This window comes from Aspergillus brunneoviolaceus (genome assembly GCF_003184695.1).
Source record: "Aspergillus brunneoviolaceus CBS 621.78 unplaced genomic scaffold BO95scaffold_8, whole genome shotgun sequence".
NCBI lineage: Eukaryota > Fungi > Ascomycota > Eurotiomycetes > Eurotiales > Aspergillaceae > Aspergillus > Aspergillus brunneoviolaceus.
Genome location: NW_020290738.1, coordinates 310,413 through 441,802, shown reverse-complemented (window position 1 = coordinate 441,802; position 131,390 = coordinate 310,413). Strand labels below are relative to the sequence as shown.

The window sequence follows — 131,390 nt, the reverse complement described above, 5'->3', positions numbered from 1 at the left end:
TTCCTAGCATCGGCATTGCTGAGTTGTATCATACTTCCGTCTCTCTCGGGTTGAGCCAATGCTGCTCGATGGTCGTTATCTAATGGAATTGGTATGCGTTCATCTCTCCTCGGACCATTTTTCTATTTTAGTAACATGTAAGTGTGGGTAATTCTTCAACAGCCCAAGTCACGCTTCTGGTCTGAAGCTTTACATGATATCGTCGATTTCTGCTCCGTAGTTCAGGTACTGTTCTATACTTTCCCATCGAGCGACAGCACGAGGCAGGATTGGAATACAGAGAATAGCCCAACTTTCGAATTGTAGTTCTTAGAGAATGCCCTTCCAGCGAGAATCTACTTACGGCAGAAGCCCGGCGAGGCCAATCCGCCGACGCTAAATCCCACTGAACCTTTCAGAGAACCTTTCAGAGGACCTCCCACTGCTATCCCTCTTCCACCCTGCTGCGCCAGCACCCCCAATCCTCCCAGCAAGGTGATTCGGACGAGCATGTCCACCCTCACCCGCCAGATTGTACGAGTCACTCCCACTGCCGCGTGACTCGCCCCTCCTAGTATCATCCCCCTCATCCTGATCGTCAACCCTCCGCTCCTCCAACTCAATGACCACCTCACTCGTCACCTCAATCTGCACGTCCTTCCGAATCCCCATCCCCGTCACCCCCAGCTGCTGCTGACCGCCCCAGGCATGGCGCCCCAGGATCGGCTCCTCCTCGATGGTATCACCACCACCACCACCACCACCAGTGCCATCAGTACTGTAACCCCGACCCTCTTGCAGACCGCTGCGGGGTATTTTAGTGGTATAGTGCTTCGACGAGCGGAAACCGCCACCGTCCCGCGTCTTCCTGGTCGTGTTCTGGTGCCGGGATTTGCTGTTGTGGGCGCCGCCGTCACTGGTGTAATAGGCGAGGCCGTCGTCGTCCTCGTAGACGGCGATCAACATCTTGAAGGAGGAGAGGGTGAGAAGGAGGATGCTGGTGGCGAGGTAGAGTTCTTTTAGGATGGTCGGGGTGGAGGCTTGGAGGGTTGGGTTCGGGGAGTGGAGTTGGGTGAGGAGGGTGCGGTAGTGGATGGTTGTTAGGGGGATGAGGAGGCTACATTGTTTTCACTTGTCAGTGCTGCTTTTGCGAGAAAGGGGGGTTATGGGGGTTGTTTTGGAGTGGAGGATGGATGGATGGGGTGTGGATATGGGCATCGAGTCAGGTTGTGGAGAGAACGTACATTCCCCGGCTGCCAAGGAGGGAGAGAACGGTTAGTTTGCGGGATCGGCGGAGTCGGAGGCTGTAGATTAGTTTGATGGGGTAGATGAATAGGAGGATTTCGAGGAGGATGTCCAGGGCGGTGGTTGCTGTCCAGTGGGGTTGCTGTGGGATATAGGGAGGGTTAGGCTTGGGGAGGTTCGGATTTGAGGGATTTTGGGGTGGGGGATGGGATGAGATGGGATGGGATGATAAAAGCACTGACTAGACTGCGGCATTTGTCGTTGATGTCGGTCCATGGTTGGGTCCTGCTGCAGCGGATCCCGATGAGGATGATTGATACTATTGTCCAGATGATGGACACACCCAAGAGACTGCGTGGGATCCAGCGAGCTGCGTGAGTGGTCAGGTGTTGGTATAGAAGACTGGTGCAGCATTTGGAGAGGCCGAGGACAATGAGGTAGAGCAGGTCGGAGGCGTATGCGCTCTGGCAACCACTCGGGTTCAGTGATGGACCGCATTTTTAAGGGAAATGACAACATGCTATACCTTGTCCATTCTCTCTGTGCTGGATTGGTCGAGGAGTTCGGAGCTCTTTCCCCAGCCTAGGTGCGTTTGGTAGAGAACGACACTTATTTGCGCGATGGCGACTGCCTGTCTTGACGTGTGCTGGCATTAGAGGTGGATCAAAGAATGAACAAACAGAGACACATTCCGTACCACTGCAACCCCCAGAAGATAGTCATCGCTCAATGCCATCGACCGCTGCGTCGTTGCGTAGACGCGCATGGCCAGTGAGCTGAGGACCAGGAAAAGACACACGCTTGCGAAGATGATGATCAGCCCGGTATGGTTGTGGGCATTGTTCTCCGCCAAAGGCGGGGAGATGCCCGGAGGCAAGCTGGTATAGGTCATGAGAATATTACAACCTTAGAAAGAGGAACGCATGAGTAGACGAAGAGGAGGATGCCACGCTGGGGTGGATTCTAGGAAGTCGAGCAAGCATCCTCGTGGGAGCCGACCTCAGGGCAAAATGCCGATACAAATCATGGTAGGTCAAACCTACGACTCCCCCTGGTTAGGCCTGCTGGTCCCCTCAAGCGTTCGAAATTCAGGATGCAGCGTGGCTGAACTGTGGCATAGGCTCGAAGTACTCAGACGATGCATGGATTAGTCTTGGCGGCATCAAAAAGGCAGTTGGCCGAACCCTAAGAAACTAGCACCGGACCGCGATTTTGTGCCGAGGTGGAAAAAGAGCGGTGGTAGTAGATAAGGGAAGGTCGAGACTAATCTTCAGGTGGAGACTGAGAGACAAGTAGGCTAAGCCTATCCCAATCAAGATAAGCATGTTAATCTAGTAGTTTATTGTTGATTAGCGAGTGCAGGGATCAGAAATTGCTCCGCCGGACGGACCGTTGCTAGTTGATATCGAGGCGTGCGCAGGCGAGGTTTTAGTGCCACTAAACTCGTTAGTCCTGCAACACAGTCCTTTGTCTACCTTAACTTGCGTAACCCCGGTACGGAGAACGGTCTCAGGCAAATTTGCATGGCGCTGGCGTGATTTGCCCCTTTCCCTGATTCCTTGTCCGAATTTCTCCCCCGCAGTCTCCGGTCGTCACTGATATGAAATTTCTTTGGGTCGTGACCCCCTCCTTCTGCTCCCTCCATGCCCTCTCCATCCTGAGCTTTCAAGCAACCTGATCCTATGGCCAATCAACAAGATCTGCAACAATACAGCATGAAGGAGCCTGTGGTGACCGGCTTCCAGAGCATGGAGGTCAATGAAGTCAACGATGAGGATGAAGTCAAGGGAACACGTTATGATATGACGGAGATGGATCGCATGGGCAAGGCCCAGCAGTTCAAGGTGAGTGCCATCAGCATCACTTGCAAATTGTCTATTCTTTGCTAAAGAATGCAACTCATAGAGAAACATCCGTCCGCTGGCAGCGCTCAGTTTCTCTGCTGTTTTGCAAGCCACCTGGGAATATATCTTGCTGTAAGAAATCCACGGCCTCAGCTTTGGGCTTCGTTCGAATTCGTGTTCACAGAAAGACAGGTCCAACTATCAAGGTTTGCAGGATGGCGGGCTGGCAGGGATGCTATGGTCATACGTCTGGAGTACCGTGGGTTTCGGCTTCATCATCGTTTCCCTGGCTGAGATGGCATCGATGTAAGGAATCGGAAACCCCGAGCTAATAACCCTTCATGATGAGCTAAATATGTGGTCTTTTAGGGCTCCCACGTCTGGCGGCCAGTACCATTGGGTTTCGGAATTCGCACCGGCCAGGTATCAGAAGTTTCTGAGTTATGTGACCGGTTGGATGTCGGTCCTTGCCTGGCAAGCAGGCACGGCCTCCGGTTCCTACTTGACAGGGTCCATCATACAAGGGTTGATCAGTGTCAGAGACCCTAGCTATGACGCCACGGGTTGGCAGGGCACCCTGTTTGTCTTTGCCATGATCTTGATTGCGTATTACTTCAACGTGTACGCCTCGGGCCTCATGGCCCGCATGCAGAATGTCCTGCTCGCTACACATGTGCTCTGCTGGGTTGTGATCGTGGTATCGCTTTGGGTCCTGGCTCCCCTGCAGTCGGCTGAAGCGGTCTTCACCAAATTCGAGAACTTTGGTGGATTCTCTTCGATGGGGTTGACGGTGATGGTGGGCCAACTCTCCGCGATCTATGGCTGTCTGAGTAAGTGAATATCGCCTGGAAAGGAAGAAGACTGGAGACTGATCCTCTTCACTAGGTTCGGATGCAACGGCCCACATGTCGGAGGAAATCAAGGACGCTGGTCGTTATGTGCCCATTGCAATCACATGGTCATACTTCGCCAATGCAATCCTGGCGTTGATTGTGCTGATTACTATGCTTTTCGCGACTCCTTCCGTCGAGGATGCCCTGAACGACGAGTCAGGCTATCCTCTGATCTATGTCTTCAAGCAGGCAACTGATACGTCTGGAGTCAATGGCTTGATGGCGATTATCTTGATCCCTGTGATTCTCAGCAACATTCTGTTCAACGCCTCCACCGCTCGGCAAACATTCTCTTTTGCTCGTGATCTTGGACTGCCGTTCTCAAAATGGACTGCTAAGGTGGACGAGAAGCGTAAGCTTCCGGTCAATTCGGTGATCCTGACCTGCGTTTTCAGTGCTCTCTTGGCTTTGATCAACATTGGCTCTGAGACCGCTTTCAATGCCGTGGTATCTCTCAATGTAGCCGCGCTCATGTTCTCCTATTCCATCTCGATGAGCTGTCTGATTTGGCGAAAGCTCTACCACCCGGAGAGCCTGCCGCCTGCTCGCTGGGGGCTTGGCCGCTATGGTTTGGCTGTGAATATCATTGGATTGATATATGTTCTCTTCGCGCTGTTCTGGTCATTCTGGCCAAGTGAGCTTCCTGTTGCGGCTGACAACTTCAACTGGAGTGTGGTGATCTTCGCGGCCATTTTCATCCTGAGTTTGGTCATGTATGTGGTCAAGGGAAGAGGGGAGTATGAGGGACCAGTGACGTTGGTCAAGAATGGGGGTCATGACCTGTAGGCTATGAAGACGGATTGGATATAGTTCTTGAAGCCATCTGGGATAAAAATAAAGGAGGCGTGAGAGTTTGTACTGTAGTGTTTAGAGAGTTGTTTGTGAGGTTTGTGAGGTGCACAATGATGATGACTCAGCACGTGCGTGCATGCTCTGTGCGGGTCGGACAACCGACTGCCCCGCTGCGCCGTGGTCTAATCATTCGCTTCTGCGCCTCTCTGATCTCCAATAATACTTCAAGGTTCTTATTGCCTGGACTCTTATCGTTGTTAGGTAGATACAGGTCGATGTCGACTGTGCCTACACAATCTCGACGCGTCTCACAACGCCAGCCTCTAGCATGTCGAGGTGAGTAGAAGTGGCTCTCTCTTGCCGTGGGCCAGTTCATTGGACCTCGCGAATAACTCGTGTCTTTAGAATGTACCAAAAGCAAGCGAAAATGCAGCAAGACCATCCCCTGTACCCGATGCAGTCGACTGAGGCTCAGCTGCTCTCGTGAGATTGTGCAGTTGCAGCGAAGCGCAGCGCGACATGGAGCTGAAGTAGACTTCCTCGACTCACTGGTCGGGGATTTGAACTTGCTTCTTGAATCTACATCCGCTACAGCAAAGCTAGAGCTACCACAGATCATATCAAACGTTCGGAATAGAATTTTTCAGCTTCAAACGGGACTGGAACCTTCACTTGACCCCCAGCCACCTGTGCCCGAACCTCCGCTACCACCCGGACCCAATGAAGCACAGTACCATGCTGAGCCGGTGGAGCCAGCTGGTTCATCATTAGTGACTGCCATCGAGCATTTGGCATGGGGCAGAGACTCTGCCGGATGCTTTCCACATCTGAAATGTGGATGTCAGTATAGCCGACCCGTAGTCCCCAGAGCAATTCCGCGCTCTTCTCAACGTTCATTCGACCTCGGTATGGATGCTTCCAGTGCAGAGAAGCTTATCCGTTTCCACTTATGCCATATGGCTTGGCACCATGACTGCATTCATGCACCCACATTTCTCGAACAGTGTGAGAAGTTTTGGCGTACTGGAGAAACGGATCACGCATTGTGGATGGCTCTTTACCTTTCGGTTCTTGGAGCGACTGTGTTTGCTATGCGCATTAGCAGCCGAGCCAAGGCTGCTGTCGCTATCGACTTAGACATGATGCCTCCAGCGGATCATTTTCTGACGGCTATGCTAGAAGCTCTCTATGCCGGTCACTTTCTCGAGGACATGTCGATATATGCGCTGCAGGCGATTGTCATCTCCACTGAAATTGCCCATAACCTGGGCCGGAGTCAGCTGAACGCCACCCTATTCAAGGCAGCCGTACGTATTGCAGAATGCCTGGGAGTGCATCGAATACGAGAGGCGCGCGGAGCATCTCTGGACACCGAGGAGGCGTGGCTCGAGACCGTACAGCGTGAAGTGGGAAAGCGCGTGTGGTGTCAGATGCTGATTCAAGATCACTTCGCCATCCCCTTCACCAATACCTATAGCATCTCGCCCTCGCAATACTCTACGGGATCTCCGTTGAACGCGGACGACTACGACCTGACCGACATGCCGCAAACAGTCCCAACGGTGAGTAGCTATGTGCGGGCGCTACGGAAGATTGCAGATCTGATGCCATCACTGATCGATGGGCTGGGGTCGATGGGCCAGCCAAAGCCTCTCCGAGAGCAGTATGCTCATGTCCTACTGCTGGACAAACGAATGCGCTCCGTTGTCAAGGGCTTCCCCCACTTCCTGTTACAACCCGATGCTGAGAAAGAACTCGAAATCCCTTGGCTAGGGATCGCACGACGCAGTCTCGCGATCACGGCCGCGGAAAAGATCATCATGATCCACCGCCCATTTTTGTTCCTGTCATTCCACTCTTCTTCGTATCAGCACACCCGACGAACATGTGTTGCCGCTGCACTGACCATTTTACGCGAGCATGAGACCATCATCAACGAGGGCGACTTCTTCGTCTGGACGCACTCCGCTTTCTGCATCACGGCCGCGATCATCCTCTGCTTCGAGGTCAGCGTCGCCTCAAATGATAGCACCGGAGGTCCTGAGACCGATAAATTCCGGCTGGCGATTCTGGCCGCACGTAACCGCCTCGCAGACCAGAAGAGCGATATTCTCGCGCAGAGAGGCGTTGCCCTCATCGATGCAATTTTTGCCTCGGAGGGGAACCTGGACTTGGATTTCTATCGCGCGGTGGCTGATGTGCTCCGATTTGGCCAGACCACACAAGGGAACTCCAGCATTAGCAGCAGCACCACCGCCACCACTACATTACCCATGCCCCCCGACCTTTCCGAACCTTATCGCAGTCCAAGTAACACGGCTACTCCCGACTCTCAGTCCACCTTTGATCCGCACCCGGACAACATGGATTTCGAGACTTGGTTCAACCATATCTTCTACCATCTCAACAGCTCGGCCACATGATTGAATCGCGTGCTTTTCTTTCTGGTGATACACACTCTCCTCACGGACTCGCTACCGCTGACCATGGCCCGACTTGGTTCTCTGAACGTGCTGAGGTGGATTTGCTTGCTTTTCATGCTGAAATCCACGTGCTGGGTTGTCTGGGTAAAGTGAGGCTTGTTGATCTGGCAGGATTGGCTCTAAAAACGGGACGGGGCTGTGTGCCGGTGAAATCTCGCCTTGGGCGCTGCTTCTCGAAAGGCTGTCGGCCCTATATATCTGGTTCAGCCTCTTCCAAGAGACGGAGGGCCTCAGCGGAGCCTGTTACGGTGTCTTGTCTGGACTGTATCGGCACAAGGACTTTGTTCGATGGTGGGTGCCATTTACCCAATCAATGTACTTGACTGCCCCAGTGCTTGGAAATAGACTGTGTCTTTACATTTTACCTGAAATAATAAGACACGAATGAATGCTTGGAAAGGGGGGCGGAGGAGGGTTCAATGCCGCGAAGAGAGGCGGGTCATATCTGGCATCCGACGTTGGAAGAACCATTGCGTGCATGTGCTTATGATATCTTCGAGCTCATATCGAAAACGAAAACTTAATTGATATTGGGTATCGACTGGGAGAAATCTATATACTGGAAGTAGGTGAATAGCCAATGCAGCCAACTACGTCCAAGAAAAGTATTCCCTGGTCAGATCTGCTACAGTACCAGGGGGGGTGAAGCTACGGCATCTCTATGATAACCTCATCACCTCCGTCGCGCCACTGCGCCCCCATGCGCCGGATCCGTCGCTCACTAGCTAGAAACAAGAGCAGGTATATATGCGAGGCAATCTCCCCCCACGCGTAGATTTTGAGCGTCAAGCGCTGCGTTTCTACCGCCGCTGCACCTGGCAGGGAAATGGGGGGTTCGGGGCTCGATCTTTTGGGTTCATGCAGGGATGTTGGCGGCTGCGCATCCTCGAGAATGCACCATACGCCCCAGCCTGCACGACCCTCCTTGTTGATGAAATCGGACAAAAAAGTCCAGAAGCGGGTGAAGAAGGAGACATCCCAGGTTGTACTGGTCTTGGTGCTGACGGAATTGTCATGGGGTACAGTAGGTGACGGCGAGGATGCGGATGGAACGAGAGTCAAGTGGAGGAACCAGTAGCCTCGTTCGAGGGGGTCCAGATCTCGCGTTTGTTTGACGGGGTCATACGTTCGTCCTGAGCGGAGACGCGTGGCTAGCATCGCGAGGGTTGGAGTGATGTGGGTTTTGAAGGGTAATCTGGAGACTGGGGGTAATGGCGGGTGGATCTTGAGGGGCGTCGTTACTAGGGCATTTTTCGTAGAGGGCGTGTCGTGGCAAGGGGCATCAAGTGCTGAAGAGAGATTAGAGACGGATGGGGTGGATTGTGCGTGCTCATGCCACGGCTGATAATAACTTGGTTCGTTTTGAGTTCCGGGCAGAGGCTCGTCATCTCCCTGTTTTTCGGGTATACCAGGCGGACTGACCCGATTCCGCTTCGCTGGAGGAACGTCTGTTACAGGTGGCAGATTATATTTGCGACGCGATACAGATACAGGAGGCGTTGTCTCCTGCGGGGCGTGATCGGGCTGTGGTCGCACGGGCGGAGCGTCATGTCGGACGCGGTCCGGAGAGCTGGTATACTCTTTTCTCTCCGGTATTGGAGGTTTTACCCCGCTTCGCTTCGCTGTATGTACATCGGTTGTAGGTGGCGATGATCTGTGAGCGCGTACGGTGGCAGTGACAGGAGAATTGATCTCTTGCGAGGCGAGGATATCCTGCTGAGTTTGTTCGGGTTGCGAGTCTGGAACCACACTAATGGGGGTTCCGAGAGAGTCGGCGACGTGCTGAGTTTGCTGGCCAGGTGAAAAGACCCCGGCCAAGACTGGTATTGTTTCTGGTTGCCGATGAGGTATATGCAAAGAGCCAGTGTTAAGCTCTCGATCATCATCGTCAGCCTCAACACTATTGGTGTTCGCGGTCGATCTTACTGCCGCCGATGAGGCGGCCAGTTGTGCGCTGTCGGCAGTGTTCACTTCATCGGTATGGTCATTGTCCGATCGCAAGGTGATCACTTGGCGGGTGGAGGCCTGGAATGCGAGGATGGCCTCGACTTGAGCCCGATAGCGTGCATCGTCACGGACGGTCCCGGGCGCGGAGATGTGAATGAGGATTTCGGAGTCGGGCATGGCATCGGGGAGGTAATGGACAAAATCCCTGCGCGCACATGGTGGATCTCGCTTTGACTTTCAATCCCTAAACCTTCTTGTCTGGTCAAGGTGAAGGGGCTGTGGATGGGAACGAAGCTGAAAGAGAAGGAGGGGAGGGGCAAAGGTCAAAGGTCCAAGGCCGAGCGGAGAAAGAGCTGAGTCTCGCCGCCTGCCCGTCTGGGCCAGATTGTTAGCCTTAGGCCGCTGATCACCTTTCAATAGTTCCGCCGCATGCGCATCTCCAAGTTTCCTTCAAGTTCTCAAAATCCACTCAACTACACTTGGGTAAGATAGACAATCCCGGGATCCAGGACAGCTTGGGCGGTATTGTCTCGGCTTTTGCTTTCGGTCCGGCAGACCACTCAACTAACTCCATTGAGTGACCATCTACCGACGATCGTCATTGTTGTTTGCCGATTGTTCAGCCTTGAGCTTTGGAGACTGCCTCAAGGCCACTTCTACGCTCACAAATCCTATTCAGTGATTTCGTCACCCTCGCTGACTGTCATAGAAGGTTTACCTGCCACACATAGTCCACAACTAGTCTATGAATGCGATCTGCGACCGGAACGTGTTGCTGAATGGTTGCTGGAACAATTACATTCGTTGCTACTTGCACTACTCAGTAATCTTCTGATGAGATTGTGCAGAAGCGATGCCGCCCTAAATGCAATTTCGAATCAAAAGTGATTCGAACTATCTGGCTTTCGCAAGGCGCCTTGACGATTAGCTTCGATCACCGCACGGTCCGGGATCATTCAGGCTTCAGAATGCGAGCATACGTGAACACAACCGGCGCTAATAGAAGGCGCTCATCTCCTGATCTACCGAATCAATCAAATTGGACGAAGTTAGCAAGTGACAGATGTGAATGCACCAGTATTGCGGCAGCCACAGATACGTGACACAACAGCTGCCCCCATTGGTCCGTACGGACAAACCATCCATGAACCGCGATGTACCTGAAAAGGCCGGTAGAGGAGAGTTTTCGGTGGATATGGGCTTGACTCGGATCCAATAATGGCGCAGCTCTGCCGGAGCGTTGGGAATCGTACCATAACAATCAAACAAAGGGTGCGGTTCCTGCCACTAATGGAGCGCAACGGATACTAGCACGGTAGCACCACTTTGGACCGGGGCCACTAGATTGATTAGACTGAGGGCTTTCTTTTTGCACGGTGGAGCTGATGGGTCTGAACTGATAAAGGTAAACAATTCGGAGTGGAGAGAGACAATGGAAGAGTGGGAATATGGAACAGAGTCAAGAGTAGTATGAGAATTACCGGTCAGTCTAAGGAAAGAGAAAGAGGAAAAGAGGGCGTGGCAGAGACTGCGCTCAACAAAAGGTCCTAGGCAATAAATTATTGGCGACGCGTTGATGTTGCACAGGCGTCCCGGAATTTCAGAGATGTCAAGCCGGCTGCGTCCCCGAGTGACAAGCGAGGCAGGCAGACAGGCAGGCAGGCGTTCCACAGCAGACGACAGGTGGGCTGTAGCACCGGCTCAGGGACGATCGATCCAACCAACAAACCCGACTGCGACGCTGGAAAGAAGAAGATCAATCCAATTGTTACGTGTTGACATGAGCTAGAAGAGTATCTTTGCAAGTTGCAACCGTACTCCGTACCTACAGGTACTGTACTCCTAGAGCTATTGCCGCCTTTCATCTTGAAAGCTGAACAATTGCTGGGCCGTTGCGGTCGGTTAGAGATGGTGGTGGTGGCAGCCTCGGCGGGTGGTGTCTGTCTAGCCGCCTATCGACGATGACCAGTTGCCCGTTTTTTTCCCTCTCCCCTTGGCCGATCGAATCCACTTTCCTGCTCCACTTGGCGTCTTGCTTTTCGTACGATGTACAGTACGAATACTGAGCTGCAGGAGAGTTGAAGGAAAGAGTGAATAAAGGCTCTAACCAGATTTAGCAGTCGAATCACAACGCCCGCGGGCTGGCACTGGGCACTCACAGACCTTGACGGGTGGAAATGCCGAGACAAGATCGGATCTGGTGTGCTGCGGAGGATTCCTTCAAGTAGACCTATAATGTCAATTGCTATTGCCCGCTGGATTGATCAGATCGAAGGGCAGAAAGTGATGCACAGTTATGTACGGAGTACGAAGTACGAGTATGTATGTACAAAATCAGTTGGCCTGAGCTCCTTAGGCTATAAGTTGGCAGCTAGGTAGTAACTACGGAGTACCTAGTCCGGTATTATCCTCCATCTTTCCAATGGTCCCCGGCACTTCCCCGACAGAACATGCATGGATTTGAAGGCGGCGTGGGGGACAGCCTAGGTAAGAAGAAGAAGAAGAGCTTATGAGTGAGACCTTTCATATCCCGAGTCCACCTTTTATCATCAGCAGTGATTCCTTGTTCCTTCTCTAAGTCTTGATTGTAGTGAGAACCAATCACTCTGCTTGAGATTCATGTCCGTCCAGTCCAGGCCAGGTCAATTCCAGTCTGGAGCTCTGTCACTCTTGCCACTGCTAACTAACTACCTAGTAACTTAGTAGTTATCCATTATCCGATCCCTCCCCTCCCCCTCCTCTCACTCTTTCTCACACACACTCTCTCTCCCTCACTCTCTCCTCCCATCCTCTAATTCTTCACATTCATTCCTCCTTTACCGGTCTTACAGACAAAAATTGTTTTCCTCACCTCATCTGCCCTTTAGCCATACTGATTGGGTGCTCGTGGTGATTGCTCATCCATACTTCGCAATCCCGGGGATTCACCCAACGGGAAAACACAGCCGACTGTCCATCCATCGGTAGGTACAATGGATCCAATTCCATGCGTGGTAGAATCGGAGCTTTAAACGCTTGGACGACGGCCAGCATCCACCCGCTTCTCAAACCCAGCGCCGCGATTTTTTAAGGCTGACAACGGTCCAGATGGGCCAGCTTGGAGTTGTTTGAGATTCACACTCGATCTATTCTATCTTCTTCTCTACTTCTCTGCGTCTCTTCTTCCCACCACCGCCCACCCACCTCTATCGACGGTCATTTCCTCGTCCACCGCACACGCACTCTGTCACCCTTCTATTCTGACTGCGCCGGTCGCATTTACGCTTCCTCCATTCTTCTTTGCGACAACCACCATGGCCTCGATGAATGGTGGCCCCATGCCATTGGACCTCACGAACGCAAATCGTCAGACACTTCCGCCAGATGGCTCACAGAGTAAGTTCACTCTCCTCCTCTTTCTCTGAGATCATTATTCCAAGATTTGCCTCTTCTTCGGCCTTTTCTGGGTCCAGATGCTTGATGGTCCGTGACCCGTCTTTCCATGGTTCGCGCTGTGGAAGTCAGTGTGGCATTGGCTTTGACTCAAAAAGTCTCGACTGTCTTGCACTCATTCCGCTTTCCGTATTGTATCCCGACTGTGTCGCGTATCTCCAGCTAACTTGCGACTCAACAGGCCAACCCGGATCTCGACCTTCTACCATAGGCGCCGATTTCCTCAAATTCTTTGGTGGTACGCAGAAGAAAGTCACGCGAGGTGTGTGAGCCCACGGTCCGATCCGTTTACCTTTTCAGCTCTAATTCCCTTCCCCGCGCTAGATGGGCAACCGGCAAAACGACGAGGTCCGAAGCCGGATAGCAAACCGGCCATGACCCGACGACAGGAACTGAATCGCCAGGCCCAGAGGTACGTAACCCGTCCACCTGGGGTAATAATAGTTTGTATACAAACGGTTGGCGCAGAACCCATCGGGAACGTAAGGAACAGTATATCCGATCGCTGGAGACGGAAGTGTCCCGGTTGCGAGAGGCCTACACGCAGGAGATCTCGGCCGCCAATTTAACGGTCGTGCAACATCGAGACATGGTGCAAACGCTCTCCGACGAGAATAATATTCTGAAAGAGATTCTTGTGGCCCATGGTATCAACTTCGAGCCGGAACTCGAACGTCGCAAGGCGGAACGCGGGAGCATGGGCTATCATTCGAGTCCTTTTGCCAGTAGCAGTGTCGCCTCGCAGCCGAGCAACGTCGCCCCTAACGGAGGTCCCGTCTACACCACGCCGCCCACGACGGTCTCTGCTAGCCTGAGTCCGAGTACGCATGGCGTTGAGCAGATCGATGTGTCGCCCACTCAGGAGCTGGCGCCGCCTCAATCAGCCTATCAGGCTGCTCCCTGTGACGCCTTGGCCACTCTCGATCAGATCGCTCCCGCCAGCCGCGCCCCGATCCAGCTACCCGGCATCTTCGAGGCGGATCCTCAGCTCCAAATCGATTTCATCTTGACGTAAGTGTGTTTTCTTGGTGACCAATCCCATGCAACTGACGTTGATCCAGACTGGAATCGCCCTGTCGAGAACACACCGACTACCTCTGCCGCCGATCGATCACCGAGGCGGACGATGAAGACATGCCGTTCTCAGGGCATGCGCTGATGGCCACCTGTCCACCCCCCAGCTACATCGCCACGACGACGAACGAGCAAACCTACCCACACAAGACGTACGACCTGCCGCACGTCAATTTGACCACGCTCCTCAATCTCAGCCGACAATTGGTGACGGAGGGGCAGATCACGCCGATCATGGCGCTGCAATGCCTCAAAAATCACCAACTCTATGGTCGGCTGACTCGGGAAGATGTCAAAATCATCGTCGAAACCCTCAATACCAAGGTCCGCTGCTATGGTTTTGGGGCCGTTGTGGAAGACTTTGAGCTTATGGATTGCCTTACCAGTGTGCTGGATACGAAAGCCGAGCAGCATGTTTGCAATCCGGGCGACGATCTATCCTAGTCATGGTTGGCACTGATGAACAAAAGTACTAGCGGAACCCCAGGTTTTCTCTTTCCCGCCTCTCTTGTTTTCCCTTTCCCCTTTACCTTCCTTCCAACGACATTGTACATAATCCGTGGTGATCCGTCAGGATTTCTGTTTCTGTTCCGTTTGACGCCAGCCTGACTTGCGCCAGGCCTCGCCATCCCGTGGTTTCGTCCCACCTCTCTGTTTCTGTCGGCGGGTGGCTGCGTAATGGGAGCTGCTGTGTTCGAACTCAGCTCGCACCACCACGCCCTGTACAACCAACTGTGTAATACTGACGATGTCCTGTAACGCAATGCGCTGATGACTACTAGATATATGTAATATCTTCTATTTTCTCTGGGCAGACTGACCACCGCTTCTATCAATCCAGGACCACCACACCGTCCTCTAATCCCGGTCCCATCCCCAACTCCACTCCTTGAGCAATGTCCCCCAAGGGCTCCCCTCTCCGAATCCTTCGGATGACTTCCTCTACTGTCGCACCCGTTCCCCATCTCAACGCCGCATACACCACCTCCAGCTCGGCCAACTGATCCTCCTTCTTCCGTGACGGGGCCCCCGTTCCGATCTCGTTTTCGATCGAGGCATGCTGCTCTTCCTGCTCGCTGTCTGACTCTGGGGATGGCTGCTGATCCTCAATCTCCAAGATCTCGAGCCCCCGCGCCATGCCCAGCTGATCGCGCAATTGGTTCGCCCGGCTTCGGAGCCCCGCGATCAGCTCGGCTTGAGCAATGGCTTGACGATCGGTATCCGGAGCGGCGTACTTGCATTCTTGCGGGGTGTTGCGTGCCACGCATGTGGCGCAGGGGGTGAGGCGGTTGCACTGGGGTTGTTAATGTTAGGCTTATAAGGTGCGATTTTCTTTGGGAGAGTGGTTCCCGATGGTGAAGCTGGAAGACAGTTTTGGGGATTCTATGTTGTTTGATGAAGCTACAGGGGCATGCATGTACTAATAGGTTGAATGAAGACTGATAGACTCATAGACTGATAGACCTGGGGTCTTGAAAGGTAGGTGGGCAGATTTGGTTTCTCTTTGGGGAGGGGAAGGAATTAAGTTGGATAAAAAAGGTAATGATACTTATATATCTGATAAACCAAATAGGGGAAAGGGGGAAGGAACGGGAAAGAGAGAGAGACATACTTTCACTTTACGGGCACGACAGGGAAGACAGGAGGCTGTGGGACGAGGCTTGGACCGATGGGAGATTTGTTCAGGCATTGTGTTTGAGTGTTTGAGGATGACTAGGTGATATCACTGGAGGGAGGGGAAGAAAAGAAGTGAATTGACTTTAAATTGAGGAATTAGAGTAAGAAGGAGAAGAGAGTTCAAGCTGGCTGTACTCCGTAGATCTTTTAGAGAGATGATTATTCTGGCTGGACTGGAGGCGGGGAAAGAGAAAGAAAGCATTAGTTGACTAGTTAGTTAGTTAGTTAGTTAGTTAGCGCGATGACTAACGGGGCTAGACTCTCTTACACTCCCACATCCTCTTATCTCTCATCTGGCAGCTTCATACTCCTTCTTTCTAATTTTTGGAATCCCCCTTTCCCCTTGGCAAAACTCTCGAGCTACACACACGTTCCCATTGCGGTTTCAAATCTTTTATACTCCGGTTTTGGCCCAGGGCTGAATGGGAAAAGCTGCATTCCCTCTTTCTGGGGAAGATCTCCCCAACATCCAGCGGTCTCGGGTAGATCTACCAGGGGTCCGGAGATTACTACCACTACTCTACTACTAACTACTCTGGCAATCTAAACTATCTATCCTCCTATACTTTCTTCACTCAATTCATCTCAGCTTCACACCTCCTTTGCTTATTTTCTTGCTCAAATTTAAGCTCACATCATGCGAATGCTACCCCTCCTTTCCCCTGCACCATGGCATTCCCTCCACTATCCCTTGAAACAAGAGAGCATTCCTCCCTGTTGTCAACCTTGCGTCCAAGCCAGGCACCTCCTTGATTGACAGTCCCCATTTATATCCCCCCATGTGCTCTGACTTCTACCAGAACGTGCCGTCTGTTCTACATGCAGCACATGCAGTGAGGCCGCACGCACGTACACTCGCCCACCATGAAGAAGTCCCGGTCCTCTAGAAAGCAAGCGCCTGTCTTGCGGCGTCGCAGTACTCGCAAGAAGACTCCATCCCCACCGCAATCACCGCTACCAACACAGAGGCCCCGCGTGCTATTTCTTGCCAACAGTGAACATGGGCAGACGAACCTGATTCTCGCATTATCTCATGAATTGCTGGTGCGAGGTGACACCGACGTGCACATCGCCTCGTTTCCGACCTTGAAACCACGCATCGAGAAGCTGCTTGTAGATAACAACCTCGACAGCGACGGAGTTCGCTCGCGCATTCATTTTCACCCTCTCAACGGCCCCTCGAATAGTGAGGCTTTTGCACGCACAGGAAAACGTACGATCTGCCATCCTCCCGGTTATCAAGGCGCATTGAAGGGGTTCAAATCGCTTTTTGAGGAAATCTGGGCCTGGAATGAGGAAGAGTATCTGCAGGTGTATGACAGCTGTCTTGAGACAGTCCAGGCTATCGAACCGAGCGTTGTCCTCGTCGACTGCTTTTTCCCTCAGGGACGAGACGCAGCGTATAATGCGGGCCACCAGGCTATTGTTCTTTACACGACCTCCTTGTCCCATGTGGTGTATGGGCTCCAGCCTTTTGCTGGATGGGCGTGGAAATTTCCCTTGTAATTCGCTATGCATTCCCAATGAACCAATGCATGTGGCTGACTGTGCACTAGGCCAGGGACTGACTTTCCCTATCCACTTCCTTGGAGCCTTGTGCCTTCCAACACCAGGGCCGCCATGGATGTCGCCAAGCTTTACCGCCGTAGCGGCCGTCAACGACAGATTCGTGAATGGCGGAAGCGACATGGTATCCAGGGCCGATTCCCTTTTGCGGATTCGTGGCGACCCGACCGATTTCATCTGGCTCCAGGTCTGAAAGAGCTGGATTGGCCGATGGAAGTCCCCGGGAATGTCCTCCCCTGTGGTCCCATTCTATTACCCGTTGCGCCTGTCAAGACGCAGGATCCGGAGCTGCATCGGTGGCTCCACCGGGCACCTACAATCTTGATTAACCTGGGGACCTTGTATGCGCCAGATCCAGTGATGGCTAGAAATATTGCTTCAGGGGTGAGGAGTTTTCTGGACTCACGGACGGATAAGTTTCAAGTGCTGTGGAAGCTTCCAAAACATACGCAGGATTGCGCGCATGTTTTTGAAGAGGCGGAAGAAATACTGGCTGCTGAGATCAAAGATGACCGGGTGCGCATTCAACCATGGTTTCAGGTCGAGCCATTGGCGATGTTGCAGACAGGGCAGATTGTCTGTTCCGTGCATCATGGTGGTGCGAACTCATGGTACGAGGCTATTCAGTAAGTTTCACTCTTCGACTCAGCGGAGTAGAGATAGTAATACGTTCCAGGTCTGGCATACCTCACGTCGTTCTTCCAGGTTGGCAAGACTGCTATGAAAATGCTGTGCGTACAGAGTGGCTCGGAATCGGCGTGTACGCAAACAAAACAGCTGCTCCAGCAGTGGATGCAGATGAGTTCGGCAGGGCTCTAATCAGGGTCGTCGGCAATGTCACAATGCAGGCCAAGGCAAAGGAATTATCTGCACTGTGCTGCAAAAGAGAAGGACGAGTCGTAGGTGCCGAGAAGATCGCTGAGTTGGCATACCACCCGGAGAGAATGGCCTTGCCGATCCCAGAAGTCAATCAGTATCCGAAGGACAAGCTGCGCACAATCAGGAATAAGTTCGGAGGTATTCTAGAGACCGTCAATCGTCCTCATTTGGACAAATATGCAACCTCAAAGTGAGTATTCCCTCCCTGCATTTGTTTCAAATGCATATCAAGTGTTCATGATTTTTAACCACAAGAACCAGACTTTATACTGCTGCCAGCACACTCTTCGTCGCTCTTACAACCAACACGTCCCTCCTCCTTCCTATCCTGGGCTACGCTCTTCTAATCCTCGTCCTTATCCCATCTCTTCCCATTCCGCTTCTCATCCGCACTTTGTATCCAGTCTATGTCCTCATGATAACCTACTTCCCTCCCACCTCTCTCCCCTCTTTCCCTTCCCCGTCCTCCGCCGTTCGAAACTCTCCTCTCTGGTCACTCTATGCCAACTACTTCCCTCTCAAGCTTTATCGCAGCACTCCCTTGGCTCCTTATCAAAAGTACATATTCGGATACCACCCACACGGCATTTCCATCCGCGGTGCCATCGGCGCCCTCGCCACCCAAAGCGCCGGCTTTGACACGCTGTTTCCTGGTCTCAATCACACTCTCTTGGTGTCGGACAAGGTCCTTCGCGCCCCCCTGCTGCGCGAGTACGCCCTGTGTTTGGGCATCGGCAGCGTCAGTCGCGCGTCATGCATTAAGCTCCTGTCGTCCGGCGGCCACGACGGCAACGGACTTGGGCAGGCGATCACCATCTGCGTGGGTGGCGATCGCGAGGCGCGCATCGCCCGTCCTGGCCGCATGGATTTGGTGTTGGGGGTGCGCAGGGGGTTCATTCGCATTGCGATCGAGATGGGCGCGAGCCTAGTGCCGGTGGTGGCGTTTGGAGAAAACGAGGTCTTTGACGTCGCGTATCCCGAAGAGCATGATGCAAACAGCAGTGAGGCAGCTTCGAGCCACTGGGAGAGTGAAGGTCAGAAGCAGCAGGACGGTGACCGGGGAGGCCTGTTCACGGCAGGTGCGAAAGCCTGGAAGGCTATCACCGGCAAGTCGACTCGGGTGATCAGCGGACGGTGGGGAGTGACGGTGCCGTTCCGCAAGCCGATCCATGTGGTCGTCGGGAAACCGATCCCGGTCAAGGAGCAGCGGTATGTGCAGGACGAGGCTTATGTGGAGGAAGTGCATCGGATGTACGTGGAAGAGTTGCGGCGGTTGTGGGAGGAGTGGAGGGATGTTTTTGGGGTGAAGAAGGAGGTGCGGTTTGAGATTGTGCAGTAAGATTCGTTAACTGGTGCTTGGGCGTCTTCTCTTTGGCGTATTATCCTAAGTACGGTTCGGGGAAATGAAGGACGAAAGGTTACATAGTTGTGATGTGCTTGATGTCGTCGAATACTACCATGCATCCTTATCTTGTACTTTTGTACGTAAGACAAATGCAACAATGGAGTGAGCCGATGTACGAGACAAGGTTAGTCTACAGGGTGAAATTACCAAGTCAGAAAATGAGTTTGGAAAACATAGATAGTCGTTCATAAACCTAAGAACTTTTGACATGAACAGGACGGAAAAAGAAACACAGCGAGCCAAATTCGTGACTAGGATATAATGATGGAGGTAGAAAGCGGCCCAAAAATCTACTCCTCATCCTCCTCGGCGGCCTCCTGCTCCTCGGCGGCGACCTCCTCATCCTCCTCGAAGGTGGTGGGGGGCACGCTGTAGAGGCGGAGGACGGGGCGGTTGGGGTCCTTGATGAGGACGTACTTCTTGACCTTGTCGTCGTCCTCGTCGGCGTCGAGGGCGCGGATGCGGTCGACGATGGTGCGGACGATGCCCCAGCCGTTGCCGAGGTTGAGGTTCATCTGGGTGGCGAGGTCGCGGGGCTTGTAGCCGACGACTCCGAGCACGACGTGGGCGGCGGCGGAGCGGGGGTTGGCGCGGGAGACGAAGCCGAGCTTCATGGCGTCGGCCTTGGCGAGGATGGCCTGGGTGGTCCAGCGGGCGAGCTTGGAGGAGTTGTTCTTCATCTCGGTGGCGACGACGGCACCGCGCTGGGACCAGAGCTTGGAGCGCCAGTCGAGGGCGCCGCCGGAGCCCTGGGCCTTGCTGTCGAACTCGTTCAGGGCCTTGACGACCAGCTGCTGGTCCTCACCGCCGGTGGGGTTCTTCATGATGGCGTCGATCTCCGTGCGCACGATCATGTGCACGGGCTCCTGGCCCTCGTCGCGCTCCAGCGACAGGTCGAAGCGCCGGTACTTGTAGCCCTTGGAGGCCAGGGGCTCGGTCTCCTCGGCGGCGTTGTAGAAGGGGTTGGGGTGGGCCAGCTCGATCTTGCTCTCCTCGGACTCGACCACGGTCTGCAGGGCGAAGTTGTGGTTGATGAAGGTGGCCTCGAGCGCCAGGGCGCTGGGCGTGTTAATCGCGGCGCCCTCCTGCTTGCTGGCGGCGGCGGCGGTGGCGGCGGACGAGTCGGCCAGCTCCAGCGGGGCGTCGGCGGCGTTCTCGTTGACCGTCACCAGGTCCAGGGAGGCGCCGTCGCGCTTGTCGAAGTAGATCTTGCCGCCCTGGTGGACGATGACCAGGTCCCACGAGTAGACGCTGCGGGGCGCGCACATCAGCGTGGACAGGATGTCGGCGGACGCGAACACCGTCGCCTCGTTCTTCTCGGCCAGCTCCTGGATGACGGGGTCCTGCGAGGTCGTGACGTTGTACGCGGCGCGGTCCAGCGCCTGCAGCCGGCGCTCCGCGTTCTTGACCGGCGCCTTGTCGTACGACCGGTCGTAGTAGTACATGAACCCGTACGAGTCGACCTCCTCGCCCTCCGGTGCCTCCATGTTCAGCTTCGACAGCCGGCTGAAGTCCACCTCCTCCAGCATCGTCCAGTCGGGCCGCACGGCCACCGACGCCTCGCGCGTGCGCTGCGGCTTGTCGTAGTCCTTCCACCCGAACCGACGGCCCCGGTTGCCCCGGCCGCCGCTGCGGTTGTCGTAGTACCGGTCCCCGCCGGCGCCCCCACGGCCGCCGGCACCACCGCCGCCCACGCGCTGGAAGCCTGCGCGTCCGCCACGCTGGGCGCCGCCGCGCTGGGCCCGGCCGCGGAACACCGTGCCGCCGCCGCGGCCGAAGGTGCGCTTCGTCGAGCTGCGGGTGTTGTCGACCACGGAGAAGGAGGATTCGTCTTCGGCGACCGCCACGGAGAACAGGCTGGAGGATCCGGCGCCGTAGACTTGCTGGTCTGGAGGGTTGGATGGGGTTGTTAGTTTGGTGGTCCACACACGATACTCCCTTCCCCTTTTCTTTTGTCTTCGTTTTTCGCCATTCCGCCGTGAAACACAAGAAAGAAGGAAGCGTGCAACGTACCTCGGAAGTTACGGTTGTAAGCCTGACGACCGGCCCGGTTGGGGTCCTTGGACTCGGCCGTCCAGTCGGCCATGCGGCCCAGCTTGTCACCCTTGGAGAAAGGAGCATAGGGGACGCCGTCGAGCATGTTGTCGGCGGCGGAGGCGGGGCCCCAGGTGTCGTCGGCCGGCAGGGCGGCGACGATGTCGGCGATGGAAATGGGAGCCATGATTATGTGTATAGCTCTGTGTGTGGGGAGAGGTTAAAGGGAAAGATGACGGGGGAAAAAAAAAGACGACCCAGCGAGATAGGAGAGGTGGTCTGGGGGAGGGGCTGGTCGGTCAACGGATATTGAAATGAGATCGACTTTGCCAATTCGAGGGAATTTTTGTGTCGCGAGTTTGTGGCTGGTGGAGGCTTGGCATGTGGCTGGTGCGGATCACACCGCCACTATAAATTTGTGTACATTGTGGGTGTGTGTTGCTGAGTCAATGATGCACGCATAACTTATCGGGCTGCTATCGCTATCAGTGTTGTGTCCACAATGTTTGGCGGGTTTGCACATTCTGTTAATGCTTCGATGCTGTCTCTCAAAATAGACTGCACTGCTATTTGTCATGGTCTAACAGCTCCATACTTTATCTTTATGAATATGACTAATTATCACCTCAAGCATTTGAGATGAGTTGGAAGCTGATAGCAATGCAGATCATTCTCCTGGGATCGTCGCGGAGTCGAGATGCGTCCGCCGAACTTAGCGGAGTTGGGAATGATGCGTGATAATGTCCAAAATGCTCAATGATCGACTATCGAGTTTATTGCATTGACAAAATAGCTGCCTGTTGACCTCAGGATCCCTGCGATAAGCGAGGCTGCTCGATACTTTCTGGAGCTGCGGCTAAGTCAACTATGGTATGGGCGCATCCGAAATCGGTGCCACACCATTAAACAAGGTCGATCTTTTGTCCAGCGAAGATCATCAATACTTATCAATTCGATTCTGCCACGGACACCTCACAAGTATCACAGATCCAGGTCCACAGCAGCGCCCACACGCATCGTTATCATGCTCCCCGATGTTCAGCTACTGTGGGTACGCCCGCTGATTTGGTACCGGAAAAGCATCCAGACCGGGTGGCTGATAAGACAGGGACGGATGACAGGCCCGAGACCACTCGCCTCAATTCTGAGATTGCCTTTTACCTGTTCCTCGGTACCTGCAGCATGGCCATCTCTGCCAGGTCTCGCCGTCCATCCTGAATCGACTGTGAATATCGCGTTGCCACCACTGTAATGGCCGGCATCCGTTCCAGCCGGTTGTTCTCTGCATGGAGAATTGGCTGAGGACTGGATTTTGAGACTCCTTCAATCCGGATGTCCGACTGCGATAACGGAGGATATTGTCTAGTAGTTCTTGGAAATGCTGTATACTTGGATGGTTATTCCTTCGAGTCGCAGTCTCCTCTGAAGATAAATAGCACATTCCACCCCAGCTCAACAACACTACAACACAATCAAATCACAAACCTCTCTTACAGCAAGCCATACCTCTCATAACCACACAATCCCAACCCAACCACGACCATGAAGCTCTCCCTCACCGTCTCTATCCTGACCATCGCCGGCCTCGTCGCCGCCGTGCCCGCCCCTCAATCCGACTCGCAGACCCTTGAGAACCAAGTCAAGGGCGTCGCCGCTCAGACCACCTCTACCACGAGCGAGAGCACGGTCGACCAGTCGCAGTGCATCGCCCCGGTGCTGTGCTGCGGCACCTTGACCACTCCCTTGGACCCGCTCCTGGACCCCATCCTTGCGGATCTGGACATCAACGCTGGCAGTATTGTCGGCTCCGTTGGTCTTCTCTGTACGTCCGTTTCCTAGGTGGTTTGTCATTGTTGATGCTAACGCTATGGTTATAGGCAAGCCTTACGACACCACCTGCACAACGAAGCCGCAGTGCTGCTCCGAAGTGAACCTCTTGGTGAGTCTCCGCTAAACATCACGCCTCAGTGGAAAGGTATACTAATAAAAAATAGAACGGGGTTCTGGCACTGGGCTGCTCTGCTCTGGAGCAATAGTTTCCATTCCAACCAGGAGTCCGCAGGATGCATGTTGTATCTAATAACACCGGGGGATGCATACCCCCAACATCTGTTCTTTAGTTTCATAGCCAATACTATATACCTAATCAACCCTCATGTGTACCTCTTCAACCACCCCCTATAGAACTAATAAGACAACCCCACCAACTCCTCCGAATGACTCTTCTCAAAAGGATACGTCCTCTCCACCTCCCTCACCAACGCTGCATGGGCCTCACTCCTCGCCTCGATCCTCAACCCCGCCGGCACGACAGGATGACTGATTACCCCCGGCAGGAACTCAGGCTTCCACTCGGGGTTTCCTTCGGGCCCCTGGATCCGAAATACCGTTAGCGCCTGGGCAATCGTCAGGTAGACGTTCGCATCCGCCAGGGTCCGTCCGGGGCAGACTCTACGCCCGAACCCAAAGACCAGGAGGTGGGGGTCTCGTTGAACGCCACCCTCGCCACCACCGCCCTCACCACCAACACCAGCACCGGGTGCAGCAGTAGTAGCAGCAGCAGCAGCATCAGGCAGGAACCGCTCGGGTCTAAACGCCTCCGGATCAGGATACACATCCGGGTCGTGGGTGAATGCCCTGCCCGACGAAAAGTTAGCATACCAATTTTTAACAAGGCCACAAAACCACCACCCCTCTCCGCGGCGCGAGAAAAACCAAGCAACTGGGACAAAGAAATAAGGGGGAAAAGGCAAAACAAACCAAATATTCGCCAAAACCGAGGCCCCCTTCGGAATCCAGTACCCCTCATACTCATCCTCCTGGGTCACGACATGCGGAAGATCCATCGGCACGACGGGATGCCACCGGAAGACCTCCTTGATGAGGGCGTTCAGGTAGGGCAGGTTCTCGCGGTCCGCGAAGGTGGGCAGCCGCAGCCGATCCGCTGCCCCGAGGACCGAGTCGAGTTCGGCTTGGGCTTTGCGCTGCACGTCCGGGAAGAGGGCCATGGCGAGGAAGAAGGTGGCGATTGAGGAGACGGTCTATCCCACCCACCGTTTCGTCAGTTTCTGGATCGGTCAGTTTGGAGAAAGGGGGGGGGGGGGGCTATACCGTATCCGCTCCACCAGCATATAACGACGCCGCCGACCATTTCACGGTGACCTCGGCCTCGGAGCCGGGTGGCAGTGCGGGCTGATGCTCCAGCAGATTGGACAGGAAGGACGGCGTGAAATGGCCGTGGGCGTGGTGCATCTGGTGCCGCACGAAGGCGTAGGGGAGGTCGCTGAAGGCCGTGACGGTTTGCTTGTACCCGCGCGCCGTGCGGATGAAGCTGCCGCCGGGGAGCCAGGGGGGGAGATGTCTCACTACCCCACAGTTGATGTTGATTAGAACACACACACACACACACACATCAAGCCATAGCTTCCAGGGGAAAGACAGGACATACAGAACGGAATGTAATCCACCAAATACGTCGCCGGCAACATCGCCACCGAGAAATCCTCCATCGCTCGATCGGCCAACTCGACCAGCGGATCCCGGCCGTGCGGCTCAACCGTATACCCGTATCCGATCTTGAGGATGATGGCGCCGGCTTCTCTGAGGCTTGGGCATTAGCTTTGCCTCTCTTTTGTTCTGTTGCCACCGACAACGGCCCACGATAGAGAAGGACAAGGGGGGGGGGTCCGAACTTGCGAATATGCTCCATCAACCGCCCCGGCGCCTCCAGCACGCGCATCAGAAACCGGCCCACCTCCGCAGTCTGCACCGCATCGAACCGGCCCACCGACTTGTTCGACCCGATCTCGCGGTGGAGGTTCTTGCGGGTGGCGCGCAGGCGGTCGGTGCTTTTCACGGAGCCGAGCACGTTGTGCCATCCGGACCTGGGGTTGTTGCTTGTCAGTCTTCGGGTATATTGGGCATGGAGTTGGGTAAGATTAGAAGCGCGAGGGAGGATGCTCACATCTCGGCGAAATTCTGCTGTGGGCGGGAGGAGTAGATCGCCGAGCGCTTTTCCAGTAGCTCGACTGCATGGCGGGCCTCGTTGACGATGATGATGGTTTGGCCGAGGACGCTGAGGGAGCTGATGGAGCCTTTTTCCTTTCTCTCTCTTGTGAGCGGGGCAGATTTTGTAATGTGAACACGAGGTGAACATAAACATACCGTAGAGCTCCTTATGCTTTAGCCAATGTTTCCAGTCCTGTTGGCCAGGGCGAGGGAGGTCATTGAGATTGCCGATGATGGGTCGGCGGGGAGGGCCTGGGGGCAGAGGTGGGTGCTTTTGGCGCGAAATTAGGGTTGTCGTCAGGTAGTAGCCCGCTACGAGGAGGAGGGCGGCGAGGAGAGCGGAGATCATGCTGTGGGTTGGGTCAGATTGAGGGGTGTTTGACTGAGTTCATGGTTGTGCTAGGGGAAGGGTTTCTTATATCATGTCATTCATGTGAAATCATCGAAAGAGGGGGTTCTGCAGCTGAGAACTTATTGCAGACTGAATCCTCCGACCGGTGGGAGTGATTGGTGTGCAGAGCGTAATCGTGCATGAGGGTTACCGGGGGGTGTGGGCCGGATGAGGATATCATCGACGGCTGCATAGATTAAGACCGCTGCTGCGCAATGTGATTGGCTTTGGGGGGGGGGGGGGGGTATGCTGCTGTATACGTAGTAGACGTAGCAAATGGACTGAGTAATGGAGAAGCATCGATGGTGGAGGATCAATCTCTCGTTCCACTACTTGCTGACTTGAAGGGAACATAAGAGAAAGGCCTCATTCTCGGAAGATACTTCCAGTCCAGCCTTGGCATTCATCTACTACCCACTCTCCCCATCTTCCTGAATTCAACCACCAAATCCCAATCACAAATACTCCCCAAACCACGCCACCGCCTGCTGAAACGCCTGCTCCTTCGCGAATCTCACCCGCCGCGCCGCGGGATCCCCGCGCACCGCAAACCCATGCTCCACATCGGAGTACACACTAATCTGCCAGGGCTGATCCTTCTTACCCAGGATCTCCTCGCTCTCGCGTCGCTTCTCCGCGGAGAAGATCGGATCATGTTCTATCCCGGAAAAAAACACCATTAGCAAAATCCCTCCCTACCCCCAATCCAACTCCAAAAAAATCCCAGAAAAAAAAACTCACGCGCAGCAGCAACACAAAACGGCCCCTCCACCGCCGCCAACTCTTCGGCCGTCATCATCGTCGGATGCGCCGTAAACCCCACATCCAAGCCCCCATCCACCTTCAAAAACCGGGCCACATACTTCCCCCCAAAACAATACCCGACGCCGCCGACCCGCTCACACCCCAGCGTGGACCGGATGTGGTTCAGGGCCGTCTGGATGATGGGGTCGGTGTGCGCCGGCTGGTGGCCCTTGGCCCACTCCATGATCTGGAAGCCCTCGGGCCGGTTGAGGGGCACGCTGTCGCCGGTGAAGAGGTCGGGCATGAGGACGAGATACCCGGCGGCGGCGAATTGGTCGGCGAGGAGTTGGGCGTTGAGGAAGCGGTGGCCGATTACGTCGGTGAGGAGGAGGATGGCTTTTTTGGTTGCGGTGGGGGGGTGGGTGATGTAGGTTGAGACTGTTGGGGGTGAGTATTCTGGTTTGGACGGGGGGGTTGGGGAAGGGGGTGGGTGGTTTTACTGTTCTCAATGTCTTGGATTGTGCCCTTGGGTTCGCCTTCGTGGAGGGTACCCGTTATGCAGCACGTTGAGAGGTTGTTGGAGGTCATTTTGGGGGGCTTGGGAGGAAGAGGGGGGGGGGGGGGGGAAGAGTAAGTTGGTGTTGAGGTTGAGGCTTAGGGAGGAATTGAGGAGGAGATGGAGATATAAGTACTAGGTACTCCGTACTGTACGACAGAAAGATCGAAGAGGGGCAGATGGCAGATGAATCCCTGTTCCCTGTTACCTCCGAAGCAACAAAATCCTATGTCCGAATTTGGAGGTTAGCGGCGTGGTTTAGCGCCCGGCAGGACGGACATAACAGCTCCCAGCGCCCCAATAGCATGGAGATAAGAAGCTTTGCTTGGAAAATCTTACTCTATTTCTAGTAGAGTATATGAAGCCGTCAGCGCTAGGCTGGGAGTCTGACATCTGTACGTTTGCGGTTAGTCCCGCGATGGCCGGCTGCTCGCCGTGGTTGCGGTGGGGCGGTGGCTCGTATTTCTTCGAGCTGTATACGCGACATCTTGTGCACCCAACTTACGTGGAGAGTCAGGGGATTAGAGGTTCGTTTCTCCAACCTCAGGAAGCAAGAAACAATATGTTCAATGACATATGATAGGGATTAGAACATGCTATATACTATGAGATCGAAAGCCACCAACATGTACACATTATCATTCATCAAGAAAAGGCGCAATCGGCGGCCCCACCAACCGCCATCACCTCACTGGTAGAGATCCGGATACGCAGCCTTGACCATGTCCGCACCCTAAAGCAATCAGCATCAATTCACGACTTTCGAAACGATCTGCTACTCACCTTCTCTCCAATCATATACACCGCATTCTGGATGCGACAATCCGGAATGATCGGGATGATAGATGCATCGATCACGCGAAGCCGTTTGACGCCATGCACGCGCAATTCCGAGTCCACCACACCCTGCTCAATGGACTGAGAAAGCCGGGCTGTACCACAAGGGTCTGTCAACGTATTAGCCAGGGGCTTGCTCATCCACAGGAAGGGAGACTCACGATATCCAGTCTGCGAGTGCTCGAGAATCATCTTATTCATCGCCTCGTCCGAGTGTCGCGGCATGGGCCAGGGGTAGTCCTCCCGGATCACGTCCTTCATGCCCTCGCCGTGCATCAGGATCTCGTCCACGAACCGGACGCCTTCTCGCAGCGCGATGATGTCGAGGTCGTTCGAGAAGAAGTTCAGGTTGATGTTCGGCTGGTCGCGAGGGTCGGTGGAGTTCAGCTTCACCTCGCCGTTGCGGGAGAGTGGGCGGAGAAGGTCGACGATGACCGTCAACCAGTCACCCTCCGTGGGCACGGGGAAGTGCCACTGAAAGGCATCGGAGAACATGGGCTTTGTCATGGTTAGTATATTGGCTTCCACGAGGTTGACTTCGGGTAAATACGGACCACAAAGTCGATCTCGAAATGCGGCTGTCCCTCCGGACCGAACGGATCCTTGCCCCCGTTCTGCGCCTTCGCCTCCCGGTACTCCTTGTATCTCTCCAGACGGTCATCAATGCGAGGCAGTCCCACCAGCTCCAGCAGTCCGCTGCTGTAGGGCCCCTGCCTGCTCTCCCGGTACTTCTGCACGGCGGCGGTGTGCGCGGGCCCGGCCCGGAGCAGGTGGCTATCCAGCCCCATGCCCTCCTTCAGCCGGAACACATGCGGCATGATGGGGTGGTCGAGGAGGTTCTGGCCCACGTGCTCCGAGTGGACCACGGGCTCGATGCCGTGACGCACGAGCTCCTTCTTGGGCCCAATGCCCGACAGCATCAGCAGCTTGGGGGTCTCGAAGACGCCGCACGCGACGATGACTTCCCGCTTGGCCTCGATGATCACCTCTTCCGACCCGTCCGGCCCCAGCACGGTGACGCTGACGGCGGTGTCGCCGTCGAAGTTGATCTTCTTGGCGATGCACGAGGGCATGATCACCACGTTCGTCTTGCCGGTCAGGTACGCGCCGCTGGACGATCGCTCGCCCCGGTAGATGCTGGTGACGCAGTGCGTGAGCCCCTCCATCTTGCCGGAGTAGATGTCCTCGCTGACGGGGTGGCCCGCGCCCGTCCAGGCCACGGTGAGTGCGTCGCGGAAGGGCCGCAGCTCGGGGACGAGGTCCGCGTGCGAGACGTGCACCGGTCCGTCGCGACCGATCTTGGCCAGCTCGTTGGGATACAGGTTGTCGTCGTCGTGGTATGTTGCTGGCTGTTTGACATTGCTCACGTTAGTAGGCGATTCTTGCTCGTGACCGTCATTATAGATGCTGATGCTGAGGATGAAGTCCGCACCTTGCTGAAATACTCCTGGCACCCATCCCACGTCCAAGACGGACCTCCGTACTCGGACCACGCGTCAAAGGTGCCCTTACTACCCGGGATCCAGGTGTAGTAGTTCAAGCAGCTACTACCCCCGAGGACTTTTCCACGGGTGTTGGGCTTCTCGGCGCGCTCGTAGGAGGGCCTGTTGATCATGGTCGTTTTGTAGGCCCAGTCATGCTTGCTGCCGCGCAGGTCAAAGGCGGTAGCCGGGGTGGTGATCTTCTCGATGTCTTGAGGGTTTCTATCGTCTCGGTCGTTTGCTTTAGTCGGGTGTCCTAGTCATACTGTGCTTGGAGGGTCGGTCACATACGCGATACCCGCTTCGATGACCAGCACGCGGACCTCGGGGTTCTCGGCCAGTCGCCCGGCCACCACATTACCAGCAGTACCTCCTGGTGGGATGTTAGAGAGACACTTGTCAACAAAGGAAGAAACGAGTGAGACGTACCGCCGACAACCACAAAGTCGAAGCTATCCGCGCTGGGAACCGTCATTATGCTCGATGCAGGGGAATTGAGATGCGATTAGTTATTAAGGGATGAGAAGAGAGCTGATCTATTACTCCTTTGCAAAGCTCAACAGCCAAAGCTGTCTCTATATAGCGACCGTCCATCAAGCCCACGAAGCCCATCGCAAACACCAGAATGCTGCATCGCCATGACGTATGGGAAGATGATCCACCTGCCAGCCGTTTCACCCGCCCCACTCGGGAGGTGCCAAGATTTTTCTTACTCGTGTCCTGACGAACAGGGCTGGAGCTTTTCAGGGGATGGAGTCAAATGCCGACTTATCTCCAAGAAATAAGTCTCCGAAGTTGGCTGCAACGCGCCGTTGACGGGCTGCGAAGTTGCGCCCCACGAGTGGAGGCACGGGGCAGAATAAGGCCGCGCTATCAGGAGGGTTTGGATCGTCGGAAGGGTCGGAAACACAATTGCTTGTTTTTGCACCGTTGCGGCGGGCTATTTATAATCAATCAAGAATAACTAGACGCCATCAAGACTTTATACATCATCATCATCTTCCCTCCTACTCTGTAATGTTCTGACGTTGCTGCTGCGGGGCTCGATCGACACGAGCAATCGCCGAGGCTCAGCCGGGTGAAACTGGGAAAATCAAGCTTTATCATTGCAGGGGTCAGGATCAGAATTGTGAAGGACCCAGGGTTGGGGTCTAGAACAGGGTTCGTACCTTGTCGGGTCCTCCTCGCTGGAGCGGGACAATCCCATCGCTCGTCGGGCATAGGTAAACCCGATAGGTTGAGTATCGCAAGAGCTGGTGGTGGCACGCTTAAGGAAAGCCGGGGCGGGGCCACCAGCGTAGGCGAGGGTTGTATTCTGTCCACCGTCACATGACAGGCCATTTATACATACACATAACAACCACGCAACAAATTAGGTAGATAAGTGGTGTATTAGATGTAAGGGTAGTGTAGAGGAAGAGATTGCTCTTATTATTGAGATACCAACGGGTCCTCCTAAATACAGGTGCCTGAGTGATACTGTTCACGTGACAGTAGACAATTCTGAGCATCAAGTTCCTTAACCAACTTGTTGTTTTCTCACTAATAGTAATTCGAGTTACTCCTCCATATCATTCAAACCCTGTGAGGACTGTTTCGCCCCAATTGCCGCCATCCAGTAAAGTGCATTCCATATCCAGGGCCTTTTGGCCAGAATTCCAGCGATAGGTAATGGCAGAATACTAGAGACCGCTTCTTAGTAAATAGTGCAACTGCGGTTATTGTTTGTGAGTGGCACGATACCTTGCGTAGTCGATCAAGAATAACGAAGTCCCATTGATTGCCGTCTGTTATCGCACCAGAACAACCAACTTTTGACTGACCCTCTCTCTTGGCTTCCACGATGACCACTTGTGTAGGAGATTTAAGGAGTCTTCATACCATATCGAACAATCGGACGACCCGGCACTCTTGCCTATAGCAAGACCGTCGAGAATCGTCTCGACGCCGAGTCTCATCTCATGGGCACGATTGCCTCTAGTGGCCCGCTATTGATGCATAACAGCACTCAGGATTCGATCGATCCTCATTCTCGCAGCTTCGATGTCTACGACCCCACTTAGTTTCTGCACGGTATGCTTGGGAGGAGTACCGTTTACCGAGACTCTGAGGTAATCGGACGCAGCCTTCCACTTACTCAGAAATGGAAGGATCTTCGGTTATACCGAAGTAAAAATGGATGTCTGTCAGTTCGAGGCTCCTGAAAGGAACCGAGTAATACTCGTCTCCGGCCCACGCGAGGGGTTTCTTGCAGAGGGCATTCATCTCCCTCATTTCTTTCATCGTCGGCGAGCACGACTTTGACGAGAATGCCTCTTTGATTGGGTTCATAGGCGACTGGATTGCTTTTCACGGGGATCGAGGTTTTATTCCATCGGGGTTGATACGAGGCTCACGAATGGCGCCCGCACAGGCGAGGTCACCAGTGGAACGTCTGGCTGTGCCGCTTGCCATGGTATTGTCTTGGGACTTTGAGAACAAATGCGTCGGAAAGGAACACACCGAAAGGTGGCCAGTCTTTCTCGTTAGTAGCGTCGGCCACATAGCTATGTCAGAATTTCTGTCACACTTGGCCTGTGATGCTGAGTTTTCTTGTTTCCATTCGGGGCCAGATAAGTGCGATTCGGTGTGTCTTCGGACTCGTACAATTTGGGCTTCATGGGGAGTTTCGATGGATTGTAAAGGAAAGTTGTGTAAAGGAAAGTTGTGTAAAGGAAAGTTGTACAATGGTTGGTTGGTTAATATGAGTAAGGAGCTAAAGACGTTGGCTTGGCGGTTGTTGTTCTACTTAACTGTCTATATCTCTGAGACAGAAGAATTCGGAGGTGAATGTCTTTACTGGATTCAATGAAGAAGTGATCGCTACGCAGCGAGGACTATGCGAATGCTGGTGAAGTCAGTGAATACATGTTCATTGAGAAGCTCAACCTATCCCTATGAAGGTACTATGCCTGGATGAATCACGAGGCATGAGGAAAGTGAATGTCTGCAACGATGTATACAGTTAATCTTGCTTCAGGGCGAAGGCAAACAAGCGAGAAAGCTCTCTACATTTATACTAGTGAACGCAGTACTAACTTCGCAATTGGAAGGGGGGCATTATCCCGGGGTCAGAGGGGTTTATACTCCGAGACGGTGTATGATTGAGCGAGTGGAAGAGGGAGCTGCGTAGAGACTCTTGCAGTGGAACGCAGCTAACGAATGCCACTATTTACCCCTAAAGTCCGGCAGAGCGGATTTCATGTTAGTTGTGATTAGAGGAATACAGACAGACTAAATATGAGGTTTAAGCCATATCCAGGTATTGTACTATTCGATAGTCGGAAAAGTTTTATTGTATGGAACAGACATCTAATGCTTATGGTAGATGTCCAGTCATCTCCCAGTACTATCTTAAGATTGGTATTAACGAGGCTGAATGTTATATGGAAGTACTGTACGAACTGGCAGAAATCACAGCTTGTCATAGGATAACCGATTTCACTTCCACCCCACCATGAGAACTGTGCATCAATCATTCACCTACAGCCGACCTTAGGGCAACCTCAAATTGCTCCATAAACCCCAGCACAATCCCCCTCGTAACCGTCCGATGCCGCCACACCAAACGCCCCAATACTGCAACCGCCCCGAACCATCCCGCCAAGCCCACCCCCGCCAACGCCATCAGATCCCAGTTCCGCACCTTATACATCGGCATCCTCATATCCGCCGTCTGCAGATGCATCGGGCGGACCTCCTTTCCGTCCACGACCCGCAGCTCGGTGTCATACAGCACCTCCTCCACCAGATCCGCCGCGTAGTGCTTCCGGCGCGACGCCACCCTAGCAATCCGCTGCAGCCGCAGCGACTCGCGCGCGTGCCTGCCGTCGACATCTTCGAGGATGCGGCGTGCCTTCTCGAAGACCTCCTCCGCGGTGAAGGAGAATTTGTTCAGCGACTCCGCGACGCCGCCGTGCACCAGCCGCGCCGTGTTGGCGATCTGGTCCGAGAAGATCCCCATCGCCAGCATGGGCTTGCCGTGGTAGAGACCCTCATTGGCGCTTGAGCCGCCGCCGTGGGTGAAGTAGAGGCGCACGGCCGGGTGGTCGAGAAGGGCGCGCTGGGGGGCGAAGTGGGGGAAGAGGAAGGCCGGGTGGTGGCCGGCTAGGAGGTCGGCTAGAGTGATCGTTCCCTCTCTGGACTCTTTATTGCTGTCGACAGTATTTGATAGCATCGGAGTAGAAGAAGGAGTTACGAACGTGAATGTGGCGGATGGGTCGAGGTCTTGTCGGCCGCTTTGGCCGACCGCCCAGATGACGCCGTCAATGACGGAGATATCCAAAAGCCGGAACAGCGCGGTGAGAATCTTGGACGCGTCCGCCATAGAAAGGATGACATGCGTGCCGAGGGCAATGTAGATGACCTTCTTGCGATCGGAGAGGAACTTGGTGTAATGCTTGTCGCACGGCGGGTATGTGTCGCTGAGTATCGGGCCTACGACGGCCGCGAGCGGCGGCAGGTCGCGCGGGACCTCGAGTCCAAAGAATGAGTTAATGAAGACAAGGTAGTCGGGTTTGCGGGGGTTGGGAATAGAGTAGTACACGCCGTGAGCGCGACGCATTTGTTTCGTCCAGCGGAAGAAGCGGATGATCTCTCTCACGCCCTTGACGACCACGAGCTCGTTCTTCAGACGGAGCCATATGGAGGCGTGCTCGGAGGTGAGGGTTCCGTCTAGCTGAAAGCCCGGCTGTCCGGGGATGTAGCTGCACGGGAGCATCAAGGCTGGCATTTGTGGGTGCACGATGGCCACGGGCACTTGGTATTGGAAATGCATGTCTTTGACGGCATCGACGAAGAAGTCCGCGATGATGAAGTCGGGACGGCGGGCAGGATCATCCATGATATTCTTGAGGTGGTCGTAGGTCACAGGCCAGAAGGAGTCGAACATGTACTTCGAGGGCATGGCGCCTGCTAGGCCGACAGACATGTCCCATTTACGCATGCGCAGGTAATGCTCGCTTAGTTGCTGCTCAGTTGGACCGGCTCCGAGTATATGCAGCTGAGATACGAATGGGTAGTCTTTTGTCCAGTGCTCCTGGCCCTCCATGGTTGCGAAGTCGATTGTGTGGCCTCGCTCAGAGAGAACCTTGCCCAGTTCGAGGACCGGAGCTGGACCTGGGTTAGTAGGTGTACTCAATCTGAAGATGTGAGCGTACCGGCATGGGTAAAGCCACCCGTCGTTGCGACCAGGAGGATCTTGCGGAATGGATATGCGTTATCGCTCATGGTTCCTTGAGGGCCTAGAGATGTAGTTCCATTGTACGTGATATGAGCCGGCATTTTACACGGTATAAGTAGACAGAGGTGAGTCTCCGCTCAAAAGCAGGAGACGATCCGATCATCCCGAGGGCTTTAGTCAGATCGGGGATATGGTTCCATTGTCAGGCCATGGAGTGGATCTGCCTTAGTTCGGCGGGGTTAGCTTGTAGATGAAGCTTAAATTCGGAGCTTTATCTTGTCTTCATCTCACCCTCACCCAGACATGAACCCAGGCAGCAATAGCAGCAATAACAACGATAACAATTTCTCCCTGCAGGGCTTTGGCCTTGTTGTGCTCATGATGCGACCAGTTTGACAGCAGAATAATAGGAAGACGAGAAAAGTTGCCATCCGGCAGGCAGTGCTCGTATAATCCTTCCTCCCCGCCACGCATGCGAGTCTATTCCAGATCGGGAAGCTGTTGCGAAGCACTGCGCCTCTGGGCACCGCCCATTGACCGCATGAATAAAGGACTGTCTTACCTATATCGACCATTCGTATAGGATCCCTTGAAGTTGAAAATCTGGTAGCCTGATACTGGCGATTATTGCAACCAATGCGAGGCACAACCGTCGACATCCTAGATTAAGGTAGTATATATACCACCTCTGAATCGTCTCGTCGCATCAGCGCCCATTGCCGAGACCCATCCATAATTAATCGCCGTGCATAAATCTCGGCGACTTTCCATCCTTCCTCGCAAGATAACGACGTCCATCTCACTACACATCTCAATTTAAGAGTTTTACCATAATGGGAAAATCAAAATCAGCAACCACCAACACCACAACACTGACCAATGCCTCGCCCACCATCCGCCGCTCCGCACTGACCGAGTGCTCTCTGTCCCACCTCACTCCCTCGGACTATATCGCCCGGAGCGTCCTCACGGCTGTCACCATCACCGGCGTGGGTGGCATCGACAGAACCACAGCCTCAACCTCGGCGTCAACTTCCGCCCCAGCCTGTTCATCCAATCCATCAGCAACGATCAGCCGCTCCACCTGCACCAGCTGCACCATCGCACACTCCCACCTGCATCACTGCATCTTCGCCAACTGCACCCTCACCAACGTCTCCTCCAGCAAATTCGTGCAAGCCGACCACTGCACTCTAGAGAATGTCATCTCGCTCCGGAGATGCACCCTCAGCGACTCGATCATCGGCGAGTGGTCGTGGATGACGCGCTGCGAGGTGAGAGCCTCGAAGATCGGAGGCGGGAGTGCTCTGCGGCGGAGTACCATCGGCGACTGTCGCGTGACGGGCAGCCGGTTGAAGAAGGCAAGGCTCGTGAACTGCGAGGTGAAAGGGTGTGTGATTGACAATACTGATCTGAAGGGGCTGGTGGTCAAGAATGGGGTGTGGAAGAATGGAAGCTTGGTGGGCAGGGTCGACCAGAGTAAGGATGTAGTGGTTGTGAGCAGGGATGGGAAGGATAAGGTATGTCGGGTCCCGTCTGCGATCCTGCATAGAATTCCTAAGCATGGGCTATGCTAACGAAGACTTTATGGCAGAAGATCGATAACGCGGTCGGAACGAAGGGAATCGTAGCTGAGAAAAGGAGCATGGAAAGGGACCTGGTTGAAAGTAGTGATGACGATGCTGAAATTGAAGGTTGGGAAAGAAATGGCCAACGACAAATCTGTGAACTTCAAGGGACGGAGCCGCCACCCCCTTATACAGCTTGACGAGGCTATTGAAATCGTTGGACCACGCTGGACGGGCTATAAGCGACTTGGTATGGCAACATGAGCAGTTTCGCTCCTGTGCAACTTTGGGTTCGTGACTTGCTGATCGTGGTCTGAGGCAGCCACTGGCTCGGAGCAGGGCTTCTTTCTAGCAGAGTAATGACTACCAACTTGGGTATTGTTCGGTCTTCAAAAGCACGATTCTTGGATTTCATTGCCAGGAACTACTCATTCAACGCCCCGATACCTCGTTTCATCACCTCAGGTAGTCCACGGTGACCGCCTCATTCAAATGGCCCAGAGCAGTATGTCTTCCGGAGTCTAATCCTTTGTTCGAGGAGCTGAATCAATACCAACCACTTCTAGACAACACAGACACTTCTATGGCGGGTCGAGTGGTGAATCATACCAGTCCCATCAATCTTACACTCAGGGCTACTCATCAGTAGGAGTGAGGATTAGCCGAGGCTGTCGGGTCCTACACAGAGCTTCCGTTACCGCAGAAGCACCTCAGGCGATCGAAGAGAGAGCGTCTGTCGATATAGGCGTACAGACGAGACACTCGATCAGAGATTGTATCCTCCTTCATGATCCACAGGTCAACTAGTGACCGGGTCTGTAGTCGACTTCGTCCAAGCAGTTGACTGTGTCGCATACATAATCATGACAAAGAATCCTTTAAAGAGCCTGGCCAAGATTTTTTCCGAGCTGTTGTGTTGCTCGAACAGCCGCTGCCGAGAAACAAACACCACACACTGTGATTCGAAAAGACAGTGCGATATTGAGGTCGGAAGAGTATAACTTCCGGTGGTGGTGGAGGTAGACCCTCTTCTTAGAAACATAAGTCCCTTCATTGGCCTATTCTCGCAAAGCTCAAATTGTTTCCAAATAGCTTCAGAGTAGTGGAGGTACTAGTACTAGTCTTATGTTATTGTTCGCTTAGTTCGTCGTCTTGCATTGAGGCCAACCGCCAAAGTGCCGGCTGGGCGTAGTCTACCAGTCTAGCTAGCTCTGGGCTAGTTTCCCGAGCTAGCGCACAGACGGCGCCTTGACCGTTCCAGGCTGTAGGCAGCCGCGCCCCTTAAAGTCTTTTCGGATCTTGCGTCATGATGTGGCATGCTGCATGATATGTGACAGGTCTACTCCTTGCAATTTTGTGAATGTTGCTTCACTTGATGCTCTTGACGAAGCAATTTTAGTCGGATAAGTTCGGGGGATGGATCAGGAGAAGAGAAAGGAGAAAACTTGGCGTGGAGAAGGGGCCACAACCAATTTCATTTGGCGTCAAACGGTGGAGAGAACTGGCTCTGCCCTGTAAGTCAGGGAGTGGGTCGCAAAACAGCCTAGATTGCGAAGTATGGGTGGAACCGGCACGAGGTCAGCAGCAGTCAGTCCAGCAGGTAAGTTAATACGTGGCTGGGAGAAACCTGTAGTACAGAAGACTTGGAGTGCATTGATCATATTATAAAGTGGTGCAAACATAAGAGAGAGGAAAGAGGGGAAGAATGTTGTAATACGGAGTAAGTTAGTTAGTACTCAGTGTAGTTACTCACGCACTGCAGTAATTTAGTCATGCTTCATGGACAGCCTTGAAAGGATAACCCGCAAGGCGGTGGGGAACGGCAGAGGCTAACGCCACTTCGCTCCGATCGGCCGGCACCCTTCCGCCTTCCTGAACTAGTCCTTGGTCTGCGACCAGGAATCCTTGGGACTCCAGTCTCTCCTATCACTAACTACTTATCTCTTGTGAGATTTATTTTTCTTGCTCTTCTGCTCTTCTCCAATCTTCCCTATTCTCCTTGATCCTGCTACTGCGAAACTCTTCAGGGACACTCGCTTGGTGCGCCTGGATATCGATCTTCGCCACCTAATTAGGGGTCGCTGTCGTCATCTTTTTCCCATCTTACGCGCGCCACGGAGCGCAAGGCCACACACGATGGGCCTCTCCAAGACCAACAGGATTCTGATCCTGTTGGCTATTGACTCGGCTTTCTTCTTGTTAGAATTGATTGCTGGTTTGTCTCTTCAAACATGAATCTTTGACTGCCGCTTTTCTAACCTGTTGGACTTGAATAGGTTACAGCGTCCACTCGCTTGCCCTTGTTGCCGACTCCTTTCATATGGTACGCCTCGGCCCACACTCTGCAGCCCTCCGACCGCGTTGTTGACCTGTTTGCCATAGCTCAATGATGTTCTGTCTCTATTGGTCGGATTATGGGCCGTCAAAGTCGCCAACCGCGAAACCAACTCGAAGATGTACACATATGGGGTGAGCTGTCCCCTTTCCTGCACACCGCTTGGAACTCGTCCTAACCATCATCGTCCGGTTTGCAGTGGCAACGCGCAGAAACACTAGGTGCCTTGGTCAACGGAGTATTTCTGGTCGCCTTGTGTTTGTCTATCTTCTTGGAGGCCATACAGAGACTGGTGGAGCCTCAGGAGGTCAAGAACCCCAAATTTGTCTGCATTGTCGGTTGCTTAGGTCTGCTATCAAACCTCATTGGCTTAGTCCTTTTCCATGACCATTCTCATGGACACGGCCACAGCCATGGTCACGCAGACATCGAAGAAGGTGACTTTGCGGAGGAAGGCCATGGTCATGAGCATAGTCATGACCCTGTTCCAGTCTTGGAGCAAGGAAACACAACTAGCGTGAGTAGGCCGGTCCCATCTTTCAAGGACACATGTTGACTTCTGATTGCAGCGTACTGCTGGCGCGGACGCCTCTTCCCCGTATTCAAACCGTCGTCGGACCTTGGACAGTCAGCACCGCAGTTCTCGTCGCTACAGCGGCGCAACCGGCCGTGGGTTCCTTGATGTCGAAGAGATCCAAGTCCATCCCGCCACTTTGCGGCAGGAAATCATTGCAGCCAGTCGCTCTCGCTATGATGACCCATCAGGATCCGACACCGACGTGCTTGAGGGTGGGGATTCCGAGGACGTCCGTCCATCCGAACGCTCTGCGCTATTGGGCCACAAGGATCGTGCTGGCAACTATACTGACGCCGGAAATGCGCCTAAGACGGCTCATCGTACTCCCGTGGACGACGACATTCACAGGCATCACAACCATGCCCAGCCTAAACAGAAGGACGAAAAGCATGGCCATGGCCATAGCCATGATCTGAACATGCGAGGTGTTTTCCTTCATGTGATGGGTGATGCGCTCGGCAACATCGGCGTCATCGCCTCCGCCCTGATCATCTGGCTCACTGATTACTCCTGGCGCTTCTATGTGGATCCTGGCATTTCATTGGTGATCACCGTGATTATTCTCTGTTCTGCCATCCCTCTTTGCAAAGCGGCCTCGCGGATTCTGCTTCAGGCTGTGCCCCACGGCCTCAGCATTGATCATATCAAGGAAGACATTGAAGGATTGCCGGGAGTAATGGGCTCCCACCACTTACATGTCTGGCAGTTGAGTGACACCAAGCTTGTGGCCTCGATTCACATCCAGGTCGATACGGAGATTAAGGGCGAGGGCTCGGAGCGGTACATGCGTCTAGCCAGGCAGGTGCGCAAGTGCTTGCATGCCTATGGCATTCATTCGTCCACCATTCAACCCGAATTTGCGCCGGACAGTGATGCTGAAGACACCATTCAATCCCCTTCTCACCCCGATGGTGAAGCCTCTACTTCGACGACGCTCCCAAGCCGTACACCTAGCGTTCCTGAAGGGGATCCTCAGGCTTGTCTTCTTGAATGTGGCGAAGAATGCGCTCAAAACGGCCAGTGCTGTCCGAAGAGGTCGCCGTGACTGCGTTAGGGAGGGGTCGCGATACTCTTCCGTCTAATTACCTCACCTTTACACTTCCTTATAAGACGACTCGCCCTAAAAATACTGTTTCCTATCCGTACTAATCATACCCAATTGTTTCTGGTGACTGAAATGTCATTTGTTGAGTTTGTCCCTGTTAAGAATCTGTTTGGACTCGGCGCATGTTCGGCGGGCACTTTGACATAAATGCATCCAGACGTGCGCATCTCGCGCTTGTTTTCAAGTATCTCTACCAAAATTACACCGTACTATATGTTGGTCATATGTTGGAATTATCAAGCCACCTGTGCTTGTAGGATGCCTATGTAGTAGCAAGATGTAGTAGCAATTCCCAGAGACGGCACATGCTGACGGGCGGTGACCAAAGACGAGGCTTGGAGTGAGACAGGGATGGGTTAGTTCGCCCGCGGTCGGAGGCTGTCAGTTCCCAAAATTGCCAAAATTGGAACAAGACCCCCAAACTAAACTAAACCCAGCTGGAGAAGCCGCGGCGGCCACCTCACACGTGACGTGATCCCGCGCCTGTTTGGCGGCGAAACACACCCCTGGGCTGGCATCTTCACTTGATATTCTCTCATTCTCTCACTTTGACACTTATTCTTCTCTGGATCAAACTATTTTCGCTCGCTTCTTACATCTCTTTTCTTGATCATACTGCATCTCGAGGCATGCCGTCGCGACTCGTTCTTTAATAACTGCTTCAAACTCGTTTCAGCATCGGAGCGGCAATGCCGCATGACGGTAGCTGCATCTCCACTGTGCACCAGCAACCATGAGTTACGCCTACCCTCACTCACACGGCGCCAGCTCTGGCAGCTATCGGCCGGCCAGTCGCGAACCTGATATGGAACCAGCGACATTTTCACGGCAGATGCGAGATTACCTGCCATCATGGACACAACAATGGGCGATGGAACTGACAAATGGAATTCAAAGCTGGGATGGGATGCTGTCATTGCTACGGAGGACATTCCGGTGGATCTTTACCATCACAAATGCGCTGGTAGTCCTGTGGGCTTGCACGCTTTGGTGGGGAGAGCGGACCATTTTCCAGGACAGCGTCAAGGCATGTGCGTGGGGAAACTGGGAGAAATGGGTATGTGACATCGTTGCTTTACGGCCCTTCGCCGACTGTCTCTATCTTTGGATCCATCTAACAGTGGTGCTCTGTAGCCTCAAGACGCCGTGCCGCACCATGTCGCGTTCATCGCCGATCCCCAACTAGTCGATCCTCATACCTACCCCGGCCGGCCGTGGCCCCTGTCGACCTTGACCGTCAAGTTCACCGACCAATACATGCGGCGTTCGTTTTCTACATTGCAGAAAGAGCTGGGTCCCGACTCGGTACTATTCCTGGGCGACTTGTTCGATGGCGGCAGGGAATGGGCGACAGCAACTAGCTCCAGTCCGGAGAAGCGGTACCAAAAATACAAGGATCGGTTTTGGAAGAAGGAGTTCCATCGATTCACTAAAATATTCATGGATACCTGGAATCAGGGCGATGGACACGCGAGCGATCCTCGTGGGCGAAGAATGATCACGAGCTTGCCGGGCAACCACGACTTGGGCTTTGGGTCGGGTGTCCAGATCCCTGTTCGGGAACGATTCCAGAGCTTCTTTGGGAAAGGTAATCGCGTGGACGTGATCGGCAACCATACCTTTGTCTCGGTTGACACCGTCTCGCTGAGCGCCATGGATCAGCCTGATCCGGAGACTGGCAGCTCGGGTGCCGGCACAGGGGAGGGGGTCCTGCCAAACCAGCGCATCTGGGCGGAGACGGAGCAATTTCTCAACAATATGAACGTGCACCGGGGCCGGGCGGAGATGGAATCGTTGCGCATGATGAGAAATGAGAGCGAGGGGCATCTTTATGTGCATCGGGCTGTGGACATTTTGGAGCCCTCCTTCTATCACCGACCGCAGCCAGAGATTGCAGGCCTCCCCGCGATTCTCTTAACACACGTCCCGTTGTATCGCAAACCGGCCACGCCATGCGGGCCTTACCGAGAGCGGTATCCCCCAACGGATGACAACCTGGAAGAGGATGAGCGCAACTCCATACCTATGGGGCGGGGATACCAGTACCAGAATGTGTTGACGCCCACCATCTCGCGGGACATCGTGTCCAAGGTTGGGCCTAACCTCGTTCACGTCTACTCCGGGGATGATCATGACTACTGCGAAATTGCTCATCACGAATTCAGTGGGTCCCCCCGGGAAATCACGGTGAAGAGCCTGTCTTGGGCGATGGGGATTCGACGGCCCGGCTTCGTGATGACCAGCCTGTGGAACCCTGTCGACAAGGCGACCGGGCAGTCGCTGCAGTCGTCCGGATCTGGTCGGACTGTGCAGAATCACTTGTGCCTTCTTCCCGACCAGCTCTCCATTTTCATCAACTACGGGCTTGTCTTGGCTTTCACCCTGATTGTTCTCCTTCTCCGGGCGGTGTTTGTGGTGAAACATCCCTCACAAGCTAGCGCGGCGGACCCCATCCTCCCTCTGTCGGAGAATCGCAGTCGCCCTCCACAGCGCCCCGCCCGATACAAGAGCCCGTCTTCTAGTACGTCCAGCTCCACGCTTCCATCCCCGCACGGCTTGGCTAGTCGCGCGACCAACAATCCTCCTTTGCACGCCACTTACGCAAGTGCAGATGAGGATGAGCTGAGTAGCGCGAAATGGAAACCGACGCGGGATGGCTCTGGGCGCCGAGCCGGCCGGACTACGACCACGGCCGGGAAGATTAAGGGGGAGTTTGTAGATTCCGTGAAGTACGTAGCGGGGATTGTGTTTGCGTGGTATTTCTTTCTCATTTGGCGTTGGTAGAGGAAATAAAAGACATGGAATGGTGGGGCGGAGTTTGTAGACATGGCGGGTTTTTGTCCTGAATATATACATTTGCGAGATTTAGCACTCGGGACAGAATTTCACTGTAACCTCGCTGGTCCAGGTTTCGGAGTTTCAGTTCTGTATGTGGGCAATAGCATACTCATCAATCATACCACCGATGAGCGAGAATCTCAAGCCAGTTTCGATTCGAATTGCCTCCATTTCGTAGAGTACAGCATCGTTGTACCTGCTATAGACAATCCGTTAGGGTGATACATGAAAGCGAGGGCCTTGCGCGCGGGACGCAGGTAGCCTGTCGGAGCAGCCCACACACGTGATTAGAGCAGGCGGGTACCCTTAACCCTATCTAGCCTTCGCCCTAGCATATCTTGTGTAACCATCAAACTACCACCAAAGGATTTGAGATATCATCGACGTTTCTGGCCCAAACGGCCTCATTTATTCGTTCAAACGTCATGTACTACTGCCAGAAGTTCCTAGCATACACTGTCCGATGTAGTGTAACGGCTATCATACCTGTCTTTCACACAGGAGATCGGGGTTCGATTCCCCGCATCGGAGAGCTTCAATTCCTTTTTTTGTGGCTGGATCTCGTCTTTTTTTCAAGAGCTACAGACGACAATCTACTTTTTTGTTGGGGTGTAATGGGTGGTCCACGCGGGTGACACGTTCCTGCACTTCTTGGCCAGCAAACCACAACTTCCCAAGGGCTGAATAAAGCCATTGGAGGCCAAAAGATGGAAGATGTGTTTTAGGTGGCTAACTCTAAAGAAAGTCTCTCCAAGCTAGATTATCTTACATGAGCTTGTTGATTGGATGTTTATCGAACTCCAGAAGTCTATGAAGGCATTGTCTAGTCAAATGAGCTGGGCAGGGCTGGTCAGAGAAGAAAAGGGATGGATTGATCCCGTCCCATGTAGGTGACTATCGTACGGCAGATGTGAGAGACAGAGCCATTGCGATCCTGCCTTCTGCACAGAGAGCCTCAATTGCCTTCCCCATACGGAGTACATTTCTACTTGCTCTGTCTCACCTCCATCGCTGGTGTCTGACCCAGAAACCCAAACCCGGGGGGACGCAACATCTAGGTAGGGATGTATGGACCATGCACAGCAACCCCGCATTCTGACACTGGCCTTAAGACCACCGCCACCAATGGCATCCAACACGGCAACCTCTGAAGCGGGAAAGAAACAGGCTCCCTCACCTAAGGATGACGTTGAACCGTCCCCAGATCCTCGTGTTTTGGTGAAGTTGACTTTGATCCCGCGGGGGAGGGGTAGATCACCTCCTTTTCGATTTGGAGTGCCGTGCCCAGTGGCTGCCTAAACAGATTTCATTTGCCAACTCTATTTCTGCCCGGGAAGAGAGGGGATCTGGTGCAATCAGAGCGGCACCACCGTCACAGATGGTGCCCGCGCCGTCTTTTTTGGCGGGGTCGGGAAATGATCGCACACAGCAAGCCTCCGTCCTCCGCTCCGGCAATAATCTATCGGCTCGGGGGAGGGGGCATCCAGGAAAGTTTCTTGATTGTGTTACTTGGTTATTCTTGTCCTCCATCGCATTAGTCAAGAATTCGGTAGACTAGGTCGTTAGTCATGGGTGGGATCTGAAAATAGCATCATTTCGCCCTCGTGGGAGTTCGGCATTTTGGAGACTCAGAGTCAAGCATCTAGATGGGCTCCAGATGACAGACACAAGTGTGAAAAAAAAAGTCCGGGGATGTTGATCATGTGGCAAAGCAAGGATGAGAAAAAATTTTCCGCAAGGTGCAAAGCCACGACTCTGGACCTGGATCGAGGGGAAATCGCCGACGCTCGCCAGGGACCGATAGAGAACAAACCTGGCTCTAAGCCGAGTTCGGGTTCCCGGTGAGAATGTTGGTTGGTGAAGGATGGACCGATGGGGTGAAACTTGGGGAGGCCCTGGAGGGTTTGCTTGTTGCTTTTCGGCTCTGGCCGTGCTGGAAAGCTCCTGAACCATCGGGTGAGCCGTGGTTCGGGGTTGAGTACTGAGGACTGTGGCTGAGGCAATTGGAGGCTAAGGAAGTTGGGCTAGTTTAGCGTTGGATTTAGCGTGGGAAAATAGAACGCTTTTCACGGTTCACCCCACGCCGGGCTGGTCTGGGGAAGAAAGTTCCAAAAGTTTCTGATCTTGTGATCATCTTGATAGACTGACAGTTCGGGCAAAATCGCCGTCAAGATTTCCGAATTGGCTCTAGTTCAGTTATGTAGAGAGTGCTTCTGTTTATTGTGGCTGATTTGGCTGATTTGGCTGATTTGGCTGATTCGGGATGGGGAGAAATGTCAAGACCGGCTACCCGAATGCGGTCTGGAGTTTGTTGTAACTTGTCAGTGTGGCCGTTCCCGGTGCTGGGCCGGCTTCTCTTGTTCACCTCCCGTCTGTTCTCTAACTTAGCGGGGAATACTGTACACTGCCTTTGTTCGGCACATCAGGTGCTAAATCTATTCACTTTCCACCTTAGATTCGAAATCCACGGCAGGGTCTTAGAGATACCTCGGAGATGGGTTGGCAACAAACCTCCTCGGGCACCGGCGAGAGCCAGTGTTGTCCCCACCGGTCGGCTTTGCGCACCAGAAACCCTCCCGGCTAACGCACTCTCTCGGGACTAGTCCCGACACTGGACAATGGCGATCGTCGGCCTGGCCTCGTGTCTTGTCGTCTCAACTTCTCAACACTCCAGTCTCCACACTCCAGACTCGGGAAGGCCCTGACAAACGACGCGGGGGAAAAGAATGTTCGGTCTCGTGGCCTGGCCGGCCTGGCCCCTACTCTATTCCGGGCTGTGCCATTCACTCGTTCACCCATTCACTCATTCGCTTCGATTCCGGTCCGTCAGCAGTCCCCGGCCGGCCGGATCTGGGGTTGACCAGACTCTCTCGGCCTTGTCCCCCGTGCACTACAAAAGCGTCGTGATATCCCCAGCTCAGATTGACTTTCTCATCTTCATCTCCATCATCTTCTCCATCATCATCATCATCATCATCATCTCCATCTCCATCATCAACTGCCCTACAGCTCTCATCAACACCCCATCCACGTGATCTCATTCTATTTACTCTTGACTGTCTACCATCGTTCGCACTGAAGAACTCTCTGCCATTGACTGTTGACAAACACACCCCCTCCACCACTACCCCTGCTGATCCTACTTGTGATCAATCTACCATGGGTTTCATGCTGAAGAAGCCTGATCAGGCAGCGGGCTCGGCCGCCCCTGCCATCATTGTTGGCCTGTTTGCCGCCTTTGGAGGTATTCTCTACGGATATGACACCGGTACTATCAGCGGTATCATTGCCATGAAGAAGTGGCGCGAGATGTTCTCCACTGGCTACGTGAACCCCAAGGATGGACTTCCCGATATCACCTCCTCCCAATCTTCCATGATTGTCTCTCTGTTGTCTGCTGGTACTTTCTTCGGTGCTCTCTGTGCCGCCCCCGTGGCCGACCGCTTTGGTCGTCGCCTGGCGATGATCCTCGACTCCTTCGTTTTCTGCTTCGGTGTCATTCTGCAGACTGCCGCCACCCGCATCCCTCTATTCGTGGCTGGTAGATTCTTCGCCGGCTTTGGTGTTGGTCTCCTCTCGGCAACCGGTATGTGCTCCCTTGGAGTGGATGATCTAAGGCGATAGATGCTAACAGCGATCCAGTTCCCCTTTACCAGTCGGAGACTGCCCCCAAGTGGATCCGTGGTACTGTCGTCGGCGCCTACCAGCTGGCCATCACCATCGGTCTTCTGCTCGCCTCCATCGTCAACAATTCCACCAAGGACCGCATGGACACTGGCTGCTACCGCATCCCTATTGCTATCCAGTTCGCCTGGGCTATCATCCTGGTGACGGGTATGCTCATCCTGCCCGAGACTCCCCGTTTCCTGGTCAAGCACGACCGTCACGAGGCTGCGGCTCAAGCGCTCGCCCGTCTGCGCCGTCTCGATGTCAACCACCCCTCCATCGTTGAGGAGCTCTCCGAGATCCAGGCCAACCACGAGTACGAGCTCAGCGTTGGCAAGGCCAGCTTCGGCGACATCTTCCGTGGCACTCTGGGCAAGCGTCTGCTCACAGGCTGCTTGGTCCAGGCCCTGCAGCAACTGTCTGGTGTCAACTTCATCTGTAAGCTTCCCTCCTTTTCCACATTCTCATCGATCCGTGTCTAACCTTCGCTGCAGTCTACTACGGAACCACCTTCTTCCAGAATTCTGGCATCAAGAACAGCTTCACCATCACCTTGATCACGAACATCGTCAACGTGTGCTCCACTTTCCCCGGTCTCTGGCTCGTTGAGAAGTGGGGTCGTCGTCCTCTCCTTTTGTTCGGAGCCGTTGGCATGTGTGTCTGCCAGTTCATTGTCGCTATTGTCGGCACAGCTACCGACTCGGAAGTCGCCAACAAGGTGCTGATCGCCTTCGTCTGCGTCTACATTTTCTTCTTCGCTTCCACCTGGGGTCCCACTGCCTGGACGGTGACCGGTGAGCTGTTCCCCTTGAAGGCTCGCGCCAAGTGCCTGTCAATCACGACTGCCTCCAACTGGCTCCTGAACTGGGCTATTGCCTACGCCACCCCCTACATGGTGGACTCCGGCCCGGGCAACGCCAACCTCCAGTCCAAGGTGTTCTTCATCTGGGGTGGGTTCTGCGCTATTGCCGGTGTCTTCGTGTACATGTGCATCTACGAGACCAAGGGGCTTTCTTTGGAGCAGGTTGATGAGCTCTACGCCAAGGTGTCTTCTGCCTGGCGCTCGCCCGGCTTTGTTCCCTCGGTGCACTTCACCGATGTTCGGGATGTGGCCGAGGGCAAGGCTCGTGGCACTCTCGGGGAGTTGGAGCACGATGCTCAGATGAAGCGTGAGCACGAGCACATTGAGTCTGCCTAAGGCTATGGATCTGGTCTTCTGTTTTGTTTTTGGAGTACGGGTTGGACATTGGGATTAATAATTGGGAACGACATTTATCATGTATAGTATGAGCATTTTGCTTGAGAAGCGCAGCGATTGAGTCATGTTATGTGTTATGAGAATTACAGTTCAACTGTCATATGTGTCAACTGTCAGTGTCGTCTTTAAGAATGCGAATGATGCATACCTATTGAAGCTTGAGTGATAATTCTTAGTATGGGTTGAACCTTGGATGAACCAATAAGTGGCAGTGTAAGCAGAACTCCGACGTCACCAGCTTCGACATAGTAAGTATGATGACGCCTGAGGCCCCAAGGGGGGTGTGATTGGGTGCCACCGCCCCACGGGATTACGCGCAATGGCCCCTCTCACGTGATCGCAACCAGGAGTTCCTCTCCCAAAACGGCAATCACGGGGGCTGTTCCCGCTCCACCGAACACCCTCCACCATCATCATCCCTCATCATCACCTGCTTCTCTACTGCCGATCGATCCCTCTCCTTATTTCGTCCCCTTTCCCCTCCAACCCCCCCGACCCCCTCCAAATTCCTTTTTCTTTTGGTCTCCTGACAATGTGGTCCCTTGTACTCTACTACATCCCCTGATCGCATCATGTTTCTTTCGTCCGACCCGGACGGTGAGACCCTGGGTCCATCCGTCAGTATCAGCCGTGGGCCGGACCCTGGCCTAGGCTCCCAGGACAATAAAGCGCACTACTTTAGCACCGCCATCGAAGTCGGAACCATCGAACAGCAACACCATGAATTGGGCTCGCGAGGGGATCGATCATCACCAAAGGGATTTGAATTGCAGGACTTAGGCCCCAAATTGAACAGTGACGACAAGAACTCCGCCACAGTGACCGACAGACTGCTCGGAGACGACGAGATGAGCACTACGATCTCGACGCTGGCCTCGCATCCGCTGTTCCCACCACTCCCCACTTACGGACCGCCCTCCTTGGTCCTCTCGCTGAAATGCCTTCTGATCCGCTGCGTCTCCTTCGTCCTGTCGCTCCTGTTTCTGGGTACGGTCATGGTGGCAGCCGTCGTTCACACCGTGGTCAATGCCGTCATCTCACCCTCTCACCGCAGTCGACGTGGCCAGGATCCCGGCGAGGGGCGCAAATTCTCCGCAGAAGAGCGGTCACGGCGCACGGAGCGGATCAAGGCGCTGCGGCGCTGGAGCTCTCGACAGGAGAAGGAGGTCAACGAGGAAGGGCTGGATGAGTGTCCACCATTAGAGGGTGGCAAGGATCCCATCGTCTGTGACGTGGCGTACTATGCCCGTCGGGTTGGGTTAGATGTTGAGACCTTCAAAGTACAGACGGAGGACGGGTTCATTCTCACGCTATGGCACGTCTACAATCCACAAGAGTACACTCCTTCGCCGGCTAAGGATCGTCGCCATCGCGGACCAGAAGTGTTCACGGGCGAGACAAACCCCGAGGTCTCAAAGCGTTCCACGCCTCGCAAGTATCCCGTCCTGCTGATGCACGGGCTGCTCCAAAGCGCCGGAGCTTTTTGCGCCAATGACGACGACAGTCTTGCGTTCTTTCTTTGCAAATCTGGCTACGACGTCTGGCTGGGCAACAACCGATGCGGTATGACGCCTGAGCACACCACTCTCCTTGAGACGGACCCGCGGATGTGGTCGTGGAACATCCAGCAGATGGGCGTGCTGGACCTGCCGGCGCTCATCTCGCGCGTCCTGTACGAGACCGGCTTTGAGAAGCTGGGCCTGGCGTGCCACTCGCAGGGCACTGCGGAGACCTTCATTGCCCTTGCGAAAGACCAGCGGCCCGAGCTGGGAGAGCGCATTTCAGTCTTCTGCGCTCTGGCCCCGGCCGTATACGCGGGTCCACTGATCAATAAAGTGTGTCTGAGGTTCATGCGTATCATTCCGCCACTCATCTTTCGCGCCTTCTTCGGCATCCACTCGTTCATTCCGTTCATGATGACCGTCCATCGCCGTCTCCACCCACGCATCTACGGCGCCCTCGGCTACTATGTTTTTTCGTTCCTGTTCGGCTGGAACGACGCCCGGTGGGACCGCGCTCTTCGCGACCGGATGTTCCAGTTCGCGCCAGTCTATGTCAGCGCGGAGACGATGCGGTGGTGGCTCGGACACGGATGTTTCGCCAACCATAAATGCATTCTCGCGACAGAGGAGTCGACGTTGACTGAGATGGAAGAGGATCTTCGCCACAGCAACGAGTCGTCCCCGCCTCGCCGCGACACCGCATGGTATGGACCCCAAGTTCCCCCGATGGCCTTGTGGATCGCCGGCTCGGATAACCTCGTCGACGGACAGCAGTTCCTGCAGCGGCTGCAGAAGGGCCGTGAACCGCACGTCCGCCTGGTGCACGCCAAGGTCATCGAGGAGTACGAGCATTTGGATGTCCTATGGGCTATGGATGCCGTCGACCAGGTGGGGCAGGAGGTGCGGCAGGTGTTGTGGCAGACGATGCCGGAGGAGGCACGGGCGGTGTGTCGTGTGCCTCGAGGGGTGGAGTAATGTGGTTAACCTTGGGTTGTATATAAACGAAGCGAACCCTGTACATATGTCGATTCTTCTGTATTTTTAGACATGAGACACGACCATAGACATATTTATCAAGCCTTGTGACTTGTATTTCCCTTCCTCTATCGCCACCGCCCGAGTCAAGGAGATGAGAAACTGCCTCCATACCAAACTCCAGCAACCAGACGACTGCTCAATGCCAATGCTCCCCCAAAAACCGCAACACCGTCCGATACCCGCGGAGATACTCCTCCCGCACGTGGGGATCACTCAAATCCGCCCGCGCCGCCATCCACCCATGCACCTGGTCGCCGAACGTCTCGACATGATGCGGCACGCTCAGCTTCGCCTCAAACGCCTGCACGGTCTCCGGCGCCTCCTCCTGCGACGCGAGCAGGATGTAGGGCACGGCGATCTTCTCCGCGCCCGCCGGGTCGATCATGGCCGGGTGGGCGGCCGCCGCCACGGCGAAGGGGTTGGTGGACGGGTTGGACGTCACCAGCTCGGTGACCTTTCCGCCCCAGCAGAACTACATTCCTAAGGTATTAACGAAGAAGATCCTTTTGGGTGGGGGAAGAGAAGGGGAAGGGGAACGGGAACGGGAAGGGGGTTATGTATATACGTACCCCGATCAACGCCCACGATGTTATGGTGGGGTTGGCAGCTTGCACGGCCTCGACGTAGGCGGGGAGGGCCTCGGCCACGGCCACGGGGTTGTTTTGGCCGAACCATTCGCCTAGCTTGCTTTGTTTCTCCGGGGTGTCCGGGGGATACCTACCATGTATCAGATTAGTTTGGTTGAGTGTGGGTTTTGGTGCGAGGGGGGGTTAAAGGGTAAGGGTGGGTAGGGGGTTGTATCTAGGTGGATAATGTAGATGATGTGTACGGTACAAGGGCTGGCAAGGCAAAACCCACCATTCAACCGGGCACGGCTTCCCCTTGAACCAATCCGGCATGAAGAGGCGGTACTGCTGGCTTGCCCCGCCGCCGGTGGCCAGGATATCGGCGCCCTGCAGTGTCTGGTCGAAGTAGCCGAAGATGTCGAAGATGGAGATTATGCCTTTTGTGGTGGTGGCGGGACCGGTCACATCTATTTCTCTTTGTTAGTCTGTCGTGTTGGAGGGGGTGGGAAGCGAGGGGGGGATGAGAGGGGGCCAGGGGCATCATACAGGTCTTCATCCCCCCGAGCTGCTCGTAGGATCCCTTGGGGATGTAGCCGTCGGCGACCACGGGGGGGATGTTGCAGCAGGCTTCGTTGTGGCCGTGCGTGGCTGGCATGGCGGTCGACATGGTGGCTGTTGGGTGGTATCGGGTTGCGCGGGAGAAAAGGTTGGGCGGGGGGATTGTTGGTCTGTTGGTATTGGGAGGCGAGAGGGTTGTCAGAGATCTGCTGCCTGTGGTGATGGCTGTAGTGGTGGTGGTGGTGGTGCTGCTGCTGCTGCAGTGCGGACGAAGGAGCGCTGGGGACGGGGAGGAGGATCTTTTAGTAGCTGGTGTGGTAGTCGGAGCGGGGCGGGGCGTCGCGCGACTGAGATTCAGGTTGAGCGGGGGAACGCGCAGGGGAGGGACCATTGTGAGTGGGCTGATTTTCTTTTCTAGCTTCGATGCTTGTAAGGATTCCTTTCAAGATCTTGGAAGGTACACTGCACGCTTCCATACTTCAATCAGCGGACTCGGAGAGAGAGAAGGCAAGAGGGGGGTTTTGTACCGAAGAATTCCGAGCCGGGGCTATCGGAGGCAGGCCTCGCATATACGGCCGGCGGGAGGATGGAATTAGGGCTAGCCTGGGTTGGAGGTCGTCGAGTCCGTACACTCCGAATATTATCATCCCATCCGACGATATAATGAGCACAAGTGGCAGCTAATGCATCTTGACCCCCTGGTGAGAGAAAATAAGAAAACATTAAATTACGAATCTGGGTTCCAAGCCTGTCGCTGGAGCTGACACCCAACCAATCAATCCACATAACCCACCCACCCACACCCATACAATCCTCCAGAACGGAAGATGGCCACTCCCACCCCCACAACCCTAACCTCAACCTACCTCTTCAGCGCCACCGTCAACCTCAGCCCGCCCCTCAGCCCCATCTCTCTGCTGGAAGGCGGCGTCCGCATCGTCGAGCCCATCACCGGCGGCACCATCTACGGCCCGGGCTTCAACGCGACCATCGAGGGCGGCCTGGCGGCGCCCATCATCGTCTCCAGCAACGACACCGGAAAGGCGCAGATGGCCTTCATCTGGGCCTACGGGCATGCCGACGACGGCGAGCCGTTCTTCATCGAGGAGTCCGGCATCGGCACCGGCGGCACCCAGAACACGCGCCTGATCATCCAGGTCGGCGGCAAGTACCGCAACCTCCAGACCATGTATGTGCTGGGCCAGCCGACGGTCAACGAGGCGCGGACGGTCGCGTTGGTGGAGTGTTTCGGGGTGCCGTTGCCGTGATGCCTTCCAGAGATGTGTGGGGAATGGCAGGGTTGGTGGGGTGTAGATAGTGGTTTAGCACGAGAATAGATTTCTACTGGCCATTTACCTGAATGGTCTTATGATACTTGTCTCTTCTCTTCACTCAAGTTAGAACTGCTGAAAGAATATAGAAAGAAACGGTCCGTTGCAGGTCAAAGAACTTCCCAACCCATGCCATGCAAATTTGATTTTGGAACATTACAAACGATGTGGCTCAGTACAACGAACAAGCAAAACGAGATTCTTATGTATCTAAGACAAAGAAAGGCTAAATCCCCGAATCATCCTGCGGATACGGCGCCGTCGCCCACCAGTAATCCCACTTGTCGCACGTCTCGTCAAACCCACCCCTCTCCGCGGCCTGCAGCGTGATATCCCGCTGGTTCTCCACGAACTGCAACGCCAGCCCCTGGCCTGCATGCCACGCGATGTGGCAGTGGACCAGCCAGGCGCCCGGGTTGTCCAGCTGGAACGCGATGACCAGGTGGCCCCGGGCCGGCAGGATGGCCGTGTCGCGCCGCGGCGGGTTGACCGTCTCCCACGAGGTGGTCGTCCCGTCCCAGGTGGCACCCTCTTGGGCGAGGATCCAGAAGTCGTGGCCGTGGAGGTGGATCGGGTGGGCGATGGCGCCCAGCAGGGCGACGGCCTTGTTCTCGATGACGAGGACAGCCCATTCGTTGCTTTCGGTGGGCGATTTCTTCTGTTGCGTGTTAGTGTTGGCTATGATTATCTGGGAAAGGGGGATGGAATTGGTGGGTAGGTCGAGGAAAGAGGGGCTACATACATCGACTTTGATCACGTTGGACTGCGACGGGAAGGTAGTCTCGCCGTCGAAGATCTGCATGAGCGTCGGGCGGTTCCAGTCCAGCATGAAGGAGCTGCTGTTGATCGTCCACTGGAAGAACGAGGCCCCCGTCAGCCGGACATTGATGTCTTCGACCGTCGTGCCGGTGATGTTGGTCACGTCCAGCTGCAGGTGCGGCACCAGTCGGTCGAGAGGCTCATCCAGACAGACAGCGGGTGGCTGGACGTGGCTGACACTCGTCGGAAGCGACTGAATCTGGCTTCTGCGACTCCCCGTGCTATAGCGAACAATACCAGTAGAATCATCAGGATGGTCGTTGGCCACACCGGCACAGGACTTGACCCAGCCGGCGCGGAGCCAGTAGTCACCGGGCGGGGCATTGGCCTCGACAATGACATCGTACCGCTGCGCCACGTTGATCAGCACATTGTCCGTGGAGTAGGGCTCGATCGGCACGAAGTCCGTCGAAATGACCGTCAGGGTATGGCCGTCGATGCTGAACTGGAACTGACTGTCCACGGCGACGTTGATCAACCGCAGACGGTATTTCTTGCCGGGCTCGAACACGGCCTCGAACTTACGGCCACCGCCCACGCAGTTAGCATCAGCACTGTCACCCGAGAGGCAGTCGAAGGTGTTGGTCCCGTTGATCAGCAGGTTATTCTGGGATTTGGTCATGCCGTATTTCTCCTTGGCGGTCCAGTCGATGTAAGACGGAGTGTGCGACCAGTCCTGCAGGAACAGCGTCCCCAGGTCCTCGTCGTAGTTGGCCGTCGCTGGCCCCTGGATCACCAAGGGTCCGAAGAGCCCCTCCGCGTATTGCAGCGAGAAGTGGCTGTGGTACCAGGTGGTTCCGTACTGGGTCGCCTGGAATCGGTAGGTGAAGGTCTCCCCCGGGGTGATCGGACATTGGGTGACTCCCGGAACGCCGTCGTTGTGGACATTATTGTGCTGTCGGACTCCGTGCCAGTGGATTGATGTGCCGTTGGACTTCAGGTTGTTGGTGACGTGGATGACCAGCTCGTCGCCCCAGTTGGCTGTGATCAGTGGGCCGGGCATCGTTCCGTTGAAGGTCATGCAGGGTCGGTTGTAGCCATCCTGATTGCAGATGCCTTCCTGCACCGAGAGCCACACCTCGACGGTGTGTCCTGTGGTGGGGACTGTGGTGTAGTAGTTGGTGTCGATGCTGTACTCGCCCCAGCAGTGCCGCGAGGTGGGTGTGTTTTCGCACGTCTGGCTGCTGGCACCGGTGATGACTGGATTGACAGGTACGGACAACACAGCTTGGTCGCTGGTTTCCCAGAACCCTTGCATTCCGGTCCAGCCGGTGACATAGGCGAGAAAGGTGTACAGCACTGCCTTCATTTTGACCCCGAAGAATTGACCAAGGCCACCAGATCTGAGTCGCTCTTTCCCAAAGCTCAGTATGCAGAGTGACAGGGCTGTAAAGAGAATTGAGATGAGGAAAACTTATTTTATTTTCTGATCTTCAGCCGCCGGTCATTGTGCAGCGGAGTGACTAGACTTTAGCTGCATGGATGGTGTGCCGGGGTCGATCGGAGCCCAAAGGGGGATTCGGAGAAATCAGCCTGCTGCGCTCCGCCCGCAATTTTCGGGGGAAATCCCCCAAAACCGGCAGTTCGGAGCCTCACCACCCTCCCAGTTAGGGCTGACTTCATATATCGGATTCCAGACATTTCCATCTTTCGACTCTGTCCAATGCTGTTTTTTTTTGTGAGATGAGTTAAGTCAAGGGTCGCTTCAAACCCTCCCTCTCAGAAAAAAAAAACACACCACCCAAAATGTGGCTCCTACCACAGACATTGGTAGCTCTCCTGGGCGTGGCGACCGTCTCCGCGCTCCCCAAGACCTGCCACGCCCCGGAGCTCCCTCTCCCCCTGCGACAAATCTACCAATTTCCATCCTTCCCCACATACCTGGAAAGCATCTACGTGCGCTCCAACGGCGACCTCCTGGCCGTGACCGCCTTCCCCGACGCCTCGCTCTACTACCTCACTGGGGTGACCAACGCAAATGACCCGGACGACCCGCCCACAGTAACCCTAATCCGCGCCTTCGACGAGGTGAACACCCTAACCAGCATCATCGAAACCCAGCCGGACATCTTCACCATCGTAGCCGGCAACACCTCGACCTACGCAACCGTCATCCCGGGGACCTTTGGCGTGTGGGAGCTCGATCTCCGTCCCACCAAAAACAACAGCAAGCAGCCCCCACAGGCCCGGGAGATCGTCCGCATCGCCGGCGGCGGCTTCATGACGGGGATGGACACGATCTCGCCCACCACCGTGTTGGTGTCGGACGCCTCCAACGGCCTCGTCTGGCGCGTCGACCTCACCACCGGCGCCTACGACCTCGCCATCCAGGTCCCCGACATGCACTACCCGCCCTGGGCCTCTGCACCCGTCGGCATCGACGACATCAACATCCACAACGGCTATCTGTACTGGAGCAATGCCTTCGCGGCGACGCTCTCGCGCATCCGCCTCACCGACGACGGGTACGCGGCGGCCGGGGCGGAGAGTGAGCTGGTGGCCGAGGTGCGGTCCATCTTCCTGGATAAATTCACGTTCGGGGGTGGGAATGCGGACGGGAGATACGACCGCGAGACGATCTGGGCGATGACCAATGCTGATAGTCGCGTGTTGGCGATCACCCCTGAGGGGGAGATTCTCACCGTCGCCGGGCAGTCGGATCAGATGACCGTCGCGGGGTCGACGACGGGGGCGTTTGGGAAGGTGAAGGGCGATACGAAAACGTTGTATGTTCTTACTGGTGGGGGGTTCAATTTTCCGATCAATGGGTCGATGGTGGAGCCGGGGAAGATTGTGGCCATTGATACGGAGGCGTTTTGGTAGGGGTTTCAGGCAGAGTCGTTAGGGTAGGGGGAGTCATCATGGTATTACTGTTCTTAGGATGCTTTTATTGCTCGCATGAAAATGATTTCAGGGTCACCTGGCCTTTTAGGAAAGATCTGAGATAGAAGCAGGGGTTGAAGTCAGACGATATGCATACGGGGTTAATGATAGGGCTGTTGTGCCCTTCGCAACTATGTTCGATGAGAATAATATTTGTGAGACTGCGCAGTACAGTACATACACCAATCATGAGTAGTACAGAAACGATTGATTATGAGAGTATAATTTCAACTATACACAGGATGCGGAAGATAGGGCTTCTTATTAGACACAGGCAACTGGAATACAAGCCATACAAGAGGATCATCGATAACAAATGTGGTCTTCAGCAAGGCGTCGCTTCCGAGAAATGCCCACAAACCCTTTCTATCCTTCAATCCTTTCGAAGCTCTTTGACAAGTCCTGAACTATGATTACAGGGAAAAGCTATCTTACAAGATAATACATCTATTCACGCCGATGCCTGTTCAGGATTCCGCCGCAACAGTGGACGGCCCCACGGGAGTAACTGCAAGACTGGAGCTGTTGGCGCCTGCCATATCCGAACTCAACTGATCACTGTAAGCAGAGTCCACTTCGCTGGAGGCAATCAAGTGAACTCTCGCTAGTGTGGCCTTCTGACTCTTTCCACACGTGCCGTTAGCGCAACAGGCCGGGCTGTCATCCGTGCATCCGTTCTCATTACAGCTGCATTCGCCATGGACCTTCTGGCCATAGAGCAGCCACTGTATGCAGCCCTCGGAAGTTCGTACGACCATACCGCCGCCATACTTCTCCGTGCTACCTTCTCCGCAATTGGTGCTTATTCTCTGGAAGGCTACTATACACTATAATTTTCGCCTGCGTCAGTATTTCTCTGTGTGTTTGGCAGGGGGAGGCGATTGGCACGTACGGAATCTTTCCCCAACGCGAATTCCTTCTCGACATTACAGCCGGACTGATTGTCAGCCCACTGGACAGAGGCAATGACGTTCGTGCCGTAGGGATCGGAATAGACGTAGGTGAGTGGCGGACCGCCTGGGCCCAGGGAATTCCCGGAGCCACACAGCGAGCCGGCTGCTGAATCGAGGCCGTCCAAGTCGAAGAATGCGTATGAGCTATCGTGGTGGTCTTTGAAGCAGTAGTAGCTTGGTACACCTGACTCATCTATGGTAGGCAAAGGAAGAGATGTTGTATGAGAAGGGTTCGAAGTGGTTGTGGAGGGGGCGGTGGTGGTCGTGGGCACCGGTTCTGTTGTTGGTCCCCGGCCGCTAGCGGTGGATTTGTTGTCAGATCCCAGTGTCGGGAGAGGGCCGTTGGGATCCCAGTTGGTCGTCGGGCCCACGTCGATCGTCGCGGGGCATACATTTGTGGTGGTGTCAGTAGTCGTAGTCGTTCCATGGGTCTCGCACCCTACAACCGTGGAACAGCGAGTTGTGAAACAAGTTGTCGCGCGGGAGGTATCGCCGTAGTTGATGATGGAGCATCCCACTGCGCAGTCAGTGACAGTCATGCTGGTTGCACAGCTGGTGGGACTTGAGGTGATGGTCGATGGGCTGGTATCTGTGCCTCCAACACATCCTTCCGAGTCGAAGCACTCACAGCCAGTGCCAGTGCAACTGTTGCAGTCATCACCCTTACAGCTGCAACTAGCTCCCACACAACTGCATCCACTGCCGACACAGCTACTACAGCTGCCTGAAGCACAGGAACAGAAGGCAGCCAATAGACCCGAGCAACGGCATCCCAGGCCATGACATGCAGTGCAGCTTTTGTCTTTGCAACCGCAGTGCCCTTTCGAACAGACGCAGTCTGTTCCCACACAGGCGCTGCAATTCGATCCTGTGCAACGGCCGGAACTCGGATCGCAGTCTTGACCAGTGCAACTCTGACAGTTATCTCCCACGCACCGTCCATCATGACAGTCCTGACCCTTGCATCCATTGCAGTCGTCACCCGTGCACTTGCCACTGTTGCAGTCCGCACCCGCACAGCTGCTGCAATCATTGCCCTTGCAGTTGCCACCTTTTCCAGCCGAACAGTCACTCCCGGTGCATCCATCGTAGCTTGTACAGGAGTCGCCTGAACAGATCCCAGAGCTACAGCCCAGGCCGCTGCAAGTGGCCTCCCAGCAGTCTGAACCGGTACAGACGCCATCATTGCCGCATTGCGGGCCAAAGCAACCAAGCGCAATGCAACGAGTCCCTGTGCACTTTCCGTTGCTTCCGCAGTCAGGGCCAATGCAGCCGGATGTAATGCAGTAGGATGAGGAAATGCAATCCCCATCTTTACACCCAGAGCCGGTACACCCCTGAGTAATGCAATCAGTTGGACCCGTGCACAGCCCGCCAAGACAACCAGTTCCGGTGCAGCCAAACGAGACACAAAGCGGGCCTATACAGAGGCCAGATTGGCAATCAGGACCCTTGCAATGCCCGTTCGTGACGACGGGCCACGACTGGTTTCCAGTAGGGATTGGAGATGCGGGGCTCGTAGTCGCCCCAGTTCCGCTGCCACCTCCGCTGCCACCTCCGCTCCCACCGCCACTGCTGCTGCCGCTACCGTTGGGGCACCATGCGGGCGGAGACGGGCAAGTCAATGCAGTAGAACCTCCGGCAGCTGGAGAAGGTGCTACAACACATGTACCTGTAGGGGACTCCAACTCTCCATTGTACGCACTTACGCATCACTCATAATTCCAGGTGCCCGGAAAAAGGAAATACTGGTCACTGCAAGTGGTTTCCACCGTCGCATTCAGCGCCGTGAGCGCACTGCCCGATTCGTGCACATTTCGATTCCACAACCTATACCCCGCCGCGTTTGCGGACTTGGCCCAGGTCATATGAATGGTCGTCGGGTCATTGGCCACAATCACCAAATCCGTGGGCGGCGGCGGAGTCCCAGCGCCGGGTACCACTCCTGCTACCAACGCTGGGAAGCCCTCGCCCGCTGCGTTCCATGTCACAATGGCCACAAAATGGTAGTGGCCCGGTGTGAGGTCGTCGATGTGTCCGGAGGTGCCCGTAAAAGCGCCGCCCATTATGAAGGTGCAATCTTCGGACTTGTCCCAGTAAAGCACGTTGTACTCGCGGATCGAGTCGGTGTAGGCACCTGTCGGAGGGTCCCAGGAGATATCGAATCCGGTGGCCGTTGCTTTGACTAACACGTTATGCGGAGCTGCTGCCGTCTGCGGATGGGCGGTGGCGGACAACACCGTCGTCCAGTCACCTTTGATGTCGTCGCCAGCACTGGCACGCACTTTGACTTCGTAGACCCAGCCGTCGATGGGCCATGTCGAGTCCCAGCGGGCTGACGTGACACTTCCCGCAGAGAAGTCAGTAATTCCTCCTTGAATTCGAGAGGAGACGTCGTAGCTATATGCTCCATACACTAATGTCTACATTAGTGATTGTTCGGCAGAGCTGCCAGGAGTAGAGAGGAGAGGAGGGGGCGCTTACCCGGATCCCATGTTGCGGTGACTCCTGTAGCGCTGCTGAACACTTTGAAGTTAGTCGGCACTGGAAGTGATCTTCCTGGAATGCTACCGGGAATAGACAACGGCGAGCTTCCAATCTTAAAGTCGTTTACCAGTGTAAGACTGAATGCGCGAGCTATCTGAAATTCGCCCGTCGCAGTGGGATGGAGGCCATCGTAGCCTGCGGGACATCCGCTTGGCTCGCAGTCGTAATTCTCCTGTAGCTCAATAAGGTGAATGGGTGAGTCCGCGGTGCTCCAAGTCGGAATCGCGTTCCGCAGCAGGGCGTTGTAGATATTGGTGCTGATCGGAAGATCATCGCGACCTCCGATGAAGCTTCGCTGCGGTACATTGGCGATGGCGAACTTCAGGTTCGGATTGACGGCACGGGCGTTGGTGACCAGAGTGTGAATACTGTCCAGGGTACCAGCCGCGTCACTGTAGAACCAACCCATGTCGTTGAATCCCAGCATCAGCAACATGAGCTCAGCGGAGTGTGCGCTGAGCACATCGTAGATCAATCCCTTATCCACCGCCGCCGCACGGCCCCAGACCGCGAAATGGTCCCGATCAAAGCTGGAGGGAACCCCCGCGGCATATCCACCGCTCGTCTTGGGCTGTCCGGGCACCGCCTTCGATCCGTAGAGGGGGGGCAGAGCCGGTGCGCTCGGGGAGTCGGGCTGAACAGTCCCGGTGTACGGCCCGACAAAGTCAACCGCCACGCCTTGGGACGCGAATCACTCCCAAATTCGATAGCGCCAGGTGTAGTCCCCTTCTTGGCCTTGGGTCATTGAATCCCCGACAATCATGACCCTCAGCGCGGCGTCACGCCCGGCAAGACTCTGGATCGTGGCCCCGGAGTCGGACTCTGTCTTGATGGCATCCCTCACTGCGGCCACCATCTCCATGGTGTCTGCCTTGACATTTTTGGTTTGCAAGGGAGGCATCAGACTCGCAACCTGTGTCCAAGTCTTGTAGTTGTCGATGGTGGTGGGAAGAGGAATTGGGGGCACACTTGCAAGCTGGGACAGCTGAGCTGATACATGAGATTCGACCGCGAGGGCGGAGGAGAATGCTATCGTGCTCGTAGAGGTGAATGCGACAATGCTTGCGGTAGGATCGATGGAGCCAGTGGCACGCTGCGCCACCCTCCAAGGGAATGAGATTGCATGACTGGTGGATATAAAGGAGAAAAGAATCGCGATATACACGAAAAGCACATGAAGTGCTCGATGCCCGGGCAGCACAGGGCGCAGCTGCGGTTTTGTCCGGTTAATCCTTCTGAGCATCTCTGTCGATCCCTTTGATTTTTCGGATATCCCCTCAGATGGTGCTGGTACTCGATCGAATTTATGTTCAATTCGATTGAACGCGAATTGTCGATTCAGAATGTCTATCGACCTTATCGGCCATGTGCACGTCAGCACGCGCCAAGCTGTGAAGTATATTTGATGGCAGATAATAGCGTCGCAAGAACAGAAGCAGCGCTACCAGAACGATCTCTTCATCTCCGCTAAACGTGACATCGTGGCAAACTAGGCGAGTGACTTGGTTCAGGGGTTCTCCCAGAACGAAGTGAGCGGAAGTGGAATGAGGCTTGGATAGTGTTGTTCGGAAAAGGGTCAGGTTGGGTCGCTTGATACTAGTCAAAATGCCTCACATGCATACTAGGTACCCTGTAAGATATAGTATCGACCCACTACTGAGTATCGTGTGTACTAGTCTCAACAATCCGACCAATGCACGTTGATCAAAAGCTTGATAACCTAGGCCCGAGCGTCCGAGACCCTGCCGGCTAGGGCTTCTGGGAAACAACGCGATGTGACCGCCAAGAACCGCTAAAGATGATCTCATATTAAATAGGACTCCAGGGTCTACTTGTTTTCTCCTTCCCCCTTTACTCCTCCTCTGGCAGACTTCACTCAATCTTATTCTATCGATATGGAGACCCTTCCGACCGAGTTAGTCGACACTATCGTGACCTGGCTCGATTTCCGGGATTTCTGCGCGCTTCGTCTGACTGGACGTACTATCTTATCCCACATATCTACTGCCGCTATTTCTCGGAGATTTTACTCTTCTAAGAGAGTGAAAATGATAGAGGCTGCGCTAGAACAGCTGGTTCGCTTCACCCAGCCAGGACAGGTAGGCCTCTGGCTCCAACGGCTCACGCTGTATGACTGTGTCGAGCGCACGGAGCAGTCTGATGCTGGTTTCGACGCAACCGAGCTACTGGCCCAAGCATTCGCGAACATACACGACCGGCCAGCATCCCACCGGGGCAATCAGCCGTCGCTGTCTATCTCCCTGGAGGTCGACAACTTCTCTACTTGGGACAGGGATGTCACAGCTCGGGTGTTCCACGCGACCCTCTCTGCCATCGCGAGGACGGAAATCCCAATCCAGGAACTCGATATTTTCGGCGACGCTTATTTGCATGATCACCATTTCAAAAACGGCCAATGTAGCTTAGCTTTTAGCGATATCACGCTTGCTCTATCACGCCACCGGACCCCCTTGGCAACATCCTTGCGAAATTGCACCAAGTTCTGCCTGAGTCTAGGCCATTCAACCCGGGGATTCAATTTCGAGTGCAGCGGCCGGGACTTGCGTCTACCGCTGACCGCGAACGAAGCCCGACAGAACATTCAGTCGCTTTGTGATCTCCTCACCATGTGCCCTTTCCTCGAAGAACTACACCTCGTGTGGGAGGATGACGACTTCGAAGAAACGGATGCGTGCAGAGAAGAACGGCAATTCTTCAACCAGATAGGTATTTCCTGTGCATTTGCAAACTTGAAGCGATGTAAACTTCAGGATCTCGACACGTCCGAGAACCCGATCATGACCTTCTTCCGCCGGTCCCCGAGGCTGCTAGAGTTGACCTTGGACAATTTGTTTATGATGCCCGGAGATTTCAGTCATCTTTTTCGTTTGCTGTCTACAGCTATGCCAGACCTGGGATTGTTACGGCTCCGAGGGCTGAATGACGACCTGGGTAGTCTGTGCTTTTTCCACGAACCAAAAGAAAGCACATGGGGCAGACGGCCAGGGGCTGCTGTACATGATATCCGCCGGAGAGGGTCCGACGCCAGAAGACTAGTTGTACCTACCGACAGATTTTAGGAGTCGATTAGATTGGAGTATTTAGAAGAGCCATGGGTGTGGAAGTCCAGATCTCAAACAACAGTCCAAGCACAGAAGTACCCTGGTAATGCCTTGGCTTTCCCATCTATGGGATTTATCAGGCGATGTAACCTCAATTTACAGAATCGGATCACGGGTAATTCAAGGCCACCTTTCCCATATTTTTCCTAATCCTCAGAAATGTTACAAAGGTTGTCAAGCGAGCCCAGATGATACTGCTCGCTATTCTTCCACATTCATTTCTTGCTGTGTCTTCCATTGCTGAGGATAGATTATTCAGCTTGTCTTTAGGCATTTCTCCTTCAAAAGAGCAGCAAGGTTGAAGATCCTGCGAGACCAACATAACCATGTCACATACCTTGAAATGGGGGCTTTTGATCTCCATAGCGCTTTGGTGGAAACTCATCGGCGCCGATAAATCCTTCATCTACTCCCAGGTAGGGGAGTGGAGAGCCACCTCGGTTGGGGTGGAGGCCAACAAGAGCCACTTTGTATATCCCCGAGCGTAAGGTTAACTCAGCTCCCTCACGGTACCTTGTCTGACCCTCTTTAGTGATCCTGAATGCGGTGCAAGCACTTGGGATGATCCAGATACTCCTTCATACCGTGCTTTATGTGGTCCAGCCTCAGAAGGTTGCTCCGGTAGCTTGAATAGACGCAGCTACGGGCTTCGGCTCACCGAAGTCCCAGGTGATAGCAACGCATCTCATCAGCTTGTGGAAAGGACAAGCCTCCACCCGCGAGCCTTTACGGACCTGACCCTTGCCGATATCCGAGATTACGTTCCAAAACAAGCAGACCTACTTAAGAAAGCTTGAAATCCGTATTTCGGGAAGCCTCTGCCGATAATCAAATATCGAGGCGGTATCGAGACCTTTGAGTCGATGGCCCAGCAGCGAAGATTTCAGGATGGTGGTGCCTTTCAAATCGCCACCACGGGTCTTATGGGGTGTACTGTCGTAACAGTGGTGTCTAGAACAGGGGTCTACATGGTATGCAACATCACACATTAGAAGACTTCCCCTTTCGATGTCAAGTGTCCAACCCAGCTCAAGACCCGTATGAGAAGCTTGCTCGAGCAGCACCAATTAGGTCCAGGCCCAGGGTCATTCAATCCCTATGGATCATTAGCGCAGCTAACCCTTCTTTTCTAGGCACACTACTGGGAGAATCCTAGTTTTTTACAGTGAGCAGCCTTCCAGAGACGCGTCCTCAATTTCATTTCTGGTGATGAACCACAAGACGGGGTGGGCCCGGCCCTCGACCCAACCATCTTCAATGGGGCAGAGGACGACACGCGCATCTACATCATGCACCCTCGCAGGGAACTATCACCTAACAATCCTTTCTTAGCAAACTACAACGGGAAATTTGCAGAACTACGTGACTTGCTCAATGTAAGACTTCTTCCTGGAGCACCCACGGCGGCGAGGATGTACGTCGCTATCCCATATATCTTCTATGAGAATGGGGAGTATAAAAGTGACCCCATTGAGGATCAGGAATGGAGACGAAATGCTGTGTTCCAATATGATCCAAACGAACGCGCATGGCAACGGAATGCCAGGGTGGAGACTCTTCTTTGAGGATCACTATTTCGACGATACTAATCCGCCCCCGGGCCCCGAGTCCGCCAACGGCATTCCTGATATACAGTAACTTTCTGCAGGGAAAGCCCCGGCAAGGAGGGACATGGATGTACGGCGCAGAACTATCGACGATCTCCGAGTTGAGATATGTGGACCGATGGCCTCCTTCAGTGCTCTCACAACATTTCACATGGCCAACTTATGGTTAGGGTTGGCTTACAAGAAAGAGTGAAACTGTTGTGAGCAGCTCCCTCACTGTCCCGTTTGCCCCTGAGCTTTTATGATAGCCTCCCAGCGATCTGATTGCAGAACGAGGCGTGCACCTGCGGTATATTGTGAATCCACGACACAAGTTCAAAATATATCCTCCCTGACTGGAGTTATACTATGTAGAAAGGCTGAATAGAGATGGACATCAAGTCTGTAGTAACTGCTGTAGTACGGTACCACGGAGGAACCATTTCCCACACTAGTCTCACCACTGCAGCCTGTTCCTGTTGATTATAATTCTCAAGAGCGTCCCCTTCTAATCTGCATTCTATTGGACAGGATATTGTTCGCGGTCCTCGCCGGTCAGACCGAAACATGGTCTGCCGTACTCCTCGGTGGGTCTTAGCTACCTAAGGTAGTTCCTCAGGTAGACTACGTAGCCGGGATTCATCCACCATCCACATCCTTAACAGAGATAGATGAATTTGGCAACATAGCTAATTACTTACTATTATCACGGTCGCTGATCTTGCAGCCGTGATGAGAATCTTCACAATGGTGTTATTCCCAGTAGTAGTAAACATTTAATCCTGAACGATGTAAGTCATCCGGGAAAGAACGGATCCGCCTCCTGCGGACCCAGCCATTGCATCTGTAACCAGTCGTCCATCATGGGGAAGGAGTAGTCCATCCCGGTGTACTGCGGGGGCGGGTACGGTCCCAGCATTGACGGCATCATCCGCCGGTCGGCTAAGGCGAGTCAGACACGAAAGGGTGATGAACATGTGGTGGAGTTGATTCGGCTCACCTTCATTCAGATCCATGGAATGCGACCAGGTGGTCATCCCCAACCCTGTGGTGAAGTCGCTGCTGGTGACCGTCGACGCGTTCTGCGTCACCACCATCGGCTCGCTGTCCTCCTCGGCGCTCGTCGCACTCCGGTTCCCGTCCCCGGCGCGCGCAAGGGTAAGGCTGACGATCTCCGTCGCGCGCTTCGCCTCCCGGGACGAGGTACTGCGTCGCATCCAGATGGTGCGGGCCCGCCGCAGGGCGGCCAGGACTTCTTCCGTGCGCTCGCCCAGCGGCTGCGCCCGGTGCAGCAGCGAGCAGAGGATCATCGTCGCCGTTAGAAAGAGGTGGTTCATGCTGGAGGTGATGCGCCACCGCATCTCGTGGAGCTGGCCGCCCGGGCAGGTCTCCTCGTCGAGCACGTGCTGGATGTGCAACGTCCCCAGCGATGCGTCGATACAGGCGGTGCGCGAGTACGCGAAGGGCGCTTCACCACTGGCTTGCTCGCTAGCATTCTCGCCAGCGCCAGCGCCATCCCCCGCACCAGTCGCTGTCGCTGACGCCGTGGCCGCAACATGCAGCTCCAGGAACCGTCGGTGCAGCATGATCTGCCCCTTGTACAAAAGGTGGCCCAGGAAGAGCCGCGACATGATCACCTGCGGCGAATCGGTCACGCTCGCCGCCAGCGGCTTGATGCGGAGCGGCGGGGGGATGCTGGCGACCGCCTCGTGCAGCGCTTTATCCGCTTGCATGATCTCCGCGTAGCTGACCGGTTTGACCGCGTCCGCGAGATCGGCGATCGCGCCCAGCGCGATGATCATGCGGCGACGGGCGATGATCCCCAGCGCCGTGGTGTGTTCCGTCTCGGGGCGGGCCGGTGGCAGCTGGGTCAGCTCCTGGTCCAGGTCCATGTCGTAGAGGTTGCGCGGCTCGGCCGTATCGCACTTCCAGTCACAGATCATCCGTGGCATCCCCATCTGGCTGGAGAGGAGAATGTCGCTCGTCAACACGGTGGCCCAGAGTCGTCGTCGCATCTCCCCTTGCAGCGGCGAGATGCCCGAAAAGTGGCTGGGGTCGCGGTGGTAGCCCATTCGCATCGCCAGGTTGACTTCCAGTCCTAGCAAAAACCAGATGTTGCGATCCGCATCCGGGTTGATGCCAAACTCAATGTAGAGATAGTGCACGACGGTCTCCAGCACATATTGCCCGGGCTTCGTATACTCGCCCAGGACCAGGCACTGCACGATCTTCTCGCGGTAGAGGTCAATCTGGAGGGACTTCTGCTCCGCTTCGGGCCCGTCGGTCGTATCCGAAGCCATCACCGCCAGACACACCATGCTGAAGAGAAGGCCAACCCATACGATCGACACCCGGCTGGAATCGGTCCAGAATGCCTCATACTATGTGATCGTAGTCAGCATGGGTGCACTGACAACCCGCGAATATGCCAACTTGCCTCTCGCAGAAAGCTGGGCCCATGTACCGCAGCTAGTACACCATCCAGAAATCAGCCCACCTCCCTCTCGAGACGGTCGGAGAATAGCGAAGAGGGTTGAACAGGGAAGTACCTCACTCACCGGATGCGACTAGGTCGAGATAGTTGAAATAGCGGGAAATGTAGCGGTCGACGGCGGCCTTGGGCGGCAGAGCCGCGATAATCTCCGCGCGCGAGGTGGCCCGGTGACATCCATACAGCAACAAAGCATGGCGGAAGTGGGGTGGTTCCTCCTCACTGAGGTGAGTGGGCGTCTCGGCCAGGGAGATCTGCTCCTCGCGGTCACAGTGGGCTTTCAGGTCGGCGATACTGTCCAGGATGGCCGCCCAGTGTTCGCCGGCCACATACCGCAGCTCCGAACTGGTGATCTGCATGCTTCCGCAGTCCGACTGCGTATCGAGGCCGCTGGCCGACTCTTGTCGAATACCGCCACTGGAACTGGAATCGGGCGTGGCCAGTGGCTGCGGGGGCTTATGGTGGTGATGGTGGTGAGATACCACCCCATCGGCCATCAGCGACTTAACGAGACGCTCCAGGTGCACGAGCCGGTCATGGACTCCGGCGGTCCCGCTGGACGGGGCCGACGAGGACGATGCTCCGGGCCTAGGCGTCAGGTAGACGCACGTCTGACCCCGCGAGAGACAGCTGGAGCATGTGGGCTGTTGCCGATCGCATCGAGACTTTCGTTGACGACACGCGTTGCAGGAGAATTGGGGTTTGTCACGCCGGCGACGGGGCTTGGCGGGAGGGATTGCGGCGGATGAGGTAAGCGGGTCCTGCGACATGGAGACATTGGATGAGGACATGTTGTTCAATTCATCAATAAGAGATAGGGATCAACGGAGGATAGAAGGATGAAAGATGGATGCAGGAGGGGTGGATGTTGGGTAGTTCATAGTGAGTGTTGGTGGTGGTGGTGGTGGTGGTGGTGTGGAGGTTCTTTGAGTGAGGCGGAGTCAGCAGCAGTGGATGCCTTAAGCACGGAGACTAACTGAGTAGTGGCCTAGTACTAGTGCTAAGATATCTGCCTGAGGCCAGTCACCGTATATACGGGATCGGCGGGGGCAATCGGCCCTAATCGGAGGAAAGCCCGCATATACGATCCGAACACTTTCAATCGGAGATAGCTTCCCTGTCCATCCCCCCCTCCTCTCCCCCTCCTCTAGTCTGGTGGTTTTCAATGTACGGAGTAGCTAACGCGGACTCCGGTGGTGTGATGGAGCTTCTCACCTTTAAAAACTTTCACCACCGAAGTATGTACACACATTACCTTAACCCAAACTAAATCGAATCCATCCCCAAGTATTGCAACAGCAGTCAGATTGACCAGACACAGTCAGATATGGCGGCTAAACAAGAAGATACCGAGACGGCTGTCAGCGCAGCCTCTCTCGAGACGAGTCTGGTGGAAGACAAACCAACCACCAATGACGAGATTGTCGATTGGGATGGGCCTGAAGATCAACAAAACCCACACAACTGGTCCAGTGGCAAGCGATGGGCCCATGTCATCGTGGTGGCCTTGATTTCTTTGGTCATGTAGGGCGCAATCCTTCCGGCCCCAGGCAGAATTAACCCTCATTCATCCATCCATCCATCCATCTAACCACTTACCATCTTAGGAACATGGGCCCAACCATGTGTGCCCCCGGTATCAACAAAGTCCTCGATACCTTCGATAATCACTCCTCTACCGTGGCTACTCTGGCCGTCACCCTCTATGTTCTGGGCTTGGCCATGGGCCCGATGTTCATGTCCTCCCTCAGCGAGGTGTTTGGCCGCTTACCCGTGTATCATGTCGCCAATCTATTTTTCGTGGCGTTCGTGATCGGAAACGCCCTGAGTCAAAACCTCGCCACTTTTATGATTTGTCGTTTCATCTCCGGCTGTGCAGGAGGGACTCCAATGGCTTTGGGAGGTGGGACAATCGCCGATGTGACGGTGATTCAGCAACGCGCCCTCGCCATGTCGTTGTACAGTTTGGGCCCTATGGCTGGACCGGTAGGGTTGGCCCTCGCTTTCTCCCTCTACTCGGTACGAATGACAAGCGAAGGTTGCTGACCACACATGTTCTTCGGTGACTACTAGGTACTTGGCCCTCTCATCGGGGGCTTTGTCGCCGCGGGTCTCGGATGGCGTTGGACCTTTTGGCTCCTCGCCATCTTCGGGGGTGCGGTTGGGATTGCCGCCTTGATGGTGATGCGAGAGACACATCCCAAGGTCCTGCTAGAGCGTAAGGCCGCCCGTCTTCGCGTGGCGACCGGGAACTTGCATCTACGATCCAAGATGGCGGACCACCGACCGCCGCAGCAAGTCCTGCTACAGGCCCTCGTACGGCCCACCAAGCTTTTGTTCCGGTCCCCCATCTTGTTGGTGATCTCGATCTACATGGCTCTCATCTTTGGACTCATGTATCTTCTCTTTACCACGTTCACGGATGTGTTTGAGAAGCAGTACGGATTCACCACCGCCACCTCCGGGCTGGTCTATCTGGGACTGGGCGTGTCGTTGGTCGGTTGTATGTTTATTGCCAAACCCCTGGGAGACCGGGTGACGGCCGCGCGCATGAAGAAGGATGGCGTCACACAGCATCGACCCGAGTATCGTCTTCTGCTGATGATCTACTTCTGCCCCTGCGTGGCGATCGGTCTCTTCATCTATGGCTGGACGGCTTACTACAAGGTGCACTGGATCGTGCCCATCATCGGTACTACTGTGATAGGGTTTGGGTCCTTCTTTGTCATGGTAAGCAACCCCTTCTTCTCTCTCTTTGAGACTGATCATTACTTCCGCTTAGTGACCCATTGCTTACTCTATTTTTTCTGTGCCTTGTTTTCCATTTAGATGCCTGCGCAGCTGTATCTGGTGGACTTGTTCGGATCGGCAGCGTCAGCGTCAGCGTTGGCGGCCAACAACGTGTTACGGTTCATCTGCAGTACTTTTTTGCCGTTGGCCGGGCCGGCGATGTACCAGTCGCTGGGGTATGGGTGGGGCAATACTTTGCTGGGGTTTCTGGCGCTAGCCTTCCTTCCTGCGCCCGTGCTGTTTTACAAATACGGGGCGTGGCTTCACGCCAAGACGGCAGCCCACTTTTGATGCTCCCTGATCGGCTCCTAGTAAGGTAGGATAGTTAAGTATGAGTAACGAAGTGAGGTTACATTACGTATACCTTATGACTAGTACTATCCAACACTTCAATTCCCAGAGTGGAAAGTGCATTGCTGAGGAGGTAAGACCTAATCAGACTCTCATTCCTTGGCTGCGGGTGATACGGGCCAGCGGGTATTTCCGCGTCACCACCACCACCACCACCACCAAGCACTAAGTACTGTACTAAGTAATCAACCTGTCAACTTCTCGCGATTACGACGCAATTAGACCCAATCGTCCAACCGTCCAATTGCCCAAGCACTCAATTACTCGGTCAGAAAGTGTCAGTAACCTAGGTAGGAGAGAGTTCCCCCCTCTTCCGATTATCTGTCTCATGCAGAGCCTCTCTAGTACTGAGGATGCCCCCTCCATCTCCTACCCCAAGTGATTAGTGATAAGCACTTAACTAACTACTCCGTAGTAGGTGGTGATTAGATTGGTAATCTATGCTTTGTCTCCAACCGGGCATTTCCCCGTAGCTCCCTCCCTATCTTGGCTCATCAAGCCTATCGCCACCCGCAATGGGTTTCTTCATACCAAACCTGATCTGGTTAACTTATCGGGTCCAGAGCGGCTATTCCCCCTAAGTATATAGACTTATTGTTCATATAACCTGGGGCTGAAGAGTGAGACGTCTGTCTGCAGTATTGACATGACGAATCTAGATCGTTCGCTGGTGAGGGGTAATCTTAGTGCCTGGTCCGGATTGGCAGTAAAGCTTTTACGCATGGTTGGGTGGCTCGCTACTAATTCACCACCGGAGTCGGATTCAGATGGCTAGTGCTTATACTCTATATATTACTTGGCTGTTCTATCAGCAGTCAACACCATCACCACCGCCTCGCTCGCCACTGCCTACTGCCCACGCCCACTGCGAGGACAATTTGAAACGGATATAACGACGTATATGCATGATAAGCGAGCGACATGTCTCTGTCTCATCACCCTCTCCCCTCACTCTAGCCTTCTTGAGGGTTAGGGCAGGAATGCCCGAACCAGGGAGCATGATCCTGGCTCAAATCCATCCCGGTACCGGGATGGCTGACAGCCAATACGGCTCAAACAACAGAACACGAAGATAACTAAATGTGCGTATCAGGAAGGCGATAGGAGGACGTTGTAGTAAAAGCAGTCCATGTGGGCGGAGAAAGACTCTACCAATTCCTCCGGAAGCACTTCAGCCCCCCCTTCCCAGCATCCCCGCCCGCCCCATAGAAATCCCTCCCCGCCGCCCACTTTAATTTCCCCCTCTACGCAATCAGACAACGCTCAACAACAGCCATTGCAAATCTCGCCCTCTTTCTATACCTCAGTTTCCATTCAATTCTACACCGCGTTTTCAACGACTGTCACTGTCTCCAGTTACCACCATGAGCGACAGCAATCCCAGCCTCCGCGCCTCCTGTGAGCGCTGCCGCGCCCACAAGCTGCGCTGCGTGCCCTCGATCGCGGGCGACCCCACCGGGCCCTGTCAACGCTGCGCGAAGGCGAAGATCCCCCGGTCCTGCACCTACAGTCGACGACTGAAGACGGGTCGCAACAAACTGCGGGGAGGAGACGAGGACCCGCCCGAAGCGCAGTCGCAATCGCAGTCGCAGTCGCAGGTCCACTCGCACTCGCGCAAGTTGACGCGCACGGAACGGGAGGGCTTGACCCAGCCCCCACTGCCGGGGATGGGCACCTTTGTGCTCCCTCCATCTTCTTCATCTTCTTCTGCGCCCTCCTCCTCCTCGTGCTCGTCATCCTTGTCATCGCTGCCTTCGCCTTTGGAGTGTCCCGCCCTGCCCCTTGGGGCGACGGAGAAGAAAGACGGCAGCCTCTTCGCGGACACCGACGCGATGATCGTGGATTCGTTTCCATGGGGCGACGAGACTTCGGCCGCATTGATCGACCCACCGGACCTGTTGATGAGCACCGAGCACTTCTCGGCGCATCATTTGTCGGGTCTGGACGATGGGTTGGAAGCTCCCACCGCGAGCGCTGCGGACGAGTACATGGCGGGATTGTCGATGTACACCGACTGGGACAAGGTTCTGCTGTCTTTCGCACAGGGGGATGCGCTGATCAATGACTCGATGGAAGGAGGAAGAGCAATGCCGACGACAACGACAACTACAGCAACAGCAGCAACGAAAAACATGGCAGCTGCGACGACGGCGGGGCCCTCTCCCGCGGAGGACCACTTCACCACTCTGACCGGACTCCTGGCCAAGATGTCGCACTACGAAGCTCAGATTTCTCAAAGCTCTCGCGCCTCGTCAGCGTCCGTGTCGCAGGAATACCAGAAGCATGGCGGTGGTGATGCGCTTGACAACTACCCCATCGGCGATGCACTGTTCCTCTCGCGCGGCTTCTACAAAGTGGTCTCCGCCCACAGGGGGACGGAGGGGGGCGAGGCGGAAGACGAGGCGAACCGATTCGCAGCGTCGGCCACAGAGCCGTTACCCTCGACCAGTGCATTTGACATTCCTACCAAGCTCCTCACTCTCTCCTGCTATCTGGTTTTGACCCGCATTTATACCGCGATTTTCACCGACCTCTACGATCAGCTGTCCCAACTCTCGGCCATGCACTGCTCCTCGCATCCCACGCGACAGCCGTCGCTGGACCCCTTTCTGGAAGACGCGGACATGTACCTTGGCCTGCGGCTGGGGGAGCTCCAGCCCACGTGTGGGTGTGTTGACACCCCGGTGCGGGAGACGGCGACGCGGGCGCGCAAAGCGGTGGCCATCTTGCTGGGGTCGCTGGAGGAGACGGAGGCGGCTTTGGAGCTGCCCGATGGTGTGAGTATCCTTGCCAACCACAAAGGGGTCACTCGGGAATCTGGGACGGAGCGATCGATGGTGCATGTGGGGGAGGAGGACGGGGCGGGTGTCTCCCCGCAGGGCGCGATCATGGGGTTGACGAACGAGCACTTGTACCAGACGATGAGAAAGCAGGGAAGCCACCTGCGAAGCAAGATAGACGAGGTAGAGCATTTGCTGCGAGAGCTGCTGAATATGTATTGATATCCGCGATAGTCCTCGGTTGTTTGCGATCCTTCTTAGAACAATGTTAAGGCCATAGATAGTACATAGATTGTGAGCTTCCGATACGTACGCAACGCCTGCCATAAGCTTGATTACGGAGAACGGCCGCCCTGACCCTGCCCCGGATAGAGCATTGCTGCAGCGCAGTCATCTTCACAAACCACCCATGTGAACTGTTTGTGCATTCGTCAGACATGGGCAAAACGAAGGCTGCCCTAGTAATCCTGCAAGGCTCCACTCACCCAGTCAGATAGGGCTCCCTCCCGCTGACCCTAAACGGGACATTCGGAAATCCCGACCCGCCCTACGCCCGAAGGGGTATTGATTGCGTGCCCCAGGTGTCGACATCGGGGGAATCGAGGACTCGCCGACGGTCATGCAACCCTTCGGCTTGAATGGGGTTCTTTTCTCCGACCATGTGGGAGGAACCATGCGGGTGCATGCATGAAGGAAGTGCTGGGATGCTAATAAGACTCATGGCGTGTTGGGAGTTGATACCGATACCTGTGCGTTCATTCTTCATAATACTGCGCGCGTTTGCATTGATTTCTCCTGGTCGTTTGTTCGCCTTTTTTCTGCCTGCTGATCCAACTGCCCTAAGTGAACCTACCCATATTCCATACTTGAGCGACAGATTCCCTTGTCCACTTCTCGTCACCACCAGTTCCCCCCCTAGCCAGACACACACCAAGACAGAAACAATGGTCCCCGAATCCGTGATCATCGTGCGACCCCCGACCCCCAGCCCCTTACCCTACCCTACCCAACCTTACCCTCTTCTCCCCACCCAACCCCACTAACATCCAGTAAACAGATCGGCGGCTCCGTCGCAGGCCTGCTGCAAGGCCTCCAACTCAAACGGCAAGGCAGCAACGTAATCGTGCTGGAACAAGACCCGTCCAAGGACCGACACAGCCACGAGTCCGGCGTGTCGATCGGCCCCAGCGTCGTCGCGCTGCTGGACAAGTACGACGCGACGGGGCGGCCGGCGGCCATCCCGACGGAGTACCTGAGCGCGGCGTGGCGCCGCAAGCACCTGCGCGTCGCCAACACGCGCTGGCACCACCACATGAGCAACTGGGGCTGTCTGTACCTGATCCTGCGGGCCAACTTCGACGGGCTGGCGTCCGCCGCCGTGCCGCACCCGCCGGGGCCCAAGCCCGGCGACGGGACCGTGGACTACCGGCCGGGCAAGCAGGTGACGGGCGTCCGGTACGATCGGGCCGCCGACGGGGGCAAAGGGCTGGTGGAGGTGGAGTACGTGGACGTCACGACGGGGGCGACGGAGACGGCGCGCGCGGGGATGGTGCTCGCGGCGGACGGGGTGCATTCGACGGTGCGCCGGCTGCTGCAGGTGCCCACGCGCAAGGAGTACGCCGGCTACATCGGGTGGCGCGGCACGGTGCCGGAGAAGTTGCTGTCGGCCGGCACGGTGGAGTACTTTGAGAATCGCCTGAATTTTACGCTGTTGCGCGGGACGTATTTCATTAGGTTCGTTGGTTCCTTTCCTTTCCCTTGGGCAAACGGACTCGGGGTGAACCGAAGGGGAGGGAAGATACGGTGTGAATGCTAACCGTGGGTAACAAGCTACTTCATCCCCACCGAACAGGGCCACGTCGAACCCGGCAAACGCCTCCTCAACTGGGTCTGGTACTACTTCCTACCGGAAGGGTCCCCCGAGATGGCCAAGATCTTCACCGACATCCACGGCAAGGTCCACCCCAACACCGTGCCGCAGGGGCTGGTCGACCCGGAGGTCTGGCGCGCGCAGCTGGCCGCCCACCTGCCCAAGATGACCGCCCCGCTCGCCGAGGTGGTCTCGCTCACCCCCCGCGTGTTCGTGACCAAGGTCGGCGAGGCCCAGTGCTCCACGGCCAGCTTCTTCGACGATCGGCTCGTGCTCGTGGGCGATGCCTTCACGGGTTTCCGCTCCCATCTCGGCAAGGCCTCGGAGCAGGCCGCCCAGCATGCCCTGCAGATGGACCGCGTGTGGCGCGGGGAGATCACCCAGCGCGAGCGGGACCGCGAGGCCCGCTTCTATGCCGAGCGCTTGATTCTGCTGAATCGGTTGATTGGGTTCATGGGGCTGGGGCTGTGGTGGACGGTGCTCAAGACCGGGGTCGCGTATTTGTGGGTGGTTCTGGGGTATAAGCTGGGTTTTGCTTGATTTCTGGGGTCTTTGGTTGGGATAACTGAGATATAGGTTGAGTGGAGTATGATATTCTCAATTTCAGTTCTGCCTTGTGCTTTACTTTCTGCATGTGTAGGGGTTGAGCTGGTAGCCCTTCCCTGTGGAATAAATCTCTATGGTAACGAAACTATATGACTCCCAAGATATTGAGGAAATCAAAAAGGCAGTATCTGTCTACATCCATCAGTCGTGCTATGCTGTATACCTCAGACCATCACAGTTCAATCACTATCATTCACATCAAACACATAAACCGAACAATAGACCAGAAAGCCCTCTCCAACAACCCCCCTTACAAGCCCATGAGCGCCATGAACCGTACAAGATGTCCCAAAATCATCGATCACCATGTGGCAAACATAACCCGTACAAATGGAATGCAGGAAGTAGACACATCGCAAGCAACAAAAGCAAGCATAATCAACGTGCATCCCACAACGATAACCCCCGGGGCCCCATTCGGCACGCAAGACCCAAAACCCCAAGCACGCCCCGAACCCATTCCTCCGAACGACTACAGCCATGGCTAGGGCTCTTCCGAGGGTGGTAGAAATTGGGTTCGGGGCATCCTGCAGTGCGCCACCACTGCCACCACACCCTCGATTCATCTTTCCCCCATCCGGCATAGACTGCCTGCTCCATTTCTCCGCCTCGGATTTGTCGTGCATTGCATCTCTCCGATCTGCCCTCCTGTCCGTGCTCGCAAATCTTCGCATGCGACAAGGCAACAGGATGGGATAAGCAGGAAACACAACGGATCATCCTCATGCGTGTCCCGAGTAAATCGGTCTAATGCTTCCACCACAAGGATATATGTAGACCCCATCAGGTCCAGCGGTTACACAGCAACCAGAATCAACTTCTCCCTGTCCCAGACCAGTATACTCAACTTAACATTCTTCAGACATTTCCACCTTTCTCGCTGGGTCCAACACGATACCAACGCAATAGACACGATACCCCCATAGACATAGACACAATGGTCGAACCCATCGCAGTAATCGGATACGGCTTCCGCTTCCCGGGGGGAGCCGACACGCCCTCGAAGCTCTGGTCTCTTCTGCGCGACCCCACCGACCTGAGCAGCAAACCCCCGGCCTCCAGATTCGACGTCGACCTGTTCTACCACCCCGTCGGTACCCACCACGGCACCACCAACGCCCCCAAGTCCTACTGGCTGGCCGAGTCGGAAGGCTCGAGCGCAGGCAGCAGCCCCGTCGCCCAGTTTGATGCCGGCTTCTTCAATATCCAGGCCGCCGAGGCTGACGCCATGGACCCGCAGCAGCGGTTGCTGATGGAGGCCGTCTACGACGGGCTGTGCGCGGCCGGCCAGCCCATGGAGGACCTGCGTGGGTCGGATACCGCCGTATACGTGGGGCTGATGTCGGATGACTGGAGTACGATGCTAACGCGCGACTGGGAGACCCTGCCGCGCTACACGGCCACGGGCCTGGAGCGTGGCATCGTCGCCAACCGCCTGTCCTACTTCTTCGGGTGGCATGGTCCCAGCATGACCATCGATACGGCCTGCTCGAGCAGTCTGGTCGCCCTCGACTTGGCGGTGCAGGCCCTGCGCAGTGGGAAGTCCAAGGTTGCCGTGGCGGCGGGCACGAATTTGATCCTCAGTCCAGGTAAGAGGTTCTGGTCACTCACTGAAAGGGATTTTACCCACAAATGTAGAATGTCGCTGACCTAGACAACCGTCGTAACCAGCAATGTACATCTCCGAGAGTAATTTGGGGATGCTTTCTCCCAACGGTCGCTGCGCCATGTGGGATGTCGCCGCCGACGGGTACGCGCGCGGCGAAGGTGTTGCGGCCGTGTTGGTGAAGACCCTGTCGCAGGCGCTGGCGGACAACGACCCCATCCAGTGCATTATCCGCGAAACCGCCGTCAACCAAGACGGCCGCACCGCCGGTCTGACCGTGCCCAGCAATATCGCGCAGGCGGCCTTGATCCGCGAATGCTACGCGCGCGCGGGCCTCGACCCCATCCGCAACATCAACGATCGGCCGCAGTTCTTCCATGCCCACGGCACGGGCACGCAGGCGGGTGACCCGCAAGAGGCTGAGGCGATTTCGAACGCCCTCTTCCCAACCGGGGTCGTCTCCACCGAGGAGAAACTGGTTGTGGGATCCATCAAGACGGTCATCGGTCACACAGAGGGCACGGCGGGTCTCGCCAGTCTGATCGGCACGGCATTGGCCCTGAAGAACCACACCATGCCGCCGAACTTGCACTTCGAGGACCTCAGCCCCAAGGTCGCGCCATATTTCAAGCACCTTGAGATTCTGACTGCGCAAAAGCCGTGGATTGTCGCGGAGGGCCAGGTACGAAGAGCGAGCGTCAATAGTTTCGGCTTCGGCGGCACGAATGCCCACTGCATTCTAGAAGAGTACATTGCCCCAGACAGGACGGAAGGATCCGAGGGTGACAGCCAGCTATACACCCCGCTGGTGTTCTCAGCTGCTGCAGAGAAGCCTCTGCGCGAGATGCTGGCACAACACCTCGAGTTCCTCAAGACGAACCCTGAAATCTCCTTGGCTGATGTCGCCTACACGCTGCAAGTCCGACGATCGACGCTGCCTTACCGGAAAGCGGTGTCAGCAACGACACTCGACGACGCAATCAGCGCCTTGGAAGAGCTTGTCTCAAGCACAGACACGGCTCTGAGTCCGCGCTTCAGTTCACCGGCCGCCCCCAGAATTCTTGGCATCTTCACCGGACAGGGAGCGCAATGGCCCAGAATGGGCGCGCGGCTGCTCGAAACCTCGCGCTTCGCCACCGAACGTCTCGCCCTGCTCGATCGTGCACTGCAGAGCCTTCCCGACCCAGCAGACCGTCCCGCGTGGACCCTGGCTGACCAGCTCCTGGCCAGCGCGGAGACTTCGCGGATCGCAGAGGCGGCTCTCTCTCAGCCGCTGTGCACGGCCGTCCAAATCCTGCTGGTAGACATCCTGCGCGCTGCGGGTATCACCTTTGCGGCTGTTGTGGGGCACTCCTCTGGCGAGATTGGCGCCGCCTACGCCGCCGGGCTCCTGTCTGACGTCGACGCCATCCGGATTGCCTACTATCGTGGTGTGCATGCCAAGCGCGCTGCCAGTCCCAACCTCCATGCGCCCCGCGGAGGTATGATGGCTGTCGGCGCAGACAAGGAGACCGCCCAAGCACTCTGCTCTACGCCTCAATTCTATGGTCGTCTGCAGCTTGCTGCTGTCAACTCGCCCTCTAGTGTCACATTGAGTGGTGATGTTGATGCAGTCGAGGAGGCTGAGGCTCTGCTCAAGGCTCAAGGCACATTTGCTCGCAAGCTGAAAGTGGACACTGCCTACCACAGCGCTCACATGGCCGCCTGTGCTGGACCCTATCTGGCTTCCCTGGATGGATGCGGAGTTCAGGCCACTGCAACTCCGAACAGTTCGACAGTCTGGTATTCCAGTGTTTTCGAGGGCCAACCCATGAACTCTACGAATCTGACGAATCAGTACTGGGTGGACAACATGTGCAAAGCCGTTCTCTTTGCTGGTGCGCTCAGCGAGGCCCAGGACGCAACGGGACAATTCGACCTGGCCATCGAGGTTGGCCCACACCCAGCGCTCAAGGGACCCGCCACGGCCACGATTGCCACTACGCCCTACACGGGTCTGTTGGCGCGAGGCCAGGACGACGTTGTACAGCTCAACACCGCTCTTGGCGCTGTATGGACGCAGCTGGGTACCGGTAACACTAAGCTCGCAGCCGTCGAGTCGCTCCTTTCTGGCAGCGGCCGCAGTCCGGTCGTCATCGACGATCTCCCGTCGTATCCCTTTGACCACTCCAAGGCACACTGGACAGACAGTCGGGTGGCCAACCATTTCAAGCATCGGCAACCGACCCATAAGCCCAACCCTCTGCTGGGTACGCCCATCACGGAAGCCTTGACTCCGGGTGAGGTGCAGTGGCGCAACTTCCTGCAGCCCCGCGACCTGCCCTGGCTCAACGGCCATCAGCTGCAGGGCCAGACCGTCTTCCCGGCCATGGGATACGTCAGCATGGCCGTCGAGGCGCTTTCCCGACTGGCACAGGAGAGTACTGGTGGCGACAGCACCCTTGGAGTGATCAGCGTGCGCGACGTCCAGATCCCCCGTGCTGTCACCCTGGACGATGACGATTCCAGCGTCGAGGTCATCTTCAGCCTCTCGGCCATCGAGCGGTCCGCGACAAACGTCACCGCACGGTGGGCCTGCTACTCAGTGACGAACGGCAGTACTCTGGTGTTGAACGCCCAGGGCCGAGTAGAAGGAGAGCTCTGTGCTCAGGCTGCCGATACCCTTGACTCGGGTGCAGCCAAAAATACCTACCAGCTCGTCCCGATCACAGAGGAACACTTTTACGCGAATCTCTCCCGCGTCGGATACGGCTACAGCGGACACTTCCGGGGGCTGAGCGACATTTGCCGGAAGCCCGGATACAGCACTGGCACTTTGACGGACCACGCCGGTTCGGGCTGGGAAGATGACCTCCTTGTCCACCCTGGCACCCTGGACTCAGCTCTGCAGAGCATTTTTGCTGCATGGTCGTACCCCGGAGATACGCAACTCTGGTCGCTGCACGTCCCGGTATCCATCGGCGCGGTCACCATCAACCCGTATTTCACCCAAGCGGGAGCCGGTGGACGGCCCGAGCGACTGGAGTTCGAGGCGAGTATCACCAAAAAGGAGCCCACTCAGATCGTAGGGGAACTGACGTTGCGCCACAACGTCGAGGGATCTGTGCCTGCCGTAGTCGTGCAGGTGGAGGGTGCAACTCTTGTCCCATTCTCGCCAGCCACCTCGCGCGACGACCTTCCGATGTTCTCCCAATTCCAGTATGGACTCGCCACCCCCGATGGCCTTCTCGCCGCTGAGGGCGAGACGCTCACCGACGTTGAAGTCCAAATGTATCAGGATGTGGACCGCATCTCCTACTGGTATCTTCGCGAGGCCGCCGCCGCCATTCCTGCCACCGAGCGCGATGGCCTCCTACCCCACTACCAGAAATACCTGGGCTGGTGTGACCGGATGGTGGAGATGGTGTCTCGAGGCGCCCACCCAAAGGTCTCAGCTAGCCGCAACGAGGATACTCGAGAGCAGATCGCCGAGTTGTGCGCCCGGTATGCCGACCGGAAGGACTTCCGTTTCGTCGAGGTAGTGGGCGAGAACCTGGTTCCCGTGCTGCGGGCGGGAACCTCCATGCTGGAGCACATGAACCAGGATGGTCTTCTGCGGGCATTCTATGCGGAAGACGCCATCTGCTCTGGGCCAACCGGTCGCTGGCTCTCGCGCATCGTAGCTCAAATCTCGCACCGCTTCCCCGGGGTGCACATTCTCGAGGTGGGTGCCGGCACTGGTGCCACGACCTCGGCGGTGCTCGATGCCGTGCAGGGCAGCTATGGCTCTTATACCTTCACGGATATCTCCAGTGGATTCTTCTTGGCGGCGGAGGACCGCTTCGGGCCCGATGCTGCTCGCATGCGCTACCAGACCTTTGATATGGAGCGGTCTCCCTCCACCCAGGGCTTCGAGGAGGAGACATACGATGTCATCGTGGCGGTCAACGTTCTCCACGTCTCGGGCGATATCCAGGCTTCGCTATCCAACGTGCGCCGTCTTCTGCGGCCGGGAGGTTTCCTGGTGGTCGCTGAGCTGACCTCGACGGACTTGCTCTTCAGCGGCATGACGGTCGGCACACTGCCCGGATGGTGGATTGGCGCGGACACCGGCCGGCCATGGGGTCCCTTGTTCACACTGAGTCAATGGGATGCAGCACTGCAGGCGTCCGGGTTTGGCGGTATCGATACCGTCAGCCCGGATATCAGCGCCTCATTGCCCATGACGGTCTTTGTGGCACAAGCCGTTGACGATCGCGTCGCTCTCCTGCGGAACCCGCTCAGCGTGGCCGTTCATCCCGAAGGGATCCGGACTGATGCCCTGGCAATTGTCGGAGGAACGACCTGGCCGGTGCACAAACTTGGCCGGGACGTTGCCCAAGTCCTGGGGCCGCGGTTCGGGCGCACCGAGTTCTTCCCCACGCTGTCCGACCTGGCTAGGTCAGACTTGACGCCGTCCAAGTTCTCTGTGCCCGGATCGCTCACGATCCTCGTCCTCACCGATCTCGATCGCCCGTATCTCGATGATGTGACGCAGGACAAGCTTTCGGCTCTGCAGACCTGCACCAGCACGGCGGGTACATTCCTCTGGGTCACCGCCGGCGCGCGCGACCAGACCCCAGCCAGCTACATGATGCTGGGCATTTTCCGCACCATCCAGAACGAGCATCCAGATCTGAACAGTCAGTTGTTCGATCTCGAGACCGGCATCCAGGCGGGAACTGCCAACATCCTTGCCGAGGCCCTTTTGCGTCAGCAGGCGCTTTACAGCTGGAAAGCCAGCGAACCGGATGCCTCGCTGCTGTGGACCATGGAGCCCGAGGTCTATTCCAGCAGCACAGGCAAGCTCTATATCACGAGACTGCGAGCCGATCAGGCGAAGAACAACCGTTACAACGCCCTCCGCCGCTCCATCAAAGCCACAGTGTCGCCCGCAACCGAACGATTGGCGCTGGTAAGCGTGGAAGACGGAGATGCTGAGGCACTGGCGCTGCAGGTCCCCTCGCCATTGCGCTGGTCGCCGCCGCTCGACGAGCCAGCACGCTCGCTCCGGATCACACATTCCTTGCTGCAAAGTGTGGCTGCGTGCACGGGAGACTTTGTTCGGCCGTGTATCGGAAAGGACATCGACACCCAAGAGACGGTCTTCGCATTGGCTGCATCAAATGAGTCGGTGGTCACAGTACCTCGTTCTCAATGTGTACTGGTGGAGGAAAATGCGCATGGGGAGCCAGCACTGGCCTCCCGCCTGGTGTCACTGGCTGCGCAGCTCATCGCTCAGCGCATCCTGTCGATCGCTCTTCCCGGGTCCACTGGCTTGATTCATTCGGCCGATGCTACGCTTCAAGCAGCACTGACAGCGCAAGCAGAGGCGAGGAATGTCGCTCTCGTCTTTACTGACACCGCAACTGATAGTCAAGATACGTCAACCATCCATCTGGATCCCCGTCTGTCCCAGTCGGCGGTCAAGAGCCTACTTCCTAAAGCTCCTGGCTTCGCGGTGCTGTTCTCCAACGGCAAGGCAATGCATCAGACCATCCTGCAGCATCTGCCTGCCTCCTGCTTGGTACTCAACGAACAGACCTTAATAAGTCACGCCGTTACCGAAAGCGAGCTCAACGCTTCTTCGAGCATTGCTCAACAGTTCCAGACGGCCTACAAGGCTGCCTCATGCTCTACTGCAGCTTCGCTTCCGCCTCTTATCGCTTTAGACAAAGTGCAGGACCACTCAGTTCTCGGAGAAGCCCTGAGCGTCATCGACTGGACTGCCAGCTCAACAGTGACGGCGACCGTCCAGCCCATCACCTCCGGCCGCCTCTTCCGTCCCGACCGCACCTACCTCTTCATCGGAATGGCCGGAGAGCTCGGCCAGTCACTGGCAGGCTGGCTCATTGCACACGGCGCCCGCTACGTAGTCCTCACCAGCCGCACGCCGAAGGTCTCCCCGCAATTCATCCAGGAGATGGCCACGCAATACCAGGCGGTCGTCCGCGCGGTATCCCTTGACATCACCAGCCAACACTCCCTTCTCTCCGTTCACGCCGCCCTGACCGCGACCCTGCCCCCGATCGCCGGCGTCATCAACGGCGCCATGATCCTCTCCGACGAGCTGTTCGCCCGCATGAGCTACGAGCAATTCACGCGCGTGCTCGCTCCCAAAGTCCGGGGCACGCAGCTCCTGGACGAACTCTTCCGGTCCCCGGACCTGGACTTCTTCGTGGTGGCCTCCAGTATCGCGGCGGTGATCGGCTGGACGGGCCAGAGCAACTACTCCGCGGCGAACGAGTACATGATCTCGCTGATGCACCAGCGGCGCCGCAAGCACGGCCTGCCCGGGTCGGCGATGAGTATCCCCGCGGTGCTCGGCGTGGGGTACGCCGCCCACTCCGACACCTTCGATTTCGACTACTTTGCTTCCCTGGGGTATATCAATATCAGCGAGGAGGATCTGCAGGTGCTGTTCGCGGAGGCGATCCTGTCGGGTCGGCCGGCTGTTAATGAGGAGGAGGATCGCCTCGCGGCGTCGGCGCAGGTGGTCACCGGGGTCAATACGCGGGTTCCTTCGGAGGAGGAGCTGGTTCCCGAGGGACGCAGGCGCGATGTGAAGTTCTCGCACTTGGTGCGCCGCGACGAGGGCAGTGTTGGACCTGGTGGTGGGGATGCTGGTGCGGCGGCTTCGGAGCCCATCAAGGTGCGGCTGCAGCGGGTGTTGGAGTCGCCTGCTGAGGCGTCTGTGATGGTCAAGGAGGCGTTCGTCGCGCATCTCAAGCGGTTGCTGCGCATCCCGGCGGCGGAGGCGGTCGATGAGGCGGTGCCGCTGGTGGATCGCGGGGTGGATTCGCTGGTGGCGGTGGATATCCGGGCGTGGTTCACCAAGGAGCTGCAGGCGGATATTCCGACGTTGAAGATCTTGAATGGGGGGTCTGTGGGTGATCTGGTGCGCGATGCGGTTGAGCAAGTGGCTGTGCGGGCCAAGAAGGTGGAAGAGAAGGTAGAGGAGAAGGTGGTAGTGAAGGTTGAAGTCAAGGTGGAGGAAGAAGTGAAGGACGAAGAGGAAGAAGAGGAGTCGGTGACTAAGACCAGTCCACTGCCCACTCTGACGGCCAACAGCAGCTCGGGCAGTCCCTTGTCTACCCCGGCTGCGTCCGATCTCGAGTCGGTCGAGTATCTGGCAGGCGCCAAGGAGGATCTGGGATTCCGCGTCAAGGAGCGCATTTTGGAGGTCTCTCTCGATGCTTAGTTGATTTGTTGATTCTGTTTCTTTTTATGATACTCTGTGCTTGGGTTGTTTTGAATGTTCGTGCATTGTGATGGCGTTGTCCGATCGGTTGTAGAACAGAATCTCAATCTTCTATATGATTTGCTTATGGATGGATTCCACTCTTCTGTAAGCAAGGTGTATCTTAGGGTCGAATGAACCAAGCTTGGGGTAAGTTCTCGACTCCCAAGAATGGTCAAAGTCCCGTAGTATAGTGTAGCTAATCTCACTTCTGCTGCAGGCCTGTAAGCCTACGTGATACTCTGCCGACAGTTGACTACCAATCTGTGTATACCCCATGTGCCGGAATATGATGGGGTTCAATAATTGTCGCACTCCATTGTATACTAGTATACATTCAGCCTTCAAGCAGCAACAAGCAGCAAAAACAGCAGCAAGAGCAACATGGACAACCAATACTAAAGCCTAGAACAAAGGCCACAAGCAATCGGCCCGAAGACCAACTAAAGGCAGTCGAAAGAATAAGAACAAACTGACCACCGAGGCTCGAACAGGACAGAGATAGCCATCCGCGCAACGCCCCTTGGGGTTACGCCCAACCTTGTAGAGGTCGTTGGCCAATCCTTTCAGCCACTCTTGTCCGGACCCCACGGAGAATGCTCCGCGGCCACAATCCAACTGAGAAGATTCCAAATCAGCCCCTTCTGCCCCGAGTTCCGTCGGTAGGGAGTTATGAGTACTACCAGAAGGTGTTGGCATATGTTATGACTATACCAATTGTCTCTTTGTGGTATATCCGTGGTGGCACCAAAACAGCCAACCCTGCTTTTCCTCTCTCGATTCTTCAGTTCCAACTGGAACGGATCCGGGACTGGACCGCGATAGCTGGGCAAGTTTCATCTCGCGGGAATGATGATCTTTGGGAATCCGGTGCTAGCGTATCACGGCGCGTAGGATCCTGTCAATCCTCCTGACTCTCGCCAGAGCCTCGTTCTATTCTCGGCTTTTGATGTGTAGCGCGAGTCCTAAAGAAGCCGAAGGAGTTAAGTCAAACTCTGTGCATGCGACTATCTTCTCGCTGAAGGAAATCATCTGTCTCGTACCCTTCATGTCGTTGAATCTTCTCTTGACAAAAAAGCCGTCTCCATCAGGTTCTTTGGTGAATATGTAGGATTGAAAATCGTTTGGCCGTGCTGGGAGGAAATTTGATGGCTTGATAGAGGCAAATTGACAAGGAAAGGTTTCTCGACTCAGAAGAAATGGTTTCGTGGTTGCTGTTCTACTCTCTATCTCTACTTGGTCATTGAGGTGGTCAGAGGTGAATGACATCGACTCCTCAATTCCAAGGATTCAAGGAAGGAGCGGCCGCTATGAATGCCGCAGAGACCATGTGGATACCTGCGGATCTGGATGTTCAATAACCACTTATCCAGTTACAATATAATTGAATGCTGTTACTAGTGAGCTCTTTACATTTCTACTCCCGTGAATGTAGTGCGAATGAGGTAAGCATCGCTTGCGTGGCTTCCAACATCAGAACATATATCCACACTTCTCATAACCAGATCCCTTACGCTTTGGAATCAACAACCTTTTCTCTTCGACCTCTCTTGATCAGACCTATCGAAATGTGATCCTTACTTCACTTCGAATAATGAACCTTTCCTTTCCCTATTATCCTGAGCAGACTCACCACTATCCCTAAAAGAAAATCGTCGCAAGATCTCGAATCCAATCAAGGAACTACGGTCGCTCATGGCCTCAGTCAAAGCCGCAATCTTGTTGATAACGGATTCAACAACGATGAATAACAGGAGGACAGCCCTCAGCAGAACAGTCGTCCAGGAGATGAGTATTGCTCGGTTTCCTTCGGCAGTCTTGACATCAATGATGTACGCTTTTACTTTCGGATAGCCGAAGATCCATCCATGATGAATTGGAATGCTGATCACATAATGTTTTCCACAAGTCCTGGTAAGCTTTACTCACTCCAAGGATACGTCCCGGAGACTGACTCAAAGAATCAAAGACATAGAGCTACAAGAATTGGCACTCGATACCAAAGACAGCCGGGGGGAACATGATGCTCAAGTTCTGGCGCCTTTCAGTCGACCCGCTATACACGACGATTCATCAGCCTCGCGGAACTATCTCATGACCGTATCACAGTGCCATACTTGCTCTTACGCGCGCTGGCTTTGATAAAGACGACTTTCGCGATTGGCCCTAAAGAGCCATCAAAATGCCTCCGAAGCACAGTCGAAGGATCGCAAATCCCTTCAAAGAGTTGCATTCTGGTATCGAGATGATAAAGGCGACTTTTTCGTCCAGAACTAGGACAACGACAACGGCTAACATCGAAGAGATAATCTCCCCGGGCAAGACAGGAAAAGCCAGGGTTGGCTGTTTCGGTACCGTCACTGACGGTAACTAATTTGACTTCGTCCTATTGGACGAATCACAAAAGGTACTGTACCGCTATCCATTAATAGCTAAGTTATACCGGGTAGTCATAGTATCTGCTGACAAGCTCACTACTCTGTAGTACTCGATCATAACGTATAGATGGAATGCAGGGCAGAAAGAGCTCATCTGGAATACTTTAAACTGGATGGTAGCGATGGCAGCTAAGCAATCCCCTTAGGGATCGGATGTCATGGATGAGTAATTAGAAGTATACATTAAACCAATCTCTGTTCTACAAGCAATCAGATGAATAGTTTAAGCGATTTTACAACTCAGGGATGGACGATGTGAATCGTTATCATGAAATCTTGATGGCTGGTTGGTTCAACTACTGTGGATCCTCGCCATAAAGTTATAACGAGCCTTTTGAGCCGGGGAATTCCGCCCCCAAATACCAAATTCGTTGTTTTCGCCATATAGTGAAATTCGTAGGTCAAGACCATTCCTACATACAGAATTCGCTATATAGCGGAAGAGTTATACTTGAATAAGTAAGGATTTATATCTATTTAGAACGATAAGATCCTATAGATCACGTGGTTGGTTTTTTCAAAGATCAGTCTCGGAAAAAATGTATATACTATCTACACCAAATCGATATTAAAAACCTAGATTCGCTACAGCAAAATCCTCGTTGTAACGAACTGGTCGGCCTTTCCCAATTGATTCGTTATAGGGAGGATCCACAGTAGCTAAGTTCCTGAGGTGAGCAACTCGCTTGGTGAACCGCCTAGTCACGTGGCTAGGTTACTCGGGAACACCGACACAAAGCAGTACTAGGCTAAATACTAACCTGGACACAAATTTTTCCAGATGGCAGAAAACAAACTCGCAACAGCTGGGGGAGGGGTTTAATAGGTAGAGCAAGAGAAATACATGCTTATTGCGATTATCAAAGATCAAAGCTCTGTGAGCCTTCTCGAAAGTCTATAACTTGCTATACAGTATATACGGGCTATTACGTAGCCTTCTATATACTTATCACAGGCTCAGTGCTTCTTCTCTTCTTGGCCGCGTTCATTTCCAGGCCCTTAGCTGTTGACCACGCTGCTATTGACGATTTGATAATTGGTACACTTTCAGGGCAAGCTTGATTTCCATCGAGAGTTCATGTAGCAGTATCAGTAGCATGGAACAAAGGAAGATTGTTGTACAGAGTAGATTGGACCCTTGTTGCAACAAAACTTTTCAATTTACAACGTATATGCTATACTGTGTACCTACCTAGCACATACGACCACAGGGTGTGGAAAACAGGGCTTCCCGTCCGCTCAGCCGTACTTAAGCCACACGCCGGGAGGTTAGTAGTTGGGTGGGTGACCACCAGCGAATCCCTTCTGTTGTATGTTTTTGTCTTTTTACTAACTCTTACCACACCCCCCGAAAGCATCCTAGTAACAGACAGGTATAAGTCATGGAAACAGACCTGGCGATACAGGTCGGGCTGGATTGTGCAAAAATCATCTAACCACCCTCATTCCCTCTTCTACTTTGTTTTTTCCAAGCCCTCTACCCGCAAAGCTCTGTTTTGCATGTACAGTATGCTTTCCCCTGCCTATGCAGCCATCAAGTCACCACTACCATCATCACTAACCCTTTCCCGAAATCTCGACAGAAACCTCACCCCAAGCCCGATAACTCCGGTGCCCTAACCACGTAACTCCTCAACGTCGTCATCTCCGAGTACCCTTCAAGAGGGAGAACCCAGCACTTGCATGCTACCTAGGTGTAGGCCCTCCCGACCAGCGCTTGGAACCCCATATCCAGGACAACCGAAGGTGTCATTGTCCTACCAGGAGGTGAAATATAGGGGCTGGACCAGAGGTGATTACCGCTCTGCCTCTATGCAGGGAATTCTGTTCACCTGCGGACCGACAAAACAAACTTTCTGTCCGGTGGGCTGCGGTGTAATGTGCAACTGCCGTCATTTTCCTGATGTCGAAAATAACTTGCACCAGGCACTGAGATTGATTTCCGCCATCCTGAAGATAGTGACGAAACAAGCAGGCCATACTCTTGAGTTGTCTTTGACACGACCATAGAACAAAATGAGTCATTCGTTGTCACCCTGGCGTTATGAGAATACAACAGTTTCGCATTCGTTCTGCTCAGTCTCGACTACGACAACGCTTATTCGTTATGCATCCTCTAAGAAGAGTTGAGAAGAACCACAAAAGCAAGGCTCTCCATTCGTCGGACCCATCCGTGATATTCTTTATTCCCGAGCTCCTCGAAGCAATCCTCCTGAACTTGGACATGCATACGTTGTTGATCTCGACCCGAGTCTGTTTCACATGGAAAGACCTGATCACGAGCTCGTGCAAGATTTAACAGGCCCTGTACTAAGTTCCTGTCGAGCCGCAACGGAAACCCAGAAAGAATCCTCTCGTAGTGAAAAAGATCTGGCCCGAATTTATTTACACGCAACTTCAAAACGCAATATAGACCGGGAGGACACTATTGTGGCTGGTGGAGTTATCCTCACATTGCATCCGAAAAGAGAGAAGAAGCGTATCTGCGCCCTGAGGCAAGTTGGCGGCGGAAGCTTCTCCAACAGCCTCCGACCTCAATTGTCCGATTTTGGCACCCTGAGCACCTCGACAAGCCCTATCAGCATCATCATCGCTCCGGACAAAGCTTCAAAACCAGCGCTAAGTGAATGCCAAATGGAGATTATATTCGGATGAAAGATATCGAATACTGGATTGATACCTCAGCGTTCACGCCAGGACCCCTACCTTTCTTATGCTGGGCGAGTTTCGTCCATCTGAAAGAGCTCTCGCGACAGCCCAAGTCAACACTGCGCAGAAAACACACTCTCAAGCAATATTTGAGCAGAGACCAGACTCTCAAGCAATGTTTGAGCGAGTCTGATCTCACAATCAATACAGAATGCCCTTCCTCCTGGATGCCAATCTTAATTGACGATCCTCATGTACCACTACGACACTTTCCTGACTGGTGCATATCGAAGGGTGTGAAACTACTGGAGGGGGATTTCTAGGAGCATGGCTTTCACCTCGTCAAGTCGAGTCAAGTTTAGGGACCTCACTTCAAGTCAAGCTTTGCTCGATAATCATTAGCTTGTTTCAGGAAAATTCATTACAACTTTTGAGAGCCATGGGCAGATCGGAGAGCGTGATCGTAGCACAATTGCACTATCAAATATGACGATTAGTCACTAGATAACAAAGGGAGACAGACTGAAGACATTGCAATGATAATAAAAAAAGGGTAAAAAAGGAAAATGGGGCAAGCCGGGCTTGAACCGGCCACCTCCAGATCTTCAGTCTGACGCGCTCCCAGATGCGCCATTGCCCCGTTTCACGTGACAGTTGAATAATTGTATGTTACAGATTCACCCCCAGAATCTACCCCTCAGTACCGTGGTACTAAAACCTGGTCTCATTTTAGCATGGGTACTGGTATCGAGGTGTATCCCCGGCCACTGCACATCCACTGGAGTACGAGGACAGAGAGCAGTTTTCCTTTCTTTTAGATATTGTGACCGAAGATTGGTCGTGCATATCACCAGCAGACTTGCTTATACATCGAAACTCATCAAGATAGCCCTTGCCGTATCTATGACCGCATCGGCCGCAAACAGACCATGACCCTGGGCTTTGTCCTGTGGGCCATCTGGGGCTTCATCCTCGGCGGTGCCTTGCAGCCCATACTGTCTGTCTTCCCCCTCTTCGTCATCATGTACGGAGTCTTCAATGCACTCGGCGAGATGGGACCGGGGGTTTCCACCTTTCTCTGTGCGGCGGAGTCTTTCCCCACACCGCTGCGCGGGCACTTCGTTGGTCTGCAGTGGCCGCCGCGGTGGGGAAGGCGGGCGGCTCGATTGGCACTGAGGTGTTTACCTCAATCCAAAACTCTTTCGCCTCCACGTATCGGGGCCAACAGGCGGTTTTCCTGGTCGGATAGGGGTTCTGTCTCGTGGGCGGGCTGGTCGCCTGGTACCTGATCCCGGATAATGCGCGCGACCTGCAGACGGAGGATGACCGGTTCAGGGATTATCTGGCAAAATATGGTTACGCTTTCAGGTTGTATGGGCAGGCACTATGTGTGGAGAGGAAGGGCTAGGCTAGTACGCTAGCTGCAAAGGCGTCGCAGCTTCATCGAAAAGTTGATTCTTGCTTTACAGCTACCGCAAGAGTCCACGTCACGGGCATGGAGGCTGTAACATTTTCTTCTTGTTCCTGTCAGAGCGAGAACAAGGACGACGTCGACCATAGAATGTACACCAAGCCACAGTATTCGCTGCCTAGCTCCCAGATGCTACCTCGACTAACACCGAAACAGGAGGTTAAACTATCATGAGTTCTTCAGTTAACCACAATCAGCTTCAACCCTAGATCTGGCTCAGAACAACGAATAACCCGAAGCCCCTAGTTAACAATCCAGGCGATACAATCTTCCAAAACAAAGCTTCTCAGCAAAGATCTTCCATGTTAACACAATAACACATCAAACCGACAACCGGTAAATAAACCACTACAAAGTACCACAGCGTGACCAATCAAGGCCCTAGACCGATCGCTTCCACTCCACATATCGCTCCCTACTCGATCGGATCTCCCGCAGACAGAGCCTCAGCTCCTGCAGCGCGCCCTCCTGATCAGGCCGCAACCGCATCCGGTAAGGCCATTTCGCGACGATGCTGTGTGGTTCCTTGATCCTCGCGCCGACCCGGCTAGCCGCATCCAGGACTGCAAATGTCCTCAGATACCTATTGAGAGTGTTAATAATTGCTTGCTCGTGTCCACTTCACTTGGATGCGTGCACCCGGTGTGTGCTCAGCGTACTCACCTATCGAAGAGTCTGTCGACTGGCGCGAAGAGCTGGAGAGCGGAGGCCTTTCTGAGGGATGCGGCATCAAAAACAGACCATTGTTCCGTCTCCGGGCTGTATCTTCTTAGGAGTTCTTGGGTTTGAGGATCGGCGAACATGGATGTGAGCCCCTCATCGAGGGTCGTGACGCTGCTGATGGCGGTCGTGAACAGAGTGATGAGGGTGGCGTGTGGGTTCTGCTGCGGAGGCCGAAGCAAGGGGATCATGGTCGAGAGGGTATGATAGGCACCCATGTGATTGTTGTCTGCAAGATTCGAGAGCTGGGAGAGGATGCTTAGTACTGGATGGATGGATTATTTTACTCGTGATCAGTGAGGCTGCCGGGGGGGGAGGAGGTTCTGTTTGTAGGTTTGTATACTTACTTCGATTCGGTCAAAGGAACCCCTATCGAGACCTTCTACAAGATGGGCCGCAGTAGTCTGATGGAACTGGAAGACAATCTTTGTGCTGGACAATCGCTCGACAAAAGGGGCCAGCGTGTTGTGGAGGTAGCGGAACAGCTTGCCGTAAACGTCTGCCGTGGCGGGCCCGCTGCGTGTCTCCAGGACGTCTCTCAGCGGCCATCCACTAAGCGGATTCGCACGAGCCATCGGAGGCCAGACTCCTCTATACTGGAATAAAGTCCTGGTCTCGCGTCAGTACCAATTCCTTCACATTACGAGGGTACCTGAACGCACAGGTTTGGCTGCACAAAATCGTGGCGAGGGTAACCAAATGGAAGAAGAAGGCCGTCTTGTCTGAATTTATGGTATGCAAGCCGCTGGCGCGGAGAAAGGAAGATCATATGCTCATCGTGAAGGTCCTTCTCTGAAGCACCAAAAACCTGTCCTGTGCGGATCATCTGGGCACTCTCAGCTGTCAAGCCAGATGGGATGTTGCAATAGGACAGGAGGCGAGACCACACCGCGCGTCCTAATGTTACACTCAGCGAACAAGCCCTAAAGTTCCAGGATTATGAAACGGGTTCCAATCGCTCATGATCGATCGTGGTGTGACAGACGTCCTGAATGAGGGGCCAAATACGATCCGAGAGCACTCGGATGTCGGATTGCCGCACCAGTGTCGAGTACCAGAGGTGGATTATGCAGTCGATAGCTTCATTGGGGTCATCGACAACAAGTGCCACAAGGAGTAATATCACATTCCGGATCACGACATCTTCAACCTGGTCATTGATTGTGATATCAAGGGGGCCACTATAGGCGGTTGGCAGGTCGGCGACGGTTTTGATGACATTGCGGAGGTCTCCTGAGGCTATCGACACAGCCTATCAGTCATGCACAGAACAATAGACTAGACGGGATTTGATACCTACCGGCAAACAAAAGGCGAAGGTCCTTAGCATAGCTTTCCCCTTCATTGAAGGCAAGCTTCAAGACATCAATCGCAGCATCGGTGCCCCAAAGGTATTTTCTCCTTTCAACATCTCGAAGTCGCCTTGTGTGAGCACGGGGAATCTCCTTTCAAGAATCCACGCCGGATGCCATGTTTCCTTCTTCAAGAAGGACTTACAGTCCTTCCGATGCTCAGACCAGTGAGCCACTTGACATGCTCTGCTGCAATACTATAAGTCGAGGTCTATGTCAGCACACATCTGGGAATCAAGTAGTCAGGTTATAGCACTGACAGTAATCAGGAAGCATCCCTTGCAGGTTGCTCGCCCTTCCTTCTTGCATTCCGTCTTCTCGGGACTCCATTTCGCGCAGATCGATGTGAGAGAGGTCATTGTATGTTAGTTGCGGGGGATCTGGATGGGTATAGTTACGCCTTCTTCGCTACTGAGAGAATTTCAGGAGATGCTGGTTGGGAACTGATCACGTCAGGTACTCGATAGTTTGAAGTTGGAAGCCAGAGATATAGCAGGATAAATGGATGGAAGAGTGATAGTAGAACAGGCTTTAATGGGGTGAGGCCGGACGTCTTATCCAGAGACAAGTAGGATATGGTACCTGAAGGTTTCAAAGCTATGTTGGCAGTAGGCTTATGAAGACATTGGAGGATGTCTTGTAAACGGAACGAGGATTATTTCCCAGACCAATTTGAAAAGGAAGACATCCATCACCCAGCTCAAAGCAGTGTTTACAGGTCACGTGCCCGTGAGGGCGTTTGCAAGGAGGGGCAGTGAACAGTCTTTCTACAACCACTAGGGCTACTCATAGATTGTCGGTGTGGGATTCTGTTTGGCAACAGTCCATAGACGATGAGAACATCTATGTTAGTAAGCTGGATACCCTGGTGTTGGGGATGTGGATGTGCTGTGAGTTCAGCCATGTAAGCCTATCTGAGCAGCACTATAACTAAATATGGGCCGCAGCGGGTGGTGGGCAGCTTAACTAGCTGGGCCTCAAAGAACCAGAAGAAGTCTCTATGTGACGGGCAAAGGAGCCTGCTTTAATTAAGTCCGATTCGCAGCCTCTCTGTCCGCGATGGATGGCACACCAGTCCTTCCCAAGACTCGTCTCATCTACCTTCCGGGAGAATGTTCGCCCTCATCCTCGGTATCATTCTTTTCCATGCCGAATTTATAATGCCGCCGAGAGAATAGTTGGATAAACGAAGATCATGAAACCAAGCTATTCCCCCACAATTCACTTAATGCCACGATGGGATTACCCGATATAGTTCAGCTCCTCTATCGCTTCTCATCCGTATCAACCAGATATGATAGCTCCCTATCAAATAATGTTTCGGACCTGTTTTTTTTGGTAGAACCGTCAGACCTCTACTTCGTAAGTACAGTATTGACGAAGTGTATACTCTCTGGTGTCACCCTTCCAAAATGTGTGTGCATGTGCGTGTGTATTTGCACCCATAGTAAATCTGCTTAGGGCTTTGAAGCTGTTCCGGGAGGTGGTCAACCCTATGGATACTAGTCCCTGAGAGTAGGATCGGAAATGCCCAGCCGGCGACTCACCAAAGCGCCGCATAAACGTGGAAGGCAGTAGACAATGCAAACTACTGACCACGGTGGCGAGGGCAGCGACATTGATCCGGACCACGATGTCTGGGATAATCAAATCGCACAGTCGGACGACCCAGCATCTGGCCTGGCCCTCATTCCTGACCCGTGAATAGAGGGGATCACCGTGACGACTCGGGAGGGATTTGCCGTCTTGAGATGCCACTGTCTCCTGGTACCGCCGTGTTGAGAAACCTCGCTGCGGACGCGGTCGGCAACATGATACTATCCCGGACGTGGGCTACAAGGTGACAGCACCGAACAAGCTCTATCAGAGGTACAGTCACATCACGTAGCACACGCAAAAGGTGGAAGCCGATGTGAAGAGACGAGGCGGCGTTGCTGCCGGAAGCGTATTTCCCGGGGTTGCGGACCGCCCGGTGCAGCATGTGCATAACGGTGGAGATGAACAAGGCCCGAGAGGCAGAGGCTTCAGTTGAAAACATAGTCGAGAGTGCGACTGCCGGGGAATGTAGAAGGGGAAGGCAAGTAGGCAAGAAGGGCACCGTGATTCTGTCAATTGTCAGCAATTTAATCATATAACACTAGAACAAAGAAATGTATACCAAGAGAGTTCCCCAGTGGTCATTATTCCAGAACAGAATACCGCTAAGAAAACCAACGAGACACATTTGCTATCCAGTTCAGCAGAACCGCGATGCCAGACATTTCTATAGCTTCATCGCATGAAAAGTGCAACTTGCGGATTCTTTAGCTCACACACCCCACAGCATATGGCAGACTCTGTGCCGCTGCGGTACGGTTGTGGGATGGTGGGATATGTGGGATGCCGTACGGCAACTATCTAAGCTTCTAGAAGGCATGCGGAATAATCTACATCGAACAGATGGGGCCATCTTGAGGCATTTGAATTGCTTGGGTAAGAATCTATCATATGGAACGAATGACTCAGGTAATCTGATCATGATGAGTCAGGTGGGTGAGTGGGTGAGCGGGTGGGTGGCAATGAGGCTATTCCGGTGGGATAACAGAAATGAAACTAACAGAGGAATCAGCAGCAGGACAAGATATATAGGGGCGCAAAGCTATCCCTCAAGCTACAACTCCCTCTTCTTCATCACATTCACTCTGTCAATCACTCAGATATCCCTACTTGTCGACCAAGAACAAAATCAAGCAAACAAATCCTCTCAATCCAGAACAGCCAACGTCGAAATGCCTGCCTTCCAAGGTTCCGTCTCCGTGACGCACATCACCACCGCGACAGCGATCCTTAATATCGACGGCGTGCGCTTCCTGACCGACCCCGTCTTCTGCCCCGCGGGGTCCGAATACGACTACGACGGCTGGGCCAAAGCCGACTGGGCCGGCTGGGGCTACGAGCAGCCCCCACCCCCGGTGAAGCTGCGCAGCCAGGCCGGCCCGGCGCTGCAGCTGGACGAGCTGCCGCCCATCGACGCCGTGCTGCTCAGCCACGAGGACCACGTCGACAACCTCGACCCGCTGGGCCGGCAGCTCCTCGACGGCCGCCACGTGTTTACCACCCCGGACGGCGCCCGCAACCTGGCCCCGCGGCCCGGCGTGGTCGGCCTCCAGCCCTGGCAGACGGTCGAGGCAGTCCTCGGCGGCAAGCGCTTCCGCATCACCGGCACCCCCTGCCAGCATTTCCCCGGCGGGGAAGTCACGGGGTTCATCGTGGAGTGCGACGCCTTCGGGTTGAGCGACGAGGGCCTGCCCAACGTGGTGTACTTCTCCGGAGATACCGTCTGGATCGACGAGCTGGCGGAGATCCGCAAGAAGTGGCATGTCGCGGTTGCCGTTGTGAACTTGGGCAATGCCTTGTTCCCCACCCCCAGGGGGATGCTGCAGATCACCTTCGACGGGAAGCAAGCGGCCCATCTGATGCGCGTGACCGGGGCGGATGTGATGGTCCCCATTCATTTTGAATCTTGGGAGCACTTCACGCAGCATCAGGAGGAACTGCGGCTGGTGTTTAAGGAAGAGGGGATTGACGACAAGGTGTGCTGGTTGACGCCCGGTGTGGAGAAAACCGCTATCTAGGTGTGGTTTGGTGATTGAAACCAAAGGGGCTCGAAAAGGTTGCCATGGAGAAAAGTCATCGATTAGACTCTAGAGTTCCGTTTGCATCGATTTTGTTTTGAATTTGGTTTCTCTATATAGACAATTTCCATTTTACTAGAGAATTGTTTAAGGCTCCTGCCCGTTGCCCACCGACTCCCGCCATTCCGTATACGGCAATTAGTCGATTATACTGTGCTAAACCAGATTAAAGGTGTATTTATATTTATATTTAAAAATATAAAATAATATAAATGTAGGCTTCTCACCGCTTGAAATACAGTTACTGTTTTGGAAAGTCTAAACAAATCCAATATAATATATGAAATTCTAATGCACTTTCCTATCTAAAAAGATGGGCCACGCCCCACCGCCTGACGCAGCATAGCTAGGAGCGTGGGCGGGTAACAGGAAGGAGTGCCTTTAACAATTCTCTTTCACTACATCGTCTCTAAACTACCACGTCAGAGACAACAAGTCTAAGACCATCAACAGCGGAAATGAGAATTATCGTAGTATATCATGATGCACCCACTCACAACCACCAAGTATCCACCCCGTCCGCCAACACCCTCGCACACGCCGAGATCCAATTTCCTTCCTCGCGCCCGTCCAACGGGGCCGACGCACCCCCGGACCTGCGCGCCTCGATCTGCAGCAACCGCGCCAGCTCCGGGTTGGACTGCGCCTCCCAGAGATGCCGACTATCCGGCGGCGGGAACTGCAGGTCCGAGAGACGCAAGACGCCCCGGTGTTCCTCCCGCCCATCGCCGACCCTGGCCAGCTCGTCTTCTCCCTCCACCATTTTGGCTGTATGCCCACTCAGCCGACAGACCTTGTACATGGCCAAGCCGAGGCGCTTCAGCTCCTCGACCCCGACCCAGATGCACGCGACCGAGTCGATGGTCCGGTGGTACCGCTCCAGCATCAGCGGGTAGTAGAAGACGCTGTTGCGGAGGCAGGTGGTGACAAGGACGGAGAGGATGTGCGTGTCGTCGGGGGAGAGGGGGAGGGTGAGATCCAGCGCGTGCGAAGGCTTGCTGCTCCCATGGCTCGGGCCGTGGCCTGCGCGGGTAAGCACCAGGGAGAAGATGAGATATAAGAGGATCGCCTGGTAGGTGGCTACGGGACATCGCGAGACGATCTCCTGTGTCGGTGCGGTGGGATCATGGTCGGGCGGATCCGCGGTGAATGAGATGGAGCGTGCCCAATTCTCCTGAGGTTGAGTTAGCGTTGAATCTGTGGATAGGAGGTCGGGCGGCCGGTGGGGAGCGGTCTTACCTGCTGTGCGAGGATGGAAGATCCCAGTTTGCGATGGAGATTGATCGCCGCCTCGCGCGCCGAGGGGGTCTCGCTGACCCATAGACCGATCATGGAGACCACCTGCAGGAGCAGGAGGGGCTCGTCCGGGGGGCTGAAGGTGGCGCGATGCAGGATGGGCCAGTGGGGGTGGAAGTGGGTGAAGTAAAGGTGGATGTAGGGGGTGAATTGGGAGGTGGAATTGTCTTGGGTGGGGAGAGATGGGGGAGATGGGGGAGATGGGGGAGATTGGGGAGACTGGGGAGACTGGGGAGACTGAGGAGACAGAGACTGCACTTCAGGAGATGATGGTGACTGGTGTGGTTGTTGTGGTTGTTGTTGATGCTGGGGGCGGTGGTGGTAAATACAGGGTTGGGGCTGGGCACGACAGCGATTGCAAGGCTTGCCTCCGCCGCACCGCGTCTTGGCCTGCCGGCAGCCCAGGCACGCTTGGGCCGTGCGAGTTGTTGAGACTGCTTGTGGGTCGTCGTGGTGGTCCAGGCGAATGTGCCGACGGAGAGAGTCACTGCAGTTGATTAGTATTTCATTTTCGAATGATTGCCTCTCTTCCAGTTCAGTTCTAACCTACCTTCTGGAGAATGAACGGGCGCAAAAGGGACAGGCCCGGGCCAGGGCCCCCGTGTGCTGCCCTTCATGGCGGTTGCGGTGCTCTTTGCGCTGGAAGCTGGAGTTGCACCCGGCTATTCGACACTTAAATCGAGGACCAGTGTTTTGCAAGGGAGAGGGAGACATCTTTCTGCTTTGCTTCTGCTTCCTACGGACCTTGTGTTCACTTGATGAAGAAGGGGGAGATAGAAATGATGATTCCATCCCACCGGCTCCACAAATCCACGATTTCCATCCCACCGGATCTCCCGGAGTCGCCACTTGCCGCTTCAGAGTTGGTAATCGCGGCAGTCAACCATAGAATTCTGCCCCGCGTAATAGAACAAGAATAAATATCTAGTTGTATTGACTGTCTCATTTGCTCTTTAACAAGCCTATTCTAGTATGAGTACCAACGTGTTGCACCGTATATATATTCAGCAGGCCGGTGAGATCGCCCCGGCATTTTTCAGTCCCAGTTAGAGCCCCAACGAAATCAGAAGTGTAGTAGCTTCTTCTGCACGGTGCTGCACTTCGATAATCCAACAGGCCAGATCTCGGAGTCAACCCTTTTTCCACGCACCGATGTCTAAATCCACTGGTCCAAAGAGTACCCATTCCTGTACGCCAGCGCCGTCTGCGGCCCCTCCGCGTCAATGATATAGGCATACTCGCAGCGATCAAACGACACCTTGGACTGGTCGCGATAGAATCCATCGTACCGGCCATCCATGGCCTCCAGCAGGTTACTCACCGACCCGTCCGGGTGGAGGACCTCCCACGGCTTGATGCAAGTCCGGCCCTGGCACGACTTCAGTACAAGCAATAGAGCATCCAGGCGATCAATCACCGCGGGAATGTCAAAACCCAGGATTGTCGCATTGGTGGTTGAGACGTGCGGGTGAAGGTTGTTGACTTGGTAGGGGTCGGTCTGGATTTGAGTTTGGTCAGTAGAGGATATAGTGGGGCTGGGGAGAGTGCAACATACACTCAAATCGTAGAGCTCATGCTCGTTGTTGCACCAGACGGAGTAGAAGAGGTTGTACTGTTGGCTGAGGATGCGGACGGCCTTGTAGGTGTTGTTGGGAACGGTGGGGGTGCCTGCATTTCATTCTTGGGTGTCAGTAGTCACATTAGACTTCTTTTGCGAGGGTAAAGGGACGGATAAATGCACCTAGGTTGGACAGACCACCCTCTAGCATTGCCTGGCCCCAGTACTCGACCGCTACATGCTCGTGCAGCGTGCCCTCGACCTCGGCAACGGGCATGGGAGTTCCGTCGAAGTCGTCGCGGAGCGGCAGGCTCGCCAAGGAAAACAGCGTGGGGGCAATGTCGATGTGAGTGGTGACAATATCCTGCTCCTGGCCTTCAGGGATCCCCGGGCCACGGATGAAGAACGGTACGCGGATGTCCTCGTCGAACGCGCAGGTTTTGCCCGGGGGCAGCCGGTGCTGGCTGATGTGGAAACCATTGTCCGACGTGTAGATAATGTAGGTGTTGTTGATCTGGGCACTCGCCTCCAGGCGGGTGATGAGAGAGTCGACCAGTTCATCGACACCCTGTAGGGCTCGAAGTCGCTGTCGGTAGTAGTGGTCGTTATAATCGATGACGGATTGGTTGCGGTAGGGAAGTTGGTGGATCCAGCTGACACCGGTGGGCTACAACGGTCAGAACCTGGGCCCGCTAGATGATAAAGATAGATTGTGACGGACTCACCTCCTTGGGATTGAAGTTGGCCGTACGCGGGACTTTGGCGTCGGGGAAGAGGTGCTTATGACGCTCTTCAGGGATGGGCTCATCCATCCACAACGGCCCGGCTCCACCACCGTAGGTCCCGTTCATGTTCGAGTGAGGTGCGATCGGGGTCACGGTGAGGAAGAAGGGCCGTTCGCCGGCAAGAGCATCTTCTAAAAAGCCCATGGCTTTCTCGGTCAGGACCTCGGTGGTGTGACGGCCCAGATAGCTGACAGGCAGGTCGTGGTTGCGCTGATACGTGGCGTTCATGTAGTCGTAGGTGTAGGGGTCCAGTACGAAGTCAGAGCCATTGAACCCGGCGGCATGGGGCTTGTTGTAGTTTTCGACAGATTGTGCGTTCATCAACTTGCCGGTGTAGTATGTGTCGTACCCAGCTTGTTGCATCCAGACCGGAAGGTAGTTGTCATTGAACCCTTGACTGATAAATTTAGGATACCCACCTATCTCCGGTCAGTCTCAGAGCGGCAGGTCTAGGGGCAGCAACTTACCCCATGGGGGATGCACATCTGTCACATTCGTGTTATGGGCCTGCCGTCCAGTCAAGAGGCTGACCCGCGACGGGCAACAAAGGGCCGTAGTCACGAAGTGGTTGACGAAAGACATTCCCTTGTCTTGCATGTGCTTTGTAGTGAAAGGCATATACGAGAGAGAGTCCAATTTCAGATCCTGGTCATCAGCCATGATGAATAGGAAGTTGGGCGGTTTGGAGACCGACTGAGCCGCGGTTAGGCCTGCCTCAAGGGCAGCCATAAGGCCCCAAGTGATAGCCAAGCGATCTCTGGACAACTTCATGTTGCGCAACTGTTAAGCTGGTTGGAATGCTACAAGAAGCCACTGTATTCCTCGACGCCGGTATTTAAACCTTCTTCGACAAGTCGCTTGAGCATGATGCCACAGGACTCGGCTTTCAACACTTTCTAGCGTGCCCCTCGATGGGCGCACCTTCGCCGAATCCTGCGATCCTTCCCGACGCCCATGTAGACATGATCCCAATGATCATCAATCTTTTCCGGTCGAGACGAGGTCAAATGAACGGCTATCGTGATACCATAGCCATACTTCAAACCCTCGGTGTGGGTCACCGAGGGTTATACGAGGACGCTAGCTGAGGGGAGGTGGAGCCGGTCTTCAGGCCTCAGCCAACTGGAAAAGGGGTTTGAGCCTTGCAGGGTCTTCAGTTTGTGGTCCAATGACCCACATTCCCCATTTGGAGGCTCAAGGTAAGCATATTTGTCATGCCGGTGGGATGCTTGCCACGACCAGAACCCTCTTCCAGTATTATAGATAATTTAATCTGCTTGAGGTGGCAAATCTTGGCCTCGGTCTTGAAGGATTCCTAGCGTGGGGTGCTACAGGCGATGCCCACAAGGAACCCTCAACAAAATAATATTGGCGTCAAGGATCGGTGAAAAAATACAGAGCGCTGAATTCGGGCCTAGATGGCCCGTCTTTGTGGGCAAATCCTCACGTGGAGGTGGAGGGAGAGAAAACGTCCAGCAGAGGCCGAGTGTCGCACGAGACTGCTGCGTGAACCTCCATCACAGCCTGACGAATTCGTTGCATCGCGCTCGCAGCAATGGGCCACGCCTCCCCCATGGACCTGAGGACCCCTAAATTCAGCGCCAAATACTGCTGCCTGGGCCCCGGGGGTTGCAGGCCATCGCTGAGCATGAGTGCTACGTGTATCACGGAGCTTATCACCAGTGTGCAAGCAAAGAATGGGCTGTGGTTGATGACCGAGGGCGACAATGACGCGAGTCGGGAGAGTTGGACGGCACTCTCCGCTACTTTTGCGGTGTGCAATTGAGGGTCCGGGGAAGTGGTGACGAGGGCGGGCGGCGACGAACAAAGGATGCGGCCGGTGATGGGGAGAAAGGCCAAAAGGCAAGAACGTGGGAAGTGCAGATAGATACTGGCGCAGTGCATCAGCATCACGGCCTGCATCATTGCCTCCTCCAAAACACCATTCGACTGGAGAATGGGGCGTTGACTGGATGGCAATCGATGGAACCACGCGGTGATGGCGGCGCTGAGTACGTCGAGCGTCTCCTGAGTGATATGCGACTCGCCGGCGCGCAAGCATTTCCGCAGCATCATGGCGGCTTCGATCCGGTAGGCACCGGGAGAGAACTCGTCATCTCCGCAGAACAGACCATTCTGTTCCATGTCGGCGAGGGTGGGCGGGAGAGGACTCATAATACAACCTGAGTGATACTCTTCTGGACCGCAGGGAAGGGGGACTTGGGGCGTCTCTCTCATTTCAAATTGGAGGTATCCATCGGCCTGAACAGCTGCGAGTAGCACATCAACCACAAAAATCTCCCACCACGTCCGTCGGAGACTCTCGGCCCTCAAGGGAGCGTCTACGCTAAGCGCATCGGAAGCCTCGCGACCGTGCAGACCCAATTCCAGCGCACACTGGAGGGCCTGGCCGAGACAAGACCGAGCCTCGTGGCTTTGCTGTCGCCCGTGTTGTAAGATGGCCAGAAGCAGGAAGGCCTGTGTCTTTTCGACCGTCAAATCGGCGGCCTGCACCGCCAGAAGTAGTGTCTTGCTGCCATCATGGAAAAACTGAGGCGACAAATAATGTAGACTGGTAAACTCCATGATATCCAGTAAGTAAGAAGGGGAATTGGATTCTAGGAGAGTTTCCATTGGGGGCAGGAAAGGATGTGCCTGGTGAAAGTGGAGGTAGTAGAGGGAAATCAACTGCAAGCCTTGTTCCTGTCCCCGGAGCGAAGCGAATTGCTGCAGATCATGTTCATGTTCATGTGGCTGTTCGTGGTGTTGTAGACTCTGCTCATTCACCTCAGCCATTGACTTCAATGGTACAGGTGAGGCGAGGGATAAAATCGAAGAAGATGGCAAGGCTGGGCGACATTTGCGACCACGGCGAGAGGGAATGAAGTGGCATGGAAGACCAATTGACTGGCACCGAGTACATCCAGCCAGATTGCCATCACATTTCAGGTGCTTGTCTCGGCAGTTTAGACAGGCTACAGGGGTAGTGCAGTCCATGATGACGGGATTGAATAGGGCTTGTCTAATGGGGAGGAGTATAATATAACATAAATACGGAGTATGCGTTGGAAGAAACGGTGGGTGAAGTAGAAAGAAGGAATAGGAGGAGCAGATGGAACGGATGAACGGATGAACGGATTATTCATTCCTCCGGCAACAACAAGATCCATCATCAACAACATCAACATCATCATCATGGAGTCTATAGCAGAAAAGACCATTTCTTTCTCCTTTCCATCCAGAGTCACGCTATCTATTCTACCTCAATCTCCAACTCTTCGTCGAGTTCACACAGACTACGCCCAACCCAGCACTTATACTTGCCCACATCCAATCGCCACTGCCCGGTTTTCACATCATACCATCGCAGCTCCGATCCAGGAATGGTGATAGTCACTTCGCGCGACTCTCCTGCAGGGACGGCGATTTTGGCGAAGCCGGCTAACGTTCTTGGATAGCTGACCAGGCCCATCTCCTCGATACGTGCCGAGGGAGCCACGTACACCTGCACCACTTCCTGCCCGTCGCAACCCCCAACGTTCAGGACCCGCGCGTGGACTGAAACCCTGGTCTCAGGAGAAGAAACAACGCTGAGGGTGCCGCTGATGCGAATATCTGCAAGCTCAAAGCGAGTATACGAGAGGCCGAACCCAAATGACCACAGAGGCGGAATCCCCCGGGCATCGAGATGCCGATACCCAACCAACACTTCTTCCCCAAATGTGTTGCGATCCTGCGCAGCCTCTCCAGGAAACCAGGCGCTCGAGCCATGATCCTCGAGTCGCTGGGGAAAGGTGATGGGAAGCTTGCCCGAGAAGTTGCAATGACCCAGGAGAGCCTCCGCCAGGGCCTGGCCGTTTTCCTGGCCCTGGTACCAGGCCATCACGATCCCTGCCGCGGCATCCGCCCAAGGCATAGTCACCGCACTGCCCGACTGCACGACGACAACCGTATTGGGGTTGGCTGCACAGACAGCGCCCACGAGCTCGTCGGTGCGATCCGGGAGCTGCATGTGGGCCCGGTCGCCTCCCTCCCCTTCGGAATCCTTGTTGTGGCCGACGACGACCACAGCCACGTCTGCTTCGCGGGCCGAATCAACAGCCTGCTCCAGCATCAGCGTCTCGTCCTGCTCCAGGGCGAGTCCCACGCGCACGCCCGATATGCGAGGGAATAGCGTGTTGTCGAAGGCGTCGACGAGCGGCAAGGTCACGACATTGTCTACTCGCAGTCGGTAAGAGCGGCCAGCCTCGAGATGGGTACTAGCGGTCCGGTCCTCACTCGAGCAGCCCAGGAAGCCACCAGTCACAACGTTCCACTCACTGTTATCGATGAGCAGCTCATCGTCGAGGAACAACTTGGCTTTTCCAGTGTTGGCTAGGCTCCAGGTGTAGCGGCCCGATTCGGATGGAGTGACTACTCCGACAGCCTGGTACGAGTACGGCCGACCCTCCAGCGCGGCTGGAATATCCCCATCACTCATGAGATAAATGAGCGAGTCGTCCCACAGACTGGTCGCCACGACCGGCCCCTCGAAAGCATGGCCTGCAAAGAAGCTCACGTGCAGACCCTGGCGGGATCCGTCCGGGACGGTCAATTGACCGCCCAAAAGAGGGGGGCGCAGACTGTCGCGGATGCCGGAGCGATATGTGAGCTTGATGTCCGGGTTCGCAGCCCGAAGCGCGTTGCGGAGACACTCTTCGGGCGTGGTGATGTAGAAAGGATTGACGGCGGCGCTGCCCGCTCCACCAGCCGTGGGCTTGCGCGCGTTGGGCCCAATGATTGCGATCTTCCGCAGCCTCGAGGGTTGAAGAGGCAGTACGCTCTCGTTTTTCAGCAGCACAAGGCCACTTTGCGCCGCCTCGCGCACGATCTGATGAAGCGTAGGGTCGTTGGTGGTTTGCTTGGAGGATACCTCCGTGGAATCAGAGGGGTTGTTCAGTAATCCCGTTTGTTCCAGGAGCTGCAGCATTCGTCGCACACTCGGATCGACATGTGTGGCCACATCAATGCGACCGGCCTGAATGGCGGCTAACAGGCGCTCGCCCCGACGTACCGGCGGACCCGGCATCTCCAGGTCAGTCGTGGCCAGCAAGCTTTCGACCGTACTGTTCAAACCTCCCCAGTCGCTCATAATCAACCGATCATACTGCAGCTCCTTTCTCAGCAGGCGCGGCAGGATTTCAGGACTGAGATCGGCATGTAGCCCGTTGATCTTGGGGTAGCTGACCATGGCCGTCCACGGCGCTGCTTCCGGTTCCTGCGCAGCCATGGCGAATGGCTTCATGTAGACCTCTCGCAGGGTACGCTCATCAATCGTTTGGTCGACATTGAACCGCCGAGTCTCGGTATCGTTCAGGATAAAATGTTTCATGCACGCCCCGACCCCCTGGCTCTGAATGCCGCGGATCATTGCAATGGCCATCACCCCGACCAGATAGGGGTCTTCCCCATAGCCTTCGAAATTCCGCCCGCCCAAGGGCGAGCGCGATAGGTTCATGGTCGGGGCCAGCAGGACCTGGCAGCCCTTGCGTCGGGTCTCCTGCCCCAGAACGGTCCCGACTTTCTCCACCAGGGCCGGATCAAAGGTGGCGGCCAGCGACACCCCGCACGGAATCCAGGTGGTCAGGGAGCCGTACGTCCATTTGGACCCGCGGGCTCCGGCCGGGCCGTCGGTCATCTTCAGACTGGGGATGTGTAGCCGGTCGATGTTGGCGGTTTCCCACATGTTCTTGCCCGCAAGCAGGGCGACTTTCTCCTCCAGTGTGAGAGACTGGAGGAGCTGGTTGACAGCTGACGAGGGGATATTGGAATACATTCTTGGCGGACAGGGAGAGAAGAAGTTTAGTTTGGCAGATTGACCATCCACGCACAGGGGAGTGGTGGTTTTTGAGGTGGTTTGTGTGCAGGCAGATGGTCCACGCATCCCTGCCATTTTTGACAGCATTAGCATTATACATGCGGTACAGACATGGATTACCCCGTTTAGACGTCAAAGTCTGCTGTTTCCTGGCCATCGCAGTGGCCCCATTCCTCGCGTGAGCCTCTTCCAGATCTCTCTCGTGTCGGCGATATAGTGGGGGGGGGGGGATTTCGCCGACTTAGTGGAGAAGACCCACTCAAGCCCTCATCCATCAACCAAGTGGGTCTCCCACATCGCGTGGGCATTGCTGCAATGACCGGGGGGTCCGCATCTCCAGTGACTAACTAGTGTGGGGAAGTAGAACACGGGGTCCTGGCTCGTCATTATTCTCTGGAGACAAATTCTCTCTCTCATTGTGTCTCCCTCTCTCTCTCACTATTGGTAAGGCTTGATTCAGTCTAGTAATCCTTCACGGCCACATTCACTGTTAAGCAGACGCCACCGGCTCGAAGCAGACATACACACGAAGGATTCCGACCTTCGCCAAGCAGGTGCGAATCCTTTCCCCATGAATCCGAGTAGCGATTGGATGGAACCATGACTGATAGACCTCTGTAGGATCATGCTCAAGGCATTATCATGGATCGGTTGCTGGCTCTCTCGTTGTTCCACGTATTGAGATAAAAGGCGGCGAAAGGTCCTTAGCAAAGAGGAAGAATCCGACAAGTCTGAAACCGCAAGCAAAACGTGGCTGCAGTGCTCTCCTCGCACCTCTACTTCCTCTCTTGCAGTTTCCTTCCACCAATGGCGGCGCCTGATAGCATACGGAGTCTCCCATGGCTCATCTGGGCTGTAGCGATCTTCGGGTCCCTCTCCTCCGCAGGGTTCGGGTTCGACCAAGCCTGGTGGGCGAGCATCATGAGCTCCCAGCAATTCGCCCGTCGGTTCGGACACTACAGCCACCCTCAAGAGATCTGGGTGCTGAGCGACCGGCAGCAATCGCTGGGCACCGGATTGGGCTATGCCGGGGTCATCCTGGGGCTTCTGTGCGCCACCCCGTTGAACGAACGGCTCGGCCGCAAGAATAGCCTGTGGATCCAGTCGGCCGTGGTGAGCGTGGGCGTGATCATCGAATCCACCTGCCAGACGAGCTATGCCCAGTTCCTCGTGGGCAAAGCCGTCGTCTACTTCGGCGGCGGCATCGCCTCCAACGTGATCCCGGTCTACCAGGGCGAGTGCGCGCCCCAGGCCCTCCGTGGGGTGATGGCAGGCACGTACAACGTCTTCCTGATGGTCGGCGGACTGGTGGCGGCCCTCATCGTCTACCTCTGTCGCCACATCCCCAGTGACTGGGCCTGGCGCGGAGTCGTGGTGGCGCAGATCGCCATCCCGCTGCTGAACTGGATCAGTCTGCCCCTTCTTCCCGAGTCACCGTACTGGCTGATGCACCGCGGACGCCTCGACGAAGCCGGGGCCAGTCTGGCTCGACTGCGCGGCATTCCCCTCGCGGACGCCCAGGTCGAGGTCGCTCGCCTTCAACAGCAACAACAACAACAGCAATCGCAAAAGCCACAGCATAATCAAGCGCAGCATCCCGACGAGTCCTCCTCCTGGGCTGTCTGCTTCACCAACCCCATCTACCGCCGCCGCACCGCCATCTGTGTCGGGGCGCAAGTCTTTCAACAGGCGCAAGGCATCTCCTTCGTCGCCAACTACCAGGCCGTCTTCCTGCAACAGATCGGCTTCCGCCAGGTCCTCCTGATGTCCGTGGTGGTGTATGTCATCGGGATCGCCGGCAACCTCACCGGCGTGGCCGTCACCGACCGTCTGGGCCGGCGGCTCGTGCTGCTGGTCTCCGCCGCCCTGCTGGCCGCATGTATGCTCACCATCGGCGGGCTGACGTGCACGCCGACCGACAACTACGGGAGACAGGTCGGCGCGGTGGTCATGCTCATGCTGTGGTTCTTCACCTTTCAGAGCACCTGGGGCCCGTTGGCGTGGGTGATCACGGCCGAAGTGCCCCCGGCCGCCGCGGTGCGGGAGAAGATGGTCACCCTGGCGGGGTTTGCGGCGTACGGCACGGGGCTGGTGATTGTGTTTGTGAATCCGTATACGCAGGCGGCGATCGGCGGCAGCGTGGCGTTTATCTATGGAGGATTGTCGGTGGTGGCGACGGTGTTCGTGTGGTTGGTGGTGCCGGAGCTCAAGCAGCGGTCGCTGGCGGAGATCGATGAGATGTTCGCCGAGCGGGTGTCGGCCAGAGCCTTTGGGAGGTATCAGTGTCAGAGCATGTTGTCCAGGAGGGACGTGGAAGGGAAGGCAGGATCTTGGCAGGAAGAATGCGTTGAGGAGCTGTGATGGGGATTGTACGTAAAGCTTAGGTTTATGAAGATGATGAAGAAGAAGGATAAGACAATATGATCAAGACTAGATTTCTACCGAATCCGACATACGACATATTGTACTATACCTGTTGGGTGGTGAGTCTATATCCACGATGCCGTATGTACTGTGTAGTACATGTAGGCCTATCTATAAGCACCACTACTGCCCAGATGATACGAAGGGGCTGATTTTCACAGTCATGCATACTTTCTTTGTCTTCCTTGTTTGTATATATGCTCTATTACTCTCAAGTCCTTGACTACAGGAGTCTATCCGACCCACTCCATGCCATTTAGTGCATCCCTGGCAGCCTCACGAAGAATAAGCACTATGCTTCCGGATCCGACCTCCCCACTTGAAGAACAGCCACGGGAGGGGCGCAAAGCACACAGCCAAGAACCCCAATAAGCTAGACGCCCAGCTATAGCCTAGATTGTGGTACACTGAGAACGTCGAATTAGACCTGAAGAAGAACCGGGAAGAGCTAGCTCAGGAGAACATACTGGCGAGAGTGAAAAGAGGGAACGAGCCGCCGATGCCGTACCGCAGCAGGCCATTGGCGGCCAACGCGGATGCTCCGAACTGCGCCCCATAGACACGCGTTAGATACAAGGCGGTCGACACCTATGATGATGCGGTCAATATGAGAGATACGGCAGATTGAGGAAGGATTGCGCACGAAAATCATAATGTTGGAGCACCCAAAGAGCCCAATGGCGACGATACTGCTCATCCAGTGCACATGGGGAGTCGATGTCCATGCAAACCAGAACAGTGCCGCCGGCATCCACGGGCTAGCCAACATCGCCGCCCATAGGACGCGCTCCGGTGGCGCGGGGGTGCCCTCTGGGTGTCGTTGACGGTGCAGAGCCATCGTGTACTGGTCTGCCGCCAGAAGCATCAGACAGCCCAGGGCGCACCCCAGCGCTAGGGCAATGAAGACCAAGCCGCACTGACCCGGCGTGAAGCCGTAGACATTGGTATACACGAGAGGTACACAGGCGAGGAAGCAGAAGAGGACGGAGAAGTTGAGCGAGGAATAGAGCGAGCAGAGTGCCACGATGGGCTCGGTCAGGAGCATGTAGACCGGTCGTGCTAGGGTGACAGTGAGCATCACTCTAACGCCGGCCAGACCCCCGGGGATTGGACTTGGAGGAGCGGGCAGTCCCAGTTTGACGGCGCGACGGTGGAGGATCGGGCGAGCGTAGGACTCCTGCGCTCCTGCACTGAACGCCCAACAGGCGGCCCCCAGAAACAGCGTCGTCCACTGCGACCAGCGCCAGCTCTTGTACTCGGCCACCCAGCCCCCGACCAGAGATCCGATGGCAGGGCCCATGAAGGCGATGGTCATGAGGATCGTCACGCCACGGCCGGTCGCTGGCCCGCTCCACATGTCCATGATTGTGCCCGCTCCGACAGCCAGCGGAGCCGAGATGAACATCCCCGCCAGCAAGCGGCACACGGTGAGACTTGCCAGGTTGTCCGAAAACCCGGCTCCGAGAATGAACAGCATTGCTAGCGGGGTCATAACGAGGTAGATAAACCGCCGGCCATAGGTCTCGCTGAGAGGGGCGGCGATCATGGGTCCAAAGGCCAATCCGTATACGTACATGGTGAAAGGTAGAAGCGATTTGGTGGAGGAGGTGTGAAATGCGGCTTGAACATGACCGTGAGAGGGCGAGTAGATGGCAAGTCCGAATGATCTGTACAATTTCAGGTACCTGACGTTAGCTTTGACACATACCCATTTCGCATTGCTTGTGTACTTACATCAGAAGACACAGTACCGAAGGGATCGCTGTATTGTAGAGTTTCTTATGTGTAGCCCAGTTCTGCGCGTTGGCTGGGTCTTCCGCCCATTCTGGAAGTTCTGGTGAGGTGATAGAGACCGCCTTGGGCTCATTGCTGTCTAAGCTGTCTGACTCCATCGTTTTTTTTTGGCCGACTCGTCTGTGCATGATAGTCCTTGGTATGAAGGGTCATGCATTTATAAAAGCTCGGGAGGAGTAACCATGAGTGCTATAGAACAAACGGATAATCGGATGTGGTGAAGTGGGCAAAGGCCGGCGGCCCCACTATTTCGGCGAAATCCTCCTTGATCGGTCGGACCCCCCCTGGATTACAGCGGATTTGGACGACGGCTTGAAGGGCTTTCTATGCTCACATCGATAGGGAGCAAGCCTGATCCTCTGAGTCTCGAACAGGATAATTCCTTCCACTTTGAAAGGTTGTTGGTCTTATCTTTAAAAAAAATTACAGTTTTCCCTCCGTTAGCCCGTTCCCAATGCAGTTTTATGTAGTCCAGTCGATTTCAACCAATTGAACACCGCCTGATTTGTTTTGCTCGAATGTTGATATGTTTCTGTCGTTGATATTCACCGAAACAAGAATCAAGCTGTATTTGCATACTAAGAACCCTATTGAAGACTTTTGACATCTGTGAATTCACCGTCATGTATCATTCGCGGACAAATCAGGATGCAGCGCCATCCAGATTGTAACCCGCACACCCTATGACACTGCAAGCGAGCTGCCCTTCTATAAAGTACTAAGGCATCCTGAATGCATACATCTATACTGAGCAAGTACTTTACTACCAGAACATCGCGCAAAATTCCAGCCAAGGACCAAGAACTACCTTGACTGCTCCTGCGCCATCGCCTCCCGCTTCTCCCGCAGCACCTTCTGCACCTCCTCCCTCGCCTTCATCCGGCCCATCCACGCCCTCACATTGGGATACTGCTCCTCCAGCTCCCGAACAACGCCCTCATCCCGCACCATGAGCGGCACCAACTCCTGCCACGGCACGAAGCACAGATCCACAAACGTGCACTTCTCCCCGACCAGCCACTCTTTGCCCTGCAGCGCGCGGTCCAGCACCCCCATCACCCGCCGGATCTCCGCCGTATACCGCTCGATCGCAAGCGGCACCCGCTCGGGCTGTCGCTGGAACCACCCCAGCTGCCCGTAGTAGGGCCCTTGCCCGGAGACCTGGAAGTGCAGCCACTGCTGGAGGTGGTGGCGCTCCGGGAGAGTCTCGTAGCTGAGCTGGTGGCTCGAGTCGTAGGTTTCGATCAGGTAATTCACAATCGCGCCGGACTCCCACAGCGTAAGGTTGTTCTGGTTGGGGTCGATGATGGTCGGGAGACGGCCGTTGGGGCAGAGATCCACGTAGGGGGACTTCTTGACGTCGGCGAAGTCGACCATCACCGTCTCGTAGGGGAGGCGGAGGGCCGAGAGGATGAGGGCGACTTTCCACGGGTTGGGCCCGATGGGGTGCGAGTAGAGGGTGATCGGTTGCATGGTTGTTGGGGGTGTACCGATGTACTATACCGTCGAAGAGAGAACTGGGTTGCGATGGTGGAATTTGTTCCAGAAAACTTCTTGTGAACTACCTAGTATCCTCCAGGGGTAATTATATAGGGTCGGGCTGGATGAGGGGTCCGGCCAGGTTGAGTGGATTGCATTCGCCGAAATCTCGGTTCATTCGCCGAGCATGCTGTAAGCGAGTCCTCGGATGGCAGTATTCACAAAGTATGGGTTCAGAGTTGGTTAAGGAGGGCAAAGAAGCAGATGAATCAGAGCAATAGGCTTCCTGGGACTGGAAGGGGAATTTGCCCATTGCAGTATAGTGTTCGGCGACGTGGTAGGCCTGGTAGGCCGATTATAAATGCACGCGAGGATCTGGTGCTGGTGAGCCAGCATAGTAGTCTGTTTCCACTACACAATAGCGGCCAGGAAATTCGTTTGGCTAGTACAGCCTGTGACAGTGCTTGAGACACAAAAGCCTCCGTAGAATGCCTGAGAGTATTTCTCATAGCAGAGGAAAGTGTTAAAGCAAGCCTTCTGCCTGTAATTGATGCGACCCCATCCGACCCGGTGGCATTATGCTGTGGTCAAGGAGGCCGACCGCTCCGGACACCGCGATTTAGAACCGCCAAGATAGCATCATGAACCTGGGGTCAGAACAGAGAGCATGATAATTTAAGCAGAAGTTCTTTTTTTTAGCTATTTTTTTTTATATATTTTTTTCTTTTTTTTTATTATTATTTTGTTTTTTTTGTCTATATAATTCCTATTATTTTCTTTTTATATTTATATAATATCTTCTTTTTCTAATATCAAGACTAGTAAGTTTAAGTAACTGGATAATATACTAGTTTCTATTTATTATAATTTTTTTTAGATTTTTATTATTATTATTAACTATAATTTACTTTTTTTTATATATTATGTAACTATTTATAACCCCTGTACTAATAATATAGAATATTAGATTACTATATAACTAATAGTATATAAAAATAAGACTTTATTTTAGCTTTGTTATATTTTAAATTAGTAGTATATTTAGCGTTTTTCTTACTATAAATTCAAGATAAAAGTCGGTACTTTTACTATAATTTAAATTAAAAATCCAGCAGAATCCCCGTATAAAATATTAACAAAATTAAATATATATTAGATATTTTATATATTAATAGCCTTCTAATTATATTCTATAATTTAATAATACCGTAATATTATAAGTATAATAATTAAGTAAAATTTTAATAAACTATATAACTGTTTAAATAATAAAGTAATATCTGTATTAGAAATAAGTTTAAAAATTATAATATATACTGTAATTATTATAATCTAAATAAATCTAAGTATAAGCCTATAATAATTACTATTCTTCTCTATAATATTATTAAAGAGTTAATAGACTAAATAGAATATATAACTAGTATTTAGTATAATAATAGTTAGTTTTTTTTATTAGATTAAATAAAGCTCTCCTTCGTTAGTTCAGAGAATTAAAAAGAATTTTTTTTATTTATTTCTTTTTTCTCTTTTTTTATATTTTTTGTTTTTATTTCGGACTTATATAGACCAGAGCTAAAAAAAGAATATTAATCTTAATTCTTTTCTAATCTTAGTTTTTATTTATATAGTACTTAGTTAGGGTTTGGTTGGGGCTGCAGCTACTATTTTATAGCTATTTTTATATTATTAAATACTAAGACTAGCTTCTAAATTGGTTTTATATAATCTTTTTATTTAATAAGATATTATAATTGGCTTTTTTAGCCTTTTATTATATATTATTTGTTAAGAATTTCTTTAATTTTATATTTTTTTTACTATTAATTATTATAAATAATAGTTATAAGTCTTTTTAATCTTATAATAATAATATATTATTAGCTGTTAAATAGAATAGATTGATATAAATTATAAGATAAATATTCTTTAATATATTAAATTATATAGTATATAATTTTCTTTTTTTAAAAATAGTATATTTTATATTTTTTTAATCTAGCTTTTTATTAAAATAATTTATACAGATATTTTATAAGCTTAATTATATCTAATTGTTCTTCTAGTATAATAGAGCAGTTTATTAAAATTAATTAATCTATTTTTTAGTATTCTATTATATATAAACTATAATATTATAGATCTAGTTTAAAATATTATATATCTTTTATATAACTGTATCTTTTTATTAAATAAAACTAAAAGTAGTAATCTTTAGATTTATATTTTAAACTATTTTCTAGCTGTTTAGATTTAACTTATAACTATAGCTTAAAAAATAGTAAAAATCCTATAACTATATTTATATAGTTATTAATTACTAATTCTGCTAGAAGCAGTAAGTTAATCTAATTTCTTTAATTATAGTTTATATAAGTTTTTAGATATAATTTAATAGTACTATTTATATATTTAATTATTTTATTTATTTAAAAATAATAAGCTGTAGATAATCTTCTAGTAATCTCTAATAAATTATATACTTTTTTTTATATATAACTTATAAACTGGATATTCTATTCCGAGATTATAATCTTTAAAAAATTATATTATTCAAAAACTATTTTAATTAAGGTTTTAGCTATAGCTTTAGTAGTAATCTTTTTTATTATATAAAATATTACTTTTTTTATTAGTTTATTTATAATTATAAGAATATTTATACGCAACTTATTCTTAGACAAATCAGTAATAAAATCTATTATTAGTTTTTATTAAAATTAATCTAGTATTAGCAGTAGTTAGAGTGGCTAACGGCCAGGTCAGGTCAGGTTAATTAGAAATTTTATACCTGACCGCCAGGTTATAGTTAGATTAAGAAAATTTTTATATCTAACCGCGGTATAGCTAAAAAAAAACAGTTAATTATTTTAATTATTTTTAATATTAAGACCTGCCTGCTATATCTATTTAGACTTTAGTACGGTTAAAATATATCTAGATTAAATAATTATTAATCTATCTTAACTACTATTTAAAAATATATAGAAATAAGCTTTTTAAATTAGAAAAAAATAACGAAGAGAAGTATTAGTATTTTTTTTATTTTTATTTTAAAAGATTAATCAGAGAATTCTACTAGTATTAGTAAAATTTAGTTTTTTATAAAATTATAGTTCTTATAATAAGAAATATATATAAAAATATATAATTATAGCTTAATTTACGCTATATATTTTAATTATAATATATAATATTAGAAAAACTATATATTTACTAATAATTAGATTATTAAAAATAGATATATATTATTTTTATTTTATTATTATTCTTCTTACTTCAGCTTAAATAGTTTATTATATTCTTATTTTTATTTAAAAAAGCTGAATTATCTGTATAATAAATTAAACTTAAAGAAAAACCTATATAATACTATTTATATAGTTTTTTTTAGTAATTATACTTTATAATAATTATTTTATTAAATATTAAATATTATAAGAATAGTTTATTATTTTTATTCTTTTAACCCAGTTAATCTCTTTTATTTTTTTTATCTAGTTAATTTTTTTCATCTGTTTAATTTTTTTAAGTATTCTAGAGACCTGTTATTAACTATACTAATTTTATTTTATTTATTTAGTTCAACTAATTTTTTTATATAATAATAATATATATCCCGAAGTCTTTCTGCAGTAGGTGTCTTAGCTGTATTTAAAATATAATAGATTATATTTATATAAAAATATATTTTAAAGCAAAGTAAACTGTTTTTATAAAATCTTTTATTTTTTTTCTGTATTTATTATTTGCAGAGTAGTGTTTAGAATTATAAGTTAATTATAGTTATCTGGCTTATTTTTAGAAGATATTATTAAGTTTTTTTTTCTGTTTTTTAGATATTTACAAACTATAATAATACTTAAATTAAAATAAGCTTTTTAAATTAGATTTTTTTTCAATCTCTAGATTACGTGCGTTGTAAAGAATTGAAAGATTATTTTATATTTAATTTATAAAAAAAATACTTTATTTTTTAGAATTAATAATAAAAGATAATTTTTTTTAAAGCCTGTATACAAGTTTGAAAACTATTATTTTATTTTAGTTAAAAAAAGATATTAATAATATAAAATAAGTTTTATAAAGATATATTATTTTTTAATAGAATTTTTTATATTTATTAAATTATCTAGAGTTGGTCTTGTAAATTTATATTAGATTTTTATTATTCTAATAATAATATATAAAAAATATTATAAATTCGACTATAGTAGTTAGATAAAAAAATTTAATATATTTATTTTTTAATAGCTGCTAGAATTTTTAGAAGTTTAATATATCGAGAAGCTAGCTTCTGAAATAAGATTTTAATTTTTAAATTTTTAATAAATAGCTTTATAAGATTTTTCTTCTTAAAAGTTATTAGCTGGTATTTTTTATTATAATATATTTTTATTGCTTTGTTGGCTTTTTGCCAGTAATTTTATAGGTTTTTTTATAGTATAGTTAGTTTATTAATTTAATTTTTAGCTGTAAAGATCTTTTTTTAAAAAGTACTAATCTTAATACGAAAATAAAAATTAGATAAATAGTCTAAGAAAGCCTTAAAAGAAGAATAATTAATAATTAAATTTAAAGTATTATTATAAATAAATTAAATAGAAGACAGTAAAATAAGCCAGTTTAAATAATTTTTATTAATAAAATATTAAAAATATTAGTTAAAAGTCTGATTTATTTTTTTAGTTTAACTATTAGTCTGAAGTTGAAATATTGTTAATAAATAAAGTTTAATCTAAGTATAATAAACAACTCGGAACCAAAATTTACTAGTAAAAAAAAACCTTTATTTAAGATTATATTTTAAGATAATTTAAATTAAAATTTAATCTTTTTATAAAAAAGTTCAACAAGTTCTGAAGCAGTTATAGTATATAAAATAGATAGAAATTAATATTATTTTATAAATTTATTTATAATAATAAGAATTAAATTTAAAATATTATTTTTTATTATAATAAAAGATAGACCTGTAATAAAGTTTATAAATAATTTAATAAAAAATTAACTAGAAATCGGCAGTAATTCGAGCTTGCTATATAATTTATATCTAGTAAATATAACTTTTTAATATACAGAACACTTTTTGATATAGATAATTATATTTTTATAAAAGTTTATCTAATAGAACTTTCTTTTAAAAAGAGTTTTTATTTTTAATTATTTAAATAGCCTGCTAGCTGATTATTATAATAAAGACTTAATAAATATTACCGAAGGCTTTATTTTATAAAAATATATAAATAGTATTTATATATAATAAGATTATTTTTATTAATTCTCTAATATTTGAATTTAGAATTATTTTTTAAAATAGTAAGTTTTCGATAATATATCTCTATATTTTTATTTTAGATTCTTCTAATTAGAAAATATAATTTCTTGTTAATCTTAAAAAAAAATAAATCTTTATTTTTATATGCTTGGAATGCTGCTAATATACTAATATATTTATTATAAAATAAGCTTATTTTAATAGTTTTAGAATATAATAAGTTTTTATATTTATATACTCGGAATACTGCCGATATATTAATATATAAATTATAGAATATTTTTATTTTAATAATTTAGTTAACTATTTTTATACTGGTTCGATTATATTCAGATTCTAATAAACTTAATATATACTAGTAGATATAAGATTTAGAGCTCTTTTATAAAAATATTTTATTATATTTTAGCTAGAACTTTTTTAAGACTAGCTGTAATTTTATAAAAAATTTATTAGTTATTTAATATTATATCGACTTTAAAATCTTTATATTAGATAGAATTTTTAAGTTTTTTTTTATTCTCGATGGCGGATCAGTAAGATTATATTTATCAGATTAATATTAAATAATAAAGTTATAATTACTAAAGTATATATATTATTAAGTCTAACGGTTGTTTAGCTTTAGCTATTTTATAAAAATCTAAAGATTTTAATAGTTTAAAAGAACTTTAATAGTATATAATAGTTCTTTAAGATATTAATACTAATACTTAAATAAATAAATAATAGCAAAAAGCTTTTGGTCTGGGATTAAATAATAAGTTTTAATATTATTAAATTTTTTTAACTAGAATATAATAAAATAGTATACTTTATAATTACCCGGTTAGAACAGTATTTCTATTATATTTTATTAAAAAGTATTTATTTTTATTTGGATCTTTTATTAAGAATTAAAATATTTTAATAAAAATACAGTTTTAAAACTATAAAAAAGCTGTTAGAATACTGCTGTTTTTTTATTAGTTAATACTATTCTTCTAGGTTTTTTTCTATTCTGGGTGCCTTTTAAAAGAAAGATTAGTAGTAATATAATTAAAAAATAATTTTTAATAAAATACTAATAAAAATTATAGAATTCTAAGAATACTTAGATCTTATGGTATATAGTTAGTATTGGTTATATAAAAATATTGGATACTTGTCGGGAATTTATTAATATACTATATAAAAATATAATATATTTTAAAAATTTAATATAATCTTAGTAAAAAATATATTTTAATAGCTTAATATAAAAATCTGTTTTTCGTAAGTATTCCAATACTTGATATAAATAAAGAATATAAAAAAATAGTTCTTTAAAAAGATGAGAATATTATTTAAATAAGTAATATAAAAAATGTTTAATATATCATAGAAAGCCAAATAAATATAGTTTTAAAATATAGCCGAAGTATTAATTAATCTAAAGAATATAACTAGATATTTAAAATATTTATAACAGATTTGAAAGATTATTTTCTATTTATCTTTCTATTTAATATAAATTTAGTAATATATATTTTAAATATCTAGCTTAGAAAAATATTTGGTTTCTATAATTCTATCTAAAATTTCTAAAATTAAAAATAAAAAATAGTAATTTTTAGCTAAAATCTTATTAAGTTTTCTGTAATTTATATATAATCGGAAGCCTTTATTTTTCTTTAGTATAAAAAAAATAAAAACTTCTGCAGGACTTTTAAAAAATTAAATTTATTCTAATTAAATATTTTTATTAATATAATAATAAAGAGATTAGAGTTTAACTTAAGATAAAAAATAAATAGATTTATATAATAAAATTTTGCTATTTTTTAGATTAATAATATAGTTCGAGGGTCTGTAAGAAGAAAATTATTAAAAATAACTAGAAAAAAATATATTTATAAAATCTTAAAACTTAAAAGATAATATGATTTTATTAGATTTAATTTATAAATAATTTGAGAAGGCTTTATTTTCTGGTAGTTAGATATTTTCTAAAAGTTTAATAATAGTATAAATATAAATAAAATTTCAGCAAGCTTTTATAAATTTATAAAAAAATAAGATTTTTAATATTTAGATTTTATACTATTATTATCGATTTTATACAGATAGATAAATATATAGGTTTTCTAAAATAATTATTAAAAGTAGAATAGGGCTTTTAGAAAGATCTGGATTATAATTAATAATTATATAATATTTTATAAATAATTATATAGTTCTTCTCGAATTAGTAGCGGTAATAAGAATTTTTTATATATTATAAATATTTATAATAAAGCGATTAATTACAGTAATTAATAGGACTATAAAATAGGCTATATTTAAATAAAATTACTAAATAAATTAATAGTTAATAAGATTAATTTTAGCATATAAATTTAAGTTTGTATAAATTTCGAGTATATTTTTAAAATAAATAAATATATTAAAATAAGTAGCAGTTTTTACTTTAAACTAGTTTATTAAAAATATAAAGACTTTTTTAACTACTGTTTTTTTTATTAGTTCTGATTCGGTTCTATCTTTATTTTTATAAAAATATTAATTAGCTAAATAATATTTACTGTTATATTTATAATAATAAAAAATTTTTTTTCTTTAATTTTTTTTATTTCGAGGAGATTTAGATAAAAAAAACTTATTATTAAACTGTAAGAATTCGGATTTTCTAAAAGTCTTATTTAAATAGTATTCTTAGTTTTTTAGATCTCGTTTTTTTTTTCGGTTTAATATATTCTAATAATAGGTAGTAATAGATACTATTTTCTTTTAGAAGTCTGGTAGTTTTAATATATATTTATAAATATATTAACTAAGTTTCGGTACTAGTTTTAAAAAAAAAATTAATATATATTTATTATTTTATTTGGATTCGAAGTAATACTTTAAAATATTTAAGTAAGAATAAAACTTTTTTAGATTCTGATTAGTTTACTAGTAAGTCTGTTTAAGCTGTCTTATAATATTAGACTATAGAATAGCTGTATTTCAAATAAAAGAAAAAATTTATTAAATAAAATAATCCTATGATTTTTTAGTATTTCGGCGGTCTTTTGGAGATTTTTTATTAATATATTAATATTATTTCTGCCGACAGATAGAATTTAAATAGCTAATTATAGCTAGAACTTTTTGATTTTTTATTTAATATTTTCAAGAGGCTTTTTTAAAAGTATATAATAAATTATAAATTTATTCCGTTCTTTATTATAAACTAAACCGAAGAAAGAAAATAAGGATTTTCTTAAGTTTAATTTTTTTTTTTTATTTAGAAAATAAGGTCGAGCTAGTATAGTATTATTATAATTTTATTAAGAATTTAATATCTTTATATTCTATTTATAATATTTAAATCTGTTTTTTTAATTATTTTAACTATTTTAATTAGTAAATAGTAGCTTATACTTTTTAAATATCTGCCTGGATTAGATAATATAATTTAAAAACAGATAAAGTATCTTAAGATAATTCCGACGAAGATTTATTAGATAATATATTACTTTTTTTTAGATAACCAAAAAAAAGAAGAATTAGAAATTATTAGAAACTATTTAATATAGTAGATATACTGGTTAGATAAGACAAGTAAGATAATTAAAAATAGTTTTTTATTAATTTTAAGACTAATTTTTAAGAAATTTTTTTTTCTAAAGAATCTCAGAACAATATATTATATAAAAAAAAGAAATAAGTAATATAATAATATAGGCATCTGGATTAAAATCCCGATAAATCTATATCGACCCCGAAGCAGCTGTTATAGTAGTAGATATAGGCTGCTGTAGCAGTAGGTATTGTATAATACTTATTTATTTAATTTATTTAATTTATTTAACCTGCTTAATCTACTTAATTTATTTAATTTATTTAATCTATTTAACTTACTTAATCTATTTAATCTGCTTAATCTATTTAATCTGCTTAATCTACTTAATTTATTTAATTTGCTTAATTTATTAAATCTGCTGTTTTTAACTATTTATTATATAATTCTAAATCTATTTAAAAATCTTTTTATTTTTAAATTTTTTTATAGCTTTTTAAGCTATATTTTGTTTATAAATCTAAAATAAATCTAACTAAATAGCTAGTTAAAAATAAAAAAATAAATTATTAAAATACTGCTAGTTTATTATTTATTTTATTATTTTATTTATTATTATTTATATTTATCAGCCTGCAACTTAACAGCAGGTTTTTTTTTAAGTTTAATTTATAATATAAATAATTCAGCTTTTTTAAATAAAAAATAAGAATATAATAAACTATTTAAGCTAAAGTAAAAAAAAGAATAATAAAATAAAAATAATATATTTATTTTTAGTAATCTAACTAATAATAAATATATAGTTTTTCGGCTATTATATAGTATAATTAAAATATATAGTCTAAACCAAGCTATAATTATATATATTTATATATATTTTTTACTATAAAAGCAACAGTTTTATAAAAAACTAAATTTTATTAATATTACTAGAATTTAGAGTGGCTAACGGCCAGGTCAGGTCAGGTTAATTGGAATTTTTATACCTGACCGCCAGGTTATAGCCAGGTTAAGAAAATTTTTATACCTAACTGCGGTATAGCTAAAAAAAAGATAGTTAACTATTTTAACTATTTTTAGTATTAAAATCTATTTATTATATCTATTTAGGCTTTAGTATAGTTAAGATATATTTAGATTAAGTAGTTATTAATCTGACTATCTTAACTGTTGTTTAAAAGTATATAAAAATAAGCTTTTAAAATTAGAAAAAAATAATTAAAAGAAGTATTAGTATCTTTTTTATTTCTATCTTAAAAAATTAATTAGAGATTTCTAATAGTATTAATAAAATTCAGCTTTTTATAAAATTATGGTTTTTATAGTAAAAAATATATATAAAAATATATAATTATAGCTCGGTTTAAGCTGTATATCTTAATTATAATATAATATAATATTAGAAAAACTATATATTTACTAATAATTAGACTACTAAAAATAAATATACTGTTTTTATTTTATTATTCTTTTTTTTATTTTAGCTTAGATAGTCTATTATATTCTTATTTATATCTAAAAGAACTAAATTGTCTGTATAATAAATTAAACTTAAAAAAAAATCTGTATAATATTATTTATATGATTTTTTTCGGCAACTATATTTTCTAATAACTATTTTATTAAATACTAGGTACTATAAGGGCAGTCTATTATTTTTATTTTTTTAATCTAGTTGATTTTTTTTATTCTTTTTACTTAGTTAATCTTTTTAATTTATTTAATTTTTTTAACTTTAAGTATCTTAAAGATCTGTTATTAATTATATTAATTTTATTTTATTTATTTAGTTTAACCGACTTTTCTGTATAATAATAATATATATTTTAAAGTTTTTTTATATTTTTCTTCTCTTTTCTTTCTCTTTTTATATTTAAAATTCTTATATTTTAGTACTAAATAAATTAATTTTTAATTATTTAAACAGTTTTTATAGATACTGTATTTTTTATAGAAGGCTTTATATAAGTCTTTTTCAGGTTTTTTTTATAAATATTAGAATAATCTAATTAATCTGACTAATCTAACCGACTAAAATAAATAAGATATAGTAGGTATTTTAGCTGTATTTAAAATATAATAGATTATATTTATATAAAAGTATATTTTAAAATAAAATAAACTGTTTTTATAAAATTTTCTACTTTTTTTTTTTATATCTATTATTTGTAGAATAATCTTAAAATTATAAGTTAATTATAGTTATTTAGTTTATTTTTAGAAAATATTATTAAGTTTTTTTTTTTTGTTTTTTAGATATTTATAAACTATAATAATACTTAAATTAAGATAAGTTTTTTAAGCTAGATTTTTTTTTTTTTTTAAATCTTCAGATTACGCGTGTTGCAAAGAATCGAAAGATTATTTTATATTAAATTTATAAAAAAAAATACTTTATTTTTTAAAATTAGTAGTAAAAAATAATCTTTTTTAAAGCCTGTACGCAAGCTTGAAAACTGTTATTTTATTTTAATTAGAAGAAGATATTAATAATATAAAACAGCTTTTAAAAAGATATATTATTTTCTAATAAAACTTTTTATATCTACTGTATTATCTATTTTTATATTTTATAATACCCGGAAATTAAAAATTTAGAAACTAGTTTTATAAGCTACTATCTTTACAAGAATTATAAAAAGAAAATATTATTAGTAGTATTTAAGTAAATAATTAGTTAGATATTAAGTAAAGAATTATTATAGATATTTATTTATTTTTTTAATATAAATTTTTTTTAATTATTATTTTTTCTAGATTTTTATAGTCTATAATAAACAAAACTTTTAAAATCAAGTTCTATACTTTATAATTATCTGTTGTTTATTATTCCGAATTATTAAATATATTTAATTTAAATAAATAATTAATCTTATAGTTTTATTTTTTTACTAAAAATTAAGTTCTTCCAATCGAGTATAAATTAAAAAATATCTTTTAGAGTTATTAAAAGATATATATATACAGCTATTATTAAAGTTCTTAAATATTAAAAAAATATTAGTTGTAGTAAACTACTAGACTAGTTTTAATTAAAAAATATTTCTTACTTTAATTAGATATTTTTTAATAGAAAATATAAATTATTATAAAGTTTTACTGGGCTTCCAACCGGTATTTGGATTTTATATTAATAAGAATCTAGCTATAATTATTTTATTAATTTTATATAAATATAATCTGTTTTATTGGTTGTTAGATATAACAACTAATAATACTAATAATAATAGTTTAATATTTAGTATAATTTTATTTAAACTTTGGATTTAGTTTAGTCAAAGTATCCAGCTTTATAATATTTTATTTAATTCTAATTTTATAATAATTATTTAAAGCCAGTATTATATACTCTGTTTTGTTTATATAATTTAGCTTGTGGTTAATACTCTTTTATAGAAATTTTAGATTAAGATTTTAAATAATATTATTAAATATATATAGAAGAATTATAATAAAAGTTTTAAAGTCTCTTTTGGTATTTTAAAAACTTTTAAAAAGATATATTCTAAGAATTATTTATAAAAAACTAATATAGAGAGTCTCTATTATAGTAAAGATTATCTAAATTAGTTTTTTATAAATGGATTTTAAAGATCTTTTTTTAATAATAGCTAATAATACTAATTTTTAATTATAGATTCGGAAGATTATATAATTTATAAATATAAGTTTTTAATACTATAAAAAGTTTTAGCTTATTTAATAACTTAAATTAGGCTTAGTTTATTATTTTTTTTTTAACTATAAAACTTACTAAAATTTAATCTATCTTATAATTCGCTGGATATTTAATTTTTGTTAAATAATTAACAGTTTTATTTAGTATTATAATTATAATAATATTAATTATTTTTATTCTATTATAATTAAGTAAAAATAGATAGAATATTTTTTTAAGCTTCTATACTTCTTTTTTTTTTTTATATTATATCTATCTAAGAACAGTAGGCCTACTATTTATAAAATTTATAATATTTATAATAATTTTTTTAATTATTTAGATTACTTAATTAACCGACTGGTAAGAAAGCGGGTATTCTAAAAAAAAAAGATTTTTAAAGATTTATAGAATATATATTAAAAACTCCGAAAATATTATTATTATATTTATTAAACAGAAGGCTATATTTATATAATTATAACTATTTTAAACCCGATGTTAAAGCTTGAGAAGTTTAAAAAAAATATCTAGTTAAATAATAATATTAACTGGTATTTTAAGTACTAAACTGTTTTTAAAAAGATATTTTATTTTTATTATAGTTAGAATCCGGTTATTAATATATTATTAACTATTTTCGGATTACTATTAGATCTAGATAAAGTTTTTTATAATATTTTTAAATATCAGAGATTCTTACCGGCAGCCGAAATATTTAAAAAACTTAAAATATATTTAGATATCAAAAATATATAGCTTATTAAAATATTTTTAATTAAACTAATATTATTTTAGATATTATAAAATATACTAATATTCTTATTTACTAAAAGTCCCGCTGTAATTAGTTTTTTATTCTTTATTAGATAACTAGAGATTTTCTTTTAGTTGCTATTAATAATATTAGTATTAAATATTTATTTAATAATTTTTAAGATATTTATTATTATCGCCGGAGCTGTCTTTATTTTAATATAATTAAAGTAGTAATACTTTAGATATATATTAATTATTTTACTATTAGTAAGAAATACCAAAATATTTTTAATAATCTTAATCCGGATTCGATTATCTTTATACTTAAGAAGTAAGAGAAGAATAAGATAATTATTATTTTTTATATTAATAAAAATAAGAATATAGATAATCTTGAAGATAATCTAAAAGATAGATTATTATTAGAAATAGAAAAGCTAGCTTTATTTAAGTTTTTAAATATTATATATACTTAGATAGAGATAGAAACTCGGTTTTTTTAATTTTTTTATTATTATAATTATTGTTCTGGACAGTATAAAGAATAGTATAATTTTATTAGTTTATCTAATATTAAATTTTATATTTTTTATACTAGATTCTGTAAATATTTTTTTAAAGTATAGTATATTTCTTAGAATTATAGAAAAAGAAGTCGAGCAGGTTAAATAAATTAAATAGATTAAATAGATTAAATAGATTAAACAGATTGAGTAGATAAGCTAAATCTAGATAATATTACTATATTATAATTAAAAATATATTATACTTTGTATATTATTTGTATAAAAAGAATATATATATTACTAATTAATTTATAGTTATTAATCTATTTATTATACTTAATCTTTCTAACCGGCAGGTATAAACGGTTAAAATAATAGTTATATTTTAATCTAACTGTAACCGTACAGTTAAAATTTTTTTATATCTTAACCTAACCGCCAGGTTATGGTCAGGTTAAGGTTAAGGTATAACAGTCAGATTAATCCACTCTACTAGAATTTTCTGATTAATTCTTTTAGATAGAAATAAAAAAAATACTAATACTTTTTTTAGTTATTATTTTTTAATTTAAAAAGCTTATTTCTATATATTTTTAGATAATAGTTAAAATAGTTAGATTAATAACTATTTAATCTAGGTATATTTTAACTATACTAAAGTTTAAATAGATATAGTAAAAAGACTTTAGTATTAAAAATAGTTAAAATAGTTAACTGTCTATTTTTTAGCTATATTATAGTTAGATATAAAAATTTTTTTAATCTGGCTATAACCTGGCGGTCAGATATAAAAATTCTAATTAACCTGATCTGACCTGGCTGTTAGATACTCTATCTATTATTCCGAATTATTAAGTATATTTAATTTAAATAAATAATTAATTTTATAACTTTATTTTTCTATTAAAAACTAAATTTCTTTAATTAAATATAGATTAAAAAATATTTCTTAGAGTTATTAAAAAATATATATATACAGCTGTTATTAAAGCTTTTGAATACTAAATAGATATTAATTATAATAAATTATTAGACTAGTTTTAATTAAAAAATATTTTTTATTCTAACTGGATATTTTTTAATAGAAGATATAGATTATTATAAAGTTTTATTAGATTTCTAATTAATATTTAGATTTTATATTAGTAAGAATCTAGTTATAATTATTCTATTAATTTTATATAAATATAATCTATTTTATTAGTTATTAGATATAATAACTAATAATACTAATAATAATAATTTAATATTTAGTATAATCTTATTTAAACTTTAAACTTAGTTTAGTTAAAGTATTTAGCTTTATAATATTTTATTTAACTCTCATTTTATAATAATTATTTAAAGCTAGTATTAAATATTCTATTTTACTTATATAATTTAGCTTATTGTTAATATTTTTTTATAAATATTTTAGATTAAGACCTTAAATAATACTGTTAAAAATATATAAAAAAATTATAATAGAAGTCTTAAAGCTTTTTCTAATATTTTAAAATTTTTTAAAAAAATATATTTTAGAAGTAGAGTGGCTAACAGCCAGATCAGATTAGGTTAATTAGAATTTTTATATCTGACCGCAGTATAGCTAAAAAACAGATAATTAACTATTTTAATTATTTTTAATATTAAGATTTTTTTATTATATCTGTTTAAACTTTAATATAATTAAAATATATTTAGATTAAGCAGTTATTAATCTGACTATTTTAATTATTATTTAAAAATATACAGAAATAAGCTTTTTAAATTAGAAAATAATAACTAAAAAAAATATTAGTATTTTTTCTATCTCTATTTAAAAGAATTAATCAGAAAATTCTAGTAGTATTAATAAAATTTAACTTTTTATAAAACTATTATTTTTATAATAAAAAATATATATAAATATATATAATTACAGCTTAGTTTAGGCTGTATATTTTAGTTATACTATATAATAACCAAAAAACTATATATTTATTATTAGTTAGATTATTAAAAATAAATATATTATTTTTATTTTATTATTTTTTTTTTTACTCCAGCTTAAATAGTCTATTATATTTTTATTTTTTATTTAAAAAAACTAAATTATCTGTATTATAAATTAAACTTAAAGAAAAACCTATTATTAAATTATAAACTGATAGATATAAATAATAGCAAATAAAATAATAAAATAGATAATAAACTAGTAATATTTTAATAATTTATTTTTTTATTTTTAACTAGCTATTTAGTTAGGTTATTTTTAGATTTATAAATAAAATATAGCTTAAAAAACTATAAAAAAATTTAAAAATAAAAAGATTTTTAAATAGATTTAGAATTATATAATAGGCGGTTAAAAACAGCAGATTTAGTAGATTGAATAAATTAAATAAATTAAATAGATTAAGCAGATTAAATAGATTAAGTAAATTAAATAAATTAAATAAATTAAATAGATCGAATAGGTTAAATAGATTAAGTAAATTAAATAAATTAAAAAAATTAAATAAATTAAATAAATAAATTAGAAGAATTAAAGCTGTATTATAATATTTATATAATATTATTTATATAATCTTTTTCGGTAACTGTACTTTCTAATGATTATCTAATTAAATATTAGATATTATATTTTTTAAAAAATTTTATAAAAGTCTTTTTCAGGTCTTTTTTATTAATATAAAAATAATCTGATTAATCTAATTAATCTAATTTTTATAACTTTAGGCTTAAAATATAATTTTTTATTTACTAGATTTTTTAAAATAAATAAAATACAGCAGGTATTTTAGCTATATTTAAAATATAATAGATTATATTTATATAAAAGCATGTTTTAAAGCAAAACAAACTATTTTTATAAAATCTTTTATTTTTATCTTTCTATATTTATTATTTATAGAATAGTCTTAAAATTATAAGTTAATTATAATTATTTAATTTATTTTTAGAAAATATTATTATGTTTTTTTTTTCTGTTTCTTAGATTTTTATAAATTATAATAATATTCTAACTAAAATAAGTTTTTTAAACTAGATTTTTTTTTTAAATCTCTAGATTATACGTATCGCGAAGAATCAGAAGATTATTTTATATTTAATTTATAAAAAAAAATTTTCTATTTTCTAGAATTAATAGTAAAAAATAATTTTTTTAAAGTCTGTATACAAGCTTAAAAACTGCTATTTTATTTTAATTGAAAAATGATATTAATAATATAAAATAGTTTTTAGAAAGATATATTATTTTCTAATAGAATCTTTTATATCTATTATACTATATATTTTTATATTTTATAATATTTAGAAATTAAAAACTTAGAAACTAGTTCTATAAGCTACTATTTCTATAAAAATTATAAAAAAAAATACTATTAATAATATTTAAATAAATAATTAGCTAGATATTAAGTAAAAAGTTATTATAAATATTTATTTATTTTTTAAAAATAAATTTTTTTTAATTATTATTTTTTTAAGCCTCTGCAGTCTATAATAAACAGAATTTTTGAAATTAAATTCTATATTTTATAATTATCTGTTGTCTATTATTCTAAATTATTAAGTATATTTAATTTAAATAAATAATTAATCTTATAGTTTTATTTTTTTACTAAAAATTAAATTCTTCTAATTAAGTATAAATTAAAAAATATTTTTTAAAATTATTAAAAAATATATATATTCAGCTGTTATTAAAGCTTTTGAATACTAAATAGATATTAATTATAATAGATTATTAGACTAGTTTTAATTAAAAAATATTTTTTATTTTAACTAAATATTTTTTAATAAAAAATATAAATTATTATAAAGTTTTACTGGGCTTCTAATCAGTATCTAAATCTTATATTAATAAAAGTCTAGTTATAATTATTTTATTAATTTTATATAAATATAATCTATTTTATCGGTTGTTAGATATAACAATTAATAATACTAATAATAATAGTTTAATATTTAATATAATTTTATTTAAACTCCGGACTTAGTTTAGCCAGAGTATTTAGTTTTATAATATTTTATTTTATTTTAATTTTATAATAATTATTTAAAGCTAGTATTATATATTCTGTTATATTTATATAATTTAGCTTATAATTAATATTTTTTTATAAAAACTTCGGATTAAAGCTTTAAATAATATTATTAAATATATATAAAAAATTTATAATAAAAGTCTTAAAGCCTCTTTTAATATTTTAAAAACTTTTAAAAAAATATATTTTAAAAGCTATTTATAAAAGACTAATATAAAAAGTTTTTATTATTTATAATAAAAATTTTTTAGATTAGTTTTTTATAGACGGGCTTTAAAAATTTTTTTTTAATAATAATTAATTTTATTAATTCTTAATTATAGATTTAGAAGATTATATAATTTATAAATATAAGTTTTTAATATTATAAAAAGTTCCAGTTTATTTAATAATTTAAATTAGACTTAATTTACTATTTTTTTCTTAACTATAAAACTTGCTAAAACTTAATCTATTTTATAATTTACCGGATACTTAATCTTTGTTAAATAATTAAAAGTTTTATTTAATATTATAATTATAGTAATATTAATTATCTTTATCTTATTATAACTAAATAGAAATAGATAAAATATTTTTTTAAGTTTTTATATCTTTTTTTTTTTTTATATTCTGTCTATTTAAAAATAGTAGGCCTACTATTTATAAGATCTATAATATTTATAATAATCTTTTTAATTCTTAAGATTATTTAATTAATTAATTAATAAGAAAACAGGCATTCTAAAAAAAAATTCTTAAAAATTTATAAAACATATATTAAAAGCTCCGAAAATATTATTATTATATCTACTAGATAAAAAACTATATTTATATAATTATAACTATTTTAAATTTAATATTAAAATTTAAAAAGTTTAAGAAAAATATCTAATTAAATAATAATACTAACTAGTATTATAAGTATTAAATTATTTTTTAAAAAATATTCTATTTCTATTATAGTTAGAATCCGGTTATTAATATACTATTAATTATCTTCAGATTTCTATTAAATCTAAATAAAGTCTTTTATAATATTTTTAAATATTAAAGACTTTTACCAGCAGCCGAGATATTTAAAAAACTTAAAATATATTTAGATATTAGAAATATATAACTTATAAAAATATTTTTAATTAAACTAATATTATTCTAAATATTATAGAATATATTAATATTTTTACTTACTAAAAATTCTATTGTAATTAGTTTTTTATTTTTTATTAAATAGTTAAAGATTTTCTTTTGATTGCTACTAATAGTATTAATATTAAATATTTATTTAATAATTCTTAAGATATTTACTATTATTATTAGAACTGTTTTTATATTAATATAATTAAAATAATAATACTTTAAATATATACTAATTATTTTATTATTAATAAAAAATATTAGAATATTCTTAATAATTTTAATCCGGATTTAATTATCTTTATATTTAAGAAGTAAGAAAAGAATAAAATAATTATTATTTTTTATATTAGTAAAAATAAGAATATAAATAATCTTAAAAATAATTTAGAAAATAAATTATTATTAGAAATAGAAGAGCTAGTTTTATCTAAGTTTCTAAATATTATATATATTTAAATAAAGATAAAAATCTAGTTTTTTTAATTTTTCTGCTATTATAATTACTATTTTAAATAGTATAAAAAATAGTATAATCTTATTAG

The 131,390-nt window shown here is 49.4% G+C and overlaps 42 protein-coding genes and 2 non-coding genes across 44 annotated transcripts; 23 read left to right on the top strand and 21 right to left on the bottom strand.

The window, feature by feature from the left end:
* Positions 1 to 114: 114 nt before the first annotated feature.
* Positions 115 to 2,570, bottom strand: BO95DRAFT_511416 (uncharacterized protein). Its single transcript, XM_025591436.1, has 5 exons — positions 1,922 to 2,570; positions 1,751 to 1,855; positions 1,467 to 1,688; positions 1,224 to 1,366; positions 115 to 1,096 (listed from the first exon to the last, which is right to left on the bottom strand). Exons 1-5 carry the CDS (start codon positions 2,114 to 2,116, stop codon positions 376 to 378), a joined length of 1,386 nt encoding a protein of 461 aa, XP_025446169.1. The 5' UTR covers positions 2,117 to 2,570; the 3' UTR covers positions 115 to 375.
* A 336-nt stretch (positions 2,571 to 2,906) lies between these two features.
* Positions 2,907 to 4,762, top strand: BO95DRAFT_470919 (amino acid transporter; the record flags this gene model as incomplete). Its single annotated transcript, XM_025589550.1, has 5 exons — positions 2,907 to 3,068; positions 3,130 to 3,200; positions 3,261 to 3,374; positions 3,438 to 3,898; positions 3,954 to 4,762. The coding sequence occupies 5 exons, from the start codon at positions 2,907 to 2,909 to the stop codon at positions 4,745 to 4,747; spliced, it is 1,602 nt and encodes a 533-aa protein (XP_025446168.1). The 3' UTR covers positions 4,748 to 4,762.
* A 266-nt stretch (positions 4,763 to 5,028) lies between these two features.
* Positions 5,029 to 7,176, top strand: BO95DRAFT_354178 (uncharacterized protein; the record flags this gene model as incomplete). The annotated part of the gene is made up of 2 exons (XM_025582204.1): positions 5,029 to 5,089; positions 5,159 to 7,176. The coding sequence occupies 2 exons, from the start codon at positions 5,029 to 5,031 to the stop codon at positions 7,174 to 7,176; spliced, it is 2,079 nt and encodes a 692-aa protein (XP_025446167.1).
* A 587-nt stretch (positions 7,177 to 7,763) lies between these two features.
* BO95DRAFT_439239 (uncharacterized protein) lies at positions 7,764 to 9,466 on the bottom strand. The gene has a single exon (XM_025585692.1). The coding sequence runs from the start codon at positions 9,358 to 9,360 to the stop codon at positions 7,885 to 7,887; it is 1,476 nt and encodes a 491-aa protein (XP_025446166.1). The 5' UTR covers positions 9,361 to 9,466; the 3' UTR covers positions 7,764 to 7,884.
* Positions 9,467 to 13,077: 3,611 nt separating this feature from the next.
* flbB lies at positions 13,078 to 14,327 on the top strand. The gene is made up of 2 exons (XM_025581572.1): positions 13,078 to 13,626; positions 13,677 to 14,327. The coding sequence occupies exons 1-2, from the start codon at positions 13,205 to 13,207 to the stop codon at positions 14,131 to 14,133; spliced, it is 879 nt and encodes a 292-aa protein (XP_025446165.1). The 5' UTR covers positions 13,078 to 13,204; the 3' UTR covers positions 14,134 to 14,327.
* Positions 14,328 to 14,486: 159 nt separating this feature from the next.
* BO95DRAFT_439234 (uncharacterized protein) lies at positions 14,487 to 15,531 on the bottom strand. The gene is made up of 2 exons (XM_025585691.1): positions 15,302 to 15,531; positions 14,487 to 14,983 (listed from the first exon to the last, which is right to left on the bottom strand). The coding sequence occupies exons 1-2, from the start codon at positions 15,377 to 15,379 to the stop codon at positions 14,522 to 14,524; spliced, it is 540 nt and encodes a 179-aa protein (XP_025446164.1). The 5' UTR covers positions 15,380 to 15,531; the 3' UTR covers positions 14,487 to 14,521.
* A 532-nt stretch (positions 15,532 to 16,063) lies between these two features.
* On the top strand, positions 16,064 to 19,270 carry BO95DRAFT_381489 (UDP-Glycosyltransferase/glycogen phosphorylase). The gene is made up of 4 exons (XM_025583369.1): positions 16,064 to 16,868; positions 16,923 to 17,558; positions 17,609 to 18,001; positions 18,073 to 19,270. Exons 1-4 carry the CDS (start codon positions 16,231 to 16,233, stop codon positions 19,148 to 19,150), a joined length of 2,745 nt encoding a protein of 914 aa, XP_025446163.1. The 5' UTR covers positions 16,064 to 16,230; the 3' UTR covers positions 19,151 to 19,270.
* A 93-nt stretch (positions 19,271 to 19,363) lies between these two features.
* Positions 19,364 to 21,549, bottom strand: BO95DRAFT_405899 (eukaryotic translation initiation factor 3 subunit D). The gene is made up of 2 exons (XM_025584024.1): positions 21,230 to 21,549; positions 19,364 to 21,104 (listed from the first exon to the last, which is right to left on the bottom strand). Exons 1-2 carry the CDS (start codon positions 21,435 to 21,437, stop codon positions 19,507 to 19,509), a joined length of 1,806 nt encoding a protein of 601 aa, XP_025446162.1. The 5' UTR covers positions 21,438 to 21,549; the 3' UTR covers positions 19,364 to 19,506.
* Positions 21,550 to 22,631: 1,082 nt separating this feature from the next.
* On the top strand, positions 22,632 to 23,340 carry BO95DRAFT_269203 (hydrophobin family protein). Its single transcript, XM_025581571.1, has 3 exons — positions 22,632 to 23,072; positions 23,128 to 23,189; positions 23,245 to 23,340. The coding sequence occupies exons 1-3, from the start codon at positions 22,793 to 22,795 to the stop codon at positions 23,284 to 23,286; spliced, it is 384 nt and encodes a 127-aa protein (XP_025446161.1). The 5' UTR covers positions 22,632 to 22,792; the 3' UTR covers positions 23,287 to 23,340.
* Positions 23,341 to 23,436: 96 nt separating this feature from the next.
* On the bottom strand, positions 23,437 to 25,607 carry BO95DRAFT_470913 (cytochrome P450; the record flags this gene model as incomplete). The annotated part of the gene is made up of 7 exons (XM_025589549.1): positions 23,437 to 23,887; positions 24,011 to 24,291; positions 24,362 to 24,615; positions 24,699 to 24,850; positions 24,943 to 25,134; positions 25,215 to 25,344; positions 25,415 to 25,607. 7 exons carry the CDS (start codon positions 25,605 to 25,607, stop codon positions 23,437 to 23,439), a joined length of 1,653 nt encoding a protein of 550 aa, XP_025446160.1.
* Positions 25,608 to 26,037: 430 nt separating this feature from the next.
* BO95DRAFT_381477 (alpha/beta-hydrolase) lies at positions 26,038 to 27,002 on the bottom strand. Its single transcript, XM_025583368.1, has 3 exons — positions 26,894 to 27,002; positions 26,391 to 26,831; positions 26,038 to 26,307 (listed from the first exon to the last, which is right to left on the bottom strand). The coding sequence occupies exons 1-3, from the start codon at positions 26,979 to 26,981 to the stop codon at positions 26,105 to 26,107; spliced, it is 732 nt and encodes a 243-aa protein (XP_025446159.1). The 5' UTR covers positions 26,982 to 27,002; the 3' UTR covers positions 26,038 to 26,104.
* Positions 27,003 to 27,637: 635 nt separating this feature from the next.
* On the bottom strand, positions 27,638 to 29,742 carry BO95DRAFT_506754 (GMC family oxidoreductase; the record flags this gene model as incomplete). Its single annotated transcript, XM_025591218.1, has 7 exons — positions 27,638 to 27,682; positions 27,733 to 27,896; positions 27,948 to 28,284; positions 28,341 to 29,135; positions 29,219 to 29,489; positions 29,559 to 29,640; positions 29,697 to 29,742. The coding sequence occupies 7 exons, from the start codon at positions 29,740 to 29,742 to the stop codon at positions 27,638 to 27,640; spliced, it is 1,740 nt and encodes a 579-aa protein (XP_025446158.1).
* Positions 29,743 to 32,835: 3,093 nt separating this feature from the next.
* Positions 32,836 to 34,858, bottom strand: BO95DRAFT_381476 (glycosyltransferase; the record flags this gene model as incomplete). The annotated part of the gene is made up of 3 exons (XM_025583367.1): positions 34,466 to 34,858; positions 33,509 to 34,418; positions 32,836 to 33,460 (listed from the first exon to the last, which is right to left on the bottom strand). Coding segments are annotated over exons 1-3 (1,659 nt in total), but the record flags the coding sequence as incomplete, so codon positions are not given.
* Positions 34,859 to 34,988: 130 nt separating this feature from the next.
* BO95DRAFT_269180 (uncharacterized protein) lies at positions 34,989 to 36,163 on the top strand. Its single transcript, XM_025581570.1, has one exon. The coding sequence runs from the start codon at positions 35,322 to 35,324 to the stop codon at positions 36,063 to 36,065; it is 744 nt and encodes a 247-aa protein (XP_025446156.1). The 5' UTR covers positions 34,989 to 35,321; the 3' UTR covers positions 36,066 to 36,163.
* Positions 36,164 to 38,192: 2,029 nt separating this feature from the next.
* Positions 38,193 to 40,297, top strand: BO95DRAFT_470910 (cation diffusion facilitator family transporter; the record flags this gene model as incomplete). The annotated part of the gene is made up of 5 exons (XM_025589548.1): positions 38,193 to 38,271; positions 38,333 to 38,379; positions 38,439 to 38,525; positions 38,591 to 38,908; positions 38,961 to 40,297. The coding sequence occupies 5 exons, from the start codon at positions 38,193 to 38,195 to the stop codon at positions 40,011 to 40,013; spliced, it is 1,584 nt and encodes a 527-aa protein (XP_025446155.1). The 3' UTR covers positions 40,014 to 40,297.
* Positions 40,298 to 40,615: 318 nt separating this feature from the next.
* Positions 40,616 to 42,916, top strand: BO95DRAFT_439226 (putative manganese ion homeostasis (Fr)). The gene is made up of 2 exons (XM_025585690.1): positions 40,616 to 41,130; positions 41,208 to 42,916. Exons 1-2 carry the CDS (start codon positions 40,807 to 40,809, stop codon positions 42,855 to 42,857), a joined length of 1,974 nt encoding a protein of 657 aa, XP_025446154.1. The 5' UTR covers positions 40,616 to 40,806; the 3' UTR covers positions 42,858 to 42,916.
* A 454-nt stretch (positions 42,917 to 43,370) lies between these two features.
* Positions 43,371 to 43,442, top strand: BO95DRAFT_t52. Its single transcript has one exon. It is a non-coding gene; the product is annotated as a tRNA-Glu (tRNA).
* Positions 43,443 to 45,034: 1,592 nt separating this feature from the next.
* Positions 45,035 to 45,596, top strand: BO95DRAFT_269087 (uncharacterized protein). The gene has a single exon (XM_025581569.1). The coding sequence runs from the start codon at positions 45,185 to 45,187 to the stop codon at positions 45,512 to 45,514; it is 330 nt and encodes a 109-aa protein (XP_025446153.1). The 5' UTR covers positions 45,035 to 45,184; the 3' UTR covers positions 45,515 to 45,596.
* A 474-nt stretch (positions 45,597 to 46,070) lies between these two features.
* BO95DRAFT_450161 (sugar porter family MFS transporter) lies at positions 46,071 to 47,775 on the top strand (the record flags this gene model as incomplete). Its single annotated transcript, XM_025587994.1, has 3 exons — positions 46,071 to 46,497; positions 46,554 to 47,015; positions 47,072 to 47,775. The coding sequence occupies 3 exons, from the start codon at positions 46,071 to 46,073 to the stop codon at positions 47,773 to 47,775; spliced, it is 1,593 nt and encodes a 530-aa protein (XP_025446152.1).
* A 489-nt stretch (positions 47,776 to 48,264) lies between these two features.
* BO95DRAFT_439223 (putative ab-hydrolase associated lipase) lies at positions 48,265 to 50,416 on the top strand. Its single transcript, XM_025585689.1, has one exon. The coding sequence runs from the start codon at positions 48,408 to 48,410 to the stop codon at positions 50,310 to 50,312; it is 1,905 nt and encodes a 634-aa protein (XP_025446151.1). The 5' UTR covers positions 48,265 to 48,407; the 3' UTR covers positions 50,313 to 50,416.
* A 95-nt stretch (positions 50,417 to 50,511) lies between these two features.
* On the bottom strand, positions 50,512 to 51,745 carry BO95DRAFT_405877 (dienelactone hydrolase family protein; the record flags this gene model as incomplete). Its single annotated transcript, XM_025584023.1, has 4 exons — positions 51,488 to 51,745; positions 51,234 to 51,408; positions 50,945 to 51,092; positions 50,512 to 50,847 (listed from the first exon to the last, which is right to left on the bottom strand). The coding sequence occupies exons 1-4, from the start codon at positions 51,606 to 51,608 to the stop codon at positions 50,512 to 50,514; spliced, it is 780 nt and encodes a 259-aa protein (XP_025446150.1). The 5' UTR covers positions 51,609 to 51,745.
* Positions 51,746 to 52,326: 581 nt separating this feature from the next.
* On the top strand, positions 52,327 to 52,767 carry BO95DRAFT_354005 (uncharacterized protein; the record flags this gene model as incomplete). The annotated part of the gene is made up of 1 exon (XM_025582196.1): positions 52,327 to 52,767. One exon carries the CDS (start codon positions 52,327 to 52,329, stop codon positions 52,765 to 52,767), a length of 441 nt encoding a protein of 146 aa, XP_025446149.1.
* Positions 52,768 to 53,056: 289 nt separating this feature from the next.
* On the bottom strand, positions 53,057 to 54,958 carry tpcJ (oxidoreductase tpcJ; the record flags this gene model as incomplete). Its single annotated transcript, XM_025591217.1, has 3 exons — positions 53,057 to 53,488; positions 53,573 to 54,830; positions 54,870 to 54,958. 3 exons carry the CDS (start codon positions 54,956 to 54,958, stop codon positions 53,057 to 53,059), a joined length of 1,779 nt encoding a protein of 592 aa, XP_025446148.1.
* A 437-nt stretch (positions 54,959 to 55,395) lies between these two features.
* On the top strand, positions 55,396 to 56,472 carry BO95DRAFT_353944 (uncharacterized protein; the record flags this gene model as incomplete). The annotated part of the gene is made up of 1 exon (XM_025582191.1): positions 55,396 to 56,472. The coding sequence occupies one exon, from the start codon at positions 55,396 to 55,398 to the stop codon at positions 56,470 to 56,472; it is 1,077 nt and encodes a 358-aa protein (XP_025446147.1).
* Positions 56,473 to 56,999: 527 nt separating this feature from the next.
* BO95DRAFT_460017 (uncharacterized protein) lies at positions 57,000 to 58,024 on the bottom strand (the record flags this gene model as incomplete). Its single annotated transcript, XM_025588702.1, has 2 exons — positions 57,000 to 57,359; positions 57,425 to 58,024. The coding sequence occupies 2 exons, from the start codon at positions 58,022 to 58,024 to the stop codon at positions 57,000 to 57,002; spliced, it is 960 nt and encodes a 319-aa protein (XP_025446146.1).
* A 348-nt stretch (positions 58,025 to 58,372) lies between these two features.
* BO95DRAFT_324323 (uncharacterized protein) lies at positions 58,373 to 58,759 on the bottom strand (the record flags this gene model as incomplete). The annotated part of the gene is made up of 1 exon (XM_025581834.1): positions 58,373 to 58,759. A coding segment is annotated over one exon (387 nt), but the record flags the coding sequence as incomplete, so codon positions are not given.
* Positions 58,760 to 59,197: 438 nt separating this feature from the next.
* On the bottom strand, positions 59,198 to 61,275 carry BO95DRAFT_450154 (uncharacterized protein; the record flags this gene model as incomplete). Its single annotated transcript, XM_025587993.1, has 4 exons — positions 59,198 to 59,901; positions 59,970 to 60,652; positions 60,728 to 61,135; positions 61,196 to 61,275. The coding sequence occupies 4 exons, from the start codon at positions 61,273 to 61,275 to the stop codon at positions 59,198 to 59,200; spliced, it is 1,875 nt and encodes a 624-aa protein (XP_025446144.1).
* Positions 61,276 to 61,918: 643 nt separating this feature from the next.
* On the top strand, positions 61,919 to 63,197 carry BO95DRAFT_405873 (uncharacterized protein). The gene has a single exon (XM_025584022.1). The coding sequence runs from the start codon at positions 61,928 to 61,930 to the stop codon at positions 63,110 to 63,112; it is 1,185 nt and encodes a 394-aa protein (XP_025446143.1). The 5' UTR covers positions 61,919 to 61,927; the 3' UTR covers positions 63,113 to 63,197.
* Positions 63,198 to 63,480: 283 nt separating this feature from the next.
* Positions 63,481 to 64,226, top strand: BO95DRAFT_506740 (uncharacterized protein; the record flags this gene model as incomplete). The annotated part of the gene is made up of 2 exons (XM_025591216.1): positions 63,481 to 63,638; positions 63,687 to 64,226. The coding sequence occupies 2 exons, from the start codon at positions 63,481 to 63,483 to the stop codon at positions 63,949 to 63,951; spliced, it is 423 nt and encodes a 140-aa protein (XP_025446142.1). The 3' UTR covers positions 63,952 to 64,226.
* Positions 64,227 to 65,154: 928 nt separating this feature from the next.
* Positions 65,155 to 68,001, bottom strand: BO95DRAFT_405872 (putative transcription factor; the record flags this gene model as incomplete). The annotated part of the gene is made up of 4 exons (XM_025584021.1): positions 65,155 to 65,682; positions 65,741 to 67,121; positions 67,151 to 67,209; positions 67,299 to 68,001. The coding sequence occupies 4 exons, from the start codon at positions 67,999 to 68,001 to the stop codon at positions 65,537 to 65,539; spliced, it is 2,289 nt and encodes a 762-aa protein (XP_025446141.1). The 3' UTR covers positions 65,155 to 65,536.
* Positions 68,002 to 68,558: 557 nt separating this feature from the next.
* BO95DRAFT_506733 (MFS transporter) lies at positions 68,559 to 70,312 on the top strand (the record flags this gene model as incomplete). Its single annotated transcript, XM_025591215.1, has 4 exons — positions 68,559 to 68,755; positions 68,839 to 69,217; positions 69,305 to 69,961; positions 70,061 to 70,312. The coding sequence occupies 4 exons, from the start codon at positions 68,559 to 68,561 to the stop codon at positions 70,310 to 70,312; spliced, it is 1,485 nt and encodes a 494-aa protein (XP_025446140.1).
* Positions 70,313 to 71,736: 1,424 nt separating this feature from the next.
* On the top strand, positions 71,737 to 73,374 carry BO95DRAFT_506727 (Zn(II)2Cys6 transcription factor domain-containing protein; the record flags this gene model as incomplete). Its single annotated transcript, XM_025591214.1, has 2 exons — positions 71,737 to 71,970; positions 72,025 to 73,374. 2 exons carry the CDS (start codon positions 71,737 to 71,739, stop codon positions 73,372 to 73,374), a joined length of 1,584 nt encoding a protein of 527 aa, XP_025446139.1.
* A 722-nt stretch (positions 73,375 to 74,096) lies between these two features.
* BO95DRAFT_428403 (FAD binding domain protein) lies at positions 74,097 to 75,562 on the top strand (the record flags this gene model as incomplete). Its single annotated transcript, XM_025584844.1, has 3 exons — positions 74,097 to 74,120; positions 74,210 to 74,886; positions 74,983 to 75,562. 3 exons carry the CDS (start codon positions 74,097 to 74,099, stop codon positions 75,560 to 75,562), a joined length of 1,281 nt encoding a protein of 426 aa, XP_025446138.1.
* Positions 75,563 to 76,182: 620 nt separating this feature from the next.
* Positions 76,183 to 84,453, top strand: BO95DRAFT_506721 (uncharacterized protein; the record flags this gene model as incomplete). The annotated part of the gene is made up of 2 exons (XM_025591213.1): positions 76,183 to 77,217; positions 77,300 to 84,453. Exons 1-2 carry the CDS (start codon positions 76,566 to 76,568, stop codon positions 84,451 to 84,453), a joined length of 7,806 nt encoding a protein of 2,601 aa, XP_025446137.1. The 5' UTR covers positions 76,183 to 76,565.
* Positions 84,454 to 90,146: 5,693 nt separating this feature from the next.
* Positions 90,147 to 90,219, bottom strand: BO95DRAFT_t51. The gene has a single exon. It is a non-coding gene; the product is annotated as a tRNA-Phe (tRNA).
* Positions 90,220 to 90,508: 289 nt separating this feature from the next.
* BO95DRAFT_460009 (uncharacterized protein) lies at positions 90,509 to 90,828 on the top strand (the record flags this gene model as incomplete). The annotated part of the gene is made up of 2 exons (XM_025588701.1): positions 90,509 to 90,659; positions 90,713 to 90,828. 2 exons carry the CDS (start codon positions 90,509 to 90,511, stop codon positions 90,826 to 90,828), a joined length of 267 nt encoding a protein of 88 aa, XP_025446136.1.
* A 603-nt stretch (positions 90,829 to 91,431) lies between these two features.
* Positions 91,432 to 93,481, bottom strand: BO95DRAFT_450149 (uncharacterized protein; the record flags this gene model as incomplete). The annotated part of the gene is made up of 8 exons (XM_025587992.1): positions 91,432 to 91,633; positions 91,714 to 92,015; positions 92,118 to 92,379; positions 92,433 to 92,605; positions 92,717 to 93,009; positions 93,071 to 93,192; positions 93,231 to 93,319; positions 93,383 to 93,481. 8 exons carry the CDS (start codon positions 93,479 to 93,481, stop codon positions 91,432 to 91,434), a joined length of 1,542 nt encoding a protein of 513 aa, XP_025446135.1.
* Positions 93,482 to 95,890: 2,409 nt separating this feature from the next.
* BO95DRAFT_450148 (MBL fold metallo-hydrolase) lies at positions 95,891 to 96,736 on the top strand (the record flags this gene model as incomplete). The annotated part of the gene is made up of 1 exon (XM_025587991.1): positions 95,891 to 96,736. One exon carries the CDS (start codon positions 95,891 to 95,893, stop codon positions 96,734 to 96,736), a length of 846 nt encoding a protein of 281 aa, XP_025446134.1.
* A 553-nt stretch (positions 96,737 to 97,289) lies between these two features.
* Positions 97,290 to 98,806, bottom strand: BO95DRAFT_506713 (Zn(II)2Cys6 transcription factor; the record flags this gene model as incomplete). The annotated part of the gene is made up of 3 exons (XM_025591212.1): positions 97,290 to 97,970; positions 98,036 to 98,579; positions 98,643 to 98,806. 3 exons carry the CDS (start codon positions 98,804 to 98,806, stop codon positions 97,290 to 97,292), a joined length of 1,389 nt encoding a protein of 462 aa, XP_025446133.1.
* A 442-nt stretch (positions 98,807 to 99,248) lies between these two features.
* BO95DRAFT_354174 (sulfatase family protein) lies at positions 99,249 to 101,206 on the bottom strand (the record flags this gene model as incomplete). The annotated part of the gene is made up of 5 exons (XM_025582203.1): positions 99,249 to 99,590; positions 99,648 to 99,760; positions 99,834 to 100,317; positions 100,376 to 100,854; positions 100,903 to 101,206. 5 exons carry the CDS (start codon positions 101,204 to 101,206, stop codon positions 99,249 to 99,251), a joined length of 1,722 nt encoding a protein of 573 aa, XP_025446132.1.
* Positions 101,207 to 101,878: 672 nt separating this feature from the next.
* BO95DRAFT_450144 (uncharacterized protein) lies at positions 101,879 to 106,250 on the bottom strand (the record flags this gene model as incomplete). The annotated part of the gene is made up of 14 exons (XM_025587990.1): positions 101,879 to 102,001; positions 102,023 to 102,137; positions 102,162 to 103,189; positions 103,223 to 103,410; positions 103,733 to 104,037; positions 104,074 to 104,297; positions 104,322 to 104,326; positions 104,363 to 104,561; positions 104,583 to 104,656; positions 104,696 to 104,754; positions 104,788 to 104,851; positions 104,882 to 104,910; positions 104,941 to 104,963; positions 104,994 to 106,250. 14 exons carry the CDS (start codon positions 106,248 to 106,250, stop codon positions 101,879 to 101,881), a joined length of 3,693 nt encoding a protein of 1,230 aa, XP_025446131.1.
* An 849-nt stretch (positions 106,251 to 107,099) lies between these two features.
* On the top strand, positions 107,100 to 108,683 carry BO95DRAFT_381440 (high-affinity glucose transporter; the record flags this gene model as incomplete). The annotated part of the gene is made up of 1 exon (XM_025583366.1): positions 107,100 to 108,683. The coding sequence occupies one exon, from the start codon at positions 107,100 to 107,102 to the stop codon at positions 108,651 to 108,653; it is 1,554 nt and encodes a 517-aa protein (XP_025446130.1). The 3' UTR covers positions 108,654 to 108,683.
* A 270-nt stretch (positions 108,684 to 108,953) lies between these two features.
* On the bottom strand, positions 108,954 to 110,617 carry BO95DRAFT_470899 (MFS transporter). The gene is made up of 4 exons (XM_025589547.1): positions 110,451 to 110,617; positions 109,360 to 110,383; positions 109,184 to 109,304; positions 108,954 to 109,123 (listed from the first exon to the last, which is right to left on the bottom strand). Exons 1-4 carry the CDS (start codon positions 110,606 to 110,608, stop codon positions 108,993 to 108,995), a joined length of 1,434 nt encoding a protein of 477 aa, XP_025446129.1. The 5' UTR covers positions 110,609 to 110,617; the 3' UTR covers positions 108,954 to 108,992.
* A 595-nt stretch (positions 110,618 to 111,212) lies between these two features.
* Positions 111,213 to 112,203, bottom strand: BO95DRAFT_506707 (glutathione S-transferase family protein). The gene has a single exon (XM_025591211.1). It carries the CDS (start codon positions 111,981 to 111,983, stop codon positions 111,315 to 111,317), a length of 669 nt encoding a protein of 222 aa, XP_025446128.1. The 5' UTR covers positions 111,984 to 112,203; the 3' UTR covers positions 111,213 to 111,314.
* Between the last annotated feature and the right edge of the window lie 19,187 nt (positions 112,204 to 131,390).

What these genes read in the sequence shown, in the direction of transcription:
- BO95DRAFT_269087 (XM_025581569.1), top strand. Translation starts at nt 45,185, where the DNA reads ATGTCAAGACCGGCTACCCGAATGCGGTCTGGAGTTTGTTGTAACTTG.
- BO95DRAFT_439226 (XM_025585690.1), top strand. Translation starts at nt 40,807, where the DNA reads ATGAGTTACGCCTACCCTCACTCACACGGCGCCAGCTCTGGCAGCTAT. An exon ending in GGGGAAACTGGGAGAAATGG is followed by an intron (nt 41,131 to 41,207) that starts GTATGTGACATC and finishes GGTGCTCTGTAG; the next exon opens with CCTCAAGACGCCGTGCCGCA.
- BO95DRAFT_269180 (XM_025581570.1), top strand. Translation starts at nt 35,322, where the DNA reads ATGGGAAAATCAAAATCAGCAACCACCAACACCACAACACTGACCAAT.
- BO95DRAFT_439223 (XM_025585689.1), top strand. Translation starts at nt 48,408, where the DNA reads ATGTTTCTTTCGTCCGACCCGGACGGTGAGACCCTGGGTCCATCCGTC.
- BO95DRAFT_381489 (XM_025583369.1), top strand. Translation starts at nt 16,231, where the DNA reads ATGAAGAAGTCCCGGTCCTCTAGAAAGCAAGCGCCTGTCTTGCGGCGT. An exon ending in TGGGCGTGGAAATTTCCCTT is followed by an intron (nt 16,869 to 16,922) that starts GTAATTCGCTAT and finishes ACTGTGCACTAG; the next exon opens with GCCAGGGACTGACTTTCCCT. An exon ending in TCATGGTACGAGGCTATTCA is followed by an intron (nt 17,559 to 17,608) that starts GTAAGTTTCACT and finishes AATACGTTCCAG; the next exon opens with GTCTGGCATACCTCACGTCG.
- BO95DRAFT_439239 (XM_025585692.1), bottom strand. Translation starts at nt 9,360, where the DNA reads ATGCCCGACTCCGAAATCCTCATTCACATCTCCGCGCCCGGGACCGTC.
- BO95DRAFT_506707 (XM_025591211.1), bottom strand. Translation starts at nt 111,983, where the DNA reads ATGCAACCGATCACCCTCTACTCGCACCCCATCGGGCCCAACCCGTGG.
- BO95DRAFT_381477 (XM_025583368.1), bottom strand. Translation starts at nt 26,981, where the DNA reads ATGACCTCCAACAACCTCTCAACGTGCTGCATAACGGGTACCCTCCAC. An exon ending in AATCCAAGACATTGAGAACA is followed by an intron (nt 26,832 to 26,893) that starts GTAAAACCACCC and finishes CACCCCCAACAG; the next exon opens with TCTCAACCTACATCACCCAC. An exon ending in GTTTTGTGTTGCTGCTGCGC is followed by an intron (nt 26,308 to 26,390) that starts GTGAGTTTTTTT and finishes TTTCCGGGATAG; the next exon opens with AACATGATCCGATCTTCTCC.
- BO95DRAFT_405873 (XM_025584022.1), top strand. Translation starts at nt 61,928, where the DNA reads ATGGAGACCCTTCCGACCGAGTTAGTCGACACTATCGTGACCTGGCTC.
- BO95DRAFT_269203 (XM_025581571.1), top strand. Translation starts at nt 22,793, where the DNA reads ATGAAGCTCTCCCTCACCGTCTCTATCCTGACCATCGCCGGCCTCGTC. An exon ending in CGGCTCCGTTGGTCTTCTCT is followed by an intron (nt 23,073 to 23,127) that starts GTACGTCCGTTT and finishes CTATGGTTATAG; the next exon opens with GCAAGCCTTACGACACCACC. An exon ending in GCTCCGAAGTGAACCTCTTG is followed by an intron (nt 23,190 to 23,244) that starts GTGAGTCTCCGC and finishes AATAAAAAATAG; the next exon opens with AACGGGGTTCTGGCACTGGG.
- BO95DRAFT_511416 (XM_025591436.1), bottom strand. Translation starts at nt 2,116, where the DNA reads ATGACCTATACCAGCTTGCCTCCGGGCATCTCCCCGCCTTTGGCGGAG. An exon ending in GCACAGAGAGAATGGACAAG is followed by an intron (nt 1,689 to 1,750) that starts GTATAGCATGTT and finishes AGTGGTTGCCAG; the next exon opens with AGCGCATACGCCTCCGACCT. An exon ending in CTCCTTGGCAGCCGGGGAAT is followed by an intron (nt 1,097 to 1,223) that starts GTACGTTCTCTC and finishes AAAACAATGTAG; the next exon opens with CCTCCTCATCCCCCTAACAA.
- BO95DRAFT_439234 (XM_025585691.1), bottom strand. Translation starts at nt 15,379, where the DNA reads ATGCCTGAACAAATCTCCCATCGGTCCAAGCCTCGTCCCACAGCCTCC. An exon ending in GTCGTGCCCGTAAAGTGAAA is followed by an intron (nt 14,984 to 15,301) that starts GTATGTCTCTCT and finishes TAACAACCCCAG; the next exon opens with TGCAACCGCCTCACCCCCTG.
- BO95DRAFT_405899 (XM_025584024.1), bottom strand. Translation starts at nt 21,437, where the DNA reads ATGGCTCCCATTTCCATCGCCGACATCGTCGCCGCCCTGCCGGCCGAC. An exon ending in TTACAACCGTAACTTCCGAG is followed by an intron (nt 21,105 to 21,229) that starts GTACGTTGCACG and finishes CCAACCCTCCAG; the next exon opens with ACCAGCAAGTCTACGGCGCC.
- BO95DRAFT_470899 (XM_025589547.1), bottom strand. Translation starts at nt 110,608, where the DNA reads ATGGAGTCAGACAGCTTAGACAGCAATGAGCCCAAGGCGGTCTCTATC. An exon ending in TCGGTACTGTGTCTTCTGAT is followed by an intron (nt 110,384 to 110,450) that starts GTAAGTACACAA and finishes GAAATTGTACAG; the next exon opens with ATCATTCGGACTTGCCATCT. An exon ending in GCTCCAACATTATGATTTTC is followed by an intron (nt 109,305 to 109,359) that starts GTGCGCAATCCT and finishes GCATCATCATAG; the next exon opens with GTGTCGACCGCCTTGTATCT.
- flbB (XM_025581572.1), top strand. Translation starts at nt 13,205, where the DNA reads ATGGTGCAAACGCTCTCCGACGAGAATAATATTCTGAAAGAGATTCTT. An exon ending in CAAATCGATTTCATCTTGAC is followed by an intron (nt 13,627 to 13,676) that starts GTAAGTGTGTTT and finishes ACGTTGATCCAG; the next exon opens with ACTGGAATCGCCCTGTCGAG.